Source organism: Muscardinus avellanarius, assembly GCF_963383645.1.
Source record: "Muscardinus avellanarius genome assembly, chromosome: 15".
In the NCBI taxonomy this organism is placed as follows: domain Eukaryota; kingdom Metazoa; phylum Chordata; class Mammalia; order Rodentia; family Gliridae; genus Muscardinus; species Muscardinus avellanarius.
Window position 1 is genome coordinate 33,310,228 of NC_137801.1, and position 137,237 is coordinate 33,447,464.

The 137,237-nt window shown below is 42.7% G+C and overlaps 1 protein-coding gene across 1 annotated transcript; it reads left to right on the forward strand.

The window, feature by feature from the left end:
* Positions 1-37,180: 37,180 nt before the first annotated feature.
* Positions 37,181-107,206, forward strand: TMEM178A (transmembrane protein 178A; the record flags this gene model as incomplete). Its single annotated transcript, XM_080711715.1, has 4 exons — positions 37,181-37,571; positions 92,861-92,974; positions 96,879-97,016; positions 106,965-107,206. 4 exons carry the CDS (start codon positions 37,181-37,183, stop codon positions 107,204-107,206), a joined length of 885 nt encoding a protein of 294 aa, XP_080567841.1.
* Positions 107,207-137,237: the final 30,031 nt, after the last annotated feature.

The following is a 137,237-nucleotide window of genomic DNA, read 5'->3' on the forward strand; positions in this document are numbered from 1 at the left end:
TTTCCTGAAAGACCTCCATTCTTACTGGACTTTCACCATTGTTTTTTTCCGGAGAGTTTTCTGGTCTTTCCCTCCTGGGCTGGGCCTGAATTATCAGTCACTCGATTCTGAGACTCTGGCTCTTAAACCACTCAATCAGCTGCTGGTTCTTCTGGCTTTCCTTGCGCAGGCAGCCACTTGGGAATATATTGCTCGATACTGTGAATTGTACTGTAAGCTGACTTAATAAATACATATATACATATCCATATACATATGTATATCCATATACATATATATACATATGTATATATGTATATATGTATATACATATATATACATATATATACATACCATATACATATCCTGTGAGGGAATCTTAACTAATATCCTTAGTGTACCAGTATTGGGAATGGCTTAAGAAGATTTGAGAAAGCTCTGATTATTAATAGATATATTTCAAAAATAATTGTGTCAAAATGGCAGACCTGGAGAGAGAAAGACTTGGTTTTGGTCAGGAAGCAAACAGCTATTGAAACTTAGATTGACTTAGCTAAAAGTAATTAGGAGAGGGGAACTAGGACTTTCTCTGTCTAAAGACAGATCCACATAATAATTAGATAATCAAGCTAGGATGGGAGGAGGGGGGGCGACTGACCTTTGATCATGACCTTCGTGAAAAGAGACCTAGGTGGAAAGGACACCTGAGCTCCACCTTGGCAGGAACCAACAGGGTTTTTACTACCTTGGGAGGAACCTTACAGGGTTTTTACTACCTCAGAATTACATGAACAAGATGGAGGTCATGTGTATAAAAAAGCTGGGTCCACGTGTTGTATCTTTGGAGAATTCACTCAAATCCCCCCCTCCATGCCATTTCTGAATGGCATGGGACTTTAACTGTCTTCTCTATTTCTATCTTTTTAATAAACGTCTTTAAATCTTCAGCAAGAGTCTGGGCTAATGTGTATTTATCCTTAGCTCGGGACAAGAACCCGCGGTTTTTCTGTTTTTCTGTTTTGGGGTTTTTTTTGGTGTGTTTTGAGGGAAATTGTGTCCAGAACCCTAACAGAGGTCCTCGGGGACAGTTTCCCCAAAACCATATCATCTCAAACCATAACACTTAGCAACTTAGTGAGAATCTATTTGAAATAAAAAGTAAAAAGGGCTGGGAGTGTAGCTTGAAGGTAGAATGTCCCTGGATTTAATTCTTAGTACCCTCCCCCACCAAAAAACCCCCAAATAACAAACCTCTAGGGAGTGAGAAGAATGAAACATAAATTCCTGTTTTTGCTTGCAGTATCTTGATTTACTTTCAATTACTTGCACCCTAAGACCAAGATATGCTAATACTTTAAAGAAGTCATCTATACATTACTAAAACATTTAACCTGAAGATGAAGTGAGGTTAGTGGGCCTTCTATTTTAAAATGCAAAATCCTGGGGGGAGGGTAAGAAGGGAAGTACACTAAGTGATGGGTGCATGCATGCTTGTATCGCTTTGACTCTCACTATGATGTATAATTACATTGCACCAAAAATATTTTAAAAAATACAGAAATAAGTTAAAAATGTAAATTCTTTTGGAAAGGCTATAAAGCATTCAAAGTGTATGTAAATTACTTTATCTGGATTACTGCAAACTGAGTGAAGGGAATGTTACTGCAGGGGAAAGGCTGTGCAGTCAGCAGGGAGGTGACGTGGGGAGGAGACACAGGCGGAGAGAGTGAGACCAACATGGCTGGGTGGAGACGGGGTGTGGCCACTGCAGTGTTCCCAATTGCACCAAACAACCTAGGTCAATCCCATCCTTTCAGCCTCCTGGGGAACTCTGAAATTTGAAGTTATCTCCGTGGCAGAGAAATGTGCAGCTGATCTGTCCACCATCCATGACAGCATGGAAGGCAGATGACGTTCAGGATCCTGAGATTCCCTTTTCAACTCTAAACAACACCTAGCTCGGGTTACGGAATCAAAGCTTAAAGACACAAATGGGTTCTTTCAAGACAACTCAGTGGGCTCTGTAGGGTTGATTTGTTGTCCATTCACCTAGTGTAGCACACAACTGACCATGTTTAGCCCTTGCTCCTTACACAAGGGTGAGCCACGGAGATCTGGCAATGGTTCTCTAACTCTTAGGCTGTCTGATCCTGGTATCTTGATCTATTGTTTCTTTTGGTTCATGTTTCAAGGGCTTCTGGACTCCTTTGGAATTTATCCCAGTGCTCAGTTGTGATCACAATTTCTAGACTCTTCTGTGGAGTTAGTAAGTTCTTAAAAACTTACCTTCTGGTTCCTGAGAATTCTTTTGCTTTTTGAACACAGTAAGAAGCAACACATTCTCAGTGTTCTTTGATTCTGCTAGCTTCTATTTTCCCCACTAGTGACTATTTATTATTTGATGTGTTAAGTATGCAGGAGGTGAGACTATTATCCCCTGGGAAGGTTTTTTTTTTTGAAGAAGAAGAAGAAGAAGCAAATATCTGACATTCCCTGGCCTCCTTAAAGTTCTTATGTTGCTCTTCTTTAAAGAAAGTGCCACAACTGAGAAGGAAAAGAGACCACTAAACTTTGAAGACGTGGGCAAATCTTTTAGGATCTTTACGCCTAACTTTAACCCTTTATCATACACCAATGGTTCATTTTATTGTTTTCAGGGTTCCATTTTTCTGCCAGGGAGATAACTTCAAATTTCAGAGTTCCCAGGAGGCTGAAAGGATGGGATTGACCTAAGTCGTTTGCTGCAATTACATTTTTCATCTTGGTGATACATTTATTTATTTATTTATTTATTTATTAATTAATTTATTTATTTGGTACTGAGGGTGGAACCCAGCGGCATTCTATCTCTGAGTGACACCCCTCAGCCCTACATTTTTTTTTATTCTTTATTTTGAAACAGGTTCTCACTGAGTTAGTTGCAAAGGGCCTCACTACTAAATAGATGAGACTGGCCGCGGATTCAGATCCTCCTGTCTCAGACTCCCAAATGCTGGGATTACAAGCATGCGCCACCATGCCCGACTTGACTTGGTGATACATGTAGAGATGGAGTAGCTGAGCATTAGTCCTGGAAATGTAACCCTGAACCACTGGCTGGGTTTTCAGGAGAAAACACATTACCAGGAGAACATATCTGATCCCTTGAGCGTAGTGGACTCTGGCCTGAGAATGATTGGCTATGGCCTCCTGGGGCAGGTTCTTCACATGTAGGCTGAGAAGGTTTATAAGAAGGAAGCCTAGGAAGTCTACTTTCTTCATATGGGTTAACAGGCGATGCAGTGATTTGGATGTAAAATGAATTCCCTTTTCATCACCTCCTAAGGAAGTTTGTAGGCTCTCTGCATTTGTGGACTCCCAGTTCTTACCAGATCTATGCATTATTTCCCTCTCTAATGGTTGAGTAAGCAGAAGCATATGAAGATGTAATGACTTGCCTGAAATCACAGAGTAGGTAAAACCATCAGAACTAATGGATTGCTCCTCCTTCACTGCATTCCCCTCCCAGCCAGCCCGCTTTCCATGCTGCCTTCCAGGACAGACAGCCACAGCTCCTTCAGAAAAGGGGGAGATTCAAATACAAATGAAGAAAAAGGAAATTGTTTCAGTCCAGCATTCTCTTAACATTTAACCCAAACCTGTACCAGGGACCAGTATTACCCACATGATTTAATGTAATCCCAATTAAAATTACTGTAAAGAAAACACATGTTGAGTATACTAATGCATATGGGGGAAGAAACTGCAAGCTTAAGGAAAATCTACATTTGTTTCAATCACACAAGTTATGGTCACTGCTGTTTGTTGCTTTCTGTCCACAAAGGGATTAAATTAAGATTAAGGAGCCCAGAACAGCTTGAGGATGCCCATTTTCTGTCATGGAAAGTGCCAGGTGTCCTGCCTTTAGAATCTGACACCCTGTTGGTGAGGATTGCAATATACAACTGGTATACCCGAAAGGGCTTTTGGCTCTTTTTAGGCCTCCTGAGGGCTGATTTATGTCAGTCAACAGTGATGTTAGAAATGAAGCAGAATGATGGAGGGCTAAGCGCATGTGCTTTAGAGACAAATGTTCTTAGGTTTGAATTCTGCCACTTGGTAATGGTGTGATCTTCCAGGTGATGATTAAACAGTATATAAGAGGTAAGTATTCAATAATGACAATTGTTGGAGCAGCTCTCATTAAATGAGTGTTCACTGTGCTAAGCAATCTCACTGATCACTGCCCTGAGTGATCTCATCTAACTTTTACAACCCTAGTAGATGGGCACTACTAATAAATGTACAATTAATCGATGTCAGTTCTCTCCTTCTTTGCCTGAGCAAGTATTTACCAAGGACCAGTTACACACAGACATTGTGCCAAGAGCTGGTGATTGGATGTCAGAACAGTGGTGAGCCCTTCTCTCAAGGAGTGCTCATGTTCTTGGGGGATGAAAATGTAGGTCACTTAGTATGATAACGGCTCTTCAGGGCTTAATGGGAGCAAATGAGAAGAATATAAAATACGGTGGGAATCAGGAAAGGCTGAATCCTCAGGGCTGGGTGGCCAGAAAGGTTACTGAGCAGCTAAACATCATGGGCTTCTGAGTTCAAGTCCAGTGTTATCTACTTTTGGGGCGTACATTGTCACTAAGACAAGATTCTGGGGGCCTCTTTCTTCCTAAGGAAAGGATGACTTTAAAACACCCCCACCATGCTTAAATTTGAAATGTCACTGTAAAACATTTTAAATTCACAAAAATAGAGAGAATAAAATAATACGCCTCAAGTGCATATTATTGACGATGACCAATATTTTGCCACAACAGCTTTGTGAAAAGGACACTTTAAACAGGGTGATTCTGGGCCAAGGTCTATTGGAGATTGCAAAGGGACTGGTGAGCCCTCCTGTCCATTTTCCCTTGGCTGTAAGCTGGGTCCTCTCCTTCCCCCTCTGAGAAGGCACCCTTGGCTTTAACAGGTAGCAGTGGTGGGGCCCACATTCCAACTCCCTCACTGTTAGCGTGAAGCATGCTGGGTTAGCAGGCTTCCTTTAAAGCAAAGCAAGCCTTTTTTGTTGCTATAATCACATCTACATATATGGCTCCCCACCACCGTTTCTCAGAATGCTGGTTTAGTGAACAACTTGATCTTCCCCATGGCTGGTGTGCTGCGGCATCCTTAACAAGAGGATCGATCACCGTGAGATTCTTAGTTAAGATGCTGGGCTTCATCAGGTAACTGTTGTCACCCACATCTATTACCTGGCATTCATCTGGTGAATGGTGGATCTGATTGTGAAAATAGATTTGAACTGTGTCTTTTCTTCCATCAGCCTCAGTCCCTAGAAAAGAGTGTGTGTCAGGCAGCATGCCCTGAGTGGTAATTTCAAAGGGAGGGAAAAAATTTTTTTTTAAGTGAATGCTTATATTATTAACCCATGGAATTTAATTCATGATGCGTTTTTTTGGATTACAAAAGAATTGATTAAGCTTGTGAAAAGAGGATGTAAGGCATTTCTGCAAGGAAGATCCTTTTTAGTATTCAGTGAAGAGACTGACTGAGGTTTACCAAAGTTAGAATGATGCTGCTTTTGTTAAAAAGAACATGATTGGGTACAAGAGAAAGCATTTTGAATTGCTATTATTTTTCTGTACTGGGGATTGAACTCAGGGGTACTCTACCACTGAGCTATATACTTAGCCCTTTTTATTTTTTATTTTGAGGCAGTATCTCACTAAGTTGCCCATGCTGTCCTTGTATTCCTCCTGCTTCAACTTCTTAAGTAGCTGGGATTAAAGGTGTGCCTGGCTAACAGGAGTCCTCAGTTCAAGTCCCAGGCTCTGACTTTGATGAGTCACATGGTTTTTAGCAGGCCCTTCATACCTCTAAGCCTTAGTTTCCTTTCCCAAAATATGCAAGATCCTCTCCGCTGTTATTTTGTAATTTTTAATTTTTTAAAGTTTTTTATTTATTTTTATTTATTTTTATTTTTTATTTTTTTTATTGGTACACTGTATTCATACCTCGTATTAGGATACATACTTTTGTAGACATACATGCACACTTTTCCCAGTCAGCCCCCACCCAATCCCCACCCCATTCTCTCCCTATCCCTCCCTCCCATGCTTGGCTTAGTAGTTGACATCTAGTATTATGGCAATTTATCTAAAATTAAAAATGATATTCTCACATAACAGTTTCATTTGTCTGATACCAAGCTTTTGATGACTTAAAGATAACATTTCAATATTTCTTTTTGCTTTCTTTCTTACCAGAGAATATTTTTTTTCTATTTTTTAGGTGAAACTATCATATATTTATATATTTATTTTTCAGAAAAAAATCTATCCTAATATGGAATATGGACTCTAGATACACAAAACAATCTTGAAAAAGAACAAAGCTAGAAGATAAATATTTTCTGATTTCAAACCATATAAAGCTACAATAATTGAAACAGTGTAGTACTATTCTAAAGGCAGATATATAAACCATTGGAGTTAAATAAAAGCCTAGAGCTAAATTCTTCCCTATATTGTCAAGTTATTTTTGACAAGGTTTCCACGAACATTTGGTGGTGGAAATATTAATCTTTTAACTAAATATTGTTAAAAAATAATAATTACATGGAAAAGAATAAAATTGGACCCTTACCTAATCCCATATACAAATATTAACTCAAAATAGATAATAGACCTAAATATAAATCTTAAGACTATAAACTTTTAGGAGAAAATCTGGGTCATAAAACCTCACAACATTGAAATTGGCAGTGATTTCTTGGTTATGATTTCAATGGCACAGGCAACAGAAGAGTATACAAACTTCCTAAAAAATAAAAAATATTGTATATCCAAAGACAATGTAAACAGAGTTAACAGTTACTAAGAGAATGGGATAAAATATTTCCAATTGCTATATCTGAAGGTATATTAATATTCCAACTAGAAATCCTAAAAATTAACAACAATAAAGGCAAACAATACCCTTTAGAGATAGGTAAAAGACTAACATAAGTAATGAATCTCCACAGATAACCAATCTTAGTTGTCTGTTGGATGGAAAATCTTGTTTCTCTAGTTCTGGTGTGTGTTACCTATTTCTTCTTTGTAGTTAATCTCTTTGAGTATTTTCTCTAGTGCTGGTTTTGAAGACATAAATTCCTTCAGTTTCTGTTTGTCGTGGAAGCTTCTTATTTCTCCATCTAATTTGATAGAAAGTTTTGCTGGGTAGGAGATTTTTGGCTGGAAGTTGTTTTCTTTCAGAGTTTGAAATATGTTACTCCAAGCCCTTCTGGCTCTCATGACTTGGTTTGGGAAGTCTGGAGTGATTCTAATTGGTTTGCCTCTGAATGTCACTTGGCCCTTTGCTTTTGTTGCCTTTAAGATTCTCTGCTTGGCTTCCACATTGGTCATTTTGACAATTATGTGGCGTGGGGATCCTCTTCTCCGATCCTGTCTAAAGGGAGTTCTATAAGTTTCCTGGACCTGCGTATCGACCTCTTGCTCTATGTCTGGAAAATTTTCTGCTATTACTTCCTTGAAGAGATTGTTGATCCCTTTGGTTTCACTTTCTTTTCCTTCCTCTATTCCAATTATTCTTAGGTTAGCTCTCTTAAAATGGGCCCATATTTCTTCAATATCAGATTCCTGCTGTCGGATATTTTTTTGTCGGATATTTTTTTCTAGATTAGAAACTATGCGTTCATTTTTGGATTGCTCATCTTCTAAGAGCGAGATTCTGTTCTCCATGTGTTCTAATCAGTTGTTTGTGCTTTGAATTGAGGCCTTTACTTCATTAATTGCATCCTTTATCTCTTTTTGGCTCTCTCTGAGTTCTTTTCGAAGCACCTCTATTATTTCTACAGTTATTTTCCTGATTTGATCTTCTAGAAATCTCTGATTTTCAGTTTTATCGGGTTCTGATGTTGTGGGGTTGTGGGCATTTATTGCTCCAATATTATTCCTCTTTCCCATGATTTCGGATGTTTGTGCCTTCTCTGGGTTCTTCCCTTGGGTCACTATGACTTCACTTAAGGTGTTCTGGATCTCGCGTCAGTAGTATCTCAGACCCCACTACTGCTTTACTGGGTTTTATCACAGAGTCTCTGACCCAGAGAGTCGATAGAGGCTGCTTTAGACTGTGGAGGGTGCCAGGTTGGGCATTCTCCTATGGTGTGATATCTCTGCCACCGCCCCTCCCCCACTGGGTCAAGACCCAGGGAGTACAGTACTGGGATTTCTCCTCTGTGGCCCGCAATTTGACTCACTGTTCTTGAGTACGCAGATGTAGCTGTACTGGCCTCGCTGAATTCGGTGCTGCTGCCGCCGGTGGCAATATGGCGCCGCTGCTACGCCCTCGGCTGTGGGGCTGGTGTTTTTCTTCTTGGTTTTGATTTCCACTCTGAATCCCTGCAGCGTGTGCTGAGCTCGGCCACTGGGAGCTTTAGATGCTCTCTGCGTGGAGAAATCCCACCTGGCTGTTCCGCAGTGGGTCATCTCAGCTTGCTGTAGCCATCCCATGAATTCGCCGGTGCCGCCGGCAGTATGGCGCTGCTGCCGCGTCTGCCGTGTCCTCAGGCGTGAGGCCGGTGAATCTCCTCTGTGGCTCTGTTCTCAGTCCGCTTTCTCTCTGGAGCCTGGTGATTTTTTGTTTCACTGGTGATGGTGTTTTCTGGCTATGAAAGGCGCTGATTTTGTGGTAATGGAGATTTGTTGTTAGCGGGGCTCTTAAGCCCCGCTTTTCTCGGTCACCATCTTCCTGGAAGTCTCTATTTTGTAATTTTTAAAAGGGCTAACTGCCTTGATAAAAAGTAGGGCCTTTGGAAATCAGAGACAATGATTACAGACTGATGTCTGCTGCTTGCTTGTTGGCTATGTGATCCTAGAAAACTTCACTCTTCAAATTCTCCGTCATTATCATCATCTGTAAAACTGGGACAGTAGTATTAGCTTCCTGCAAAGGTTAAATGTACTATGTTTAGTACAGAGCCTGGCACATTTAAACTCTCAATAAGTGGAAGCTATCACTCGTATGGGTTCTTATCCCACCTATACCATATTCTATCCAAATGATCAGAGATACAAAGGAAAAACAAAGCCCTTAACAGTTTTACAGGAAAATAAAGCAACAATATTTGTATTCAGCTAGCTTTCTTGTCATGATACACCACTAACATCCATGAAGAAAGGATGTGTTACCACATCGGTGTCAAATGATGACTCACATTCAATTTCATTCATTTAAACAATCAACCAGAATCACTGAGTTTCTTCTATGTTCTTCGGACCTCTGAGGATAGTAAGGTAAACATGACATCTTTCTTGTGATTGTGGGGCTGGCAGTAGAGATGGCAGAAGTAGACACGGGCAATACCATGGTTGTTTTAGTCTGCTTTTCCTTCACTGTGACTGAAATACTTGACATGAACAACATAGAGAAGGAAAGGTTTATTTGAGCCTACAGTTTCATAGGTATAGTTCATAGTCAGCCAACTCCAAGGTGGACATTGTGGTGGCAGAGTACATTGGCTCATCTTATGGCAGCCAGAAATCAGAAAGTGACAGGGAGCGACCAGGGACAGATGCATTTCCTAAGGCCACACTCACCGTGACCTACCTCCTCCAGACAGGCCCTACCTGCCTAAGTTACCACCCAGTAAACCCATTCAAATGTTTAATCCTTTGTGCACTTATGCACCAATGAGATTAGAGCCCTGATTCTCACCTCTGAATATTATTGCATTGCCAACACATTCAGGGGATACCCCATTTCCAAGCCTTAACTCTACTCTAGGTCTATACAACCTCAGATTGTCCTTGTTGAGTCTGTGACTGGGAGAATTCTTCCATTTCTAAAAATATATTTTTACAATTATATGAAACAAGCAAGCAAACAAACAAATAAAACCAAAAGAAGGGGAAGCCTGGTTTCACTTGAAAAAATATTCACCATAGCTAAGTTATATTGAATCCTTATTACATGTGAGGCAGTGGTCTTAGCTTTTTGTGTGTAACCATGTATGGATCTTCTGTTAAGTAGATTCTACTAATTTCTCATCTACTGGCAAAAAAAATCAAGGGACAGATAGATTTAATAATTTGTTAGACAATGAGTTAATGACTAAATTGGGATTTAATCTCTTAAAGTGTGACCCCAAGACCAGCCAGGTAACCAATAGTTTCTCAATGGAATGAGATATTTCTAATAGTTTTCTATTGTTTTATTAAATATTGAACTCAAGAAAATTAAATCACAGCAGGCTGCAAATATAATTCAAACTTTTATTAAATGTCAGAATATTGGATCCTTAGATACATTTTACTTCTGGGCAATTATCCAGGTTTGAAGCATATATTTAAGTATTTGCTGCAGTGATTATTGAATTGATTTATAGTGGCAAATCAGATTACACAGTGAGGCGAATTAAATTACTGCCACACTTTTAGGAGGACACCTTTTGATCTTGGTGAGTGAGTTCAGATGCTACCTTATAACCAGCAGGCTTTCTCTCTTGCCTGAGTAGTTTCTTTGAACTACCTGCTCTATTGAAAGAGTGGTCATCTTATGTGCACCTTGTGAGTCCCAGAAGGGAAATTTATTTTTTTATTTTTCACCCAGGTGGATGCCTACTGTAAATAAATGCTCTTGGTTTGTGAATAAATTTATAGCTACTATCATTACTATTTCCTATGTAGTTTTGAAAACCTAAAATTCCTAACTACTCCAACATGTTTTCTTCCTAGAATTTCTCCAAAATGTTATTCTTGAGCTGGGCATGGTAGCACATGCTTGTAATCCCAGCATTTGGGAGGCTGAGACAGGAGGATTGTGGTTCATGGCCAGACTCAGCTACTTAGTGAGGCCCTTTGCAACTCAGTGAGATCCAGTTTCAAAATAAAGAATAAAAAAGGAGGGCTGGGGGTGTAGCTCAGAGGTAGAATGTCCCTGCGTTCTATCCCCAGTACTAGAAAAAAAATGTTATTCTTGGTGTAGAAATAAAAAAAAATCTTTTAAGATCTGTTTCAGTCAGCATCCCCACTGCTGTGATCTATACATCTGGCACACAAAACTTAAAGATTTACCTGCTCATGGTTCTAGAGATTTCTGTCCATCATAGACCAGTTCCTGGAAGCCAGGGCTGCCGGTCCTCAAGGCATAATGGCAGAGAACAGAGAAGAGGGAGTTAGAGCTCTGAACACCAGGGGAAGAGGGAGAAGAGGGCTCTTTGGACATATATAATTCCCAAAGCCACATCCTCAATAACCCACCTCTTGCAATCATGCCCCACCTCTTAACCTCACTGCCTCGGGGACATGCTTCCAACACATGAGCTTTTAGGGGATATTTTAAAATCAAACAATAATAGTCTGTCTTACTTACTATGCGTAGTCATTTTTAAAGTCTGCATCTTCTCCAAAAAATATTCACATCACTTGCTTCTTGTATTCCTCTTTCTTCTCCTGGCTGTGTTCTTCTTATCTCCTTAATGCTTGATTTAAAATGGTCCCAAGCTTATGTCCAATCGATTCTGGCAGAAGTATGCTAGCCTCACCGAGGAAATTAGTTCATGCTGGTGTCTAGTGACATTGCCACAGATGCTGGACTCTGGTGTTAGCCCTGAACACTTCCTTGTTGTCAGGGCTTTGTCATCCAGTGCCAACCAGCAGCCTCTTCTCTGGCTCCATAATCATGTCTGCCCTAAGAATATCTCGCCACTGTGTGCCTCCCTTGGAGCAGCTTTGTGTCTCCATAAACTCTGAACGATGCCTGATTTCACTGCACCCTTGGAGAACTGTGCCTTGAAATGGAGTCTAACTCCTTCTAAGCCCAAGACCAAGAGCAAATGGTCGGCTGGAAATGTTGAGCTGGATGCCCAGGCTCCTTTTGGAGAAAGTCACAGGAGTGAGTCCTGAAGACAGGCCAGAGGGACCATGGTGTTCACAGTTCCAGAAAAGAGGTTTAAGTGTTACCAAACAAAGAAGCAAAAGAAATACCAACAGCCTAGAGGTGAAGCGATTGGTTGTTGTCCAAAAGGACAGGTGGGCAGAGGTGCCAGGTTGAAACTGGGGCTGAAGTAGATGATTGGGGAGCACAGAGGCAGCAGGAGGGAGCACGGGGAGGGACAGGTGCGGGAGCGAAGCCTGCAGGTCTAGTGGTCCTTGTACGGGTGATGAGAGGCATCTGTCAGACTGGACACAGGATCTTAGTTTGCAGCCGGCCTGGCTTTCCTCTGGGTCACTGTGCCTATTGCTGATTGCCTTTTGCTGCCAAGGGCCCAGCAAGCCTCCTGCCTGCTGGAGTCTGTGCTCTGTTCCATTTTCAGTTTAATAGAATTGATGTTCCTTGGCGCTCCCAGGACGATGGCATTGCTCTGTTTGGCTCTGGCAGTGCTTTCAACAGAAGGGGAAAAGAAAAGAGGACTGCCAACAAGGCTGTTTCCTTCCACTGTAGTCCACCGTGCCTCTGCGACTCATGAGTGACAAGCCTGAAAGGTTCTGAGTAGGATTTTTAAATTAAAATACTTTATGTTTTCGCTCATGGAGCATAGAAAACATAGGATATCAACTCTAATTAAAGCCAGCAAATGTTTGTCAAATGTCTAATATTTCTCAGTAGTACTTAAATCGCTAATCTTGTTATAAAAGTTAAAGAACCCCAAATAATATAAAGCATGGTGACTTCAAGGGCATATGCAGAAGTCATTATGACTTCCCTTTCACCTTTTTTCTGTAGTATAAGGGATCGAATCCAGGGCCCAGCGGATGCTAGCCATGTGCTCTACCATTGAGCTATATCTCCAGCTATATTGTGGTTTAAAATCATCTAATATATACAGAAATATAATATGTAGCTGGGTACAGTGGTGCGTGCCTATAATCCCAGTATCACTGTGGTGCTTACTCATTATCTCAGTGCTTGAGAGGCTGAGACAGGAGGGTGGCAAGTTTAGGTCAGCCTTAGCAATTTAGTGAGGCCTTATTTCAAAATAAAAATAAAAAGGGCTGAGAATGTAGTTCAGTGGTAGAATGTCTCTGGGTTCAGTCCCCAGGATCACGACCAAACACACACACACATCAAAAGAAGAGAGAGAGGGAGAGAGAGAGAGAGAGAGAGAGAGAGAGAGAGAGAGAGAGAGAGAGAGAGAGGGAGGGAGAGAGAGAGAGAATAAAGAAAGATAACTTTATTACATTATGGTTTATGGTTCTTGGGTTTAGATGTACCATGTCTCAGTTCATGAAAACTGAAGATAAATCACACTGAAAAAATTTTAGTCTCACTTTCCAGCAACAGTCTTTAAAAGAATTCTAACTTTTTTCAACTTTATCAAAGGTTAATTGACAAATTGGAATTGTACATATTTAATGTGCACAACTTGATATTTGATATATGTATACATCGTGAAATTATTACCACACAGTCAAATTATTAACACATCCCTCACCTCACAGAATTCCTATTTTCTTTCTTTCTAATTTGTGGTGAGAATACTATCTCTTTTAGCAGATTTATATTTATCTTTTTAGCACATTTCAAGTATACAATACAGTATTGCTAACTACACTCACCATGCTGTACATGAGATCTCCAGAACTCGTTCATTTTGCATAACTGAAACCTTGTACATTTGACCAACATCTTCCTATTTCCTCCTCCTACCTCCCACCCTGCCACATGCCCCTTGGCCACCACCAGTCCATTCTACTTCTGAGTCGTATTTTAGATTCCACATAGAAATCAGGTGATGGCAACTTTATCTTTCTGTGTCTGGTGTATCTCACTGTTGATAATGTCTCCAGTTTCATTCTTGTGTAGACATCCAGCTCGACATGAACAGCCATCTTGTTGTAACCACTATTTTGCTAACCAGGTGACCCTGGCATGCATCCCGATACCTGTAGGGGAACAAAGTCATTAAGATACCTGGCTGGCGTGCTAACTGCTGGCCCCCACACTGTGTCTTAACTCAGGCTGGACATGCTAGTAGTTTTTTAGAAGATTGGGTACATTTCAGTTGGTCATGGCTCAACTTTGCCTACCTTTTTATACAAACCCTTCCTTCTGACTCGGGGTGTGGGGACCCACCTATCTTGCTGCCACACAAGACATGCTTCTGTCCATAAATCCTCAACAAATTGTACTTGGTGCGATTCTGCTTCCATCTGCCTCTTTCTTTGATCTCACTGCACCTTCTGCCTTCGGGGCTGATACTCATACACCAGGACCAGGATTTTCTGAAACACTGTATTGTTGCAAACAGTGGTATTTCCTTTTTTTTTTTTTAAATTCAAATAATATTCCTTTATGTGGGCAGGTTTCCTCTCTTTCTTTCTTTCTTTCTTTCTTTTCTTCTTTCTTTCATGTTGGGAATAAAACTCAGGCCATTACACATTCTAGACAAGTACTCTACCATTGAGCTACATTCCCAGCCACATACCACGTTTTAAAAGAATTCTAACTTTATATGTGTGTGCAGTACTGGAGATTGAACCCAGGGGTGTTGTATCTTTTAGCTGCACCCCCAGCTCTTTTTATTTTTTATTTTGAGACAGCGTCTTGCTAAGTTACCATACGTTGGCTTTGAACCTGGGATCTTCCTGTCTCAATCTCCCTAGTACAGGCATGTGCCATCATACCTGGCTAGAAACATTTAAATTTTCTACGAGTCTTTAGAGTTAAATCTAGGAACACACACACATGCACGTGCATGTGTGCGTACACACACACACACACACACACACACACACACACACACACACACTTCTGTCTTGCATTACTATGAAGTAATACAGTCAGATCAGCCATAAAGCTGGCCAATGAAAAGCTAATGACTAGACAGATTATCAGCTCATACACTGTTTGGTAAATTGGATCAAGCCACAGAAAAATAGCCTGAGACTAAGTGAACGATTTAACATAATTTACTTTTTCATACTGCGAGGCTCTATTTAATTTTCACACCCCTGTGTCTGGTGTCCTTTCATGAAATATAGTAGTCTGCTCCTCAAAGCTTCCCTGCTGGTGAGACATGCATTTATTTAAAATACATTCTTAATTTCTGGTCTATAGGAATAAACTATGCCTCTGGGAAAGAAATGCGTTGCATGGATACACTTCGCAAAGGTAAACACACAAAGGCATTCTGCTTTCTGTTAATTAATGATAGTGATGCCAAGTTTCTATAGGGAACCAATTTTGCCTTTGAACACCAGGGAGATCTTGAGCATAAGAAATATTTCAATTCAGGAAAACCATAGTATAGTCAAAAGTCCAACTCTAACAGGTGAATTACAGTTGGTCTAGGAAATTGGATGAATTAGGAATTGGTCCGTGGATGTTCAGTAAATACAAATGGACTATTGAAAATATTTTCTCACAGCTAAGGATAACTCTGAAAGCTGGGATTTGTCCCAGCATTTTCCCGGGAGGAGTTCAGATGCATAGGCTGGGACTGTGGGAGCTGAGATAGGCTGGAGTTATAAGCAATCACTGGGCAGAACCCTGCCTTGGGTGTGCAAGGGCCGCGCTTGGCTGGTGAGGGATCGATGTTCCTGTCTCCAATGAGACTGCATCTGACCTTTCTGCAGAGTGAAAGTTTGGGCATCCTCTTGTTTTTATTCATTAGGAAGTTATTTATGAATGCTCACTTACTGTGACCTGACCTTCTTGGTATATTTAAAGCAACCCTAGGCTGGTGTTGTCAAAATTTCATTGTACACACAGATGCTGCGTGTCAGCAGGAATGCAGAGTTTGACAAGGTGAGAAGCGAAGGACGCAGGGCTGAGTTGCCCTGCGGTGTGCAGGGTTCGCCAGAGAAGCCCTCCCAGCTTATGCAAAGGTTTCATTCCAGTGCCCTCCTGCACTCTGCACCTAGGCTTGTGCACGGTTGTCTGCGTGGAGGCAAAGTTGGTGATCAAAGAGGGAGGAGAGCCAAGACAATCACTCAGAAAAACCCAGGGCTGGGTCCCTTGAGTCCTCCCAGAGGTGTCTTCTGGTTTACTCTAGAAGCCAATTCTAGACAGGTGCTCAAACAAGTGTCCACAACTAGCAGAGAATGGGGACTCACATCTGTCATCCAAGCGACACAAGAGATTGAGACAGGAGATCACAAGTTCAAGGCAGCCTAGTCGACTTCAGGAGATCCTGTTTCAAAAAGAAAGATGGAAGAAAGTAAGGAAGTAAGTAAGGAAGGAAGGAAGGAAGGAAGGAAGGAAGGAAGGAGATATAGGTCAGTGGGAGAGGTCTTGCTAGCAGGCACAAAGCCTTGGGTTTGATTTTCAGCACAATAAAAATAAATAAATCCACAAGTACATACATAATGAATAACGAGGTTAATTACAATAAAAATATATATTGGAAATGATCTAAATGGGAGAGGGGTATGAGTTACGTCATACTTATACAATATAGTGTAACTGAAAAACAGCTAAGCAACTTTATAAAATTAAATATGCTCAGATTACTAAGGAAAAACATCAAATGCACATGCACACGTGCACACACATATATGTATAGCATGGTGCTGATATTATATTTATTATATATAATATCATTTATTGTATATAATTTAGCACATGCTATACATTAATACATTAGATCACCAAAACTTGCTCATTCTGTATAACTAAAATCATAATATGTACTTACATATACACATATATGAGTTCATTTCTATATTTTAAAACACTGTGCATGTGGCCTGGTGTTCCCTTTGGGGAGCAGCGTTGGAGAAGGTGAGGGGGAAAGCACCTGTTTGTCTTTCTGCAATTTTGTCTTACTGAAACATTTGTAATTAACATGTGTTATTTTTGGAGTTGAATATGTATTTGAAAAGGAGATTAAATAATTTAAAAGTGCTTTAGTCAGCCGGGCGTGGTCGCGCACGCTTGTAATCCCAGCATTCTGGAGGCTGAGACCAGAGGATTGTGGTTCGCGGACAGCCTCAGCTACCTAGTGAGGCCCTCTGCAACTCAGTGAGACCCGGTTTCAAAAAAATAAAGAATAGACCTCTGGAGAAACCGGGCCCAGTAAGACGCTGGGTTCTGGGCGGGGGTCGCGCACGGGGCACGCCAGATGGGGTCCGGGTCGCGGGACTCTGGGCCCCAGGCCGAACTGCACGTAGCATGCCAGACCCCTGGAGAAACTGGGCCCAGTAAGACTCTGGGTTCTGGGCAGGGGTTGCGCGCGGGGCACGCCAGATGGGGCCCGGGTCGCGGGACTCTGGGACCCGGCCGAACTGCGAGTAGCACGCCAGACCCCTGGAGAAACCGGGCCCAGAACAGAAAAAGATAAAGAAAAATATTGGAGAGGAGGTAAGAAAGCCGTTATGGATGCCAGGACACTGGAGATGCAGACAAAACTTATCTAAATGCACTGGAACTTATGGAAAAATTCGCCGTGAAAGAGGACTGCTATTTCTCTACATTGTTAAGAATCTCAGACATCACCTGTAAGGAGAGAGTTTAGCGGAGACCAAAGAGAAATGCGGTGTTGAAAGAGTTCTCCGCGATGGTGGTGGAGACTTGTATTCAGGAGAAGCAGAAACCGGATCTTACCAACTTTATTTTTTTGAAGAAATTACACCAAATTTCGAATGCTACCATCACGCATGCTTAGGAACACTGGACAACACTCAGAGTGGAAAAAGAGCCTGGGAAGGATTTGAAACGGTGGAGGCAGTGGCAATGCCAGTGGCCAATACTCAGGGGAGGCAGAGATCTGATACATTACACCTGGAACCTTTGAAATAATAACCACAGAGACAGTGATCGGAACCTGCCGAGGGGTTAGACCAATGCTGGGGCCAGTGAGGCCGGCATTGGAGCCTGCCATGAGGCAAGGCTTGTGCTGGGGCCTCCGAGGTCGGGTCCAGAACCTGCTGAGGGGTTAGGCCAGTGCTGGGGCCAGCGAGGCTGGCATCGGAGCCTGCCCTGAGGCAAGGCCGGTACTGGGGCCTCTGAGGCCAGGATAATAGCCTGCCAAGGGGTTAGGTCGGTGTTAGGCCGGTGCTGGGGCCAGTGAGGCCGGCATCAGAGCCTGCCATGAGACAAGGCCGGTACTGGGGCCTCCGAGGCTGGGATAAGAGCCTGCCGAGGGTTAGGCTGGTGCTGGGGCCTCCGAGGCCAGGATAAGAGCCTGCCGAGGGGTTAGGCCGGTGCTGGGGCCAGCGTGGCCGGCATCGGAGCCTGCCATGAGGCAAGGCCAGTACTGGGGCCTCCTAGGCCGGGATCGGAGCCTGCCTTGAGGCAAGGCCGGTACTGGGGCCTCCGAGGCCAGGATCGGAGCCTGCCAAGGGGTTAGGTCGGTGTTGGGGCCAGCGAGGCCGGCATAGGAGCCTGCCTTGAGGCAAGGCCGGTACTGGGGCCTCTGAGGCTAGGATAAGAGCCTGCTGAGGGGTTAGGCCGGTGCTGGGGCCAGCGAGGCCGGCATGGGAGCCTGCTGTAAGGCAAGGCCGGTGCTGGGGCCTCCGAGGCCGGCATCATCCTGTCTTGAGGAAAGGCCGGTACTGGGGCATCCGAGGCCGGGATAAGAGCCTGCCGAGGGGTTAGGCTGGTGCTGGGGCCAGCGAGGCCGGCATCGGAGCCTGTTGTGAGGCATGGCCGGTGCTGGGGCCTCCGAGGCCAGGATAAGAGCCTGCCGAGGGGTTAGGCCGGTGCTGGGGCCAGCGTGGCCGGCATCGGAGCCTGCCATGAGGCATGACCAGTGCTGGGGCCTCCAAGGCCGGGATTGGAGCCTGCCGAGGGGTTAGGCCGGTGCTGGGGCCAGTGAGGCCGACATCGCAGCCTGCCGTGAGGCAAGGCCAGTGCTGGGACCTCCGAGGCCAGTATCGGAGCCAGCCGAGGGGTTAGGCCGATGCTGGGGCCAGCGAGGCCGGCATTGGAGCCTTCCATGAGGCAAGGCCGGTACTGGGGCCTCCGAGGCCAGGATTGGAGCCTGCCGAGGGGTGAGGCCGATGCTGGGGTCAGCGAGGCCGGCATTGGAGCCTGCCGTGAGGCAAGGCCGGTGCTGAGGCCTCCGAGACCGGGATTGGAGCCTGCCTTGAGGCAAGGCCGGTACTGGGGCCTCCAAGGCCAGGATAAGAGCCTGCCGAGGGGTTAGGCCGGTGCTGGGGCCAGTGAGGCCGGCATCGGAGCCTGCCGTGAGGCAAGGCCGGTACTGGGACCTCCGAGGCCGGGATAAGAGCCTGTCTAGGGGTTAGGCCGGTGCTGGGGCCAGCGAGGCCGGCATCGGAGCCTGCCGTGAGGCAAGGCCGGTACTGGGGCTTCCGAGGCCAGGATAACAACCTGCCGAAGGGCTAGACCGGTGCTGGGGCCAGCAAGGCTGGCATCGGAGCCTGCTGTGAGGCGAGGCCAGCATCGGAGCCTGCCGTGAGACATGGCCAGTGCTGGGGCCTCCTAACCCAGGAACGGAACCTGCCGAGGGGTTAGGCCGGTGCTGGGGCCAACGAGGCCAGCATTGGAGCCTGCCGTGAGGCTAGGCCGGTGCTGGGGCCTCCGAGGCCGGGATTGGAATCCTGCCAAGGGGTTAGGCCGGTGCAGGGGCAAATGGCCAGCATTGGAACCTGGCGTGAGGCAAGTTCACTCCTGCAGCCTCCAAGGCCGGGACTAAAGCCAGCTTAGGGGTTAGACCAGTGCAGGGGCCAGCGAGACCAGAACTGGGGCCTCCCATGAGGCAAGGCCGCTGCTTGAGCCAGTGAGGTCTGGATCAGTCCACTGAGTAGCCAGGCCACTACTGGGATCATCAAGAGTGGGATCGGTACTTGCAACGCAGCATGCACAGAGCAATATCGCAGAAAATATAAATCAGACGCTTCTCTTAATCAGCAATAACTAGGAGGAAAAGGGCAACAGGAAGAGGTTGAGCTATAGAAAGGGCCCTATAGTGAAGCAACTAATGTGACCAATCAGAGGGTATGTAATACTGGAGGACGGAGCCTCTTTAAAATGCAGGAGGTACATAAACAAATGTATCAAAGTAAATCACCAAAGAAGCGTGGGATGGAGGGAGGGGGAGGGAATGGGATGGGGGCTGAAGGAGGGCTAATTGGATGATGTGTGCTTGTATATCCTCTCAAGTCTTGTACTCCAATGTGATTGATATGTGACTACAATGCACCAATTTAAAAAATAAATTAATTTAAAAAAAAGAATAAAAAATAGGGCAGGGGGTGTAGCTCGGAGGTCAAATGCCCCTGGGTTCCACCCCCAGACCTGCAAAAAAAAAAAAAAAAAAAAAAAAGTGCTTCAGTCAAGTTTCCCAGAGTGATCCTGGGATTACACAGTAGCCAAAAAGAACAAATCCATAATTGCAAACAGAGGCTGAAGTCTATTGGATGAAACATTTCATCAGAAGGTATTTCTAGGACTTGGGTTCTATCTTCAGAGAGGGCTTGGCGTTAAAGTCCAAACTCTTTATTTGTCTGGCCTCTCCTATCAGCCTAAAGATACCACTGCTAATATAATGTTTCTCATTTCCTATTTTATGGTTTCCAAAGCCCTTTTCACATCATGAATAATACAACAAACCTGTGAGCGGGTACTATTATCCCCATGATCAGAAAAAAAGAATGGAAGGCGAGGGAAATTAGTTGATGTGCTCTAGTGATACAAAAAATTAGGGCAGAAACACAGGATTTTAGCCTCAGCAAGGCCATTCATTCCAGGAAAATCACCATTTTTCTAGGTCTCAGGTTTCTCAACTCCAACACAGTGATGGGGACCGTTTTTTAAGCATAGAAATATACAATTGTTTAAATAAAACTAAGTAGCCTCTACGTACCTACCACTCCCTAATTCACTTTGAAACAACTCCCTGAATGTGTTTAAGGACACTTCTGTGTGTAGATATGGCAGATATCCTTTCTATTAGGATGTCTAGGTGTATGGTAAAAGGCTTGTGAAGTGGCTTAAAGGACACATTATTTTCCTGCAGTTTGGTTGGAAAGAAAGTGAGGTGACACAGTCACATGAAGCCTCGTGTGGCTCTCCTCCCCAGATAGCACAGGTGGAAAATCAAGATGCTCATAGATATTATGTATCTGCACTAACTCAGGTGGTCACCGCCCTTCAGTTCTTTTCTCTTGACCTTGGCGATTCCAGCTGCTTATATAAGGATTCCACTTGAATTTTGAGTGGCATGATGGGTTTGTACAGATCTAGCTGGTAGTTCTAAAAAATATATATATTCAAAACAATTTGAATTTGCTGTGTGACGGCCATGGATCAGAGTAAAAGCAATCAACTTTCCTTATAACTAACTGCCACCATGGTCTTATTAGTACCATCTCCCAAACAACTGGATCCTTATCGCAGGCTAATCAACAAAATTTTCACGAGTTTATGCCCATAGGGTGATGCTTTACAGTGTAGGTTTTACTATTATTCAGCTATGACCAACACATGAGGAGATGACTGCCATCGAAAAGAGTTTGTTATTCTTAGTCCTCAGGAGGAGGTGGCCTGGCATTCGGGGCCACAGGGAAATAAAAGTTTAGTTAGGAGGCAGAGACAGGGAGCACAGATAACACAGGCCAGAGATGCCTGTGGTTTCTCTGGGAAGGAGTGGGACAGGCAAGGTAAATGGACTCAGGCCTGGCCAGTGTGAACACTCCTAGAGGGTCTATGGGCCAGGGGCCACCTGTCAGCTCAGAGAAGCAGCAGGTCTCAGGGCCAGAAGCCCTCTGTGCTGGAAGGGGCCAGGCTAATTCTTTAGATGTAATTGGTGTTATTTCATGACCTCATTCATTGCTATATAACCACCCTGCCTGCAAACCTAATCTGATTTCCAGTCCCAAATGGGGCTCATTAGTCACATGTAACCCAACTTCCAATAAGGAATTATACTCTTTTTTGGTCATTGCATCACCAAAAAGGCAAAAAGTCCCAATGCCAGAGCACCAGGGACTGGGGCAGGCACAATTCAATTTCACTTGAACCTTCCCTGCCAGACACTCCTAATCCCGCTGTGCTATTTATCCTGCTAAGAACATAAACATTCTTCAGTTTCTCCTTTTTGTGTTTGTGTTGTTGTTTTCTCCATAAAGTCCACCTGTCGAGTCCACATTCCCCTGGATTGGGTAACGTGGCTTCTTTTATTTCTGCTTGTTAACCTCCGTGTCTTTCCTTTCTCCTGGACAGTGCAGCCCTTCTCTGGGTCAGTACTGCTCCCTCAGGGAAATCTCCCTTGGAAGTAACTCTTCTGCAGAGTCCATATGTAGAGTCCAAGGCAGCTTCCGGGGGTCTTGACAGCTCAACTTCAGGTGACAGGGACAAGAGTCACATCTGCTTTATTCTGTTAAATGCTAGGTGAAAATCCAGGCTGGTGGCATTCAAAGCGAGGCTGAAAAGGAAGAAAGATTTTGCAGCTCTTCGGTATAGGAAACAGTTCAGGGATCTGCAGAACTCACTGGATATATCTTTCCTGTGACTGAAACAGATGTGATCATTTGAACTTGGGCTTCTCCCTTGCTTTCTGGAGCATCGCTATGACTCTCAAGCCTGATCTGTCCTGGATGGCAGCTAGAGCAGTGCCTTGGGCAAGGAGTGAACACTCCAATAGAATAAATGGCTTAAGGGAGAGGAAGGGAGGAAGCCTGGAGCCCAGAGCCCAGCTCAGACGTTCACTCTCCAGCTGCGAAACATTCTAATTTTCCTGCCTGTTGGAATTTGGCAGACCCTTGAAGCCTGATCAAAGAGGTTGCAGTGTCAGGGAGCAGGGGAGGCCAGGGTGAGTTTGGGGTTCCCTGTCTGAAAGGAAAAGCAGTTTAACCACTGCCTTAGTTTCTGATTGCTGCTATGCCAAATTACTAGCAACTTAAATCTCAAAGCAAGATGATTTATTCTCTTATAGTTCTGTAAGTCAGAAGTTCAAAGTTAGTCTCCTTGGGCTAACACCAAAGGGCTAGTGACCTGTCAGAAGCCCCAGGGAGAATGCGTCTTCTGACCTTTCTCACTTTCTGGAGGCCGCCTACACTCCTTAGCTCATGGCCAGACTCTCCCACCTTCAAAGCTAGTGCCCCTGCATGGCTCTGACCCCTTGTGCAGCATCATTCTTCTCTCATTTCCAAACAATAGCTGAGAAGGATTCTCTGGTTTTAAGAATGCCTGTGGTTAGAGTGGATCCATCTTTGTAATTCGGGATGATCTCTTCTTTTCAACATGATTCTTAACTTAATCATCACCCCTGCCAAACCTCTTTGCCATGTAACATATTCACAGCTCTGGAAGAGTGGCAATCACTCCATCCTATACTACAGCCATGGAGTCGGCACCCCCAGTAAGCAGGAAAAGGAAGTTTTCTCAGGACCCATCTTTTCCATCTCCCTGAGATCTAATGGGTATCTAGATTCTTTCTTTTTAAATGTTATATTTAATTTGACACCAACTCAGTCTGTGACAAATAAAATTTTATAGGCAACCAATCATAATATTATTAATGATGTGATTTTTCTTTATCCAAAACATACCCTAAGTTTCACTTGTAGGGGTAAGTTGCATCTCATCTTTGCTGAGCCTCTGCTTCAAACCTACATGAGTTTTCTCTATCTCCAGAAAATGTTTCTTGTCCTCTGTGGTCCCAGGATGACTCCTCATTCTTCTTTGACTGTCAAAGTTCTCAAAAAATTTAATTGACATGTGTTATTCACCACATCACTTTCTATTTATTTATTCAACCTTAAAAGTTATATTCCTGCTTTCACCTCTCTATTGATTTTCAGGTGTGTGTGTGTGTGTGTGTGTGTGTGTGTGTGTGTAGTGTATGTATGTGTGTTACTGGGAATTGAACCCAGAGGTATTCAACCTACAACCTACAACCCCCCAGCCCATTTTATTATTATTTTTTGTTTTGAAACAGGGTCTTGCTAGGTTGCTGAGAGTCTCATTACTTGCTGAGGCTGTCTTCGAACCTGCCATCCTCCTGTCTCAGCCTCACAAGTACTGGGATTACAGGTGTATGTCACCATGCCTGGAGAGCCCCTTCTTTTGTATTATCTTCTGGATGTTCCTGCAATTCCTGGGCTTGAACTCCATACCCTTGGCTCAGGCAGCTCTCCCAGAACAAGTTTCCAGACACTGGCTCTCCTCCTTCACCTGCTCGCTGTCTCAGGACACCACCTCTGCTCTTCTGTTCTACATGGGCGTCCACAGGCTTCTCTCTGCTGCTGCCTCTAGGTGGAGGCCAACACTACTTTCCCCACCATCTGCTGGGCATTGCCACACAGATATCCTTCTTCCCTCAGACTCAGATGAGAAGAGCTATACTCTCCAAATCTGTTTTCCCTCCTGATTTATTTACCTACTCACTTACCTACAGTTGTGTGTTTATTCATTTTAGTCAACGGATTCATCATTGTCCTAGTCACCTAGGCCAGAGCACTTGACCCTCAGCATTTGTGTTTGCCTTGTTTTCTCCCTCTGGTTGGCCTGGTCACTCGATTCTTTATTTATAAGATCTCTGGTGTCTCCTTCTTGGCTTCCAGCCCCACCATTGTGACTTTCCTCACTCTGGCTGGCCTCCTTTTTACCAGCTAGATTGCTTCCTGATCTTTCTTCTTCAATCAAGTCCTCATCCTTCTTTCCATTGCATAAGCTATTTCTGTCGTTTGTTTAAATAGTCTCTACAGTCTTGAATCCGATCAACATTTCCAAATTTATCAGGAACGTTTCAGCACAAGCCATTCATCCTCGCAGGAACAGCCTGCTCACTATCCTATGAACATACCTCGCTTATTCCTGTCTCCGTGTTTACTTGGCTTTTCATTTCTGAAATCCTCTTCTTCCTCCCTACCAACTCATTCTCATGGATCTTCAAAAGGTCCCATCAATCCTTCTTTGGCCATCTCTGTTTATAAGATTTCTCTTTCCTCTGAACACATTAACATTTGCTGAGCATATTATAGATCAGCAGAGAACGTCTATAGGTCACACCCATCTATCTTTCTGCCGCTGTCACTACCTCCTCAATTCTTTCTGCTGTTGGATGAACTATGCATGTGCCTCCCTAGGACTACCTCTCTTCCTATCTACCAGATGCTTTCCCCCTCTTATCCGTGCATGGACCTTGCACCAGCAAGTCCCTTCCTCTTCCTTCCTTCCTTCCTTCCTTCCTTCCTTCCTTCCTTCCTTCCTTCCTTCCTTCCTTCTTCTTCCTTTCTTTCTTCCTTTCTTTCTTTCTAATTTCTCTCTCCTCTCTCCTCTCTCCTCTCTCCTCTCTCCCCTCTCTCTCTCTCCCCTCTCCCCTCTCCCCTCTTTTCTCTCTCTCTCTCTCTCTCTCTCTGTACTGAGGATGGAACCCAAGGTCATTCTACCTCCAAGCTACATCCCAGCCCTATTTTTTATTCTTTATTTTGAAACAGAGTCTCACTAAGTTGCAGAGGGCCTCACTAAGTGGCTGAGGCTGTCCGCGAACCAAGATCTTCCAGTGTCAGCCTCCCAAATGCTGGGATTACAAGCGTGTGCCACCACACCCAGCTCTCTTTTTCTTTTCTGTATCAATTTTTCTTATGAATCATTTTCATCAACAAACAACCATACAATTTCTCTCTTGTCTTCAATAAAATAACCTCTCTTTTTTACCAAATTAGGGTAGAGATTTATACCAAAGATATAAATATCATTGTGATATTTTCATACATGCATATGACATGCACTGATTGTGTGAACTCTTCTTTGTACCCCCTTTTCCCCTTTCCACTCTCTGGCCCCTTCCCAGTCCCTAAGAGTCCTTCTAGTTTCAGGTCATCGTATTAAAAACATTTTAAAAAAATTTTCTACATATTAAAGAAAACATGTAAAACCTGTCTTTCTTATTTTTCTCAACACAACATTCTCTACTTACACCCATTTGCCTGCAAATGACAGGATGCCATTCTTCTTTATGGGCAAATAATACTTTATTGTGTATTGTATATATGCCACATTTTCTGTATCCATTAATCTACTGTCGCATCTAGGCTGATTCCTTATTTTGGCTATTGTGAATAATGCCAGAATAAACATGGGTAGCCGGCATCTCTTTTCTATGCTGACTTCATTTCCTTCAGATATATACTCAGGAGTGATATAGCTGGATCCTATGGTAGTTCTATTTTTAGTTTAGTTTTTTTTTTTTTTTTAGAAAACTTCATACTGTTTTTTATACTGGCTGTACTAATTTACATTCCTACAAAGAGTCTATCAGGGCTTCTTTTACTCTACATTCTCACCACCATTTGCTACGTTTGGTTATTTTTTTATGGTAGCCATTATAAGTGGGGTGAAATAAGATCTCAGTGTAGTTGTGATTTGCATTTTCTAGATGTCTAAAGACAAACCCAGCCTGACTCACTCTTCCTCATCTAGCTATTCCCTTTTTTCTCTTTTCCTTTATAGAAAAATTCCTTGAAAAGAGTTTTCTGTACCCACTGCTCTGACTTCTCCCTTCCTGTTCTCTCTTGAACCCATTCCAGCCAATCGTGCATCCCTAGTACTCTCATGAAACTGTTTTTATCAAGGTCATCAGAGGCCACTGAGTACTAAACCCAATGCTGCATTCTCAGTTCTAATTTTATTGGACTCATACCATATTTGAGACACTGATGCTTTTCTCCGTTTGAAGCACTTCCTTCCCTTGGTTCCAGGACTTCATGCTTTCCTACACCTCTGGCCATTGCCCTTCACCCCTTCACTCTCTTTTGCTGGTTCCTGCTGGTCTCCTGGACCTGAGCACACAACAGTCTTCATGTGTCAGTCCTTGACCTTCTTCCCTTTCTATCAGCATGTACCTCCTGTATGACATCATCTAGTCCCATGAGGTCTCTTCTACATGTGGATTCTCTTATCTCCCAGATTTATATCTTTGGTATAAATCTCTACCCTAACTCCAGACTTGTCTGTCTACCTGATCATTCAACATCTCCACCTGGATAACTAATGGGATCCCAAACTTATTACCCCAAACTGAGCTCCAACCTATACTTCCCCATTTTTGTGCATGACCGCTTTGCCCAGTCTCTTTCTCTCTCTTGTAAGAAACAAACACATTGCAAACACTAGTCAATCCTATTGGTTCTTTGTGTGTGTATAGTACTGGTGATTTAATTCGGAGCCTCATTCACACTAGGCAACTTCTCTATTACTACTGGTTCCCCTCCCCTCCCCTCCCCTCTCCTCCCTCCCTCCCTCCCTTCCTTCCTTCCTTTCCTTTTTTTTTTTTTTTTTTTTGGTGGTACTGGGGATGGAACCCTTCTACCTCTGGGCTGCACTCCCGGGCCTATTTTATATTTTATTTGGAAACAGAGTCTCTTAAGCCAGCGCAGCTGTCTTCAAACCTTCGCGATCCTCCTGTCTCCGCCTCCCAAGTGCAGGCATTACAAGCGTTCACCACCACACCTGGCCCTTCCTTCCCTTTCTATTTACTTATTTTTTAAATTTTGAAGCGGGAGGCTGGTCACAAACCTGTAACACTCCTGTTTCAGTCTTCATAGCTCTACTGTCAATATCCAGAAACCAACCACTTCTTACCACTCCACTTTTATTATCTGGCCTAGAACACTCTCATGTCTCTATTAAGTATACAAATAACAAATACAAATAAGAGTGCCAGTCCTAGAGTTATACCATGTAGTTTGGAATGCTGGCTCTAGCACTTAATAAGAGAATGGCCTTGGCAAGTTACCTGCCCTTTCCATGTTTTCTCAATTTCTTCATTTTAAAAATGTATATAACTACAAAATATAGCTTTTGTATAATTGTTAAAGGAGGAAAACATATAAAATGCTTACTAATGCCTGAAGACTATGTGATCAACACATGGTAGCTATATACTATTATTCTCGAAATCTATAAAAGCTCATGGAAATTGTTAAAAGGTAGTAGGCAAAGAGATTAGGGGTTTGTGGACATGCCCTTATCCTGAGCATACACCGCCCAGAACTTTAAATGCTTGCTCACCGAGTGGGGCTGAGGAGTTTTACCCAACTCCTCTGACCTGTGCCTCCTGATTAGTATGTGGCTTATCTTGTGTGGTTTTTATCTGTAGATTTATAGATTAATAATCCATTGCTAAACATTTATTGATCATGATCATGTATCATTTGTGGTTGTCACTTTCCCACTTTTGTCTTGGGAGTAATTTCTACAGCATCTCTCCTTCCAGATTCCAGATAGGTTTTTCTGGATCCTGACTCTAAGCTTGACCGCCCCACCTCTTCAGGATTATGAAGCCAGTTTTCTTCCACTGCTACCTGTTGTAACATTTTGCCATTGTAAATGCACATATTATTGACACAAAGAACCTGGGCTTTTTAGCAAAAGTGGTTGATATACAAAAAGGTAAACTGCTAAGTGAGAATGGGAAAATGAGTAATTAAAACTATGCTCATAAAATCAAAACTAAGAAATCCAGGAGTCTTTCAGAAAAGGAAATTGAGTAACTGAAGAATTTTCTTAAATACTCGGCCGGTAACTTTTTGTATTTGTAATTAACTTTCAGTATGGAAACTTCAGGAATTTCTATTGGCTGAATACAAGGATTCTTAGGAGAGAATCCCTCTCTGTTGTGTTTGGATTTTAGTGAGGCTTATAGGGCCACATAGTGACTTGGCTGGAAAACACTAAGAGACATCTCCCCCACTGCCAACCCCTCTCCGACTTGCCAATCACATAGTCCAAGGCTCTCCACCACAGGCAGATTGCAGACACCAAATAAATTAGGCAGATGGGACTCATACATCAAAGCCACCTACTTGGATTCCTTTTTGGCCATTGGTGCATTTCCTCGCTCTCTTTTTTAATCAGCCTCATTAATCTGACCCTGACAAGGTCCTGCCTCTCCATAGCAGTGTTGGAGGTGAGATGGTAATTTGTCCTCAAGCTTTCATTTGCTTCTCCACCTGAGTGACTGTCAATGCATGTGGTGCCCATTCATTACAAGGACTCAGGTGCGGCCATAAGAGGTGTGTGCCAAGACCCGCCAAACTGGCCACTACTTCCAAAAGGACAGGATGGGAATGGTTCTCCATGCACTGAGCAAAGCAAATGATTACATGGTGCAGGTCATGATGAAATCCTGGCATGCTGGGAGCTGTGAAGAACATAGCACATTGTTAGCTGATCTTCTGAATATCTGGGTCCTAAGACCTCTTTCCATCCTAGCTACTGAATACCTGCACTCAAATACTTTTTCAAGGAGTCTATCTGAATCAGGAAGTTGAAGACAAAAATAGAGTTGCCCCAGGGTGGTGACTTTGATATCAGAGGCAGGACCAAATGCTGCGGGCCTTGGGTTGAGTTCACCATGTTCAGGGCCATCTGACTCAATCTCTGTCTCTTGATCTTGGCAGTGGGAATCTGGAAGGTTGACTCAGCTCCTGTGGGCCTCGTTTGGATTCCATCACTCATGGAGAGCTGCCTTCTGTCTTTCAAGAGTTGCATCTTTGAGTCTTGGGTCTTTCCTGGGTTCTTGCCCTTTCTGCTGTGCCCTTCTTAGAGGGAAGCTGTCTCTTTCTCCTCTCATCCACATGCCACCAACACCTGGTTAGATGTCCCCTTGTCCTCTCTTCCCTGTTTCTTGTTTGAAGAAGGGAAGGTCCAGGCACTGTCTTTACGCGCCTGATGTGATTTGTACCTATAAAATGCAGTTAGCTGTGGGCAGTCATTTCCCACAGAGGCCTCTCTATCTAGTCCATTTTAAAAACCTTGAGAAATGGAGACACCTTATCGTGTGCTGGCAGCTTATTTCCACTATGCACAAAACAGCATTAAACTCCTTTTATGGGCTCATAACAAAATAGCCTATTGAAAGAGCATAATGATGCTCGGTACTTCTGAATGCTCATCTTTCACCAATGCGACAGACGATTTACGTTTTTAGGGGCTTCATGGTAGGTCTTCATGCTTTTCATTGGGGCACAAACCTTGGGAGAGTAATGTTCTGTACTGCATCTGGGATTATGGCCTGCAAATGTGAACAGTCTTCAAATATTATTGTTGGCGGTGACAAGTGGCAATGATGACAACAGCTGTCACTGGTAGACTGAGCACTTAGTCTATGTCAGCCTTTACATCTGTTATGTTGATATCAAGTGCCTTATATTCATTATGGTTTTGGATTCTCCTAGCATCCCCAAGAGGAATATTATTCTTATCCCCACTTCACAGATGAAGAAACAGAGGCTTGAAGAGGGAAATTCACTCCCCCAGCCCCAACCATGCTGGAATTTGAACCTAAGTTTTAATACAGAGGCTCCTCATTCCGCTTCTGCATTGCTCTGTTGCTGTTTAATCGAGGGATGTTATTAGGCTCCCCTGTGTTGACTTGGGACACCCTTATTTTCCAGGTTTCCCTCCTATTTTCCATCTTAGTCTCCTTGGCACTTTCTTTTCTAAGAGCCTGGACCTCTTCATTTTTTTAACTTTTATTTTTGCTTTGTTTTGTATGTGGTACTAGGGGTTGAACCCAGGAGCATTCTACCTCTCAGCTATATTCTCAGCCCTATTTTATTTTATTTTATTTTATTTTTTGAAACAGGGTCTATTTAAATTGCTGAGGCTGGCTTTGAACCTGAAATCCTCCTGTCTCAGCCTTCCAAGTACTGAGATTCTAGGCATGTGGCACATCACCCAGCTAACCTCTTAGTGTTTCTAGCTATACTTCCCCCCAAACAATCTCATCTAGGCCCGTGAGCTTATGTATCAATACGCACAAATCACCTGTATGCCGACTTCTCTAAACTCTAAATGTCTAGTCTAGACTGCTTCCCTTACTCAGATGCACGTATTCAACTGCCTGTCCCTCTGGGATTTCTAAGTGGCATCTTAAGCTCTACATGTCTAAAACATCTTTCTGCTTCTCCTCGCCAAGTACATTTCTCTTCTAGTCTTCACCTCTCAGGGCCTGGTGTACCATTCAAACACTCAGACCAGAAATGAGGTGCGCTCATGATCTCCCACCCTCATCTGCACCCACAGTGATTCCGTGGCTCAAGTTACTACTAATGCTCAGCTTCTGCGTGATTGTAATGGCCTCTCGACTGGTTCCCCAGCCCCCATCCATTCTGCACATAGCAGTTTGAGTGACATTTCAAAACATTAATCAATTCATGCCCTTTCCCTGCTTAAAACTTTTCAAAGATTTTTCTTTTGACTGAAGTCCAAACTCCATAGTGTGGTCTTCAAGGCCTCACATGATACGGCATTTATGAACTCTGCAGCTTCATCTCATTCCATTCCCCTCCCCGCTCACTAAGCTCTAGGCACACTGGTCTCTTTTCAGTTCTTCAGCTTTTTTATTCCTCAGGACCTTTGTACTGGCTAATCCCTTTCCCTGGGATACTTTCTCCTTTTCCACAGGTGCTCCATAATGTTAACTGGATGGATGAGAATAGTGGATTGCCTACCTTATTTGAATAGTATAAATAATAATATGAATAAATTGTGTCATTAAGAAATTATTTGGCCATTTGTAATTAAGACATTAATAAATTAGATGGTCTTAATATAATAGACTTGTGGCTTTTCTGGAGCATGTTTAAATGCTCACATGGGTGTTGTATGGAGGAATGTATTTATCATGTGATGATCATGAATCATTCATCCTGTGAGACGGATGATGCTATTCCTGTTATTCAGAATGTAGATATTTGGGAGGTTGGGTAATTGGCTCAGGTGCACAGGTAGAAAACAGAGGGGCTGGTATTAGCAGTCTGATTGACCCCAGTGCCTAGGTGCATCCCCCAGATTCTAGCGCCTTTGAGTAGACACAGCTGAGAGAAAAGGGTTTGGGAAAGAGAAAGGGAGACACCTGAAAAGGCTGGTGTTTTTGTTCACCTGGGCTGCACCACAGGTGGCTGTGAGCCAGAGACACTGGATGCCTCAGTTCTATCCAACTCTGCTTTAGTTGTCAAACACGGCCTCAAAGAGCTGAATTGAATCCTAACTTCAGAACTCAGCATCTGTACACACAGATAAGGTGGTGAACACAGTCAGGTATGGCAATTAATGAGTCACCATCTGCTAACACATCACACTTTGAGTGGGACTTAACATGGTTATGGGTTTCTTTGAACATTTCCCCCCCAAACCATATGTGCTTAAAGGATCCAAAAAGGAAACAGCTTAATCCAGGAATGTGAAAAAGAATGGTGACATTCTGCGGTGTGTCAGGGAAACGAGAAACTTATCAGGCACCATCTATTTCAGGGCTTTTGTGGTATTTTATGGAACCAGGCATCTAGTCAGTGACAAAATGGCACTGTCAGAATGACTTACCACATGCGTGGGGTAGAGAAGAGCACCATAGTATAGGTGCTACTTCTAAAATTGACTTTGGGCTTTGTCCTGGACTGACTTGACACACATACAGAAATTACTCCTTTTTCTCCAAGGGCCTGACTGAGACAGCGCTGCTTCCCCTGGCCTATCCATATTCTTCCTAATGGAAGTGGGTCTCTAGGTACTAGACTTTCCTGTTGTATTCTGTTTGTCCCTCTGTGACAGTACTCATCCCTGGTGGTTCCTCTGCGTAGCCTCTTATATTTCTGCTTTTCTCTACCCCTAATCTAAGCCCCTTGAGGACACAGACCACATTACATTCTTCTTGCATAACCCAGTGGGATCTACCATAGTAACTTACAATGAAAGTGTTCAACTATATGTTGTTAAATTATGCCAGGCGTGGTAGCATACGCTTGTAATCCCCATGCTTGGGAGGCGGAGATAGGAGGATCGCACTGGTTCAAAGCCAGCCTTGCTGGCTTAAGAGACCCTGTTTCCAAAAATGTATATATATATAAAATAGGTCTGGGAGTGTAGCCTGGAGGTAGAAGGGTTTCCAGGAACCCCAGTGCCACCAAAAAATCCCACACACACAAAAAAACAAACAAACAAAAGACAAATTAAAATAAAGTCGCTTTAGAAAAACAATTTTATTGTGATAACTTTAATGGGTAGCACCTGAAATATTTTCACAAATGGGATGTTTTAGATCAACAATATACTTGATTAGATCCTTACATTAAATGTTGAAATATCAACATTCAAGGGGAAAAACCCCTCACATTTCATGAAATCTAGTCCATAGTTTTGGTTAAAATACATAGGCTCAAAATGAGGAAAGATTGTTTTGAGCTTTGGCATTGGGACAAAAGGGTGAAAATCTCTTAGAATATTCATGGTTATCATGATTAGCTTAGCATAGGTATGTCAATAATTCATTGCCACAACTGTGTGTGTGTGTGTGTGTGTGTGTGTGTGTGTGTGAGAGAGAGAATTTTTTAAGAAAGTATTTATTTAAAGAACTTCGGACCATAGGGGAAAATGTAATGGATGTCATAAAGCACCTAGACATTATGGTGTTTTTGAAGGAGGAAAATGTATTTTTTTCAAATATTTAAATATCAGGTGGGCATGATAGCACAGACCTGTAATCCTAGTATTTGGGGAGTTGAGACCAAGGAAATCACAGGTTCAAGGCCAGCCTTCAGGAACTTCGTGAGTCCCTCAGCAATTTAGTGAGACCCTGTTTCTAAATAAATAAATAAATAAATAATAACAATAAATAAAATATGGGGGTATAGCTTGGGGGTAGAATGCCCCTGGGTTCAATCTCTAGTATCAAATAAAAAATAAACATGCCTAACACATCAGTTGTGATGATTAAATGCTATGGGATTACTGACAGTGATGAAGAAGGACTCTAGAGTAATACAGTGGCTCATTCTCTCTGTGCTAGGGAGCTGGAGGCTGAAAGATGACATAACCAAAGTACTATTTGAGGAAAATGCATGTGGCAACAACATCTGACCGCAAGGCTGAACCCAGCCTGATGGAGCCATCGAGGAGGCTGTGCTATTAATCCAGACCTGAGCTGCTGGAGGTGTGGCAATAGCAAGTGGTAGGATTGGGTATAAAGGACATCTCAAAGAAAAAAATCCCTACAATTTATAAAGTCCTAAAATACTGAGTTTGACGGACTTAAGTGACTTGTCAACAACAGGGGAAGAAGAAGCTGTGACGGCAGCTAGACCACAGGGAAATAGGAGAGCTTAGTTTTGGACATATTGAGTTTAATAAATACAGTGAGACACCCAGGTGCAAACTCTCTGGCTCTGTCTGTCCTTGACATTTTAGGATATGGCTGTTCTCTGAGGGATCCTCTGGGGTATTCGATCTGGGGATGGCAAGAAGAATTTAAGACAAGAAAAGAACAAGCAAAGTTTGAAAAGGTTGAGGTCATAGTACAGCCGAAGCTGAGACATGATGTAGTGATCTGGCGCAATATTTGATCGGTCATCTTGTTGACTCCATGCCAGGGTAAGGTCTTCTACACTGACTGTATTTTTTCAGACTTCTGCTGCTACTCATCTGCAAGAATCTAGACGGCAGCAAATCCTTAGAATATTTCAACTATATGATTTTAAAATGTAGAAAAATGCTTACTTAACAGGATCCCAAAATACGGACGCCTCCAAATGTATGAGGTAGACATAAAACCAAAGAGTTGGATCCTAACTGCAAGGTTAATATCTCTGATATTATGCTCTTGGTAAAGTTTAACCATCTGACTTCCCTGGGCAGTTAATTGGTCTTTTCATTGTCCATGTTCCCACAACACTTTGTTCTCATTCCTGCTACAGCACGAGCCTCTTGTTCAGCGCCTTTTTCTTGCCACCCGACTGGGAGCAAGAAGATGAGGACGGGAAATGTTTATTCATCTTTGTATTCCTCGCTCTCCTAACAGAGGGGACCTTGGTGGGTAATAGTTTATTGTTGGAAATATCCCAAAGAGAAATTGTAAAAGCCTGGACAGAGCAATGTGCAGTTGCTGTAGCAAAGCCTGTGCACATATCATAGGTCACATTCCTGCCGACGCCGTTAGTGCTGCACCAGCAGAGCCACGCTCTCACTACAGACTGCTGGCCCATATTTGTAATGCGCGGCAATTTTTATGAAATACTGTCAAGGGCAATCCATCATACAGTAACCTTTGGATTATATGCTGAGACTGGCCTTAAACAGAGACGCAAATGAACTTCAAGGATAACGCCATTTTCTAAGAAGGGTATGATCAAAGAGTTCTGGCTAGGAAAATGAGGCAGATCAGTATGTTCCTTTAAGCTCAAGGGCAGAGCCTGAATGAGGAGTTTCCTTCTGTCTTCTCTAATTGGGAAGGGTTATTGTGTGACTCTGAAGTGTGGCTGAATATTTATTTATTTATTTGTACTGAAGATTGAATTTAGGGACATTCTACCTCTGAGCGACACCCCCAGCCCTATTTTATTTGGAAAGAGGGTCTAAGTTGCAGAGGGCCTCACTCAGTTGGGGAAGCTGGCCATGAACCTGTGATCTTTTTGTCTCAGCCTCCCAGCTACTGGGATTACAGGCATGTGCTACCATGCTCCGCTGAATATTTCTTGTAGAATATCAGGTGAGGATCTGACAAGGGGATGAGGACATGCTAAAGGTTTTAAATCCTCAGGACTCTCAAAGTTTGTAGCAATTTTATCTCTAGAGGCATTTTTTCTAAAACAAACAAACAAACAAAAAACAAACCAAAGGACACATGGCAACCCGAGTGAATTTTAGATGTCAACTGTGGACTCACAGTTCAAGGTATTTTCTCTGTGCGTCCATAAAGATCTAGGATTTTACACCTGTTATGGAATATAAATAAAAGAAAGCTTCTAAGTCTCATCATTTCTGAGCAAATCCAGATAAGACTTTTTTGATGAGCTTAGTGTTTCCTGTTAGGGGAAAGCTTCTAGGTGAGAGGAACACTAAAATTATAATTCTTTGTCTTCCTTAATTAGACTAGAGCTCACCATAGTTCTTGCTAAAGCTATAAGAAAATCCAAGCAATAATTCACATTGTCAGGTCAGCAGAAAGGGGGGGAGGCTGCTGTAAGGGAAAGATTTGCTTAAGGGATCTATCTACCTGTGGACTGGACGGCTCAGCAGAGAGACCTGCTCTCCATCGGAAAAACACTTTCTGAAGATGCTGAGCACAAACAGCAATGAAAATAAATCCCAGCGTGACTCTCAATACCACCTTACACATGTCATTCCAGAGGAAATATATAAATCACAATAATACCAATTGATGTGGGGCACTAATTAATAAGTCCCATTAAGTCATGGAGTAATGACATTTAGCACCTAATGAATGCCTCATAATCTCCTGATCATTAATATTTCACAGCATCGGAGCACAAGAATTGCCATCCCTGGGCTCGCACAACATGGTTTCCTACCTCTGACAGGGTCCCAAGGGCGTTAAGTGGCACGAGGGTATTGCATCTCTGTGTACAGAGCACATACATACGCAATTAACTCTTAGCACCCGGGGCCAGGCAATGAGAATCTGCCTGCCATTCTGGGAATCGGCCTCCCGTGACTACTGGGTGACCTGTCTGAAGAAGGCCTCCGATGTTGGCTTAGGTCCGTGGCACTTATGTATTGACCAGAGAGGAACCTGCAGAGGAGAAAACCATCGCTTTGATTTATGACCGGGGGCTTTCTTAATACAAAGGCAATAATCACTTCACAAGCAGGTGCCACTGCAAGGGCTCTGGCCCTGGGCTCTTCCAGGAGTTCCAGGCCGCCTTGCCCTCGTGGGAGGTGGAGGCGGTCCAAGAAAAAGAGGTCCGTCTCAGAACAGGTTGAAATGAAGCGGGAGAGGATCTCCCACCACCCACCCTTCTGTGGCGGCTCACCGCGGTGACACTGGGTGTCTTCTTTCAGAAGAGGGGCTGGGACGGAGAGGAGGGGAGCGCGAGGGGGATAGAGCCACCGTCGAGCCCCGAGGGGGCTGCGGGGCTGCGTCCTGGGGCCGCAGGGAGAGCGTCCGGGGTTCCAGGTCCAGATCCCCCAGAGTTGAACACCGCCACGCCGCCGACCTGGATGGGCTTCGCGGAGACAGAACGGGACTCTGGTCCAAATCTACTTGGACGAGTGGCCAGCCCGGGTCCGCTGCTGGCGGACGTGTGTTGAGGTCGTTGGAGGGGAAGGACGCGAGGCGGTGCGCTGCGGGCTGGGTAGGTGGAGAGGGGGAGGCGTCCGTCTGGGGAGGGAGGGATATAAGGGCGCCGGGAGCCGGGGAGCCGAGGGACGGGCAGAGGGCCGGGGAGCGGCAGAACAGTTGCGGAAAAGTCAGGGGAAAGTGGAGCGGGGTGAGCGGCGGCGGCGGGGGCGCGGCGGGCGCAGCGGCCCGGGCCCCGCTTTGTCTGGCGGCGCCGGAGCCATGGAGCCGCGGGCGCTCGTCACGGCGCTCAGCCTGGGCCTCGGCCTCTGCTCCCTGGGGCTGCTCGTCACGGCCATCTTCACCGACCACTGGTACGAGACCGACCCCCGGCGCCACAAGGAGAGCTGCGAGCGCGGCCGCGCGGGCGCCGACCCCCCGGACCAGAAGAACCGGCTGATGCCGCTGTCGCACCTGCCGCTGCGGGACGCGCCGCCGCTGGGGCGCCGGGGGCTCCCGGGGCGCGCGGACCCCGAGGCCGGCCGCCCGCTGCTGGGGCTCGGCGGGCTGGACGCCGAGTGCGGCCGGCCGCTCTTCGCCACCTACGCCGGCCTCTGGAGGAAGTGCTACTTCCTGGGCATCGACCGGGACATCGACACCCTGGTCCTGAAAGGTGAGCCCCCACCCCCCCCCCGGCCCTCCGCCCCGCCCTCCCCGCCCCCGGTGCTCTCCTCCTCCTCCTCCTCCTCCCGGTCCTTCTCTGCCCGACTTGGATGGAGGACGTGTGTGCATGTTCCCGACCAGGATCCCGGTGAGGGTCACAGTCAAAAAGACTCATTGGGTTCCAGCCCTTAAGATGTGCTTTTTCCTTTTTAGAAATACCTTTTGGAAGAAAAGTGGCGCCAGCCTCAGTGTCCGGGGTGGGGGGAAGGCTTGCGGTTGGGTGGCGAGGATGTTGGTCTTAGACTGATCTGATGTGGACACCCCAGCCTGGGAGCCGAGGAGGCCCGAGGAAGCGCCCTCCACACCCCCCAGGGCAGGGTTTGCGTGGATTGCGCTCCACGCACCAGCCGTGCACTGGGGAGGCGGCTCCAGGCAGACAGGACACCTGCGACCCGCCCCCTCCCTGCTGCCCGGAGCGGAGCCGCCAAGCCCTTGCAAGCCGAGCGGTCCAGGTGTGGACATGGCCGTCTCACTCCTTGAGCCGGGCATTCCGGTGTCCACCTTGTCTTTCTCAGGAACTCCACTGTCTTTGAGTTTCCACGCATCTCACTTTCTCCTGATGGTGACACCCCGCCAGGAAGGCTGTCTTTATTGTTTTGTTATTTGGCACTGAGTTGAGGAGCGCCAGTTCTTTCTTCTGCAACACCTGGCTGCCATGCGTGCAACCAGAGAGTTTGAATTATTTTTGTAATTCCAATTGTGTAAAAATATCCAAGGTGACAGTTGTGTTTGTGAAGCAGCCTTTAACTTTCAGAACTCAACCCTTAATAGAATTTTTATTCTTCTGATATATCTATTTGTCTGTCTGTATCTATAGATGCAAACCTCCTTCCCTTGGACTCATTATTTCAAAAAGAAAAAGTTCCAAATCAGTACCTTTTTAATATTTAGTGCCCTCTTCCCCAGGAAAGCTACTGAACGGACGTGCGTTGAATTATGGCTTGAAATGAAATTACATAGGAGGGAGGGGGTTAATAATGTGTCGGCCTTCCTCGTCCTGTTAGTTGGCATTTTCTCCATTTCTCAGACATGTCAACTTCCTCCTTCCTGTGGCTAGCCCAGCTGGGGACTGCCATCCAGATCTGTCTGTACATGGAAGGACTCCAGCAATTTGGGGGAATCATATAAAGCAATCTTGCTTTGGGAAGGACACCTTTTTCTTTTCTCTCATAACTTGCATCCACATTTGATTTCTCCTCATGAAGACGCTGCGTAATTAATTCTGATAGTAGCATAGTACATGAACGAACTGTAAACGCTGAATTTGGAGGTTCAGTTATGGAATGCTCATTTAGGCAAGGCAATTTTGAAAGCTAAGCAGAACAGCCTGTCTTTGGAAATGATAGAACTGCATTTCCTTACATTCTGTGTTTTGAGTATGTGAGTGCATGTAATTTGGTTATAGTGCAATGGCTGAAATAGAAGGGCAAAGTCCAACCCATAGCAGGAGAGGCCCCCAAACCCAAGACAATGAAGACCACTTCTGGAAAGCTTCCACCAACTGAGGTGTCTATCTTCCGGATGGTCCAGAATCAAATAATCCTAGAGCTGGAAGGACTATAGAGGTCAAAGAATCCAACCTTCCACCCAAGTTCTAACTCCCCTCTATGATTTCTGAAAGCCTGGTACTTTCCAGAAAACAGAAGTCACCTTCTAGGTAAGAGAACTAGTATTTTCTAGTCATGAATACATCTTTCAGGTGAAAACAGTCTCAGATTTATAATATTGATGGCTTTAGCTAATTCTTCATGGAGAACCCTGAAGAATTTGAGGTTGTAGTTAAAAGATATGGAGTCCTTCAGTGGCTCTGATTCTAGATTTTAATGTATTCGCCTACAAGTTTCTAAGCTGCTTGGCCTTTGGTTTCTTTGTTTCTAATATTGGAAGGCTGACTATTCATTAGAGAATTTTCTAGTTCTAAAGTTTATCATTATTGCGATCATAACAGTGTAAATGTAGCTCCTGGGAAGTTGATTATCTGACACTATTAAAGAGTGAGGGACTTGGAGGAAAGGATGACACCCTGCATTAAAGGATCATAATTTGCTGTTTGGGAGACGTCCAGAGATGCTTCAGTACTTTCAACAGTACTTTGCTACTAGCCTATTTTAGGTTAGTTACATGAATTTTCTAGATCTCAGTTTTACTGTTTGGAGAATGAATGGATAATAACATGCACAGCTTTAAAATTCTGACTCTGTGAGTAGTATGAGAAAGGAAAATGTCACCAATATTTTCCCTTCGCAAACAGATGATCTTGGCATCCATAATTGGGTAAACATTGTTACCTTTGTTTTGGCATCTGACATTAGCGGCGGTGGCACGAATTTTCTAAATGAGCCATGTAAAACTAGAAATTGACATTAAGTCTAATTTAAGACCTTGGATAACTAGAGTCCCAAGTTGTACTCTTAGTTTCCTTTCTGAATTACATTGGTTATGAGTCTTAACATCATTTAGAACTTCTAATTGGACAATGGAAGAGTACAAGCGGATGAGAAAAGGGCCTGAAGACCGCCTGGCAGTCTGCGGAGAGTCTCCCTAAATCGCTGAGGCTGGCCTTGAACCTATGATCTTCCTGTCTTAACCTCCCAAGTACCCAGCCCAGTTTTTAGTAAGCTTTTGAGAGAAAAAGAAGCCAACCCTTTTACCTGTGGATGTAGAGGGCAAAGCCGGGAGGTAGATGAAGGTTACGGAGAGGAAAATACAGAAAATGTTAATCGGAATTATTTGCATTTTCTATCACTGGAAGCAAGACAAGGATTTCAGGGAGATATATAAGAGTTAGAAATATACACTGTAAGCAGTGAGAGCTCAGTTTAGAAATGCTATGTATAGATTGCATAGTATTAATCTACTTAAGAGAAATTACATGAGCCGAAAAACATTGATTTTGGTAGAATAAACATTTGGGACAATCATCAAGTTTCACCTTTTTCTTATGATTCTACTTCACTTCTGTCTATACCAGACCTTGGAAGGGTTTGAGGCTAGATCTCTAATCCAAATTTTTAACAAGAACGGGGTAAAAATTACTGATACACTCTTAAGAATTGAGCCTATGCCAGGTTCAGTGGCGCATGCCTATAATCTCAGTATTTGAGAGCCTGAGACAGGAGGATTGAAGGTTCACGGCCAGCCTCAGCAACTTAGTGAGATTCTGCTTTAAAATAAAAAGGGCTGGTCATGTAGCTTGGTGGTAGAATGCCTCTGGGTTCAATCCCTGGTACCACAAAAACAAAGACAAAAACTGAGACTAGACTAGAGCCCTAAGCTGCTCTAATAGGCTAACAAAGAACGATTAATTCACTGCATAGTTTGAGTACAGCTGTTTTTCCAGGAGTAAGTCCTGTAACAGCACTATATTAGCCAATCCGCATTTTACTATCTTGCACGCCATAACATGAGAATTTATTAAATGCTTTAGAGATAATTGGTTTGTGCCGTAGTTCTATACTTTACTATCCAATATAACAAAATGCCTTTGAGAGCCTATATGTAAAGGCAATAGTAGGAAGATCTGGGCTCCACACAGGGGATTCACTTGTGTTTGACCCTGTTGTGTGTCCTTGTAACACTGGCTGACTTGTGACACTGGGAAGCTTTGCTGGTCAGAGGGCTGGCTTTGAGAAGTATGCCAATAAAGTCTCAAGAAGTGAGTAACCCAGGGAGCCCTGTGGTGGGAACCTGAACAGAGTGGACTTAAGCTTAGGGCTTCAGGTGCCTCATGTCTGAAAGAAGGAAATCTTTCTCTAAAAACCACAGAAAGCTTGTAAGGCAAGTGGGTTTGGCATGGTTTATATAAGGATCCCAAGAAATGAGAGGAGAGGACCCAAAGATAGGCCCTTTGTTTATTGATTTATTCTTTACCATCCATTTATTCACTCACAAATAGATATTGGAAAGCCAGGCATGGTAATGGAAACTTGTAATCCCAGTACCTAAAAGGTACCTAGAAGGCTGAGGTAGGAGGATCAAGGCCAACTCTCAGCAACCCAGCGAGAGACCTTATTTCAAAACAAAAGATAAAAAGGGCTGGAGATGTACCTCGGAGGTAGAATGCTCCTGGGTTTAATCCTCAGTAATACACACACACACACACACACACACACACACACACACACACACACAGAGTAGATATTGGAGTGTTGAGTATTGTTCTAGGTATAGAAGGTACAGGAGAGTGAATAGAATGGATCAAAATCCCTGCCTTCTTAGAGTTGATTTCAAGAAGTGGAGTTTGCATTTCTAGTGGATTATATGGTAACTACGCTGAGTAGGTTATGGAAGATTGCCGGGCTCAAGCAGAGAGCACTTTGAGAAGGCTGATAGCACTGGTGATTAAATGAAAATACAGTGGGGTGAGATGGAGTGCTGTGCCCTTTGGGGAGCTCCTGGCCATTTTTCTCCAAGTGCAAGACACGTGTTTCAACTCCTGGGTGAACAGGAAGATAGAATGGATGGAAGGAGACTCAGTTGGAAACATTAGATGATGTTTCTTTCAGTTACTGAAAGCACTGACTTTAATAAATAAACACTGTTAAAACTTGTGAATACATTGTGCACAACTTTGGAGAAATCAGTTCTATATAGAAATGAGAGTTATTGAAATTATATTGAAGTTTCAACTGCTCTATTGGCTTCAACATTAATTTTTTAATTAAAAATTTCAGAGCTGGGTGTGATGGCACACACTTGTAATCCCAGCATTTGGGAGGCTGAGACAGGAGGATCACGGTTTGCGGCCAGCCTCAGCTATTTAGTGAGACCCTCTGCAACTGAGTGAGACTGTGTTTCCAAATAAAGAATAAAGCTGGGCTGTTGGCACATGCTTGTAATCCCAGCACTTGGGAGGCTGAGATAGGAGGATCACACAGGTTTGAAGCCAGTCTCAGCTATGTAGTGAGGCTCTCAGCAACTCAGTGAGACTCTGCTTCCAAATAAAATATAAAATAGATATGGGAGTGTAGCCCAGAGGTAGAAAGCCCCTGGGTTCCATTCCTGGTAACACACACACACACACACACACACACACACACACACTAAAAATAATAAAAATATAAAAATAAAAAGTAAAAAAGGGGCTGAGTGTATAGCTTGGAGGTAGAATGCTCCTGGGTTCCATCCCCAGTCCCCCCCCACACACGTCATTAACAACCACTAACATTGCTTTTCAAATATATGTACTTTGTACATGTAAATCAAATCCTCATGTTAGATGTTGCCTGCAGTAAACAAGAGAAAAATTAATATTGTAGTTTTGCTTTTATGAGAGTAAGATGATAGGATTTCAGAAATGTGAAGGTTATAATTCTATAACGCATCGTGTTCACTTGTGCAAACCATTCGGGATTGAATTCCTGAGACTTGAAATAAAATATGTCCTTGTGGTTTCTGAGGCATTTTTTCTCTAATGAGATAAACAGAGATATCAAAGACAGTGGGACATAAATACTTTGTCATTTTGCTGTCTGTAAGAACAGGAAAGAGAGAGTTGATAGGGATTCTTTGGGCCTGTCTGTTCTTCACTGTGCTAATGATTTATCTGCTTCCCCTGTTGCTTATTCTCCATGAAATTAATCGTCTGTACAGGACCCGCTAAGTTCTACCTGACATAGAAATAGATAGATGATTTTCTTCAGCTCATGTGTAGACCAAAGCATCATCTGTATTAGCATAATTATCTCCCAAGAGCAGATATATCTGGGGGAGTTGAGAGGCTAGCATTCTTTTTCTCTCCTTGACCTAGGAGTTCACAGAATGTTCTCAGACTTTCTTTTGGGTTAGAAGATACTGCTGGAAAAAGGTATTCCTTAGGTTTGAGGATAGTGATGAAAACTTCCTTTGCCTCTCTTTAATTTCTGAGGCAAGTGGTGTCCAAAATGTTTTGAGCATGCGCTCTTTTGATGTTTACATAAAAATAATTTATATGTATTCATTTAAAGATTATGTGTGGGGGCTACACTTACATAGGCATCACAAAATGTGGACAAGAGCAAATTTGGGGAGGCTATGACAATAAAAAGGTATAAGCAAAAGTTAGACTGTTTTCATTCCATCTTCCAAAGAATTGCTCATGCGTTCCCTGGTGGGCACACGCAGCACTTTAAGGATAGCGTCCTTCACTGCCCATTAGCAGAGCGAAATCTTTCATCTGGACAGAAGGAGCGCTTTTCCTATCATGCCTGGAATTTACGGTGGGCCTCTCAGTGCACTGCTGTATCACACGCATTTATCTTGCACAGGGGAAAGAAGAAGACGCTTTCGATGCTGGATCAGTCTGGCGTTAGGTACGGTATTAAATGAGCCATTTTTGATTAAACCATTGTTAGTCCATACTACAAACTAATCACTAGATTTGAGGTTTTGTTTTGTCCCACAGTGTCAAAGCTGTACATACCCAAGTGTGAGGGTCTGTATTTCATTCTACACTTTCCATGACTAACACTCATTAAGGGTATCATGAACAGAAATTAAATTCTCGTCACTCTGTCATCAAAAGAAGATACTTGCTTCCCTTCTTGCCAGCTGCACTGGAAATACCTTTAAAAGTAATTTATACACATAGAAGTGGGTGGTGCTTTAAGTGGTCTGTGATCAAAATGTCCAGAATCGATGACATTTTCATTCACCATGATCTCGTGGATAACCTTTAGCCATGGCCTTGAGGGGAAAAAATAGCAAAGTTTTCGCTGTGTCATAGAAAGTTCACATCCAATTATACTCGAGTTACTGTGATTTTTGTTTCCCTTAGCTACTGATTTCTCTTCTTCAAAGCTTAGAAAGAGCCCTCAAACCCCATCAGGCAGACTGCTCCTAATTGCAAGTGTTCTTGATTGCTGTACAAGAGGAGCTTTTGTTGGGAGAGCATCTGGAGTCACTGAGATTCCTGGAACTTTGCGAGGCATGAGATCCCGAGGAGTGGGGGGCCTTGAAGGGACTCAGCAGGTCACAGGGTTTTCCCAGCAGTTGCCAAGAATGGATCCTCCTTCATCTCTGAGTGAGTACACCTGCAGTGCTTTGTACTCTAGATTCTCAAATTGTAACCACGGATTATGTAATCACAGGTTACCAGATTATAATCACAGATGTCTAATCTTGCCTTCGCCAAGCAAGCCGTGACCACAGATTGGCTTGACTTCTCATTCCTTGAGCCCATCTTTCTGTGTCCACTGAGGTTTCAGAGAAATTTCACTGTCTTTCTTTGAGTCTTGATTGTGTGAACATCTGGAGTTCGTGTTCTTGTGTGATTTGCTGGTTCAAAGAATAATGATAATCGGATCTGGTCCGGTCATCTTCCACTTCTCATTCCGTCCAGTAGCAACTGGTGGGTGGGATGGAAGGGGAATAGAGGACTGGCAGATAACACGAAGAGCAAATATGTCTCCTTTGGAGCAAAACATTGGCTCAGTATTTTGGGTGATTCAGATAAGATCATTTTAGCCACCTAGATCTGCTTTAGGTTTTAAAATATTTGCTTTCTCCACAGTATATTGTTTTTTTTAAAACATCACACCATTGATACTGAGTTAAGCTGTGCAAAGCTGCTTGTAAATATTTTTAAATAAAAATAAAAGACATTAGCAAATAGAAAATGGACTTTTATCTTTCAAAAATGGTAAAATTTATGTCAGCTTATTCTCTGACTCTCTCCAACTGTTCCCCTGTGGTTAAAAGTGACTGAAGTGATTAATCCGTTCTATCGCAAGTGTTAACTAAGAGGATGTAACTGAACTTCTTGGAGCATGAGGGAGCCTTGTGTCGGCAGTGGAGAAGCTGACAGCCTTTGTTTGCTGCAGAGTAACGGGAAACTACATGCTGCACTCCATCTTTCCTGTAACTCAGCCAGATTAGCTGATTGCAGACCAAACAATACATTCGTGGGGACACCCATCAGGGAGCGCATTAGCAAGTGAAAGTGGGGGAAAATACGTATCTTACTTTCTCTTTTCTTGAATTACTGAGGAAACACTGGATGATTTTCTCTGACTTGCTGGATGTCCCCCGGTGCTCAGACTTTTAAATATTTTGCTCAGAGATAAAAATCGTCCAACTCTTTCTTCCTTCCCCCATCCCAGGAACATAAAGGATATTATATGTTCCCTTTTTATTTCTCTGGCGTACTTTATACCCCACAGGTAGGCAGGGAACAGGCTGGAAAAATTCTGGAAGTGGGAAATTGTGTATATAAAGATAATCCTAGAGGGCTTAACTGTCTCTTTATAATAGGTCACTCAACTGCAAATCAACAGTGATGCTTTCATTTGCCATACAAATAAGCACTCACTTGTATACTTAAGATCTGTACAGACAGTCGAACTGGTGGCTTAGAGCAAATCAGTGTGGGAGGCTCTGTTTGGCTTGGATTTCTTTTGTCTACATTTTGAGGAATTTTTATTTGGTGTGGGAGATGTGAGCATTTGCTTCACCCAGCAATCAGTGAACAAATGTTACTGTTAGAATTTTTTTTTTTAAAGGAGAGAGACTGTTTATTGAAATACTAATGCTAAATTCTCTAGATCCTATGGGATTGAGCTTTACCTCATCAAATCCAGTACAGTGGAGAAGTATGGGGGTGGGAGGTCTGAGTCCATAGGGGCAGATTTTTTATTAATTTGAGTTTGAATGCCTTTTTTCCCCCCAAGATCTCAAATTTTGAAAACTGAGCCTGGCGTGGTATATGTCTGTATTCCTAGAACTTGGAAGGCTGAGATAGGAGGATTGCAGGTTCGAGGTCACGCTCAGCAATTTAGCAAGACCTTCAGCAACTTAGCAAGACCCTGTTTCAAAGTAAATAAAAATATAGGCCGGGCGTGGTGGCGCACGCTTGTAATTCCCGTGCTTGGGAGGCTGAGACAGGAGGATGGCACGGGTTCAAAGCCAGCCTCAGCTACTTAGTGAGGCTGAGCAACTTAGTGAGACCCTGTTTCCAAATAAAATATAAAAAAGGTCTGGGAGTATAGCCCAGAGGTAGAAAGCCTCTGGTTCCTCCCCCAGTACTACCAAAACAAACAAACAAACAACCCCCAAAAACAAAAAAACCCCAACAAAGTAAATACAAATATAAAGGGCTGGAGGTATAGCTCAAAGTAGAATGAGCTGGAGTTTACTCTCTGGTACCTGCTCATTGAAAACTGCTTACAGTAATGTTTATAATTGTCATGAAATTTTAAGTATATACATCTTTTTCAATGTTAAAAAAAAAAGTTGGGCGTGGTGGCGCATGCTTGTAATCCCAGCATTCAGGAGGCTGAGACAGGAGCATCACCGTTCACAGACAGCCTCAGCTACTTAGTGAGACCCTCTGCAATTCAGTGAGACCCTGTTTCAAAATAAAGAATACAGAATTGGGCAGAGGGTGTAGCTTGGAGGTCAAATGCTTCTGGGTTCCATCCCCAGACCTGCAAAAAAAAAAAGTTACTCAATTGAGTTACCTGGAAAAATAACAATATTGATCACTCGTGGCTGAAAATTTGAGAGATCATCAGAGCAGGGGAGGAAACAAAAAGTTTAATGGTCAATTGGAATAATGGATCCTTGGCCAACTGGAGCTCAGTATTTGTTTTATAAGACTGATCACTGAGATTCACTTATTGCAGGTGATTTAATCCTTGCCACTTAACATTACCATAGGAAAAAAAGTCTACTTGGCGTTCAAAGTATTGGCTGTAGGAAGCTAAAACTCGCAAGTGTCGGAGGAATAGAGGGAGGCTGAACAAGAGTGGCTGGAAAAGCAACAGTGACTGCTAACATGAATGGGTCTGAAAAATATTGTCTCTTTCTTCAGGTGTTTGAAACAAAACAAAACAAACAAACAAACAAAACCCCACAAGGTAGCCGTTTACTATTCAGCAGTAAAAGGCAAAATCCATCCAGAAGGTGTCTGCTGGGGAAACATCAAAGATTCATTTTGTATTAACTTCCTTTTTTTCTCAAGGGTTGCCTTTTCTTTCCAAAGGAAACTTGAATTGTAAGTAGGCAAATGGGTAAGCACAGGTAAAATCAAAGATTCATGGAGCTGAAAGGAACTTCAGGCGGCGGTGCTCGCCTGATGTTGGTACCACCAGGCCTGCGATGCTGATGTGCACTTGCTCTGCAAACGCCTGTCAATTGCCTGTGGTTTCTCTTACCCCCCCCCCTTCTCTCTGTAAGCTCATTATCTGAAAGCCTGCGAGCAAGGGGGATGTTGTTAGCAGCATAATCTCAAACTGGTTTAAATTTATAAAACAGAGCATATCACTTGGAGTATACCCTTTGACTTTGTATCACAGGAGTGGGGTTAATTCAGACTGCTTTTTTCTGGGGACAGGGAGGTGGATGATGGGTGCTTCAGTCTCTCAAAGTCATCCCTGGGCACCACTACTGATTTAAAACATTGGCAGCTCTATAAATAACTCATTACCTGTTTGTCCTCTGAATGGGTCCCAACACATCTGACTTGGAAAGGTTCAGAAGGAAATGACAGGAGAAACCGTGAAAGGGCACAGTTGTGTATGCCCTCAAAATGTGACAGAGTTATTGAAATAAAGGTGCTTGAGAGGCATTAAATAGAACAGTTCCCTATTCTCTTAGCCTTGCATACAGATGATTATGCAGTAGTATTTTGATTATGCCAGGGGGAAATCAAATGCTTTTTGTTTTTTTACTAATAGGCCCCAGGTATTTTTTGTGTGAAAATGTATGTCATGGGTACTTTTTAGGGCATATTTTTACTTCTAAATTACCACACAGTTCTTATTTTAGCACTCTTCTAGTTCTATTTGCAGGTGAAATGGCAGAACCTATTGTCTGTTGCTGCTCCCCCCACCAAGTAATCCCCTAAATATGTAGTTTCCTGGAGGTTTGTTTCTTTCTCGCCAGGAGGGACAGACACAGCAACATTTCTAGTAGGAGATGAAACATTATAATTTGGGTAACAGGTGCGCATTTTAAAAGTGAAATTAATAAAGTGCTTGATAAACATTTATGCACTCCGGTGGATGGGTTTATTAGTAAGGAAACTTTCAATGTCAAGCAAGAAAATACCCAAATGAAAATGGCTTAACCTGCAAGGAAGAAGCATTGTCCTTGCATTATAACAAGACATCTGGAGGAATCCTGTGCCCAGGCTAGTGAATTACAGAGATTCGACACTCTAAGACTCTAGCAGTCCCTTAACAGGCGATTTTGCTTGAGCTTGTCTCTTCCTGGTCACAGCCCTGTGCGTCTATTCCTCTAATGCAAAGACTTGGAAAACAGGAGAGGCCATAACCCTTTTCTAGTGGCTTTTTCATAATAAATGCCATTTCTCAGAAGTCTTCCAGCAGACTTCCCACAGGTTTCATTGGCCAGAATTATGGCACATGACCACCCCTAAACCAATCCCCAGTAAATGGAGTTGAATTGCCAGGATTCTTCATACCATGCAAACTGTGCCCACTGGGGCAGGGAGGAGCTGGGCTCTTCCAGAAGCACTTGGCTGCCTGGTGCCTGAACAAAATCTGGCCTCTGTTAGCCAAGGAGGACTGGCTGCTGTTACCCTACTGCAGAGGCTGACATGCAGAGATATTCAAATGACATTCCCATCCTGCCTATAGTCATTCCATTGAACACTTGACTGCAAAGTGAACTTGAATTTCCCATTAGAGCTTCCACTTTCTCTACATCTTGACCTCATGGTCACATACAAGTGGCCTGAAAGCCCTATGTTCTGTTCTTTCTGAAGAGTATTTGTGTCTCTTTAGAAGCTGCACAGTTGTTTCTAAAGAGGCTTATTTATGATTGCACTTTAAAAATAGAATATAAACTCTTCAGATGTGTGCGTTTCAGGGGATAGCAGTATGCCTCACGGTGCTGTTGTTATAATTTAATATACATGAGATTGGTGAGGCAAGTGCTAAGGCACTTCCCAGACACACAGCCTATGTTCCCAGATTGGAAGTTTAGCACACTCCGGAGCAGAGCTTCATGGAGACCACTATTGTAAATGTGCCCCAACCCCCCCTTTGCCTCTCGTGCCAGTTCCACTTACAAAATCTAAGACATAATGTGACTTGCTTTAATTCCTTGATTCCTTACTGGGAAATGACAGCAATAACAATAGATTTCATTCCAATTCCTTGATGGGTACTGCGTGGCCATCAGTAAAAGTTCCAAGTGCATCTATAAAATCATTTTGAGAGAGAAAATGAGCAGTGCACGTTTGGTTATTGCTTGTGTCCTGGTGTGTTGCTAGAGGTACATCTTCAAAACTTGACAAACCAATCAACTCCGATTCAAAGAAAAGCCAGTTTCATAATCCTGGAAAGTTTTATAAAGAATCATTTTGCTTTTGAAATGACAAATGTAGAAGGCAGCCGAGGAAGCATTTTTTTCAGCAGCTAGTATGTGTCTGTTTGGAGGAGCGGAATGGGCTAGGGCGGGTGAGGATGAACCCCAGTCATCTCAGTGGAAATACGCAAGTCAAACCACTCCAAAGAACCTCACGTCTCTTGGTGAGATTGCTTTGCTCCTCCCAGGCCTTTCATTTCGACACCGCGAGGCCTGTTTACAAAGCTTGATATTGGAATTACGAAGCAAGAAATGAACTGTTGCAGATCAGCTGAGCTAGCAGGATTTTAGCACAGAAGCCTCAAAAGATGGTGTAAAGCCACAAGGTATGTGGGTGGGCATATATTTGGACCACCAGATTGTATGCCAGTGTGTAAGTTCAAAAAGAAGAAGAAGCAGAAAAGCAAGGTAAAAAGAGAACAAGAAGTAAAAGAGATAGGAAGGGCAGGGAGGCAGGCAGGAAGGAGCAAACACTTGCTGGATCTTTGGGGAACCACCTCTGTGGGATCTCATTTCCTTAAATATCTATCAGGTACACAAATTTAGCTAAGCTATAATCTTATCATGTCTTTCTTTTTATTAAAAATCTCTGGTGGATTCCCTAATGAGCTGAACATAGAATTTCCAAAGATCCCGAGTTCCACTTGTAGGTGTATACCCAAATGAATTGGAAATGAATACTTAAACAAAAATTTACTTGCAACCATTCACAGCAGCACTATTTATAATAGCCAGAAGGTGGGAACACCCGAAATGTTCATCAACTGATGAATGGGTAAAGAAAATGTGGTATGTCCATACAATGGAACAGTATTCAGCCATAAAAAGAACATGAGGGCCTTGAACACACTATTCTCAGTGAAAGAAACTAGGCACAAAAGGTCAGATATCGTATGATTCCACTTATATAAAATATCCAGAATAGGCAAACCTTTAGAGACAGATAATGAGAAGGGGAGAGTGGAGAGGGATTATTTAGTGGGTATGAGGTTTTTCTCTTGTGATTTTGAAAATGTTTTGAAAATAGGTAGTGGGAGTGATTACACAATGTACCAAATGTCACCATACTGGACACTTTGAAAAGTTTATAATGGTAAAAACAACAACAACAGCAAAGACTCACAAGAATGGTTATAATGGTAAAAACAACAACAGCAATGACCCACAAGACTCTGGTGGTTTCCCACTACCCAGAGCTTGAAGTCTAAGTTTCTTGGATCATAGAAAAGCTTTTACCATCAGGCTTTAGGTACCTTTCTGGCCATGTATACCCGGCCACTTCTCCATGAAATCTAGGGTCAGGCTATACTAGACCATTTACTATTTCCTTAATGCGTGTGCCCTTTTAAGTTTCTGTGTCATTGGATTCCTGTTTTTTCTGCCTGAAATATCTTCTCTTGTCCATCTGTATAGCATCTACTTTTTCTTAAAAGCTTAGTGTTATTGTTATTTTTTCCTAGCTTTTCTTGAATCTACGCTCATTCCTTGCAAAATTAATGATTTGTGGTACTCTGTTGTTATCCACAGTTTTGCTTTCCATCATCAATTGTTGTCCAAAAATACTAAATGGAAAGCTTCAGAAATAAATACTTTTGCCGGGCGTGGCGGTGCACGCTTGTAATCCCAGCATTTGGGAGGCTGAGACCAGAGGATCGCGGTTCGTGGACAGCCTCAGCTACTTAGTGAGGCCCTCTGCAACTCAGTGAGACCCTGTTTCAAAATAAAGAATAAAAAATAGGGCAGGGGGTATAGCTCGGAGGTCAAATGCCGCTGGGTTCCATCCCCAGACCTGCAAAAAAAAAAAAGAAATAAATACTTTTTACATTTTAATTTCACGTCATTCTGAGTTGCATGATGGAGTCCCATGTTCTTCTGCTTTGTACTGCTCAGGATGGGAGTCATCCCCTTGACCAGTGTAACCACACTCTGTATGCTACCTGCCTGTTGGTAATCTTTGCTATCAGACTGGCTGTTGCAGAATCTTGGTGTTTGTGTTCAAGTAATCCTGTTTTACTTAATAATGACCACAAATCTGTCCATGGTGGCACATACTTGTAATTCTAGTACTTGGGAGGCTGAGACAGGAGGATCACAGGTTCAAGGCCAGCCTCCTCTGGGTTCAATCTCCATCATCATCATCATCATCATCATCATAACAACAATAACAATAAGCCAGATGTGGTGGTGCACACTTGTAATCCCAGCATTTGTTTTTTTTTTTTTTTTTTTTTTTAAAGTAGGCACTTTTTATTGAGGGTTGTTTCTCATACATTAAAAAAAAAAGTATTTTTACATATTGTTGACTTGCCAAATTTACATAATAAAGATGGCATTTTAATGTTAATTAATCATTATGGATTTAGAACATGTAGTTATGTGCATATGTTTGTGTCTATAGATAGTGTGTTTGTCTATGTATACACAGCAAATATTGGGCTTCCTAAGCTATATGGCTACTGTACATTTAACTTTTTGATGAAGTGCCAAACTGTTCTTGAAACTGGCTGTACCATTTTCCATCCCCTTCAGCAGTGTATGAGGGCTCCAGTTTCCCCATGAAATGTCCTTTATTTTTTAACAGAGAAACATTTATATCATCGGAAAAATAGGTGAATTTGTATTTGTTATATTTTTGAACATTACCATTGCATAAGAGGCAAGTAACTTATAAAAGTAAGACATTTTAAATGAAGTCCTTCCATGTCCATGTGTCATTGCATGTCCAATTCGCAATTTGTGTTAATATGAGGAGTAAGAACTCAGCAAGCAAATGTAATTCAAAAAAAGGGATTTTGTTCCTTACACATGTATCTTAATTGGGCCCAAGTTTCAAATTTCTAGGAGTTTTGTAAGCCAAAGGTGTCCCTGAAAGAAAGCTTTTATTTCAGGAAGTAAGTACATGTTTTACTAAAGAAAGAAGCTATCCTTTCTTCCCAATTAGGATATACTTTGAATTTATCAGCAAGAAAAAGGAAAACTAGTGAAATTTTATAGTATTTTCATTATGTTAATGAAATCTGTTTAAAAGATATGCATCATATACTTTCAGGTTTTTTTTCACCCTTTATCTTATTTTATTTTATTTTATTTTAACAATTTTTTTAATTGAACATAAATAGTATACATTTACACTATATTTGGTGCCCTCTCACCCCCGCCCCCGTTTTCTCTCCCCCCCCCCCACCAATGGTTGGCCAGGTTAACCATGTCTTATTCATAATTTTACACATGTTCAGGTGAAGATGCTCCTTAATCAAGATCGGCCTTTCTCCTCTCCTATCTTTCCATTAAAACTTAGCTAGTATTTCCCCTCTAATATCTGGGGTCCTACTGGTATCCTTTGTGTTTTCTAGTTTGGGCATATTAGAGGAAACATGTGTATCTTCTCCTTCTGTGCTTGGCTGATCTCACTTAACATGATGCTTTCCAGGGCTTTCCATCTTCTTGCAAATGATATAATTTTGTTCTTCTTTATGGCTGAATAGAATTCCATTGTGTGTATTTCCCACAGTTTTGCTATCCATTCATCTGTTGATGGTGATCTGGGTTGGATCCATATTTTGGCTATTACAAATTGTGCTGCTATGAACATAGGTATGCATATGTTGCTGTATTTCTCTGAATTCAACCCTTTTGGAAAGATACCCAGGAGTGGTATAGCTGGATCATATGGTGGATCTATTCCCACCTTTCTTAGGAATCTCCACACAGATCTCCATAGTGGCTGAACTAGTTTGCACTCCCACCAACAGTGTAAAAGAGTTCCTCTTTCCCCACATCTTCGCCAGCATTTGTTGTTGTTTGATTTCTTTATGCTTGCTACTCTCACTGGGGTTAGATGGAATCTCAGTGTAGTTTTGATTTGCATCTCCCTGATGGCCAGTGATGAAGAACATCTTTTCATGTATCTATTAGCCCTTTGTATCTCTTCTTTTGTGAAGTGTCTATTTAGTTCATTTGCCCATTTCTTGATTGGGTTGTTTGTTTTGTTGGTGTAGAGCCTTTTGAGCTCTTTGTATACTCTGGATATTAGCCCCCTATCAGAATGGTGGCTGGTAAAGATCCTTTCCCATTCTGTAGGCTTCCTCTTTAGGTTATTGATAGTTTCCTTTGATGAGAAGAAACTTTTTAGTTTAATGTTATCCCACTTGTTTATTCTTGCTTTAATTTCCTGAGCTTTGGAGGTTTTGTTGAGAAAGTTACTGCCTGTGCCAATATGTTGTAGTGTTGAACCTATGTTCTCCTCTACTAACTTCACCGTCTCAGGTCTAATTTCTAAGTCTTTGATCCATCTTGAGTTGATTCCTGTGTTAGGTGAGATATAGGGGTTTAGATTCATCTTTTTACAAATGGTTAGCCAGTTCTCCCAGCACCACTTGTTGAAAAGGCTGTCTTTTCTCCAGCGTATGTGTTTGGCCCCTTTGTCAAAGATTAATTGACTAAAGATGTGTGGGTTTGTTTCTGTATCTTCTATTCTAATCCACTGGTCAGTATATCTGTTTTTGTGCCAGTACCATGCTGTTTTTACTACTATTGCTCTATAGTATAGTTTGAAGTCTGGGATTGTAATGCCTCCTGCGTGTTTCTTGTTATTGAGAATTGCTTTGGCTATTCTAGGTCTTTTCTTTCTCCATATGAAGTTCATGATTGATTTTTCTAGGTCTCTGAAGAATGACACTGGTATTTTAATGGGAATTGCATTGAACCTATAGATCAGTTTTGGCAGAATGGCCATTTTGATGATATTTATTCTGCCTATCCATGAGCACGGGAGATCTTTCCATCTTCCAAGGTCTTCTTCTATTTCTTTCTTTAATGTTTTATAGTTTTTGTTGTAGAGGTCTTTTACATCTTGGGTTAGGTTTATTCCTAGGTATTTTATTGGTTTTGAGGTTATAGTGAATGGAATTGTTGTTTTTGTTTCCTTCATTGTGGATTCGTTGTTGGCATAAAGAAAGGCCACTGATTTCTTTAGGTTGATTTTGTAACCTGCGACTTTGCCGAATTTGTCGATCAGCTCCAGAAGTCTTTTGGTTGAGTTCTTTGGGTCTTCCAGATAAAGGATCATGTCATCTGCGAATAAGGATAATTTCACTTCCTCTCTTCCTATGTGGATTCCTTTGATTTCCTTCTCTTGTCTGATTGCTGCAGCAAGAGTCTCAAGGACTATATTGAAAAGGAGAGGTGAAAGTGGGCATCCTTGTCTTGTTCCTGACTGTAGCGGAAATTCTTGCAGTTTTTCCCCATTCAATATAATGTTGGCTTTGGGTTTGCAGTATATTGCCTTGATGATGTTGAAGTACTTTCCTTCTATCCCAATTTTTTGCAGTGTTTTTAACATAAATGGGTGTTGGATTTTGTCGAATGCTTTTTCAGCATCTATTGCTATGATGATGTGGTTTTTGTTCTTGATTCTATTTATGTGGTGAATAACATGTATTGATTTGCGTATGTTGAACCAGCCTTGTTTTTCTGGGATGAAACCGACTTGGTCGTGATGAATTATTCTCTTGATATAGTTTTGAATGCGTATAGCTAGTATTTTGTTTAGAATTTTTGCATCTATGTTCATTAAGGATATTGGTCTGTAGTTTTCCTTTCTTGAGGTATCTTTATTTGGTTTGGGGATTAATGTGATACTGGCCTCATAGAAGGAATTTGGAAGAGTTCCATCTCTTTCAATTTCCCGGAACGTGTTATGAAGTATTGGTATTAGTTGTTCACTGAAGGTTTTGTAGAATTCAGCTGGGAACCCATCTGGGCCTGGGCTTTTCTTTGGTGGAAGAATTTTTATTGCCGTTTCTATTTCTTTGGTTGTTATTGGTTGGTTTAGGCTTGCTATGTCCTCTTGGTTGAGTGTAGGAAGGTTAACTGTGTTTAGAAATCTGTCAATTTCATCCAGGTTTTCAAATCTATTGGAGTATAAATTTTTAAAGTAGTTTCTGATAATATTTTGAATTTGTAATCCCAGCATTTGGAAGGCTGAGACAGGATGATCATGGTTCAAGGCCAGCCTCAGCTACTTAGTGAAGCCCTATTTCAAAATAAAGAATAAAAGATAGGGCTGTGAGTGTAGCTCAGAGCTAGAATACCCATGGGTTCCATTCCTGGTAACACACACACATAATAATAATAATAATAATAATAATAATAATAATAATAATATTGTTATTATATTCACCATAAAATAAAATAGTAGTGATGCTGGCAATTTTATTGCAGTGTATAATTATTCTGCCTTATTATTGTTATTGTTAACTCTTACTGTGCTTAATTTATGAATTTAACTTTATCATAGTTATGTATATATGGGGAAAAACAGTATATATAAAGTTCAGTACTATCTATACTATCTATAGTTTCAGGAATCTACTGGAGAATTTTGGACTCCATTGAGCTTTATATGTATCTGTGTTATAGTAATTTCTACATTATACTAGAGTTTCCTTGTCCATTTTACTTCCTCCCTTAAGACCAAGAACAGACACCATTCAATTCAGTAGGTCTTTCCATGGGATGACTATTAAAAAATTCCCTTGGATTGTTTCAAATCACAGCTTTATCAGATCCTCCCTTCCTTTCTTTCTTCTTTTCTTCCTTCCTTCCTTCCCTTTCTTCCTGTCTTTCTGGATGGAACCCAGAGTCATTCTACCAGAGTGAAGAAATGCCTGGCTGATCCATTTTCTTCTCACATACTCCAGAGTTTTTTGTTCAAGTACAACAAGAAGAGATAGTTATTATAGTTGTCAAAGACTAAAACAGTAATAATTCAAAGAAGATAAGTACTTAGCATTTAAAAAATTAGCAATGGTAGTGATGCTAAACCCCCCAAATAAAGAACTCCAGTATTCATGGTATGCTTTTATCTTCCAAGTATCCAAAATATCAGTGTAAAATTAGCAGCTTCTCGGTGGGGGCTTTCCTCGTGAGGTCTTCCTAGTCCTTGACTGCAGGATTCTGTGACTCAGGTGTTCGTGTGTTTCTGCTCCTGTGAGTGGAAGCCCCACCTTTAGGAACGATTCCTTTATCTCTTTCACAGCACCTTCTAGTGTGGCTTTCAAATCCTAAGGACTCAGTGTGCAGACAGTATTGTGCCAAGTTCGTTCTATGCCTGCTTTTGCCCCGTTTTGGCTTATTAAATATTCTTTTTTTCAATAAAATTAGTGCAAGTCCCATTACATACCTCCCTTGACCAGGATGCAGAGCCGTGGGAGTGTGTTGCTTTGAGAACTGGCTGCTGCCCCTCCCTCCACAGGCTCTCTCTCAGCGGAGCTAAGCAGAGAAGCCCGAGGCCTGAGGGTGCTCTGGGCCTCTCCAGGCAGAGGTGGCTCTTCACAAGATGAGGGGTTTTACTGGCATTCTGAAGTAAGCTGCTTCTAGCGAGTTTATTTAGCAGTTTATTGAGGTAACAGGAGTCGAGTATTCTGGGGCATTTCTTCAATCAGCTCCCAGGTGACCTTGCGCAGGGCACCTCCCCTCTCCAGGTCTTGATTTTCTTGTGGGGGCTCTTGCCCCCACAGCTGGCTGTGATGACGAGAGCCTAGAAACTGCAGCTTAATTAGCTCAGCAAAGTGTCAGGCTAGGAAAGGTCAGTTTTCTCTAGAAGTAGAGAAATGTTAGGACAACTGAAGTTTAAGGGCCTTTTCCTGTTTTCAAATTGTTCACTGACAGATCTTTTCTTTGCTCTTTTGAATGTGCTATGCTTTTCCAGTGGCCAATTTTATTTTTCATTTCCCGAGAGCTTCAAAGAAGAAACTGAGAGTTTTTATATTACTGCAGGAATTCCATTTTGTGGGAGCAACGTTTGCCATTTGACTGGAAGGACTCAAGTGTGTAATGCTTTTCTTCTTAGATGAATTCATAGGGAACTGGTATTCAGTTTAATTAATTGATTTGTTAATTAATTTTCTCAGTGGTACTGGGGATTACACCGGGAACATTCTACCTCTGAGCTGCACCCCAACTCTTTTTTCACTTTTTGTTTTGAAATAGGGTCTTGCGCCGGGTATGGTGGCGCACACTTGTAATCCCAGCATTTAGGAGGCTAAGACTGGAGGACTGTGTTTCCCCGACAGACTCAGCTACTTAGTGAGGCCCTTTGCAACTCAGTGAGACCCTATTTCAAAAGAAATAATTAAAATTTAAGGCTGGGGGTGTAGCTTGGAGGTAGAATACCCCTGGGTTCAATCCCCAGTAACACACACACACACACACACACACACACACACACACACACACACACAGGGTCTTGCTCAGTAGCTGAGATTCTCACTAAGTTGTCGAGGCTAACCTCAAACCTGCAATCCTGTTTTCTCAGCTTCCCAGGTACTAGCTGTGTGCTACAATGTCTACTTGGAAATTGGTATTAATAAGGCATATCTGGTTTTAGAAACTGAAATTAGGGTTCATAATGGAAAGTAAAAAAATACTCTTTAGAAAATTGCATAGTATATATAATTTACGATTTGCATTACTTGCTCATTTCAAATTTCCTTGAAGAACTGTTGAAGAGATTTTGATGAAAGAGAAAATCCCTTACTTTTTCTTTTTATTACCAGGAGAAATGTTGAGGTTGATCTTCTTCTTTGCTTCACTAGAATATTTAATACTTATAATCCACGTGAATCGAAAGAGAAATCTCCTATTAGTTTGAAAGTTTTAGAGATATGCCTTTTAAATTTAACACCTATGTTAAATACATGGAAGTTAGATTTGATCACTTTTATTCATATTATGAATCCTGGTTATTCATTTTAGTTTCTTTTCTTTTTCTTTGAATGATATTCCTAGGTAGCTTGCCAAATATTGAAATTGGCATAATAGTTTATTTCACTGAAAGCTCTTTAAAAAAAAATTGAACATAGTATGACTTTCCTTGACCCCAAATTTCCTGCTTTGTGTGGATGAAAGGACATACCCAGGTAACCCTTGTTATTCCACAGGGCAACGGTCAAAACACTTTTCCCTTTAAGTCCTTCCACATCATACAGACATTAAGTGGAGCAGCCGGTCCTCTGTGGCATCTGATCAGGGTCTGGCTGGTTCTGGTTGAGAGTCACGGTGTGTCTTCGAGAAGGCACTGCCAAAGTCCCGAGCACCCTACCACACCTGTACTCTGTCATACGCACTTTGGTCATTTGAAAGTCTTACTTAGAAGATCATCTTACTTAGAAGATCATCTGACACGAGAAAAATAAACCTGTTTAAAACAAGCTAGCAAAACTGCACTGAATGGTGATGGGGAAGAGGGCAGCGGGGCCTCCATGGAGGATGGAGGGTGAGCCACTGCGTACGGGTCTTCACTTGGGCTCTTGGCTTGGGGATCTGATTCTTAGGATTTTATTATTCTCTTAGTATATTTGTTTTCTTTTACAAACAATAGCTTCAGGGAAGATTCTTGCAAAATCCATGGGCTATTATGAATTGGGAAACTGAAACTGTTTCGTTGTGATTATATGATAAGGAATACACTGCTTATGGAATATGAGAAAAAGGCCCTTAAATTTACACAGAAACTTCTTTTCATGTAACTTCAAAGTGATTATTATTATTTTTTCCTCTTTGGTATTGAAGATTGAATCCAGGGACAGTCTAGCTCTAAACTACACCCTCAAACCTATTCTTTATTTATTTATTTTTGTGCTACTGGGGACTGAATCCAGAGGCATTTTACCTCTGAGTTATATAATCTCAGTTCTTTTTATTTATTTTTTGTTTGAAAATACAATCTTGCTGGGTTGCTGAGTCTTGCTCTGTTGTTGAGGCTGTCCTTAAGCCTCCAATCCTCCTGTCTCAGCCTCCCAAGTACTAAATTACAGGCATGTGCCACTATTCCTGTCTTTATTTTTTATTTTGAAACAGGGTCTTTCTAACTTGAGGGTATCACTAAGTTGCTGAGGCTGATCTCAAACCTATGATCCTCCTGTCTTAGCCTCCCAAATACTCGGATTATAGGTGTGCACAACTGCATTCAACTCAAAGAAATTTTTACAAAGAGAAAAGGGGACATATTCACTAATCATGCATGTTTGGGAAGAATAATGATAGAAATTCAGATGATAGCTTTTTGTATATAGTGGAGGGTGTGTCTATCTGGTAGAGTGGGCGAAGATTAGGAACCCTGGGGACTAGGAACTACTGGCCTGAACTTGGCTCTTCCCGTATTCTGTGGGACATTGACATGTCACTTAAATCTCCCTAGACCTTGATGTCCCTTTTTAAATGGGAAGGGCTAAACTTCATACTTCCTAAGAGTTTTTCAAATTATTTTATTTTGTGATTTTCTCAGACCATCAAGAAATAAAAGGTGAGTTTTTCCAAATAGCCAAAACTTACCTTTTATGTGCATCAAATCTTGTTTTTATCTAACTGGATGGATAGATTTATTCAGTGCATCATGCTTATTTCTGTCTCCTAGAACAGAAAACACTAAATTTAACTTTTGCTTAGTGACTCAAGGTTATCTTAATCAACTGTGATATAATAGCCAAGTGCCCCGAGGAAGGTAGAGGGTAGAGGTGTGTGAGAACTATGCTACCACCCATCAACACAAGACTGTGTTCTTTCTTGTTTGTGTGTGTGTGTGTGTGTGTGTGTGTGTGTGCGCGCGCGCGCGCGTGTGTGCTTGTTGCTTTGCTAAATATCGTTTCTGTTTCTGTTGTCTGTCTCTAGCTGTACACCCCCTTTATTTCTCTGAGCTACACTCCCAGACTTTTCTTTTTTTTTTTTTTTTTTTGTGGTACTGGAGATGGAACCCAGGGACATTCTACCTCTGAACTATACCCCCAGCCCTAGTTTTCAGTCTTTTTCTTTCTTTTTTATTTTTTTGAAACAGGGTCTCCTGAGTTGCGGAGGACAATGCTAAACTAAGTAGCTGAGGCTGTCTGGGAACTGCGATTCTCCAGTCTCCACCTCCCGAATGTGCCTGTATTGGGAAATGGCTTTGGAAAATGTATTAGAGAATAGCTTTGGTGCGGTCCAGACACTCAGGCAGGGAGGAGGAGGCAGCTGGTACCCTGCAGAGTTCCAGGCACCAGAAATGATAAACAAGAACACAAGAGATGTATCACAGGGCCTTCATATTTTAAAGACAAGTTTTACATAACAAATAACCCCTGGGAGATAGGCTAAAATTCCCCAGGGATGCCAGAGATGGTACAGGTCTTCCTCAAAGAAGTCAGATACCACGTGATCCCTGACTCATATTCAAGTAACACATTTTGGTCCTAACAAAAGGCTTGGGCCTGTTCTGGAGACAGGGTGGACCTATACCTATATGAAGAAGGCTTTTGGTCAAATAGGATGTAAGATAGGAAATCCTCATAATCACATCAAAAGACTGGCTTTATTCATCCAGAGTTAATGGGCAGATCAATACCTAGTTGAGTCAGGAAGACAATTGGTCAAACAAAGATGGGAGATAATAAATCTTTATAAAAAATTGTCCCATATTCAAAACCCGAGTGTCTTATTTTCAAGGACTCCGCTACATTTCTCTGATGTAGTGCTTTCATTTCTGTCTCTTCTTTCTACCTTTGTAATGGTAAAAAATGCTTAAGCTTGAAGCATAGTTCTGGCTGTTCTTTTCTAAGGTAGCTAAGAACAAGAACTCGTGGCTCCATCTCACACCATAACACCGAATGCTGGGACTATACGTGTGTGCCACCACTCCTGGCTCAGAATGATGTAAAGTGTGAGAGCAGGAAATGAGAATTAGAGCAGGACAAGAATGCCATAGTCCACAAGACTACAAGAGAACTGACAAACACAAAGAGGTCACACAGAGGGCAGATCCACAGGGTCTGTGGGAGTGTCTACTTGATTGACAGGCATTTCTAGCTCCCATTTGTAGGGCATCCCACACCATCATTCTGTTTATGGCCTGAGATTGCCCACTGTCACCTCCTTAAGAAAAAGTGGATAAAGGGGAATTGGTAGTGGCAAAGGTTAAATAGGGACCCATGGCTGCAGAACTTCTCCTTCATTGCTGCTCTTTTGATCCTCAGGACTACTTGCAGGAGATTAAGAAATTTTAAATTGGTTATTCATCTTCTATGTATTTACAAATAAAAGCCATTTTATTAGCTTGCAAAGTACAGTACTGTCTATTTCAGCATAAATTTGGACGCTGACTAATTTGCAATTGTTTAATCTGCAAGGCTGGCAATTTTGGGAAGCCTCCTACCTCCTCCATCTTCCCTCCCATGGTCTCACCTCACCCATCCAACAAAGAAGCCAAGAATGTTATTTTAGGCTATGGGAGCCATATTAAAATACCACTGGTTTCTCTAAGCTTTTCTAAAATTAAGAAAAGGAAATAAAAATAGGGCCAGTCTTATGCAGGGCTCTGTTTGCTGTGTTTGGACACTGCTGGAAGAGAGACAGTGTGTCCTGCAGTCAGACCAGGTGCTGAGCTTAGACCTCACTTCCCCATCCAGGTGGAGGGCAGGTGCTCATCGCTGGCACATTGGAGCCTAGAGTGCTGAATGATACCTGTGGCCGGAGTTTCACCTGGGGCTGTGTTTCTGTAGCTTATGGTGATGATGGGGAAGTGCGGGGAGAAACCATGAGGAGATGAGCCACTGTAGAAGTAGGACCCTATGTACCACCCATTTTGGCAGGAGTGTTCAATGTGCTACAGTTGTATGAACTTGTATTAACTTTTCCCTTTCTTTTGACACAATCATGGTGGATGATGAGGGCTGTAACTTCTGCTTTCTTCCTTTCTAATGCTCTCCTCTTCCTCACCTCTAGAAAAAAAAATCTTATTTGAACTCAGAGTTCTGTAATGACGGCTACTATAGCAGGGTAGCTTGCCTTATTTATCTGGAGCTTGGGATTGACTTCTTATTGATTTGGGCTGATCATCGTGCAGTCTATTGGGCTGTTTCTAATTATTGAGGCTATCTTAATTATTGGATTGTGCACGATCTGTTCTGTTCAAATAGTTTCTCGGCAAAAAGAATTGAACCAGCTGAAGAGCACATGCACCTGCCTAATTCCTGTCTGCTTTTGCCTCTGGCCTTTTGTGTCATGTTAAGAGAATCATTGTGTTTCCCTGTTTTTTCATTTTCCTCTCTATGAGCATAGGGAGAATGATATTCTTGTGGCTTAAGATTTAGGGTCACTAAATATCAGGTGCTATCACAATGCAAATTGACGTTAACAGTTCAAGAGGATCAGTCTTGCTGATTTCAAATAGCTTAAATCTTTTATTATTTTCCGATTTTGAACTTTCATAAGTATATGCTGATAGCAGAGATTGCAGAAAAAAAATGCAAAAAAGAAAACAAAAATCACTTATAACCCTAACTGAGTTGTATAAACTTGTTAAAAGATTTTTTTCCCCACCCAGTCTTGATTCGCATACACACAGAAACACTTCTCTGAGATAAAAATGAAATATGCTGCCTCAGGTCCAGCATTAAGCGACAAGAATTTTCCAGTTTTAATCATTTTAAACACATTTAAATGTGTGTATTTTAATGTGTGGATGCGTAGTCATCTAGCTAATCTTTCCGACTCCCATATATCCCCATGTCCCTTATTTCCCCAGTGGACAGAATCATCTATCTAAAATAAACTAATCTTATCGCCTCCCTGCTTAAATCCTCCCTGGCTCCTGACAACTTGGTGGCTGAGCCTTGCAGTGGGGGAGGAGTGCCTCCTGTCAGGCCTCTGCTGACCTTCCCTTCCAGATCCTTATTTCTCATCCCTCCCCAGCTTACACGTTTTGCTCCAGCAGTACTGAGCCTCCTGTTTGAATGAACACTCCTTACCTCGACACTTTGCTTTTGAGGCCCCTCTGTTCCGACTGCCCATTCCTTCCTCCAGCACCCGGGGTAACAGGCTGCCTGATTCAGGAGGGAGGGCTTCCCAACCTGCCCTCACTGGAAACCCTTTTTTTGCTTGCAGTTCTGCAATGGCCTGTTGGTATTTCCATCACTTAAATTGATAGCTGGCCTCACCCACTCCGTTCTCCATGCTAGGCCGGGGTGAAATGATTTTCACTTGTTTGCTAAAAAATCAATTGTTGTCATGTCTTCTCTAGTTTACAACCCGGATTGACTTCCACGGAGGCTCGCAATAATCTAGACTTACCTGAGACCCTCCACAGTTTAGCCCCCACCTCCTCCCCAGCAACATCTTCCACAGTGCCCCCCGCTTCCTCTCTGCGCCCCTGTCCATCAGGTCTTGCTGTTCCAGGAATGAGGTGCTCTCCCTCCGGAGGCCTTACGCATGCTTTTCCCTGCTGCTTTTCCTTGCTGCACAGGGATAATTCTGCCGTCTGTGGACCTCAGCCTTCTCCAATTGCCTTTTCCTTTCCCTCCTGGCTGTGCACCCTGTTCCATGGTTTCAAAACACTCTGTGATTCTCTTTTATGCCAGAGTTGCACTTTAACATCTTAGTGCTATGATTTCCAGGATGTCTGTGCCCTTCACCAGACTCTAAGCTCTGTGAGGAGGGAGGGTTTGTGTTTTTCACTCAGTCAATAGGTAGAATTGAACTGGGGGAAATCACAGGGTTAGATAAGCTTTTTAATCCATTGGGCTGGGAAAGACTAGTTAAATTAGATGCAACCAAGTCGGGCCAGGCAGGCAGCATGGAATCAAGGTGATCAGGATACAGGTTGCCTGACTCTGATGTCTCATTGGGATACCTAGTGAGATCAGTATCATCAACCCCATTTTATTATTAAGACTTAGGCATTAGTTTGCTGAAGACCATAAGGCTGGTAGTAGGGCCACAACCCAATGATTAAGCCAACCTTCAGAATGAGGAGACAATATGGGATGAAGAGCTAGTCCAGCTGTGTTTCAGGACATAGTCTGTACAGCCTGCGTTGGTTTTCCCATCTGAGGCAAATGTGCTGGCGGCTGACCTGCTCACGGTGGGTATTTAATCAGCAGGGCAGAGAAGCGATAGGAGCGGGGAGTGTCCAGAGAAACTGGTTTCACCTACATACATCTGTTCTCCTGGTGCTGCCTGGGATCTTTGGAATAGCCCTTATGCCAGTAGGGGTAGCTGCTGACCAGGGTAGGGTGCCTGAGCTGGGAGCAGGAAGTCACCAGGTGCTCAGACTTTGGGAAGCTCAGGTACTTCTGAGCCATGCAGAAAAACAGAGGCGGGCCCTCTGCTCCCAGCCCAAGGCTCCTACACTATTATACCCTAGGAGGCATGAGAACTGTGGGATGCCCTAGAATATGGGGTATTTAGCCCCAGGCTTTGGAAAACAAACAGAGTCAAAACAGAAGTCTTCTGGTAGAAGAGAGTAATCTATAAAGGATGTTGTCAGTTTTTTTTTAAGTCTCCAGAATTTTCTTAAATTAGGTTTTTCTTTTAATTACCTACTTATCCTTCAGAAACTTGGAGCAGTCCCACTCCTTATCAACATATTCCTTGTCAATTATGCACAGGCTCAGGCTGATGGTGCCGAGGGTAATGCTTAAGTACAAGGCAGCTGGAAAGGTTTCCCCTTGGGTAGCGGGGAGTGATAAGAATGCTGATGTGCTGTGGGGCTCTGGGCAGAGGCTGGCTGAGGGATGAACCCAACAGAGCGGTGCCTGGGGGTGGGGTACGAATGGGATGGGGCTGGTCAAAGTGGATGGGGCTGATTACCTGGGCTCCCAAGGGGCTGGGGACTGGCTGCTGAATCCCAGGGCAAATGGGGGCTGGGCATTACCCTCCAATTTTCGTGATCCTGGTAAACTCTGCCTCCTCTCTTTCTTAGCACCAAATCCTCAAATAGCTAATTTAAGGGATGCTTAGCAAAACTGCCTATTGGCACTTGGCACTTTTTTCTCCTGCCTGATTGGCTCTGTCATCGTGCTGCCTGACAAAATTAAGGATGAAAACATTGTGTGGGCATGCTCTGACAAAATGTCGGTTAACAGGCCGTGTGTGTGTGTGTGTGTGTGTGCACTATGAGATGCAATGTGAAGGTTAAGGTATAGATCTGGTTAATTCACAAGTTATGTTGTCCTCTCTTTGTCCTTTGCTTAGGCAGTGCTGCCCTGTGAGGACTAGATATGATAGGGACCGGTGATAAACAGAAGGAAAACTATAGTCCCCTTCATTTGACCACTGGATCTAGAACGAACCAAAAGTCTATTTATTTTTCAGGCTTAAACACCTGATGGCTCTTTGACCCATTTGAACTCTCTATGTAGCTGGGTGGTTCTGGAAGGGGTCATGGGGGATGAGTTGGGACTGTGCAGCTGTGAAGAGAGAGAGTCCTCTCTGGAGGTGTCAGTTGTGAGGGTTTTGCGTTGTTACATTAGGTCTGGAGCCCTGTGCCCCACCCCCGACCTGGGCTACAGAGACGTGGAATGCTTTCCCCTGGTGGCCCTTCCTGCACCCACTTCCACACCTCCTTCTAGGCACTCCTGTGACTTCATCTGTCCTTTTTTTTTTTTTTTCTCTGTTTTTTCTCAGCCCTGGACAGGTGTCTAGGGAAGGGAAGGAGGCTTGCTGCTGTGTGAGTTTCTCCAGTGGGTGTAGAGGGCAGCCGGAGGGAGATGAAGGCACAGATGTCCTGATACGAGCAATGCCCCATGTCAGCAGGTTTACCTTCTCTCTCCTTGTCCACTCAAAAGGATTATCTGGGCCTGATCAAACATAGTGTACTGTTTCGGATCTAAGAAGTGGTTTTGGAGGTAGATGCAAATTCAGCCCCTGCCCTGTCATTGTGAACCTGAGTTCCGAGGCAGATTAGCTTCTCTGAGCCTGTTTCCTCCTTGGTAAAAACAGGCAGTATGAGAATCTAAGGCGTGAAGAAGATGTGAGTAAAGCTTCCAGCACAGAGCCGGGTATGTGGTAAGCTCCATAAGTTATCATCCTTTATTCAGTTATGTGGCCTTGGGCTGGCCTCCTAAGTGCCCTGTGCTCATTCTCCTCCCCTGCGAAAGAGAAGACGCGTCTGCTTTGTGTAACTAATGGGGATGGAGAGGAGCACTTTGAACAAAGCATAACATGCCATATAATAAATAAAAGCATGATTATCCTTTGCCTAGAACTAAACCACAGTGATTCTGGTGGTCTCAAAAGCATGCTTATCTGGCTGCTGATTGATGATTTAGAGATGAATGTGGAGCTGTTGGAGGAAGCAGAGCACATGGGAAATAGTGGGCCTTCCCTGGTTGCCACTCCCTGCTGCTCCACCAATGGCTTGGAATGTGGCTCCTTCCACCACCAGGCCCTTGTCATGAACAGCGTGGGTGCCGTCCGTCCCAGCTCTTGTTGCGGTGTATCTCGATAATGAAGCCAGTGTGTAGGCTTTATTGTCCCTTATTCTGTTGTCTCTGGCACCTACCAGACCATCTAATTATGAGAAGGTGGGCTGAAGAAGTAAAAAAAAACTTCTGATATGTCAGTGTTGATTAGTCATTGCTTAGCCTTTTTCTGTGCTTAGGAAAAGTTAAAAACATTGTTTAAAATCAATTATATTGCTTTTTGAAATTTATTTCAATAATCCATAAAAGCCCAGGAGTAAAACTTTGTCCATTATAAAGCCAACGCTACAATAAACTAAGAAACAATAAACCACCGTTTTACCTTCCATACATATTTGTACGCATAGGGATTGTCCAAATACACAGGATACAGCGTGACTTTTCAGTGAGTATGTACAATGTGTAATGATCAGGATGAGTGACAAACCTGTCGCCTCAGACATTTATCATTTCTTTGTGCTAGGAAATTTCAAAGTCCTCTCTACTAGCTCTTTTCAATTAACTGTGGTTAGCTATAGTTATATTGTCTATAGAACATTAGAAGGTATTCCTCCAAGTCATCTGTACCCCTCTCCCCATTAGCCATCCTTCTTCCCCTCTGCCCTCCACACTCTTCTCAGGCTTTGGTAGACTCTCTCTCTCTTCAGATGCTGAAGATCAACTTTATTCATTTATTTTTTCAGAGACAAAGACAGGTTTATTTAGGAAAGCGGGGCGGGGGGGGGATACATGTTCAAGGGAGCACATGAGCCATCTCAATAAAGAAAGAGCGATTTGGGGGTCTTTATAGTTCTCCTTTATAGGAGAGCCCTGTGAGGAGGTGGGTAGGGTGCACAGCAGGGGTGAAGGTCTGGACTTCCTTAGAATCCTCAGGTTCCCAACCTAGCATCAATAGGTGGTGGCTGGGTGATGCCTGCCTGAGTTTGACCTTCCTGTGGATCCTTTGTTTGCTAAGGGTCTCAGGAATCTCAGATGGGGAGGGGGCAGTTAGGATTAAGGGTATGGGCCGACTGAGGATATTTGCCTAAAAAGAAGCAGGCCCTGTAGGGTGCAGATAAGGATTATGAAGTTCCTAGATTTAAGAACTAGTTTTTCTTTCCTTTCCAGTTATCTCCTTTTTTTACCTATTTTTATTTTTTCTATCCTACCTCATTCCCCCTTTAGACTTGAATCCCTTAATCTTAAGGGTTGATGAAGGGTGACAATCTATCTTCTATAATTCTTCAGTGCTGACAAGGGACCTAAAGGAGACGCAGAGAGAGACTGGCCTCAGTTAGAGTTGGATTCTTACAGGCAGGTCAGAAGCTAACATCACTGAAGGACAGAGCCCCAGAAATGTTAGGATCAGTAGCGGCTCTTTTCCTATGTACCCGAAGCCCAACTTTACCAGTGCTGCTAGTTTCCATTTGCCTCCATCCATTTCTGTGACACAACCAATCATAAATCCAGCAACCCATCTGGTGAAAGGTTCAGAGAACACTGTTCACTATCACGATATATTTGCTTTTTTGTGTGTGTGTGGTCTGAACAAAGCTGTTGCACTTGCCTGTGTTTTCATAAATTAGCTGTACTAAATGCCACTTTACTGACTATATACAGGAGCAATCAGTCAATTCAGCTTGATCTAGACTTATCTCATAAAGGAAACAAACTTTTTAAAGTGTAGCTCAATTAAAAGGATTTTTTTCAGAAAGCCGGGTATGGGGATGCACGCTTGTAATCCCAGCACCTGGGAAGCTGAGACAGGAGATCTCAGGTTTGTGGCCTGCCTCAGATACTTAGTGAGGATCTCTGCAACGTAGTGAGTCCCTGTTTCGAAATAAAGAATAAATCCGGGCATGGTGGCGCACGCTTGTAATCCCAGCATTCGGGAGGCTGAGACCGGAGGATCTCGGTTCAAGGACAGCCTCAGCTACTTAGTGAGGCTCTTTGCAACTCAGTGAGACCCTGTTTCACAAGAAAAAAAAATAGGGCAGGGGGTGTAGCTCAGAGGCCAAATGCCCCTGGGTTTCATTCCCAGACCCTCCCCCCCAAAAAAAAAAATAAAAATAAAAAGGATTCTTTCAGGACACCTAGAAAGGAAAACCGTGCATTGTCTTATGTGATAATTTGCCCCAGAACACTGCCAACTGATTCTAAAATGTTTCTCCAGTAACTTGCTCTTCCTGAGTACTTGGAAAATTGCTAAAGCCATCAGTGCTTATAGGTCATCACAGGCAGTAGTTTTTCTCTTTCTCTTCCTAAATCCCTCTCTCCCTTGATTAATGGCTCCAGTTTAGTTTCATTTGTTAATTCCTACATTTTGTGGTGCCATATTCTAGATTTAGAAAGTAGGTTCTCAGTTTAAAAGATCATTGCAATATAAATGCTTATTGAATGAATGAGATATATATTTAATAAGTATAAGTTGTAAAAGGTAATGACTGACATAGAGACCGAAAATAGAATGGTGGCTTCTAAGGGGCTGGAGAGAGGTAAACGGGAGGTATTGCTTCATGGGTAGCCTTTCAGTTTTTATTTATTTTTTATTTTGAAACAGAGTTTCAGAGTTGCTAAGGCTGGCCTGGAATTTGTAATCTTCCTCTATCAGGCTCCTAAGTACTGAGATTACAGGCATGTGCCACCATGCCCTCCTCACAGCAATGATTTTGACAACCATCCATAGACAGATAAGCTTATGTGAGAATCCAGAATTTCAGTGGAGAAATTTCAGCACGTTTGTTAGAACAAAAACTAATCTGAGAAAAGATTAATCAAAGAAGGCAATGAGAACAGTTTCACTTTAACCATGTTACCTGTCCTCCAAGTTTATCACCTCAGTGTCAAGAGAGGCCACTTTGGCTGGTGATTTTCTCATGGTGGCGAAGGGAGAGTATAGTGCGATTCCATCCTTTCCAGCTTCATGGGAAATTGCTGCAGGGGCACACTTCTGCCCCATTCTACCCAGGTCACTGAGGGGCTCAGCATGGCTGAATAGACTTGATGGGGATCCAGGAGCAGTGAAAAGGAGGGGGGACTCATGACAACCACCACAGGCTGGTTATGGATGTTACTAACTGGGAAGCCCACCAAGAGACGTTCCCACCAACCCTGTGGGATGCTCACCGTAGCCCTCTCCTCGACACTACTGGCTATTGTATACTCTCAGAACTCTGTGCCTAGCCCGGAGACAATATGCCCGAGCCTCCACTGATGATGTGCGTATGCTCCTGCAGACAGTACGTAGATATCACAGCCAGCTCCACTCTGTGGGATTGTGAGAAAGTGAAGAACCATGAACACGTCAGGGCACTTCTGTGGGAGAAATAAATGCAGTCTCTAGACTTGGGTTGACTCTGAGGGGTTGAGAAAAGGCCAACAATCTTGCCCTGCAAAAGAGAATGAGTGGAATGGGACAGGCCATTCATAGGGAATGCTGGAGAGGCTTCTAAAATCTCTAGATAATTAGCATCATCATCTTTTTAAGCCAGTCAGTAAAGACTGGAGGAGGGGACCACATCTTCAAATGTGAAGACAGAGTTCGAGATTTCAAAGAACATGAAGAATGAAGAAAGCATAATACCACCAAAGGAACGATATACATTTCGATTAGCTGACCCCAAAGAAATGGAGGTTGATGAACTACCTAAAAAATGATTAAAATAACTATTTTTAAAGAAGCTTGATGAGGATACTTGTAGACAACTAAATGATGTCAGTAAAACAATACTGAACAAAATGATGAGTTTGAGAGAGATAAATGTAATAAAAACAAACAAACAAACTCTGGAGCTGAAGAATATAATGACTGAACTGAAAAATTCAATAGAGAAGTTCAGAGTAGAACAAAATAAAAAAGATAAAGTAAAGAAATTCTATGTGGCTTGTGTGACACCAGCAAAAAAGAGTTATGTAAAGAAATAATGACAGAATATTTTCAAAATATGGAGTGGAAAATGAACATCCTGATTTATAATGCCCAAGAACTCCAAATAGCCTAAACTTCAAGAGATTTTTCACCAAGACTTTGATTATAATTACACCATCAAAAGTCAAAAAGAAAAATAAGTAAAGAAATAAGAACAGAAAGAGAAAAGCATCTATTTACAAACAAGGGAACCCTTGAAGACTGTCAGTGGATTTCTCATCAGAACCTGTGTAAGCCTAGAGAGTGGAATGAGATGTACAAAATGCTAGAAAAACAATCCTGTCAACCAAGCAGATTGACCTGCCAAGGTGTTGTCTTTCAGAAATAAAGGGAAGATAAAGACTTTCCTAGACAAACAGAAGTGGAGAGAGTTTACCACCACTAGACTTGTCTATATGCTAAAGAGACTTCCCCAAGTTGAGTGAAAGGATGCTAAGTAGCAACATGAAAACTTGTGCAAGTATAGAATTACTAATAAAGGTAATCCTATAGTCAAATTCAGAGTACTGTAATGGTGGAGTGCAAATCAGTTTTAATACAGGTATAAAACTTTAAAGACAAAAGTATTAAAAATAACTATAGCTACAATGATTTGTTATATTATAAAAAGATATAAGCCAGGCGTGGTGGTACACGCTTGTAATCCCAGCATTTGGGAGGCTGAGACCAGAGGATCGCGGTTCGCAGACAGCCTCAGCTACTTAGTAAGGCCTTCTGCAATTCAGTGAGAATAAAAAATAGGGCAGAGAGTGTAGCTTGGAGGTCGAATGTCCCTGGGTTCCATCCTCAAACCTGCAAAAAAAAAAAAAAGATATAAATCATGACATCAATAGCATAAAAGATATGCATAATAATAATAGCATAATATATATAATTTTTCATACTCAATTAAAAGCTAAGTTGTTAGCTTAAAACAGAATAAACCTGTAGTAGATACCCAGAAGTTAAAAAAAATAAAAGCACAACACCAAAGAAAATCATCAAGCCGGGCGTGGTGGCGCACGCTTGTAATCCCAGCAGTTAGGAGGCTGAGACAGGAGGATGGCACAGGTTCGAAGCCAGCCTCAGCTACTTAGTGAGGCTCTCAGTAACTTAGTGAGATCCTGTTTTCAAATAAAATATAAAATAGGTCTGGGAGTATAGCCAGAGGTAGAAAAGCCCCTGGGTTGTTCCACTCCCAGTACTGAAAAAAAATAAAATAAAAGAAAGAAAAAGGAAATCATCAAATCACAAAGGAAGACAGTAAGAGAGAATGAAAAGAAAAATAAGAACTACATAACAGTATATCACCTATCTAAAAGGAATGAAAAAAGATATTCCACTCAAATGGTAATAAAAAGAAAGCAGAGGTGGCTATGCTTACATCAGACAACGCAAACTTTTTTGTCAAAAACTCTCAAAACTGTCACAAAAGACAAAAAAGGTCACTATATAATGTTAAAGGGGTCAGTTCATAAAAAGATATAACAATTGTACATATATGTGCACAAACATTGACACACCTAAATATACAAAGCAAATATTGACCAAACCGAAGGAAGAAATAGATAGCAATACAATAATAATAGGAGACTTGAATACTCCACTTCCAACATTGAATGTATCATATAGACAGAAATATCAATAGAAGAATAGCAGACCTGAACAGTAGTAGAGATCAAAGGGACCTACTGGATATATACAGAATATTTCACTTAAACAGTAGCAGAATACATGTTCTTTTCAAACACATGTGGAACATACTCTCCAGTAGATTCTGGGGTTAGGGATATAGATCATTGGCAGAGGGCTTGCCAGCAAGGACAAAGCCCTTGGTTAGATCCTTAGCACCATAAAAAAACAAAAACAAATAACAACAATCCCCCCCAAAACAAAAACAAAGCACAACCACAAAACCAAAATACAAGTGAACACAATGAAACCAAGGTAAGTTGTATGACAAAAGAAGTCAACAAGTTTAAGAAGCCTGAAATCATATCAAGTATCTTTTCTGACCATGATGGTATGAAACTGGAGATCAGTAACGATAGAGGAAATTGGAATATTAGCCAAAAAAGTTTTAGGATGAAAAACCAACACACAAAATTTTATTAAATTTTTATATACTACCAATGAACTATCTGATACAGACATTAAGGAAACAATTGCTTTTATAACAGCATAAAATAATAATAAAGTCCTAGGAATAAACTTAATTAAGGAAGTGAAAGATCAGTTCACTATAAACGATAAAGCATTGATGAAGGAAATCGAAGAATATGCAAATATATGGAAATATAGCCCATGTTTATGAATTGGAAACATTACTAATGTTAAAATTTTCAGCTGGGCATGGTGGCGCACACTTGTAATTCCCAGGCTTGGGAGGCTGAGGCAGGAGGATTGCACAGGTTCAAAGCCAGCCTCAGCTACTTAGTGAGGCTCTCAGCAACTTAATGAGATCCTATTTCCAAATAAAATATAAAATAGGGCTGGGAGTATAGCCTAGAGGTAGAAAGCCTCTGGTTTCCACCCTCAGTACCACACACACACACACACACACACACACACACACAATTTTTTTCATACCACCCAAAGTTCCAATGACATTTTTTTGGGGGGGCGGGTCTGGAGATGGAAACCAGAGGCATTTGACATTTGACCTCTGAGCTACACCCCCTGCTCAAATTTTTTATTTATTTATTTATTTATTTATTTATTTATTTATTTTTGGTGGTACTGGGGGTGGAACACAGAGGCTTTCTACTTCCAGGCTATACTCCCAGACCTATTTTATATTTTTAAATTTGGAAACAGGGTCTCACTAAGTTGCCGAGAGCCTAAGTAGCTGAGGCTGGCTTTGAACTTGTGCAATCCTCCTGTCTCAGCCTCCCAAGTGCAGGGATTACAAGCATGCGCCATCCCGCCCGGCTAAATTTTTTATTCTTTATTTTGAAACAGGGTCTCACTGAGTTGCGAAGGGCCTCACTAAGTAGCTGAGGCTGTCCACGAACTGCCATCCTCCGGTCTCAGCCTCCCAAATGCTGGGATTACAAGCATGCGCCACCACGCCCAGCCTAATGACATTTTTCACAGAAATAAAACAATTCTAAAATTCACATAGAATCACAAAATATCTTGAATAATAAAGACAGTCTTGAGAAAAAATAACAAATGTGGAGGCATCACACTTCCTGACTTCAGATTATGTTGTAAAACAATAGTAATCAAAACAGTGTGGTACTGAGACAAAAACAGGCATATCGATCAGTGGAACAGAATGAAGGGCCCAAAATAATTTTACACATATATTTTTCAATTAATCTTTGATAAGGGTGCCTAGAATATATAATGAGAAAAAGGCAGTTGCTTCAATAAATGGTGTTTGGAACACTGGATAGCTGTATGAAAAGAATCAGGCTGAACACTTGCACCATACACATAAAACAACTTAGAGTAGATTAAAGACATAAATATAAAACCTGAACATATAAAACCCTGGAAGAAAAGAGATAAAAAAAAACTCATTGATATTGATGTTGCCAGTGATTTTTGGGATATGATACTACAAGCATAGACAACAAAAACAAAAATAAAAGCATGGGACTATAGCCAACTAAAAAGCTTCTGCCAGCAAAGGAACCAATTTAACAAAACAAAAAGGCAGCATACAAAATGGGAGAAAGTGTTTGCAAAACATACATCTGAAGGGGTTAATATTCAAAATATAAAAGAAACTCACAAAACCCAGTAGTTAAAAAAAGATTTTAAAAAAAGGGTGATTTTGTTCAAAGCATCCCCTCATGCTTTAGCATGGGGCTGTAACTATCCTCTGTATTTCTTTTTAGTAAATTCCTTTAAATCTTAAAAAAAAAAAAGATAAAAAACCAAGGGCCTGAATAGACATATTTCCAAAGAAGACATACAAACACAAACATATATATGAAGGATTAATCAACATTACTAATCATCAGGAAAATACAAACATCAGATACAAAATCAAACACAAAAATCAAAACTGTAAAGCCACAGGGTGGCTGTTTCTAAGAAAAGATAAGTGTTGGCAAGGATGCAGAGAAATAGATACACTGTTGGTTGTTGGCAGGAATGTAAGTTGGTATAGCTGTTACGGAAATCAGTTTGGAAGTTCATCAAAATATTGAAAATAAAGTTACTCTATGACCCATCAGTTCCACTTCTGGTTTGTTCAGAGGAGTAAAACAGAATCTCAGAAAGTTACCTGCATTCCCATATTCTTTTCAGCATTCTTCACCATAGCTGAAAAGCAGAAACAATGTAAATGTCCATCTACAAATGAATGGATAAAGAAAATGGGGTATATTCATAAAGTGGCATATTATTCCAACCTTAACCCTGCCATTTGCAACAAAATATACTCGAAAGGCATTATACTAAGTAAAAACAAGCCACATGCATACAGACAAAGACAGTACTTTATGATCTCACTTGTATGTGGAGTCTAAAATAGTCAAACTCGCCGGGCGTGGTGGTGCACGTTTGTCATTCCAGCATTCAGGAGGCTGAGACTGGAGGATCTGGGTTCACGGGCAGGCTCAGCTACTTAGTGAGGCCCTCCGTAACTTAGTGAGACCATGTTTCAAAAAAAAAAAAAAATAGGGCAGGGGGGTATAGCTCGTAGGTCGAATGCCCCTGGGTTTCATATCCCCAGACGCGCAATTAAAAAAAAAAAAAGTCAAACACATAGAAGCAGAGAATGGTGTTTTTAAGGGCTTGTAGCTGGGGGAAGGGGAAGTAGATGTTGGTTAAAGGCACATAGGTTTCAGTTATGCAAGATGATTCTGTAGACCTAATATTCAGCATGGTGAATATAGGTCTACTGTATTATAGACTTGAAATTCACTAAAAGGATACATCCTTTTAGTAAAGTGTTTAGTAAGTGTTTTCACTAATATATTCACTCAAAAAAGTAACGCTGTGAGGTGATAGATGCACTAGTTGGCTTGATAATGGTGATTACTTCACCGTGTATGAATGGTACACCTTAAATATGCACAATAAAAATGATTAAAATGGCAAATTTTATGTCATTTGTATTTTATTACCATTAAAAAAAACTTGGGAAAAAAGATAGTAACTGCAACTTATTTCCTCTTAGATGCTAGAGCTAAGGGTGAAATTATAAGAACTATAGTCCTTAGGTCCCATTTTCTAGGCCTTCTTTTAAAGGGGAGAGGAGAAAGGGAGTGGATGAACGCCAGAATTTATTGGGCACAAACGATGTTAGAATATTCTGTACGTATTATCTTACTTGGTCCTCATGACAGTTCTGTGAGATTGGCTGATCACCTGTTTTACCAGTGAGGAAATATAAGCTCCACTATAGGTTGGTTTGTTGCTCTAAGTCACAAACTTTGGTTTGTTCTTTGCTTGTTCTGAGGCCAGTGTTCTAGTTTACATTCTCACATGCTGCTTCTTATACGCATATTTTAAATGCATAGAAAAAGAATACATTCTCAAGCTTCTCTCAATACTTGGAGCCATAGGCTTACCCTTATAATTAAAAAAAATCAAGCCGGGTGTGGTGGCACATGGCTTGGGAGTACTTGGGAGGCTGAGACAAGAGGATCTGGGTTCACAGCTAGCCTCGGCTACTTAGTGAGGCTTTCTGCAACTTAGTGAGACCCTGTTTCAAAATCAAGAATAAAAATAGGACTGGGGGTGCGACTTGGAGGTAGACTGCCCCTTGGTTCCATCCCCAGTACTGCAAACAAACAAACAAAAATTATATTTCTATTCACACCAGTTGGGAAAGTCATACTGGAGTGTGAAGAAAGCTTAGGTTTGCTCCCACGCTGACTGCTTGGGTCTCTTCCCACATCAAAAGATTCTAGGTTCAGGTGTGCATCTACAACAGCATTAGAACATGTACTGCGAAGACAGCTTTTGTTCTGGCAGTATTGATGTCTCTGAGGTCAGTGTGTTGTGATTGGAGTAAGAGTAACCAGCAGCCACTGTGGGTCTGTCCTGGTAGCATGGACTCCCCAGCAGAAAGGAAAATGCCATGTGTCCCAGTTGATTATGCATGAGTTGCTGGCTGTCTTCAGTTTTACATGAGTCAGTGGCTCAGGGAACAAGGTATAGGATGGGGTGTGTCCGTTCTCGTCCTCAGATGTCTTTTTTCCAGTGGCACAACCATGTCCTTTTTCTCACTATGGTAACTATGAAATGGAGAAGAAAAAATAAGGACTATTTCTACATTGTAGTTCTCTTGTTTCTTTCTAGAGAAGGAAGACTATACAATGGAGAAGAGGAGAACCGTGTTGGGAGAGGGGGATGAAGCAGAAAGTACTCAGCTGGGGCTCAAATCCATCATAAGATACATAAAATCATATCCCATCTTTAGCCTCAAATCATAAAAACCAACCACAAGAGCTAAACCACTGGCTGAGGATTGTTGGTTCTAAATGTGTGGTATATTACTTTCTATTGTAGATAAAACATAATAGCAGCATTAAAGGAGACTTCAAAATTAATTCAGCAACGTCGGGCGTGGTGGCGCACGCTTGTAATCCCCGTGCTTGGGAGGCGGAGACAGGAGGATTGCGCAGGTTTGAAGCCAGCCACGCCGGCTTAAGAGACCCTGTTTCCAAATAAAAAGTATAAAAATAGGTCTGGGAGTGTAGCCCGGAGGTAGAAGGGTTTCCAGGAACCCCAGTACCACACACACACACAAAATTAATTCAGCAAACCAATGACCATCTACCACTATAATGCGAAGAAAATTCTCCCTCTTGCATCTCTCTTGTTTGGATGCTGCTGTTTCTGGTTTGCTTCACTGCCTTTTATTTATTTTTTATTTATTTTTTTAAACTTCCTCTGATGATGCTTACTGCTTCTGGCATGGGTTGAATCTGTCTGACTTAACAATGAAACCTCCATCTGTGGCTTCAAGAGATCGTGTGTTTTTAGTCCAAGGAACATCACCTGAGTCTTGTCATTAAGAAATAGTCTAGTTGTCTGGGTGTGTTTAGATTGGGAAAAAAAAAAGTAGCTTTAGTAATGATAATAATAACAGGAGCCAAAACTAATATGATTGTTTCTCTTAATCCTCCTATGACATCGATGGGCTATCATTGACTACATCTTATGGCTCAGGAAACTGGTGTTCAATTTAAGTAACTCGTCAAGGGCATGTAGCTAGTGAGTGGTGAAAAGAGAATGCAAACTCAGGCTGTCTTGCTCCAAAGAGAATATAGAGTGAGCACCGATGTAATTCCATAACTACCAAGAGATTGATTCTCCATTAGCAGTAAATACTTAGGGCAAAACAAGACAGTATGCTGTAGAGAGAGAGAGGCTCTTAACAAAGAATAACCTTCATACTCGCACGTTCTTCCTCTATCAAGCATTCTCATTCTCATTTGCTCTTCCTTTAAGTGGAGTCTTATTCACTTCATCTCGATATCTTCTCTTTCTTAAATGGAGGCTTGTCTGAAAAGAGATGTGCTGTAAATGTAGGACCGAAGTGGGGCCATGACAGGCTTCATCCGTACAGCAAACACGCTAGGCCTAAGTTTCAGTTTCCCAGGAATACAACTAACAGTTAAGCGCCAGCTTTGGCACCTGGGTCAGGATGAAAAACTCCCAACCAACCCCAGGAGGCACGAACCAAATGGGAGGCACCAAGTATCCTGTCCGTGGCTTGTGATAACAGCAGTACAAATTCCTTTTGGTTTAAAGATAACTCCTTTGTAAATCACAGCCCGAGTGACTGAAATGTATAAAACTGCCTTGGAACAAAGACTCGGGGTCCTTGTCAAGACTCCACTGCGTTGGAGGGACTTGGACCCTAGCTCGAGCTAGTTCCCCAATAAACCCCTTCCTGTTGTTTGCATTATTGTGTGTGGTGGTGGTCTCTGTCACCCTGGGGTCCCGGACTTTGAGTATAACATCAGTAGAAAACAAACAACAGATTTAGATTTTGAAGACTTAGTGTGAAAAAAGTATTTCTTCTGAGCAGAGCAGCTCAGGTTTCCTGATTGTATGCTTCCTTCACTAGTGCAGACTGGATAGGTTTACTCGAGGTGCTTTGCCTTTGGGACAGGTATGGCTATTTGGGGCCCTAAAAGTCATTGGCAAGCCATGAACATACTATACTTGGTTTGTTTATTTAAGTGAGGACTCAGTAAGAGAGGCAATAAGGAAAACATTGTCTATTGTCTGCTTAGCGTCTGATTTGCTCTCTCAGAACCCTGCATGGTTGTGCAGACCTGTAATCCTAGTACTTGGGAGGCTGGTACAAGAGGATTGCAGGCAAGCCTCATCAACCTCCCAAGACTCTCTGACTTAGCAAGACCTTGTTTCAAAATAAAAAAATAAAAAGGGTTGGGAGATAGAATGTCCCTGGGTCTCTGGGCTCAATACTCAGTACCTCTCTCCACAAAATCCCTCTAACAAGAACATGGCTATATGCCTACTACCCCGTGACTGATCTTTTTGTTCAAACTTGGGATTCATGCTGGCAGAGCTGGTGAGAAAGAGTTCCTTTTCTGCCCATGGCCAGTAGAGGAACTCCAAGTTACCTTTAAAATGCTTTAGGACGTAGTACAGACTCTCACTGACCCTTTCTGGTTGAGATTCTACATCATCAATGTCCTGGTGTTCACACAATATCATCTCTTCCTCCCTCCTCCTCCTCCTCCTCCTCCTCCTCCTCTTCTTCCTCCTTCTCCTTCTTCCCCTTCTCTTCCTCCTCTTCATCTTCTTTTTCATCTTTTTTCTGGGATTGCCCCCAGGTACATTCCACCTCCAAGTTACCCCCCCACACACACACACACCAGCCCCCCCACCTTTGTTTTATGGGTCTGGGGGTGGAACCCAGTGTCATTCTACCTCTGAGCTACAGCCCTATTTTTTATTCTTTATTTTGAAACAGGGTCTCATGAAGTTGGGGAGGGCCTCACTAAGTAGCTGAAGCTGGCCTCGAACCATGATCCTCTGTCTCAGCCTTCCAAATGCTAGGATTACAAGTGTGCGCTACCATGCCACCCCCCCTCCCCCTTAAAAACAAACAAACAGGGTCCTTCTAACTTTCTGAAGGTCTCACTAAGTTGCTGAGGTTGGTCTCAAACCTGTGATCCCTGGTATGGCAGATGTGTGCTGCCATGCCCAGCTCAGATACTATCTCTTAATTGTCCTTAATAGAAAGAAGTCATAGCCTTAACTTTTTTTTTTTTTTTTTTTTGGTGGTTGTACTGGGGATTGAACTTATGGGCATTTTACCTCTGAGCTATACTTCCAGCCCTATTTTATTTTTTATTTGGAAACAGGGTCTTACTAAATTACCAGAGGCCTCCTAAGTTGCCGAGGCTGGCTGTGATCCTGGATCTTCCTGTCTCAGCCTTCCAAGTATGAACCACCATGCCCAGCTGCAGCTTACACTCTTAAAGAGCTTGTATCTTTAAGAGTGTAGGCTTATTAGGGAGGTAGACTTTCTGATATATTGGGAAAACACAGATTTCCTGATTAAGTGCCTCTAACTTTAATATAAAGCCTGAGAAGAAAGAACATGGCCTGTGTGGACTTTAGAATCTGGGCAAGGCTTTTCTGAAGTAAGAAGTCTGGTGGACTTAGTAGACTTTGGAGTGTTTACACATGTGGGCTGTGGTGGTAGGAAAGTCACAGAAATGGGCATGGCACTTCCAGGGCACACCTCTACGAAAGGCAGAGATGGCCCTGAGAGCCAGTCCCAGGTAACTGCACCAGAGGTAGAGGTGTATATAGTAGAGACGTGTCTAGTGAGTTTGCCTCAAGGGAAAGCCCATTGTATCTTCTCGTACAGGGCCATGACAGAGGCAGATGAAGAAGTCCCAGTCTAATTCTCTGCTCTGAGGGATCATGAGAGAGTTTTCTCATCTTCTGATTGCTGAAGTTTAAAGAATTGGCATATTGGCAAAGGGTTCAAGCTATTTAATAAACATTTATAAAGCACTTATGTGTCCCAGACACTTTAAGTACATACAAGACTAAATCAGGTAAAACGTTCTCACTTACAGTAATCGGTGTAAAGAAACACAAGTTGGTGATACCATAGGGGGCAGGTAGATACAACAAAAATCTGAAAGGTTTTTGTATTTCATTTTACTGATGGGCAACGAAGGCCCCAGCAGATTTATCTAGCAGCGACAGGAGAGTGGTTGAGGGCTATGAGAAGAGTGGCAAGGAGGTCAGTCAGCAATTATTTTAGGAGTGAGGATGGGAGTCGTGTGCTGAGGATGCGAGAACGGGGACGGGACGTGAGGGCTGATACCCGGCATTTGCCCAGGCACCTTGCACGAGTCTGCTTATCTCTCTGTACACTCGGGCTAATCTGTGAGGGCCATTTAGGGTACAGACTGCTGGTCTGCAGCAGTAGTTCTGTATAATGAATGTGGGAAGGTGCCAAGAGATAACTCCTAATCCAGTGGTGACATTTATGAAGCGCATACAGTAGGGCACCTCGCATGGCAAGTCCTGAGCAACCTCTTCCGTGCCTCACAATAACCTCATGAGGTATCTGCCATGATCCCCCCCTTCTTTTATGGAAGAGGGCGCCCAGGCTCAGAAAAGGTAGATAATTTTCCCGGAGTCACACAGCTGGAAATAAAATAAAGTCTAAACTACAAGGTCTTTAAGCATCACACACTATAGGTCAATGATTGGTAACAATGACTTCTACAGCATCTTCTGCTGCTTCTCAGGTTTCTTTCTCATTCATCCTCCAGTGTGGGTTTCATCTCTCTTAGCACTGGAGATAGCAGATACTCACCAGTCCAGAAGCTCTGAACTTCACTTCTGTATAGCATAGTCATATATCTTATTCTGTGCTTTATATCATCATTAAAGTGCTGCTACTTGGCCCTTTAAGAAGCTAATTAATCACTAAATATAGACCACAACTTGTTCTTTTCAGTCCCCTGCATGTTTCTCCCCCATTGTGCGATGCCATCTGCTGCCATGAGCTCATGCTTTTTGTGTTCCCCTTCAGAGTCAGACTCCATACTATCTAAACCCAGAAAGCCGGGTCCATTTCAAAGTTTGCATATGTGGCTTTGAAAACATTGCATCTAATGCCTCCTTGTGGATTTTCCCAGCATCACTTCTTCACCGCATTGCGTGGAGCTTCTGTCTTCACCCTCTGCACATCCTGTATAGATGTTACTTGTCTTTTCATCAGAAGGACCTACTTTGTCTTCGGCAGGCCATCAAGCTGCTGCAGGTCTTTTCCTGGGTGATTTTTGTCAGGTTTCATTTTGTGAGCTTAGTGTGTGTGCAGTAGGAAGTCGAACCTTAATAATATGCTTTCCTTTTTGGATCTATTTGACTTTCTGCTATGACAGTGGAACAAGTGTTTAAGAATAAGGACATAAAGAAGCTAACGGTCGCTCTCTGACACTGCTGCTGATCCAGCCTTCACTCTCACTTTCCCTTCTAATTGTGCCTAAGCCTGTCATCATCTTTCAAGGAAATGGAGCAGCAGGACCTTAGGACACTTCACTGCAAACTCAGCTGAGGAGCTCTGGGCTGAGCACAGACTCCCTGTCTTTGAGTGCTGCATGTTACTGTCTGGATCTGACTACGGGCGAGGTCTGGTCACTTGCCTTTGGTCTTTCCTCTTCTCGCTGTAGCATTCACAGCACTTTATGTTTAGATCAGATCCCAATGGGGAAGGAAAGGCCATTGGTGATGTGTGCAGGCAGGCTCCACGGGAAAGCAGGGAGCACCAGGCTGGCCGCCATCTGCTCCCGGGGGATTTTCTGCAGGCTCGCATCTGCACATTACCAGCAGGGGCGGCTGAGGAGGCAGGCCCTGGGGAGGTTTGCAATGAGTTGAGAGGAGCCCCACATTTCCCTAGCACAGAAGTTGTCTAAGGGCAGCTCCTCTGAGTCTGAGAGAACCATTTCTCGTCGGTCCACACTTGTTATGGTGCCCCTGTTGGGCTCTGAAACTGTAACGGTGTGAGATACAGCCACGGGTTCTTGTTCTTAGTCATCTTAGAAAAGAATAGCTTGAACTTTTTTTTTTTTTTTTGCTATAAGCTTAAGCAATTTTATTATTACAAAGTCAGAAAGATAGGACAGAGTTAAAGCACTGCATTAAAGGGATAAATTCAGTGGAGCAACTTGAAAATAAGTTACTGAAGTTTTTGGATACAGCACAGTTTTTATAAAGATTTTTATCCCCGTATCTTTGCTTAACCAACCATCTTTTGACCCGACTAGATCCGCCCCTTCTCCGGGGCAAGTCTTTTGATGTGGGGATTCACTATCTTACATCTTGTCTGACCAAAAGTCTTCTTTCTGTAGGTGTAATCTCAAATCTTTAAGACCCCAAAAGGTGTTACTTCAATAAGGATTATCGAAATTAGGCATCTCTTGAAGGCTTGTGGCCCCTCCTCCCACATCCTAGTCTGTCTACTAGAAGTTATCTCTGTAAACTTGTCTTTAAAATACAAAAAGCCCTGGGCTCCCTCTATTTTCTTGCTAATCACCCTTGGTGCTGGGAGCTCTGCAGGGTCCCTTCCCTGCCTGAGTGCCTCCCCCACCCAAGCTCTGGCTTTCTAATACCAAAGCTATTTTCAAATACATTTTTAAGCCATTCCCCAACACCAGCACATGAATACCAAAGCTATTTTTAAATACATTTTGTTCCAATACTGGCACACTCATCTCCAGCACTGAGCAACTTCTGTGAGTTGCAGTGTTGCCAATCCCACCTGTCCCAAGTAGAGAACATTATAGGTAATATTACAGATAGAACCCGTGGTAGGAGTCAGCATGGTTTCAAAAAGAGCATATGTTAGAACTAAGCTGGAAAAATTGTTTTCACTTCACATGGACTGTATGTTTTAGAACCACAGCTTTAGCTACCTACAGAATTAAGATGCATTTCTAAAAGGCTAAGGATTTTTAACTTTCCTGGATGAATAGTATATGAAGTTTAAGTAACAGCATCTGTGTTAAGGCTTGGTTACTATCTTGTACCTTGGCCTCACGCTAATCACTTAACCTTTCTGAGCTTCAGATTTTTCTGTTTAGTGGTATTGGGCCAGGACTATGCGGGGATGAAGAGAGCCACACACCAGCAAGATATTAAAAAAAAAAAAAAATTAAAAGAATTTCGCAGTAAAGAAAAATGACCTGTTAGCTGGGGCTGCAGACCCTCCAGCCAATTGTTAAAGCTATGCGCCCTTCCAGTCAGCCAGGCCCTTTTTAAGAAGGAAAAACCATAAAACCTGTACCAGTATTGGTGAGGAGGTAAAAAGGAGTTAGGCAGATAGGGAGGAGGCCTTGGTAGAAAAAAACTTAATTTCCTGAGGGGCGACAACGAATACTAATTAACTTCCAAGGCTCCTAAAAGAGATCAGCTTTTCCAAGGTTCAGAGATAAGAACAACCAAAGCTTCACAAAACCATCTGTTTACTAATCAACAAACCCAGGAGACATCACTGGAGCAAGTCTGACACTCCTACTGAAAGGAGACCCCTCAAAGGACATGCAAATACCCTATGAAAATTTTGAGAGCTGCTTCCCAAACTCCAAGCAATAGAGGACATGCAGATATATATAAACCCCTAGCGCAGTCACCAAGACGGTTTCCTACTCTGGGAAACCCTCCCTGCTGGGGAGCTCTCTCTCGCAGGTCGCGTTAGCTTTGAGAGAAGGTGGAGTGCAATTGAAAGCACTTGGCCCAGGCTACACTCGGGTAGTGACCTGAAGTCCTCTGCTGGACATCAAGGCCGACCAGGGCCCCTAGGGGTGACCTGCACTTCCTTTCTGGCAGATCGCATGGACTTTGGGAGAAAGCAGCTTGCAACTGAAGGCACTTGGCCCGGGATACACTCGGGTAGTGACCTGAAGACAGCTACTGGACACCAGAGCCTCTGTAGCCCTTAGGGGTGTTTGGCCACTTTTTCCTATTCCCTGTTGCTTCCAATAAACCTTTTACTCCCCTTCCTGTGGTCTGTGGGTGTCATTCTTCGCTCACCACAGACAAGAACCCGGTAATGAAACGCCGGGTTTCTTCTCAAGAAACCCCGTTTCATTGGGAATGTCCTAGGAAGATTTGAGAAAACTTTGATTATTATATTTCAAAAATTCGTGAAAGGACTTAGTTTCTGCTAAAAAAAAAAAAGCAGGCAACTATTCTAATGTAAATTAATCTAGCTAAAGGCAATTAGCAAGTCCATAGGAGAGGGGAACTAGGACCTAAAGACAGGTTTACATAATAATTGGATAATCTAGCTAGGATGGCAGGAGGGGGTCAATCTTCAACCATGACCTTCATGAAAAGAGATCTAGGCTGGAAAGTACATCTGGGCAGGAAAGTAAGGGGAGGTACCTTACATGGTAAGGGGACATACCTTACAGGGACCTTTACTACGTCAGAATTACGTGGACAAGATGGAGGGTGTTGTGTATAAGAAGTCTGTTCCGTGTTTTGTATCTTGGTGAATTCGTTTGAACCCCCACCCCCATGCCACTCTGGAATGGCATGGGGCTGTAACTGTCTTCTGTATTTCTATCTTTTAAATAAACTTCTTTAAATCTTCAGCAAGAGTCTGGGCTAATGTGTATTTATCCTTAGCTCAGGGCAAGAACCCACACCTTCTTTTTACCTTTTTATCTTTTACTTTTTTTGTGTTTTTTTTTTTTTATTGTTTGAGGGAAATTGTGTCCGGGACCCTAACAGGGGTCCCCGGGGACAGTTTCCCCCAAACATATTCTCAAATTGTAACAAAACCCTTAACTGTATTTCCTTATTGGCTAAGCCCCCTTAACTGAGACAGGTATCAGTTTTTGGTTGGCTAGCCCCCTCTTATGTCCATATCTGGAAACCAGTTTGTCTTCTTTAGGTTTCCCCAGGGGAGGGGTGGAACTTTGTACTGAGCAGTTTACTTGCAATTTATCGGAGAATAAAGAGTGGAGGAAGAGAGGTGATTACATTCAAGGGGTGAGCAAGGCATAGGTTAAACGGTTACAATTTCAGGAAAACAGTGCAAAGGTTATACAGGGTTCCACAAGTACATACATTCCAGAGTAACAGCCCTGAGTTGTAACAAAATGGATTTTATGCAAGATGGAGTCACATTGGCCCTTCAGTGGAAGTAATAATACTTTCATATCTGGCTAAAAAGGTCATTGATGAGAATTACATGGAATTTTTTTTAATGCTTTTTCAAAGCACCGGGGTGATCAGGTGGTTTATGTCCTCTATTACATTGATGAGGTATATTGCATTAGTTGGTTTTTGTATATTGAACTGATCATACATTCCTGAGATAAATCCCACTTGGCAATAATGTACAAATCTTTTTAAATGTTGCTTACTTCAGTCTCTCTCTCTCTCTCTCTCTCTCTCTCTCTCTATATATATATATATATATATATATATATATATTAATATGTATGAATATGAATATATATATGAACATGAATATATATTATATATATATATATTCATAAGGAATATTGTGTACTTTTCTTGGGATGTCTGGTTTTCATATCAAGGGAATACTAGTTTCATTGATAGAGTTAAAAAGTATTTTCTCTTATTTGTTTTTCTTCTTGAAGAAGGATTATTAAATCTTCTTTAAACATTTGGTAAAACTCACCAGCAAAGCCATCTGGTCTTGGACTTTTCCTTGTAGAAAATTTTTAACCAAGTTAATTAATAACTCAGTTTCTCACTCATTACAGATATATTCAAATTTTCTATTGTTCCTTTTTTTTTGCGGTATTGGGGATGGAACCCAGGGACATGGCACCTCCAAGCTATGTTCTCATCTCTATTTTTTAGTCTGTTCTTTTTAGGGGTGGGTACTGGGGGTTGAACCCAGAGGCATTCTATGACTCCAAGCTATACCCCCAGCCATTTTATATTTTAGTACTGGGGATGAAACCCAGGGGCATTCTACCTCTGAGCTACACCCCAGCCCTATTTTTTAGTCTTTTTATTTTTGAAACAGGTTCTCACTGAGTTGTGAAAGGTCTCACTAAGTAGCCGAGGCTGTCCGTGAACCGCGATCCTCCAGTCTCTGCCTCCTGAATGCTGGGATTACAAGTGTGCACCACCATGCCCAGCCTTGCTAAGTTTTTTCTTTATGCCTTCTGTCTTTTTGTTTCTCAGTTTCTTTATTACTGTCTTTTTTTTTTTTTTTTTTTTGCTAAATGGTTATTTTCTAGTGTATTTTTTTCTTTAGTTTTTTAAAAAATTTTTTTATTGGTGCATTGTAGTCATACATCTTAATGGGGTACAAGATGGTGGAGACATACATGCACACATCACCCAATTAGCCTTTACCCAACTCCAGCCCCATTCCCTCCCATCCCTCCATCTCATGTTTGGCTTAGTGATTGACTTTGATGTTTGTTAATGTACATCATGTACATCAGGGATTTCCCTCTCCCCTCTCCCATCCCCTCAGTTAGGTTGCCTTATTTGCTCATCTGTAGTTTCTCCTTCTTCATCTAGAGTTCCTCCTATGGCCCATTTTCTCCCTAGCTTCCACATATTAGGGAGAGCATCTGATTTTTTACTTTTTGTTTCTGCCTAATCTCACTTAGTATAATGTTCTCCAGTTTCATCCATTTCCCTGTAAATGATGTAATTGTGTTTTTCTTTATGGCTGAGTAAAATTCCATTGTGTACATATCCCATAGTTTTGTTCTATTGTATCTTTTTAATTCCCTTTTTGTTTCATTTTTATCTATCATCTATCTATCTATCTATCTATCTATCTATCTATCTATCTATCTATCTTAATTTCCAAGTGGTTGCTTTGTGAATTAGAACTGACATTTTAATTTATAACAATTAGTTTGGATTGATAGCAACTGAATTCCAGTAGCATATAGAACGTTTTCTCCTCTATAGCTCCATTACCTCTCCTCACCTGTGCTATTCCCATACGAATTATGTCTTCATACATTTTTATGCACCAGCACAGATTTATAATTGTTGCCTTATTCTTTATGACTTTTAAATGACAAACACACGAATTTATACTGTCCTTTATATTAACTGTGTCATAACCTTTATAGATGCCCTTTACGTCTTTGTGTGGGTTTAGTTACTGTCCTTCCATTATATTTTTAAGAACTCCATTTCATATTTTTGCAGGGCAGATCTGATAGCGATCAGTTCTCTCAGATTTTGTTTGAGGTGTTTTACTTTTTCCCCACTTCTGAAGGATAATTTTCCTGCATAGAGAGTTCTTGGTTGACAGTCTTTTCTTTCAGTGCTTTGACTCTGCCGTCGCACTCTTTTCTGGCCTTCCTGGTTTCTTTTTCCTTCCTTCCTTCCTTCCTTCCTTCCTTCCTTCCTTCCTTCCTTCCTTTTTTTTTTTTTTTGTGGTACTGGGGTTCCTGGAAACCCTTCTACCTCTGGGCTACACTCCCAGACACCTATTTTTTATATTTTTATTTGGAAACAGTATCTCTTAAGCCAGCGTGGCTGGCTTCTAACCTGCGCAATCTTCCTGTCTCTGTCCCCCAAGCATGGGGATTACAAGCGTGTGCCACCACACCTGTCATATTCCTGGATTCTAATGAGAAGTAGCTGCTAATCTATTAAAGATCCCATGTAATGATATATTGCTTTTTTTCTTACTGCTTTCATAATCCTTCCTCAGTCTTTGGCTTTTAATAATTTCATTATGATTTATCTGGATTGAGATCTCTGAGTTTTTACTATTTGTATTTAACTAAACTTATAGGTATGTAGATTTGTGCTTTTGATAATCAAATTTGGGAAGTTTGGGGAAATTATGTCTTCAAATATTCTTTTTGGCTCTTCCTTTTTTTTCTTTTTGAAACTCCCCTGTGCTTAGATTGGTTTGATCAATGGTGTCTCACAGGTCTCTAGGATGTATTCATTTTTTATTTTCCTCAGGCAGGATAAGATCTGATTTCTCTTCAAGTTTGCTGGTTCTTTCTTCTGCCTGCCCAAAACTTCTGTTGTTCCCTTTTAGTGCATTTTTCATTTCAGTTATTGTATTATTCAACTCTAGTTTTTTTGTGTTTTTTTGTGTTTTTTTTTTTAGAAAATTTATACTTTCTATCACTTCACCAATGTTCTGTTTGGTGAGACATAATTTTCATACTTTCTTTTAGGTTTTTGGACATAATATACTTTAGGTTTTATTTATTTATTTATTTATTTATTTATTTATTTATTTATTTATTTTGCAGTACTGGCGATGGAACCCAGGAGCATTTTACCTCTGAGCTATACACCCCCAGCCCTATTTTTAATGCTTTATTTTGAAACAGGGTCTCACTTAGTTGCAAAGAGCCTCACTAAGTAGCTGAGGCTGGCTGTGAAACAGGATCCTCCTGTCTCAGTCTCCCAAATGCAGGGATTACAAGTGTGCACCTCCACGCCCGGCTCTTAGTTTAGTTTTTGAACCTATTTAAAGTGTTTATTGGGTAAATCCAATGTCTGGGTCTCCTCGGTGACAGAATCTAGGGACTGCTTTTCTTTTCTGATTTTTTTCATTTATGAACCTTTCTCTTTCTCTTCTTCTCTTTCTCTCCCTCCCTCCCCCTCCTTCCCCTATTCTCTCCTTCTTTCCTTCATTCTTTCCTTTCTTCCTTTTCTTGTTGTTTCTGGAAATTAAATCCAAGGCCTCGTGCATACTAAACACACACTCTACCACTGAGCTACCTTTTCCAAACCCTACATCATGCTTTCTTATTTCTTCATGTGAATTGTACTTTCATGTTGAAAACTGAGCATTTTAAATAAGATAAAGTTGCAACTCTGGAAATTAGCTATCTCTTCTCAGGGTTTTTTTTTTTTTTTTTTTTTTCGGTTATTTATTTTTTTAGTGACTTTCCTAAGTTAATTATGTAGTGTGTATTCTATGTCATATGTGGCCCCTGAAGTCTCAGCAGCTTAGTTAGCATAGTAGTAGACTAATGACTGGACAGATATGTCCTTAAACACCTGTAAACATTATTAAGTATCCTAGTTTGGGGAACAGACATGTGTGTGTGTGTGTGTGTGTGTGTGTGTGTGTGCATGTGCATGTGTGTGTGTTGGGTCTTGCTTTCAGCTCTGCTTTGGCCTTTCACTTCTGCTTATACACAGTTACAGATCAGCTTGAGGATGAGTATCAAATGTAAAGATAGTTTTAAATAATACAAATATGAGCTATTATCACATTTGTGCTTCTTTATCTGTCATTCCCACACCAGACTGTTCGCTGTTTATAAGGATAGGCATTTCCTGACCTATAAACATAGAACTTACAGGTAAACACTTAACTTAGATGCCTTAGCCCAAGCAGTCACTACCAGAGGGCTCATGTTGAAAGAACAAAAATAAAAAATATGAAAATAACTTTGAGATTTTAGAGCACTTGTTATTTTATGAGAAAAAATTCTTCCAAAACTCATTGGTAGTTTGGGGTAGTGCTTCTCAAAATGAGATTCAAGGCTACCTGCCTCAGAACTCAGAATTACTTGGGATGCTTGAACAATTTATGTTCCTGGCTCCATTCCAAATATTTTCATTTAGATTATCTAGGATGGAGTCCAAGAGTTTGCATCTTTAACACTCCCCTAGCCCCAAGTAATTTGAATGTACACTGATGTCTGAGAAGCTCCTTAGGGAAGATAAGCCTGAGCAGCGCGTGGTGGCACACACTTGTAATCCCAGCATTCAGGAGGCTGAGACAGGAGGATCTCAGTTCGCAGAGGGCTTCAGCTACTCAATGTGGCTCTTTGCAACTCAGTGAGACCCTGCTTCAAAATGAAGAATAATTTTTTAAAAAGGGAGCAGGGGGTATAGCTCAGAGGTAGAATGTCCCTGGGTTTCATTTTCAGTACCGCTAGGAAAAAAAAAAAAAAAAAGTAAGCATGTAGGTGTGTTCACAAGAAGGACTGGTGGCTTTATGATACCAACTGTGCTCAAATTGCTCAAATAGTAGACCTTTTTACACTGAGTTTTTAAAAGTTTTATTTTGCTTTTGTACTTACTCAAATTTTAATAATTAGAGATTTGCTTGCATCTTTAAGGATTTTTGTGTGTGTGTGGGTCTGGGGATGGAACCCAGGGGCATTATTCTACCACTGAGCTACACCTCCAGCCCTATTTTTGATTCTTTATTTTGAAACAGGGTCTCACGTAGTTGCAAAGGGCCTCACTAAGTAGCTGAGGCTGTCCTCGAACCGTGATCTTCCTGTCCCAGCCTCCTGAATGCTGGGATTACAAGTGTACGCCACCACGCCCAGCTTAAGGATACATTTCTTTTCAGCTGCCACAGATAAAGGACTGGCACTCATGCCTTTCTAAATATTAGTTCAATGCCGGGCGTGGTGGCTCAGGCTTGTAGTCCCAGCATTCGGGAGGCTGAGACCAGAGGATCACGGTTTGAGGACAGCCTCAACTACTTAGTGAGGCCCTCTGCAACTTGAGCCCTGTTTCAAAATAAAGAATAAAAAATAGAGCAGGAGGTATAGCTCAGAGGTCAAATGCCCCTGGGTTCCAGCCTCAGACCTGCAAAATAAATAAATAAATAAATAAATATTAGTTCAATTAGATTGTATTTAATCCAAATTACTGGACCAGATGATTCATGATAACAGGAAGAAGTTTTGTTTGTAGTTTAATTTTATGAAAAGGTAGATACTTTTAATGTGATTTGAAGGCTCTAAGAAAATAGGCCTGTGTTTACTTATGCAATAAAAGCATGGGGTGGGGGTGAGGAGAGGATACTAGATCACCAATGGGCATACGTGCCCACATCAAAACATGTGTCAAGGGCTAGCCAGGCAACTAGATAAGGGGGGGGGGGCAGAAGAACTATTTTTGTTTTTTTTTTTGGATGGTACTGGGGCTCCTGGAAGCCCTTCTATATCCGGGCTACACTCCCAGACCTATTTTTTTTTTTTTTTTTGAAACAGGGTCTCTTAAGCCAGCGCGGCTGGCTGGCTTCGAACCTGCGCGATCCTCCTGTCTCCGCCTCCCAAGTGCGGGGATTACAAGTGTGCGCCACCATGCCCAGCTAAATAGTATCTTTTTAATCATGTTTGTATTAAAAATGACATCAGCTGCCCCAGGTAGCTGAAGAAGGTATCTAGAGATACAGTCACTGCCCAAACCACCATGCAGAAGCTATCTTTATGGAAATATATCCTCTGGTTTCCAAATAACACATATACTAATCTTGTTTTGTGGTACTGGGGATTGAACTCAGGGGCATTCTACCTCCAAGCTATACCCGCAGCCATTTTTATTTTATTATTTGGAAACAAGGTTTCCTAAGTGGCTGAGAGCCTCACTAAGTAGCTAAAGCTGGTTCTGAATCTGCCATCACCCTGTCTGAGCCTCCCAAGTACTAGGATTACAAATGTGTGCCCCCACACCTGGCAAATGAACTTTTTGTTGTAACCCATTTGAGGCTTTGAGACTGGATCAAATTCAGAAATGTGATTTATGTGTTAATTTAAAATTCTAAACTCACTTATCTCAATCATCTGTAGATTTTTGGCCATTTCTTTTTGAGTAGTTTTATGTTTAGGTCATACAAACTCAGTATTGAAAAACATTTAGGGAAATATATAGATCCGTACACATTTAATAATTCAAAAACTAAACAGGATTTAAAAATTATTTCATGTGTTAGGTTTTTACTGTTCCGACTTGCCTCTGTTAATGAGAGTAATCAGGAGATTCCTATCCCCTTTTCATTCCGCCTCATATAGGATAAAATTATTCTGCCTTAGGTCTCTAGAATTTCATTCCGAATGAGCAGACTAGTAAATCACATTTCTTATTTCCTTCAAGGTATTGCACAGCGGTGTACAGCTATCAAGTACCACTTTTCTCAGCCAATCCGCTTACGAAACATTCCTTTCAATTTAACCAAGACAATACAGCAAGATGAATGGCACCTGCTTCGTAAGTATCTCTGGGAAAGGGTCAGAGAGGAAAAGGTTTCTTTCTGAACAAGTAAGCGTTCCCAACACCCTCTCAGGTTTGGAATGAAATAATGTGTTTATCCTACGTGAGTCTCTGGGGCCCCATGGACTTGATCAGAGATTCCAAAAATCATTTTACTACACTCTGGGCACAAACTTGTTTACAAACCAAATGTGTGAAACTCAGGTATGAGTTTCTGCCAGACAGAGCCGCGTGCCTGCCTGCCCAGGTCAACTGAACACAGCAGGCGACTCAGCCTTTTCTCTACCAACTTGTCGGGACCTGTCCCACCACTTGTCCAACACACCAAAGAGATTGTCCCTTCCATGTGCTCAGTTATGGTGTGTGTGTGTGTGTACGTACAATATTTATATTAGCTGCTGTGTTGATCTCAGACCTTGGTGTTTCTGCTAAGAATCTCCTCATGAGTACATATCATCATCTTCTCAGAGAGAATTGCTCTTTTTCTCTGTCAGGAAAAAGTGAAACTTCTAGAAAGGTTCCTGCAATGTGCAGCTACAGAGGGCTGGTATTTACCTGGAAACTTTTGATTCAAGCTGTCTGCTGATAGATAGCTCACAAAAGCAAAGCACCGCATGGAATTCCTTTCAGTGTTTCTCCAAATCAGCAGTTGATGTTGTCATTTTTCCAGTGAAGAAAAGCAGCAAGGACAGCCCTGGTTGTGACTGGTGGTCAGAACCGTGCGGAAGACGATGCAGAGTCTCATTCTGCAAGTAAAGTGCTCTGTGGAGCAAATGGGTGTTTTGGGTCTCAAAAGCATACGTGTTAATCAGCTTTTTGTGGCTGTGACAAGTACTGTGCACGACTTAGAGGAAGAAAGGTTTTTGGTTTATGGTTTCAGTCCAGAGGCGGCTGGCTCCAAGGCAGAAACATCATGGCAAAGGGGCAGGATAGAGGAAAGTTGCTCAGTTAGTGGCAGTTGGGACCAACAGGAAGGCAGAGACAAGCTATGGCCCCCAAGGGCATGCCTCCAGCAATTCATCTACTTCCTGCAACCATGCCCCCCTCCCTACAGTTTCCCCCCATCCCAATGGGGGATTACACCAACGAAGTCGGAGGCTTCATGATCCAATGACTCCTCAAAACCACTTTTGGACATGGCTGCAGTGGGAGCCACGTCTTCAGCACTTGAGTTCTTGGGTGACATTCTAGATCCCAACCTTCAGTACATACTTGGAAGTACTAATGATATTCCCACAGCCATGGTATTATAAATCTGCTGGGCATGGTGGTGCATGCCTTTAATCCCAGTATTCTGGAGGCTGAGACAGAAAGATCGTAGGTTCGAGGCCAGCCTCAGCAACTTAGTAAGGTCCTGTTTCAAAATAGAAAATTAAAAAATAGGGCTGAGGGTGTATCTTGGAGGGAGAATGCCCAACGCTGAGGGTATATCTTCAAGGGAGAATGCCTGTGGGTTTGAACCCCAGTAATTCACACACACACACACACACACACACACACACACACACTACAAATCTTATGATTGCAAACTTAAGATTTGGAAAATTATCAGATACAATGTGGTTTATTCCTTAATAGTATGACTTCCTGCAAGTCCTTTCTTGCTAGAAAAATTTAACAATCACTTATCATCAGATCCAGGTTAGTCTTATCCAAGTGCCCTTACTTCTTAAATCTTCAGGAGCATTTCTGGAGCTTTGTCCTAATCATCTGTTCAGAAGGACCTTATGGTCACTGGCTTTGGGCAGGTAGGGAAAGTGCATCATAGGATCCTGAAAAAGAACTTTATCTCTTTAAAAATTTGTACCCCATTATTGCTCAGCAAATAAATATTTTAGCATTCGCCCGCCTGCCTGCCTGCCTTTATTTCCTTCCTTTATTTTTCATTCTCATGGAAAGAAGCTTAAAAAAAATCTCTTTAGCAGTCAACATTACTCTTTCTGAGATAGTCACCCCTGGTAATCTATACCACATTTACTGGATACAGTTAACATGTCTGGTACTAAAGCGAATCCTGTGTGAACTAAATATGAACCTTGTGCCTTTCAATAGTCACAGAAGATAACACTATCACTTAAAACCATGGGGAATTTGGGGAGTTGTAAGATAAGAGTGGCTGAACTATTATTATATTTCCCTTACTCAGATATTAATGTCTCCCAAAACTATTTACACCCATAATGTTAAACTCAGAATCTTTATTTATTTTGTGGCATTAGAGTTTGAACCCAGGGGCATTTTGCCTTTACGTTACCTCCCCAGTCCTATTTTATTCATTTTTTTCAATTTGGAAACGGGATCTTACTAAGTTGCTGAGAGCCTTGTCAAATTTCTAAGGCTAGCCTCAAACTTGTGATCCTTCTGTCTCACCCTTCCAAATACTGGGATTACACGTGTGCACCACCATTCCCAGCCACTAACCTCGCCATCTCTTGTCACTGCCTCTGACCCCATACTCTGGGTGCTTATACTTCCCCTTCTAGCAAAGATGCCCTGTTTTAATTTGGATGCTGTGAGCTGGAAATGAGGAATACCCTTAAAAAAAAAAAAGGGATAGTCTATGTGTGCCAAGAACAAGACTGGGGGCTACTGTAACCCAGTCTCCACATAGCACCCTAAGGAGCACCCTAACCTGCCTAACATGCAGCAGGGTGCATGTGCCTGAGCACTTCCACATTAGCAGGGGGCCCTCGACCCCCAGCACGGTGTGCAGCGGCCTCCGCTGCCTGTGCCCTTGATTGCTCACATCTGTCTGTTGCCTGGCCCAGGGGAAGCAATGGATGCTTGGGATCCGCTGTTCTAAGAAGCAGCGTAACACTTAGCATCTAGGTATCAAAATTTATTTATTTATTTATTTATTTATTTATTATTTATTTATTTTTGGTGGTACTGGGGATGGAACCCTTCTACCTCTGGGCTATACTCCCAGACCTATTTTATATTTTTATTTGGAAACAAGGTCTCTTAAGCCAGTGAGGCTGTCTTTGTACCAAAATAACAGCGCCAGGTGTGGTGGTACATGCTTGTTATCCCAGTACCTGGGAGCCTGAGACAGGAGGATCCAGGTTCATGGCCAGCCTCAGCTACTTAATGAGGCTCTCTGCAACATAGTGAGACCTTGTCTCAAAGATAAAGAATATAAATAGAGCTGAGGGTATAGCTCAGAGGTAGAATGCCCCTGGGTTCTATCCCCAGTAACTTCTCCCCCCCCAGAAAAAGCATCCATGATGTAAGACAAACCCAGTTTCACTATGCTCACTCCTTAGGCTCTGCCTCCAAAGCCAGATTAATTATAGCCACCATATTGTTGGTGATTTTATTTGTATTGCTGTTTTTATTTTTATTTTATTTTATTTTATTTATTTATTTATTTATTTATTTATTTTTGTACTGGAGATGAAACCCAGGGGCATTCTATCTCTGAATGGCACCCCCCAGACCTATTTTTTATTCTTTATTTTGAAACAGGGTCTCACTGAGTTGCAAAGGGCCTCACTAAGTAGTAGCTGAGGCTGTCCTTGAACCGTGATCCTCTTGTCTGAGCCTCCCAAATGCTCGGATTACAAGCTTGCGCCACCTGGCTTATATCGCTGTTTTTAAAGTTAACAAAGATACTTCTCAAACTAAGTAACTTGCTTTCTGTTACGCTAGTTTATGCTGGGGTCGCCCTCTCACACGCTCTGTACTTGGTATGGACTTCTCTGTGGACTCAGAGGGTGACTCCCGCCCCTCCTTCGGTTACACCCCTTCCGTCCTCTTATGGGCACTTGGGAAGAGAATTCCCCAAACCACTTCACCGTGTAGGCCCGAAGCCTGTCTGGTTTTCACAACGTATCCAAGGCTCTTTGTTCCCTCAATTTCAGTGGCTGATTTTGAATGTCTCTTTCTGTCTTGAGATTAGATTTAAGAAGAATCACAGCCGGCTTCCTGGGCATGGCCGTGGCTGTCCTGCTGTGTGGCTGCATAGTGGCCACCGTGAGCTTCTTCTGGGAGGAGAGCCTGACCCAGCACGTGGCTGGACTCCTGTTCCTCATGACAGGTACGCGCACCTTGGGCCGCGCTCCCTGGGAGGGGAACGGTGAACGCTGTGGTGCTGCTGGCTTCGCTCAGCTGCTTTCTGACTTGTTTTGGTTTCACTTGGGAGAAGAGCAACCGGAAAGTCACTTGCCTTTGGTGGGAAATGCAGAATTATTTATTTATTTATTTATTTATTTATTTATTTATTTATTTATTTTTGGTGGTACTGGGGTTCCTGGAAGCCCTTCTACCTCTGGGCTACACTCCCAGACCTATTTTTACCTTTTTATTTGGAAACAGGGTCTCCAGCTCGCGCGGCTGGCTTCAAACCTGCGGGATCCTCCTGTCTCTGCCTCCCAAGCGCGGGGATTACAAGCGTGCGCCACCACGCCCGGCGAAATGCAGAATTAAAAGAAAACAAAAGCATTAAAAATGCATGCCTGACTTCCCCAATATGGCCCGTTGCGGTCTGGTGGAAGTGTCCTGGATTTCATCCCCATTTGAGCCAGATCTGTTTCATCTTGTCCCTGTTCATTTTTCCCACGTTGTCTCCCAAGCTGTGGCCTGGACTGTCAGTGAAGGCAGCCACGGCTTGTCAGGAGCTCTGCAGGAGAGAGGAGACAGAGAAGAGCCCGGCTCAGTGGGTGCCTGGGCGACGCTGGCCGTGGCTCCATCGCCACGCACACAGACTCGCTTCATTTCCCTCCACCGGCGTGTTTTGAAGACTGACTGTGCTGTGCGCTCTAGGTATTAGAGACACATCGTAGTAAATAAAGCGAGAAGAATTCTTGTCCATTTGTTCTGTGGGGAGAAATAAAAAAAAGTGATTTATGATCATGATAAAAACTGCAAAGAAAATGAGCAGGAAGGCAGAGGGACTCAGGGAAGGCCTTGCTAAGTGGCGATTTCTGAGCTACATCGTGAGAAGCCTCCAGTGGCCAGGCACACATGCAGGACCCGGGAAGCCACTAGTGACAAATGCTATACAGAAATGGGTGCAGAAAAAAGACCAGCCTGGCTGGAGGGCAGAGATGGAAAGGCTGGTATCCCGAGGTGGGGGCCAAAGGCGGTGCCAAACCTCTAAGGCTTGCTTGCTCATGGCAATGAGCATGAACTCAAGCCACTAGAAGAGCTTAAGCACAGGAGCTGAGATGATGCAGGGGATTGGGAGGGGTGTGTATGCAGACATGGCTGGGGATTTTTTGGTTAACAAGTAAAGGGTATTTTTGCCTAAAAAGTAGTGGGGAGTGAGTTGATGGTTGACAGAAACTGAATGTGGCTGCAGGGAAGAAATCTTTCCTTCCTTCTTGTCCTTCAAAATTAATCTGTTAATGATGAGTAAATGCCAAATCAAGTTTCGCCACGTGTACCCAGAATCAGAACTAATGCTTCTTTAGGATGACCATTTTTTAATAAGCGTATTTTCATTTCCCTGGAGTACCATCCCCCAAGTGACCACGATGAAACCTCCCAGCACTTGTCACTGTAATGAGTCTCTTTCCAAGCCTGTGCGCACACCAGGCAGCAGCCATCTTGTAGGGCTTTCTGTCTGACCCAGAGGTGACAGCGAGGTGGTACTTTTCTGGTCTGCTCACCCGGCAGCCTTAAGTAACACCAGCAGGGACCTTTCCTTCTAACTCCCATCTGCCTTTGTGAAATTACCTTTGTACATGAATCATCATCAAAAGCATACTGACAAATAATTCCCAAGTCCCATGGAGAGCTGGGCACAGTGGTGCGCACCTGTAATCCCAGTATTTGGGAGGCTGAGACAGGAAGATTTCAGATCTGAGGCCACCTTCAGCAACTAGCAAGACCCTGTTTTAAAATAAAAAATAAAAAGAACTTGGGGTACAGCTTGGAGGTAGAAAGACCCCAGGTTCAATCCCCAGGAGCCCCTCCAAAAGGCCCCACGGACCCTGCATGGCTCTGAGCAGAAACCTGAGTTAGTATTTCCAGATTTGGGGGACTGTACAGTGGCTGCCAGGACAGGGAAGCGGAAGCTAGTCCTGAGGTTGTAGAAGAGGATTTGAACCCTCTTCTACAACCTCAGGATGCCCCTGGATGCCTGCCCCTGGATGCCTGCCTAAGGAACGTATTTAGAATCTGAATTGTGAAGTGAGCAGCCCCGCAGCACAGAGGGACTGAACTGCCCAAAGGGTTCCTTTAAGCCTCCTCTGGGGCTTTGTGTCCCCACTGCCCTCCCCTTTATGAGCTGCACCCTCCTTCCCTGACTTTTGTCCCATATGCATCTAAGAAGCGCGTATTTGTTCCTCTCCCCACCCTGCAAAGGCCCCACACCAGCCCTTTGTCAGGAAAATGAAAGACTAGATTTAACCAAAGCCTCAGTAGGATTATTTTTTAAAGGACACTTTTAATATACAGTAGTGCATGAATAATTTAGAATGCTCTTAGCATATAAAACAATTGTTAGCATTAAAATAAATCACAAGACCATGAAAGCCAGGCCTAGTGGGAGCCTCAAGGGTCTGGGGGGCTGGTCTGATTTTAAGAGGAAAGCAGGTGGATGGGAGCTCTGGGTGGGCACTGGGGAGAGCCTGGATTCCCTGGGTGCTATATTATTCTATCCCTGGATATGAGAGTTAGAGAGGTTTACTTTGTTTCTGTATTACAAATAATGCCTTGAGATTTTCTTCATATACAACTGAGATAGCGGTGCTCACCCATGAATGCGCCGTAGAGCCTTCACATGAAGTAGCAGGAGGCAGAGCAAAGAAGGGTTAAAAGGATTGATTTTAATTAAGCAGGCTGTCTTTAGCAGCTGCAGACAGCAGCCCTCCCACAGATTTTTGATGCTAAACTTAGCCCCTTCTAATGCACCAGCATCTTCATTCTCTGACTGAACTTATTAGCCAACCCTTCCATGGAGAACATTGATGATGTGACAGTCTGAGCTGTTAAAATGGAAACAACGGAAGGGTCACTCTCCTCTGGCCTTATTTCATGCAGACGGGTCCTGATTATCCACATGTGGAGCAGCGGTGTCAATTCACAGCTGGGGGACAGGTTGCTCCCCTTCCCTCTTCCTTGCTCAGGACTGGGGCAGGCCTGGCAGCCTGCAGGGGTCTCAAGTTTAGACTTTTAATGTCACCTGCTCTGAGGCTATACAAGCAGACACAGAGGCACACATGGAGAACTGAGGGCATAAGCCCCTTCACGTCCAGCTCTAAGTTCCTGCTGTTACCAGAGCATGCTGCATCCAGTGCGGTGTGAATGATTATTTCTATCCACATTAAACGAAGCATTCCATGAGATGACTGCAGTAATGTAATTATTATGATTTAAATTATAAGTATCTAAAGAGTTAATTCATTCAATGCTAACATTTAAAATGTAATTTTGGGCCGGGCGTGGTGGCGCACGCTTGTAATCCCTGCGCTTGGGGAGGCGGAGACAGGAGGATCGCGCAGGTTCAAAGCCAGCCGCTCTGGCTTAAGAGACCCTGATTCCAAATAAAAATATAAAAAATAGGTCTGGGAGCATAGTCCGGAGGTAGAAGGGCTTCCAGGAACCCCAGTACCAAAAAATAAAATAAAATGTAATTTTTGTAACTATCATCAGATTTTAATTCTCTTTTAATGCACCAGGATTCTCACAAATTGGATAAAGCTTGGACCTCCCTTGGCGGGGTCTTGCTGCCCACCGAATCCATTCTCCTTCACAGGTTGTGCCCTGAGAGGCCGTGGCCATTTTGGACATGCACACATGGCCTGTAACATTCCTTTCTGATAGAGAAAGGGTTGACAGGGCTCAGGCAGCACCATGACAACGTCAGGGGCATTGATGCCCACCTGGGTTACAGCTTCTTTGCTTAAATGCACCCAAATAAGAAAATACCCTGCTGCACTCAGTGTATCAGGCTGTGTCTAGTCAGCATAGCTAGTCAGTGAATTGTCTAGGCTCTCCATCAAATATGACCTAAAACTACAAGTCCATCATGCTTTATCTGAAACTCTTGGGGTCAGATGTATTTGGAATTCAAGATGTTTTTAAACTTTTATTTTATAAAGGTAATATGGCAAATGTATCCTATATATCGAACACTCGAGATCTGGAGTAGCATCCTGAAATCAAATACACTAACATTTCCACAGCAAAACTTATGAATATTCACATTAGGCAGGATCAGTAAGGACTGTAACAGCCTCGTATTACAGCATTGTCACTAAAGAAGCTTGCTGTAATCCTTCAGAAAAAGATTCCATTTTTTAGATTTAGGAATTACAGATTATGGATTTATTTTTGTGTTTATTTACTTATTTTGCAAAGTTTTGTCTGTCTTAGTCCTGCCAAGTCGTATTTAGTTAAGATAATGTGGGCATGACTTTTTGAGTAATCTGTGTAAAAAGTAACTTGAAGTATTTTTGCTGGAAGGGCAAAGAGATCAGAATGATGAGCAGGCCATCTTTTGACAGAGTGGGGGGAAAAAAATCAATGTTTTATGCCTTTGGGTGTTGTAGGTGGTTATTTATCAAGCGAGCCAACCATGGGGAGGCAACTTCTACTCCTTTAAGCCTTTTAAGCACATCAAAGGAGAGAGGTCAAAAGAATGGACCAAGTTACTCTAATTACATCTTACCAGCTGGCCACAGGCACCACAAAGATTTTAGGGTAGGAAATTAGGTTGATGATCTGGGATAGTAGCATAAATTTGTTGCTGTCTTGATATGAAAATATCCCTTCTAGCCCTGCAATTCTAGGATATCATGGTATCTTCTAATTAAGGATACTGGCAGGAAAACCTTTTAATATTTTATAAGAAAAGTAGCTGCATATAGGGCTTGTCAGGAAACCAGTAATTATTCCTCTTTTGAAGATGCTACCAACAATGGCCAGGAGCAAGCTCGGGACTGGGATCCTCTCCCCTGGGTCACATCAGCTTGTCAGGGGGGAAGGGGATTGGAGGAGAAGGATGAAGGGGCAGGCAGCGTTTCTCTCCATGGGTCTTCAAGACAGTTCTTAGAGAGTTTGAACTTTTTGAATGCTGGAGTACCTTATTTATCTTTTCATATCCCATTCCATACCTTTCATTAACTAGATTGCTACTGATGAAAATGCAGTATTACCTGAAATAACTTGCTACCTAGGTAAGTCCTACATAGGATAATTTGGAATGAACTGGCTCTTCAGTTGGTAGAAGTTGATGTATTGCAGAATGCGGTGTTGTTCAGCAGGTCTTCTTGATGCCATGTGCTCAGCTTCTTTAGACAACGAACTTGTGGAACTCACAGGAAGTCCAGAGGCATGCTGAAATGTGCGTGCAAAGGGCACTTTAGGCTCCTGACCACATCAGTGTTGAGCCAATGATGGCTATGACTGGCAAGAATCAAAAAGCTAAGTTACCCTTAGTATCAGAACTAGGTCTGGGGCAGAGTGGATCATAAATAATCATTGGAAAACTGATATAACACAAAAGAGTACAATCTTCTTTAGATCTATAAAAGAGTTAGAAATATACCTCATTTTTGAACACACACACACACACACACACACACACGTACAATGTTATGGGATGTGGTGCATCTCTTCCAGTTCATGTGTTGGAGTCTTAATCCTCAGGACCAAAAAAAAAAAAAAAAAAAAAATCAACTTAAAGAAAAGGTTTATTTTGGTCATGTTTCAGAAGTTTCAGCCGTGGTTGGTTGGTCCTGGCTTTGGGCCTGTGGTGAGCCACAGCAAAGCATTGGTGAAGCTGAGCATCACAGCAGGAAGTGTGTCCAGACAAAGCTCCTCATCTCCTGGTGGCTGGGAAGTAAAGAGAAAGAGAAAAGGGCCAGAGTCCCAATGGCCCTCTTCCAGGCACGCCCCCAATGACCTAACTTCCTTCTGCTAGGCCCCACCTCTTAAAGGCCACACCACCTCCCAGGAGGGCCACAGGCCGGTGACAGAGCCTTCAACACATGGCCTTTGGGGGACAGTGAAGATCCCAGGAGGGGCCAGGAGGACCCAAGAGGGAGAGCAGAAGCAAAAAGCATGCCAAGAAAGTGCACATTTGCTCGCAGTGGGCCACACATTGAGTTGGAGGGAGCTTCAGGTCTCTGGCAACTTGGACAAAAAAAGATATTAGCTGATGTTAGTGACATCATTCACAGTGTCCACGAAGTAAATACTCATACATCTTGTGCGCAGGGAAAGTGCAACCATCCATGACACTACAGGCAGAGATAAATCTTGGCCTGGTTAAGGCCTCAGATTAAACTCTCTTAATCTTTTTCTCCTGAGTATGAATTCATGGTGTAATGCCAAAATTCATTTCACTAAGAGTAATTTTATGAAGTTGATGGTGAAGAGCACTAAGAAATTCACCTTTTTAATGTAAAACCAAAGGGAACATACACTGAAAGTATATAGAATACTTCATTCTTTACTTACTTGCATAAAACTGAGTACTAGATTCACTAAGAAGTTTTAGGAAATGTACATGCTCCAGATCCTATCTGATGAACAGAATCACAGAAATTGACACTTGTAAGGGCTTCAATTATCAAGCCCCCCCTTTCCCCCCCTAGATAATGACATTAAGGCTCAGAGTTAGGTCACACAATGATTTGCAATAAAGCTGGGCACGAAAATACATATTTCTTACATCTCAAGTTAATGAATAGAGACATCAAAGGATCCTTAAAAGTCTGAACTTAAACTTTCAAGGATCATAAACTGTGTTACCTGTAAAAATGCTTGCTCTTGGGCATTCACCTGTGTGAACACAGCAAAAGGCAAAATGGAGTTGCTTTTCCTGTGAACAGGTTGTTGTTTTATTAATATATTTTACTTGTTGCCATTCCAGAGATCAATTTTTTTCTATTGGCTTTATTTGTTCGATTACCAACATTCATTAAATGAGACTGATAAATAAATAATAAAATTAATAAACATTATTCAATAAGTAATAAATGTTGTTTTGGTGCCATGCAAACATTCATGGAGATGGCAGAATATCTCCTCTTCACAATGTTTGGAAAAAGCAAAAGGGAGCTTTTGTTGTTGTTGTTTGTTTTTACTTGGACAGTCTATTCCTTTATGAAAGAATTAATTCTGTCTCATTCTTTCTTCTGAAGAACTGAAAGTGATGTGTTCGCTATGCAAAAACAGAGTAAGAAGTCAGAAGATAAGATTTTAGACTTTTTAGGGAAACAAAATCACTTTAGAGTTCAAACATAGAATTAAGTAAAGCATCGGAAATATCAAATTATCTCAGATCAAGTATCTTTTTAATTTAGAAGATTCATTTTCTAAGTGCACATTTGGAAAAAGATTTAGGCAATGTGCCCTCACATGATTTGAATGGAAACGGAGATCTAGCACTTAAAATTATGGCATTTAGTTGATCTCTATTTTCTCCAAATTGCTACCTCCTCTGATTTTCTTTTCTGCTAGCGTTTTCCATCTCTAAAACTATAAATTAAAGATATGTGTTGGAGGTTGGGGGCCCTGTTTCCCTTAGCTCTCTCTTTTCAGTTCTAAAATCTGTTTCTTTCTGATGGAGGTGCTGCATGTATCCCTGAGGATACCAAAGCAATTTCCCAGCAAATAGATGTTCCCTCCACTGTATCCACGCAGGGATAAACCAGAGAATGATGATAGATGTGTAGGACTTAGCACTAACAGAACTGGAATTGTGACACTCAGCTGAATACGAGTTTCTGTTTTTATTACCCACCTTCAACTCAGCATCTGACTCATTTTGGCCCATTGCCAAAGAGAGCATCTTTCTGGCCCATGATCGTAGAATAGAAGCGTCTACATCCTTAAAGCATCACCGAGTCCTGATTTTAAAGAACAGTTATACATACATGGTATTAATATAAAAAGTAAAATTTGGCTGGGCAAGGTCGTACATGCCTGTAATCCAGTACTTGGGAGGCTGAGACAAGAGGATTGCAGGTTTGAGCCCAGCTTTAGCAACTTAGTGAGAGATCCTGTTTTAAAATAAATTTTTTTTTAAAAAGTCTAGGTGTGTAGCTTGGAGGCAGAATATACCTGGGTTCAATTCCTAGTACTGAAAAAAAGTACATTTGTGATGTGTCTATTTGCTTAGAATTTGATTGTTTTAAGTATACAATCTCCTTACTTCTATTTTATATCAATTTCAAATTCCTGGGCCTAATTTATTTTATTTTGTTTATTTATTTATTTTTTTTTGGTGGTACTGGAGATGGAACCCTTCTACCTCTGGGTACACTCCCAGATATATATATATATATATATATATATATATATATATATATATATATATATTTTTTTTTTTTTTTTCTTTTCTTAAAATTTGGAAACAGGGTCTCTTAAGCCAGCGAGGCTGGCTTCGAACCTGCGAGATCTTCTTGTCTTTGCCTCCCAAGCATGGGAATTACAAGCATGCGCCACCATGCCTGGCTAATTTATTTTATTTGAAATCATTGATTAACAAAAATGAGGCTCTTGTATGTGCCAAACTCTGTACCTTAAAAAAGAGCTACTTATAAATAATCTTTTTTTTTCCTTTTTTTGTGGGGGTGAGTGGAACCCAGGGGCTTTTCTACTTCCAGGCTATACTCCTAGATCTGTTTTATACTTTATTTGGAAACAGGGTCTCACTAAGTTGCTGAGAGCCTCACTAAGTAGCTGAGGCTGCCTTCGAACTTGTGTGATCCTCCTGTCTCAGCCTCCCAAGAGCTGGAATTACAAGTGTGTGCCACCACACCTGGCAGTGAGTATTCTTTTAAAATATTACTTACAGGCAACATGATACTTATGATAATGTTAATTGAAAAAGAAAGCCGCTGGGTGTGCGGTGGTGCATGCTTTTAATTCCAGTATTTGGGAGGCTGAAAGAGGAGGATCGTGGTTCGTGGACAGCCTCAGCTACTACTTAGTGAAGCTCTTTGCAACTCAGTGAGACCCTGTTTCAAAATAAAGAATAAAAAATAGGACAGGGGCTGTAGCTTGGAGGTAGAACACCTCTGGGTTCCATCCCCAGTACTGAAAAAAAAAAAAAAAAAGAGAAGAAAAGAAAAGAAAGCAGATCAAATAATGAGTGCCTCTATATAAAATATGTTATTAGGTATAGAGCAAAGGGAAATGACAACTATCTTGAATTGAATTAGGTTTGAAAGAAAGATTAAAATATTTAAAAAAAAAAAAACACAACTGGGCATCATGGTGCATGCTTGCAATCCCCCAGCATTTGGGAGGCTGAGACAGGAGGAGGATCTCTGTTGGTTTTGTGGCCAGCCTCAGCTACTTAAAGTAGTGAGGCTCTTTGCAACTCAATAAAATACTGTTTCAAAATAAAGAATAAAGAAGCCAGGTGTGGTGGCACATGCTTGTGATCCCAGCATTTGGGAGGCTGAGATAGGAGGATCTCAGTTTGCAGACAGCTTGAGCTACTTAGTGAGGCCCTCTGCAACTCAGTGAGACCCAGTTTCAAAATAAAGAATAAAAAATAGGGCAGAGGCTGTAGCTCAGAGGTCAAATGCCCCTGGGTTCCCAGACCCCCCCCCCCACACACACAAAAAGAATAAAAATAGAGCTGGGGGAGTAGCATGGAGGTAGAATGCCCCCTCAGTTCCATCCCTAGTACTGCAAAAAAAAAAAAAAAAAAAAAAAAAAAGGAAGGGAGGGTATTTTAAAAAATAGAGTGTTTATTAAATTGTTTTTAGGAATACAAAACAAAATAAATTCAAACATGTGTAGGCATTCACATGAGATAATTCTGAATAACTCAAGTTACCAGAATTTTCCCATCTATCTCTTTCATTCCTGTATCTCTAGTCCCACACATAGGGTCTGTCGCATAGACACTTTGTCACTGTTGAATGAATTAATTCTAGTAATAGAATGATGGGTCTTTTTGAATTTGGGGTAAGCGCCTTCTGTTTGATCCGATGTTCACAAAGGCCTGTGTGGCATTTGCCTTGCAGCAGGTGAGCACTCACGGGTCATTATTCTGTTCTCTTTGTATTATTTATAGGGATATTTTGCACCATTTCCCTCTGCACGTATGCTGCCAGTATCTCCTATGATTTGAACCGGCTCCCGAAGCTAATTTATAGCCTACCTGATGATGTGGAACACGGCTACAGCTGGTCTATCTTTTGCGCCTGGTGCAGTTTGGGTTTTATCGTGGCAGCTGGAGGTCTCTGCATCGCTTATCCGTTTATTAGCCGGACGAAGATTGCACATCTAAAGTCTGGCAGGGACTCTACGGTATGACCGTCTGCGCTCCAGGCCCGTCTGTGGTGTGGGCGACTCCCGAGGGGAGCGGAGTTCCCATCAGGATTCCAAGCACAGGACTCCAAGCACAAAGCGGTCTTTGACATTCCAACCTGTTGCCTGCAGCCCTTTCTGGATGACTGATACACAATCATGCCAAACCTCCCAACCTTTCCAAGGACGAGACTACTGTGGCTTCAAGTGCTTTAATGACTATTTATGCTCCGACTGTGAGGCATGGGGAGTGGTGCCATGGACCATTTCTAGTTGTAGGAAAAGAGAAATCGCGATGGAAAACTTTGTATGATTCCCATTTATTTCAGAAAGTTTGTATATAAACAGTTACTTGAGAGTCATTTCTATTTGCAAAAGGATTCGTAACAAAGCAAGTATAATTTTCTTGTCACTGGACCATGCTTGTTAAATTTTAATGCAGTATTTTCAGAACGTGTCCTGACGGTGTCTTGTGTCAGCACCCAAATTTATGCATTATTTGTGGCTGTTCCTTCCCTGTCACAGGAGGATTCTTCGGTTGCCTTATTATTTTTATGTTTTTAATTGAAGTCTCTTTCTCTGTCTTTGTATTGGAATCGAAATCCTAAGAAAAACAGATCAACCGTGCAAGAGCTAATCTGTGACACTATGCAGTATTGTTTAAAGTCCTGTGTGTTCAGCTTCCGTGTCTTTACGTTAACTGGATTTCTGCATTAAATGACTGCACCCTTGTTAATCCAGGTGTGTTGTTCTCTATCTTTTAGCTGTGTCAACAAGTTTCCTGAACATTGGACAGATGAGATCTCTGTTGTTTTAGGAAGACTCTTAGTAAGCCTGATTACTTCATTTCAATTAGGGGGTCATGATTATATATCAGCGACGTTCTTGCTATTGACAAAAAAAAAACTGTCATTTTCAAACTTTATAGGCCTTGTTATTTATTATACATACACACACACTTGGCACTAGGGACTGAGCCCAGGGACATTCTACTTCCAAGCTATACTCCCAGCCCTTTCTATTTTTTTTAAATTTTGAATCAAGGTCTAAGTTGTTGAGGCTGGACTCAACTCTGCAATTCCGTCTCAGCCTCCCAAGTATTGGGATTATAGGTTTGTGCCACCTGTTTGGCGCCTTGCTATAATATTTAACACTCTCCCCTGCCCCCCTTTACCATCTGCCTGGTTTTATCCAGTGATAAGAATATGTCACAGTTTCCAGCCTTGTTCTTGAACCTCCTACACCAATGATTTTCAACTTAGAGTCATCAGGTAAATACTTCCACATGGTGCCTGAATTAGGCCCCAACACCCCAGAACAATTAGCTCAAGGTCCACAGCTGAACCAAGGCTTGAATGAAACACACACACACACACACACACACACACACACACACACACACACACGCTCCTGATGTGGGGTTGAGAGCCACTGCAGGGACGGTTTGCTTGCCTCCTTAGCTGCCGACCGAGCTGGCTGGCTGGCTTACTGCACACTTAGCTCCTGTGTGCTGGTAACAGGGCTGCGCTCGTTTCTAGGTGTTATCGCTCAGCCTTCTCCAAAGCTCTACGAGGTAGGTGCTGGTACTGAGGCTCAGACTCTGAATGTTTACTTCATTTTTTTCAATTCCTTTCTATATGTAGGGACCTTCCTTGGTGGTGCCTTATCTTTCTGTGGAGGCGTGGTCACTAGCTTTTCCTTTAACTCAACATGCTCTCCCTCTATGTGATGTGGGTATGACAACAATGCTCTGTAAAATAGGGAACGATGCTACATCCCACATAAGACGCTGCTTCAGAATTTAAAGTCACAAAAGGTACTTTTTCTTTTATTATAAAAACTGATTTAGTACTCAGAAAAGGAAAGTGATAATTACCCCCAGAGAGAAAAGTCAGATTTCTCAGTGGCAGTGTCCACATTTTCTCGAACAGGCTGGACAACGCTGGTGGCCACAGGCTCATGCAGTTCCAGACACGGGTACGGCGCGTGCGCACATTCCTGACAGTCTCTCGGGCCTGTTTAATAAACCAATCCCTCTGGATGGGATCAGAGACATGTGGAAAGGGGCAATTATTTTCATTTATAACTTCTGTGGGAAATTCTCAAAGCGGGGGAGAGAGCTCTTTCTTTGAAGTCCTTTTTAAAGATCCCTATAGAAGATGTCAGGACTCTTGAACATTTATATTCCACTCACCAAAGCAGTGTCTGAGTGAGGGACTTTTGAAGTCTCAGAGAAGCTTCCTCGGGGGGTTGAGGTGAGAATGGAAGAAAGCTTCACGGTGGCAGAAGGTGGAAGGGTTCATGCACTAGGAAGATTTGCTCAGAAGCCAGGAGAGTTCACTTAGGATCCAGGCGTGAGCTGGCAAGAGCCGAGTGTCCTGCCTTCCAGCCAGCAAGCCAGGCTTGGAGGAGGACGTGTGTGCCCGGACAGGTGCTTCCCTTCTATTTGCTGCCACAGAAGTGTGGGTGAATGTTGTTCTCATGGAGCTTTTGCCTCCCCCACGCCCTCAGTCTTTGGGTTTCTCCTAGAGAGGTTTTTCTTAATTGGCTTGTGAATGGAGACTTTGCAATGATCACACAGAACTGTGTGGGGAGAATAATTCATTGAGATCCTTTGTTCATTCTTCTTGTGTTCACTCTCTCCCACTTCTAGTTGCATGCCTGGAGCCAAACTATATTCTTTGCTTCGAGGGCTTTTGCCGGGAAGAAAGCAGAGGTGGCTGAGCTCACTGAAGTGGACGCAGCGGGTCCAGGAGGCAGGATGGGCAGAGGAGTGAGTCACACGCTGGAGGTGCCAAAGGGTATCCCAGGGACTGCGAGGAGAGGGCATGGGGGGGCGTGTGATTACTGCACCCTCCCTGAAGGAATCAGGTGTCCAGGGATACCGGGGTCCTTGGTACAGTAGCTTCCACAAGCAGACTCAGTGGGCCTGGAAGGACCAAGTCTTTGAAGAGGGGCGTCTCATTGGTTACTAGTTTGGGCCTTGGAAACTTCAGGGACATTGTCACGACTCTATAGGTGTGTCTCCACTAATATTTGAGGGAAATATCCTCTAGTCTTGCAAGATAGGACTCTGAATCGTGAGGGAATTTACATCACACCTGAAATTGTGGGCTAAAAATCGTGCCTACCTGTCATATATGGATGACATTTACAAAAAAGAAGTCTTTCCCCCAAACCTTGATGAGGTAGCTAGAGGGTCCACGTGTCTCTGGGCAGCATTGTTCTTGGTTTATTTGCAGGGTTAGGACTCTCTTGCCCATCCTGATAGAATTCTTCCTCTTCTTTCTTGGGACCATCATGGGCCCTAGAGAACAGTTAAAATAATGTTCTATGTAAACGTATCACTATCAAGCTTGCTAACATGTATGGGGAGTAGGAAATCAACCATGTATGTATGTATCACTTTGAACCTCACCATGATGCCTAATTACAAAGCACCAATGAAAATATGAAAAATAAAAGAGATTTCCTATAATGCCCCCCATAAAATTCACTCCATCTTTCAACAAATGTTTATTGAATGTGTAGCATGTGCCAAGCATATTCGAGGCACTTGGGAAACATCAGTGATGCAAAACCGACAAAAGTCCTTGCCCTCTTGTGAAACGTATGTTTTCATAAAATCCAGTAAAGTACAAGTAAAAAATTAAAGTCACCTCTTCTGGTCCCACATGGTTACATAAATACAGAATTAAAGTAACTCCGTTATTAAAATAAGTTTCCTCTGAACATTCCCGTTGGCTGTGTGCATCTTCACCTCGTTCTCAGCATTTGAATTTATCTTTGTCAAAATACAAAGTATATAGCCGGGCGTGGTGGCTCACGCTTTTAATCCCCGCGCTTGGGAGGTGGGGACAGGAGGATCGCGCAGACCCTGTTTCCAAATAAAAATATGAAATAGGTCGAGGAGTGTAGCCCGGAGGTAGAAGGGTTTCCAGGAACCCCAATACCACCAAATAAATAAATAAATAAATAAAGCATATTATTAACTTTTTGGAGGCAGAGTTTGGGGTTCCTCTTGAAGATTTCCCACTTGAGATGTAAATCTTAGGATGACAAGTATACCACAAGCTGGCATGTTGGTGCACGCCTAGAATTCTAGTACTTGGGAGGCTGAGACAGGAGAGTCTCGGGTTCAAGACTAGCCTGAGCAATGTGGGGAGCGTCTCAACAACCTAGTGAGACTTTTTAAAAACAAACAAAAAAATTAATAAATAAAAAGGGCTGGGGTGTATTTCAGAGGTAGAATGCACCTGAGTTTCCCCCATGCCACACACAAAAAAGGTGAATTTCATAGGGTTGTGAAAGGGGAAAAAGAAGAGCCTGGGATCCTGGAGACTCAGGTAATGGAGACCCAGGAGTTGGAGGTGAACAAACTGCTGGAGGTTAGTGCCTCTGAGATGCGGCCTCCACCTGGATGCTGCTTCTAGGTCTTTTCCAGCTGTTTCCTCTGCTGGGGACACCCACTCCTCTGCTCCACGTACTGTGACCTTTGCTTGCATCTCAGCTTCAACACAAACCTCCTGGATGCCTTTTTCCAAAAGCCTCCCTGCTTTGACCCCTCTCCGGGCCGGCTGCAGTCCTACAGCAATTAGATCCTCATCCCCAACCAGACCATAGACTCCTGCAAGGTAGAAGCTTGTCTTGCTATGATTTATCAGCAGTGGTTGGCCCAGTGCCTGGCACACAGTAGGGATATTCCATTTTTGCAGAATCAGTTGAATGAATTCAGAGTCACAGGTAAACTCTCCTCCTCCCTGAACAGAACTGATACCCTTAACATCGATTTTAGGAAGCCATTAAAAATGGACAGTAGTCCGAGGAGGCTAAATGGAAAGAGAATATAGCTTGGCAAGCAAGGAAGCCTCATTAGAATAATTAAAGGGACTATTAACCCAAAATAACCCAGATATAACTTGAAATGTGTTATGAACTAAGGACTATGGAACATTTATTTGATGGCTCACACATTATTAAGTTAGTAACCTCAATATGCTTCTACACCTCGATTTAAACATTCCAATTTATGTGCGGAGGTTTTAAATCTCTAATTGGAATTCTGAAGGAATGCCTCAAAATGATTTCCTTTGAATGCAAATAGCCAGACTGACCAGGAACGCTTTTAAATTGCATTTGAATTTCTCCAGGGCCCTGTCCTTTGACTGGGAGGAGGGGGAGTTCTCTGTGCTGCGAGCCAATCGCAGATCTTGCAGATGCTCAGGGCACCCACATGCATAGTGGGAATATGGCTATCCAATATATTTCCTCTCAGTATGCAACCTATATTTTGCAAACCTTCAAAGCCTGATTTTTGATTGCTCTAAATCCTATTAGAATATGTCTTCCTGGAGCCCCTGCCAGAAGGAAACAAGTTGGTTGGTTATACAATAAGGTACTTTTCTGCCTTTTTCATTTGATTGTTTATCCCCCTCAGTGTTCACTGTAAAATAGTGCCTGTTATGTATAAGGTCTTAGACTATACTTTGGTCCCTCAGATCTCTAAATGATTGTTTGCAGACAGGAACTAGAGAAGACCATGAATGGGTCTGGTGTGAACAAGGAGGTAGCAGGGTGGGTGTGGTTGCTGAGAGGACAGAGCCTGGCTGGCTGGCTTATGGAGGCTGGGCTTTATTCTGGCAATAGAAAGCAATGAAAGGATTCAAGAAGAACAATGATGTGATTCAATTTTCTCTTTAAGAATATCAGTGTTGCTGCTGGATGCAGAATGAGTAGGAAGAGGCCAGAACTAGAGGCAGAGAAGCCAGTTGGAAGGGAGAATGTCACAGGGTCCAGGAGACAAGATGGTGGCTGGGACCAAGAGGGTGGCAATGATGATGAAGAGAAGTGGGTGTATATATTTTAGAGATGGCATTGACAAGACTGCTGGTAAATTAAATGGGGTGGGGAGGTTATCAAGGATGATGCCTAAGGAATTTTTAGTTAGGTTATTTACTAAGGAAACTGATTCTTATACCAGAAAGGGATAAAATAATTTGTAGAGGAAAAGGGGGGAAAGAAAAATGGCAACTTTCATGGTAAATTCTGTGTCCCATAGGATGGTTTTTATCCTGAACTGAGTGGAGCCTGAGGCTGAAAATTGTACTTGAAAATATGGCTCAACGTCCCCAGCATTCTTCCTCTGAAATTGATCCAACTGCCAGCTGACTTCTCCTTTGATTTCTAGTTGTTCTTCCGAAGTTGCCTATACCAGGCTGCAAATAACCAGCTGATGAGTGATGACTGGGAAGATTCAGTTTAGGTGCAAGAGGAAAGGGCGCAGCGACTGTGAGTGGCTGGGGGAAAGCAGATGTCACAGAGTGGGAGTACCTAACTTCATCACATCTACTAGACCCTTGGCCTGCTCCATTAAGCATTTTTCTTTTCTGGAGTTTATTGAAAATCTCTGGGGCCGGGCGTGGTGGCGCACACTTATAATCCCCGCTCTTGGGAGGTGGAGACAGGAGGATCACGCAGGTTCGAAGCCAGCCGCGCTGGCTTAAGAGACCCTGTTTCCAAAAACAGAAAAGTATAAAATAGGTCTGGGAGTGTAGCCTGAAGGTAGAAGGGCTTCCAGGAACCCCAGTACCGCCTGTGCCTCTGGACTGATGTGCGGGCCTGACATTCATAAAAGCACAGCTCATCGCACTGAATTATCTGCGCATCGTGCATGGCCAGGCCCCTGGCCGTGCTGCTGCCTCGAGGTGTGTGGGTGGTGGGGGGCAAGCTATACTCTCCAGCTTTTCAAAATATGCTCTAGGACCACACAGGACCGAATTCCCTTGGTATCTATATATGTGTGGAATGACATCCTCTGGGGATTCTGATAAGTGCATGGAAGCTTCTCGTAGCAAGGCTTCTTGGAAACTCCACTAGATTCTGACAAGGGGGATCACCTGACCACGCTCCCCGAGCACAGTAGGTCTCTCAGCATCACAGCCAGATGTCAAGCTTGGGACACTTCACTCTTAAGTCATAACACACCTTTCTATCTTTACGTCTTTGCCTGTCATCCTGGATGAGCGTGAGGAGCACATAAGTGCTTGCCTTAGACACGCGGCCCTGCCTGTGCCGAACTTCACTTGGCTGCGATTTCTAGCTCATTCCCTACATCAGACTGCTTCAGTCTGTCAGTCCTAAGAGTTCAAAGTCCACCCAAGACTTGAATAAATGGTTGAAGTTTTCTTATTTCTCCCTTAAGCCCTAGCTGTCCATCTGGACTCTGTTGGGTACTCAAAAAACAAAACAAACAAACAAAAGAACCCCAGAAAAACAAAACAAAAATATTTACTCTTGTAAAACACATTGTGTGTGTGTGTGTGTGTGTGTGTGTGTGTGTGTGTGTGTGTGTTTACTGAGGACTGAACCCAGGGGCATTATACCGCTGAGCTATACTCCCAGCCTTCTTTTTCCTTTTAAAACAGAGTCTTGCTAAATTTTTGAGGTTCTCCCTAAGTTTCTGAGACTGGCCTGGAACCTGTAATCCTTCCGTCTCAGCCTTCTAAGTACTGGGATTACAGGCATGTGCCACTTCCCCCGGCTGCCTGCTCTGTGATTTATAATCGAGCTGCTGTATTTCTAAACCAGAGCGCATGCTGCCCTTTGCAACTCTGTAAAGAATGCCAGGCCTTTTTTCACGAGCACAGAACTTCTCCTTACATGGCTGACCTTCAGGAGACCCTGTAGACGACAGTAGCCTAAAGGTATGGCAGCAATTTTAATTACCTTCTTGGCACTCCCCCCACAACACATTATGAGACATTCCCATGTCACCAGGGCTTCACAAAGATTAATATTTGTGTGGGTACATCCTCCTCACTTTGTCCTGTGCATGATCCCTGATGGCTTTAAAATTATTAAATAAAAGCAACTACTAAAAAAGGAGGCTATGCAGCCTTGTGGTTAGAGGTAGGCTAGCAACTCAGAGGCTCAGGGTCTGTAGCCCTCGCTTCCGACTGTCCTGATGCATGGCCCTGAAAGTTAATTATTTCTACCAGCCTCTCAAGAAAAGTTTGTGAGCCGATGTGCTGTCCAGAGATTTGGGGCAATAATCACACATTGAAAAAGCGGAACAACAGAATATCAATTTTTATTTCTTTGCTCAACTGGAATGTGAAATAATTAAAAAATGGCACATTAAATTACACAAACAATAAAATAAAGCCATCTGATGTTGAGTTGATAGAAGGATACCTTCCCAAAATTTTTTTTATTACATATTAAGGAGGGGTTCTTCATTTTATATTTTCTCTTCAAGGGGTTGATCACTGTGTAATGACTTAAACAAAAACAAAAACAAACTAAACAGCCTTGGAAAGACATGGTGGCAGTGACTGTCACCCATTTTTAGGAGAGGAGCCTGAGTTCCTGAGTGCCAGCCCCAGCTCTAGCAAAGGCATAGGCTTCCCCAGTGAAGGTGCTGGCTGGATTTGGAGGCTGATGTATTTGAGCAGGTGTCTGTGTTTCTGCAAACAACCTTGATGGAGCATCAGCCTCTGCTTTATACGCCTCTGCTGTGACTGCAGTAAATCGCCATCATGCCGACATGTTTCTCAGATAAAATGGACTTGGGAATTGAAATCAAACCAACTGTGAAAGGTAATCTGGGGAGATAACACAGTGATTAATGCAGTATTGACTCAAAGGATGAGCTGATTCTTAAATAAAGAATTCTCCAGAATAAAAGTAGCAGTTTAAAGGTGTTCACAGGAATGGGGAATGGCTTTCAAGAGGCACTAAACCAAGGGGAGGAGAGAATGGGGGGCAGGCGAGCCGGTGGGAGGGCCACGCGGGCTGCTCCAAGGGGCCACAGAAACCATCCTCGCTGGCCTGTCCAGAGACACAAAAGGAAAAGCCTGTTACTGCGAGTGAGCATGCAGTGGGTTAAGATGAAATTGAGTGCAATTTCATTATTTTTTTAAAGCAATCAGCCTGTGGCTCTGTGATACGCCTACATAATCATGAAGGGTGTCACAGAACATGTCCAGCTTTCCCCCAGTACTGACAGAGTAGCTGGCTCTGGGCTGCATGATTCCATGCATTCCAATGGCACAAAGGAAAAGAAACAAAAACAAAAACAAAAACAAAAAATCCTCTGCCTTCGGGGAAAGACTTTTTTTTTTTTTTAACCTTTGAGACACTGGGATGCTCAGATTTGATCAAAGCAAGGGAGCGCTTGGATTAACAACCTGGACTTTTCTGGCTCTGTATTGGCAGGTGATTGTGAAAAGTAATTTGTTTGGGGTTGGTGGGATGGTGCATAAATGCTAAAAATGACAGGCCAGAGGAATGAGGGAATAAGTGAATGAAGTCACAGGAGGGCCATGGTCCTTGAACTTGTAGAGCAGAATTGCTGCCTCACAGCTCCTGTTTCTCAAAGTTAGATCCTTTTGTTATTTGGAAGCCCCACTTACAATTTTAGACTTCCGTTCTTTGTGATCTCCCATTTTATTGGTGCATTGCAATTATACCTCATAGTAAGGTTCAACATGTTTAAAACATACATGCAGCTAGGCACCGTAGTACACACTTGTAATACCAGTATATGGAAAGCTGAGACAGGAGGATCTCGGGTACCAGGCCAGCCTCAGCAGCTTAGCAAGACCCTGTTAAAAAATGCTGGGGTGTAACTTGGAGGCAGAATGAATCTGGGTTCAATCCCCAGTACCAAACAAACAAACTACACAGACTGCATTTCCCTTCCATCCCACTCTTTGTGGTTTCCTTAAGAGCAGGACCCCATCAGTAAATTGGCCAGGGGCTTCAGTGGAAAAGGAACAAAGTTGCCTGCAGCCCCAGGAGGAATGGCGGTGCTCTTCACGTGCCCATTATTCTCGGGGATCATTCATTTAGCAAGTCTCTCTTGAGTGCATAGCAGGTGCCAGAGACTGATTTAGACGCAGAGGTAAACAAGAACAAATCAAAGCTACTGTCTTCCAGGGGCTGCCATTGTGATGGTAGAAGGGCAGACAGTAAATACACATGTCTTATGTAATGTGCAATGGTGATGCATGCTATGAAGAAAAAGAGAGGTGACTAGGGGCATCAAACGTGAAGGGTGAGGTGGAAGCTCCCTGCTGAGGAGACACGTGAGCAGAGAAGCTGACCAAGACCCATGACGAGGGAGAAGAGTAAGACGTAGCTGATTTACGGAAGTCCAAAGATAATCCAGGTGTGTTGGCTCACACCTGCGATCTCCGTACTTGGGAGGCTGAGACAGGAGAATCACAGGCCAAGGTTAGCCTCCACAGTTTAGGGAGACTCTTGGCAAACTTAGCAAGGCCCTGTTTCAAAACATAAAAAGATAAAAAGGGCTGGGGGTGTAGCTTGGAGGTAGAATGTTTCCGGGTTTGATTCCCAATTACCAAACAACAACAGTAAAACAAAGACAAAAATACTTCGACCTAGTGAACTAATTTTCCTTGGTCCCCATGTTTATGCCTAGAGACCGGCACTAGCCTTGTGGGGCTCCTTATGAAATGGTTAATAAGCCCATTTTCCCAAAGGTGAAATCGATCTTTTACAATGCAGAGATGGCAAGGGCAGGAGCCACAAATGGGAGCCAGAAGGAGCTAGAATGGTAAAATGAGAGGCGGCAGGCGGGAGGGATCACCGCTGTCCTGTGTCCGTCCTCCGGGAGGCGGTTCCCACTGAAGGAACTGAAGACCAACGGCAGCAAATGATCGTGGCATTGAAATCAGATGGCAAAAGTATACTTTAGATCTCCTGATTCTGTTCAACATAATACACTGATGCATTTTAACTAACAGAAGAAGCTGAGCTCTCTCTGCCTAGTCTCTTAGTGGTTTTCTTTGTCTTTCTTTATCAAGGTTTTTCAGAGTGGCCTCAGCCCTCCATTTCCAAAGGACAAGGATATTCTTACCTTTCCTAAATCTGGCTGGCTGGCTGGAGCCCTCGTGCCCCTTGCCCAGCTCCCTGTGGGGGAACTGTCATAGCAACTCTTCAGACAGAGCCGGCTCACCAGGGAGCATCCCCAGAGCCTCAGCCAGAGCAAGTACTCACGGCTGAATTAATGAATGAATGAAGGAGCAAGTGGACGATTGAATGAATATGAGATTTGAAAGGGCTGCCCACTTTTAGCATGCATATGAAAATACGCACTTGAGAATTTTTCATTAGCAGGATTTCTCTGTTAAGACTTTGCATCTCACCTATGTTGGTGCACAGGCTTTCTTGCAAAGCTTCCTGAACAGCCATATTTATCCACCAAGTGAGTGATTGTCTTGAACCTGTTTATTTTCAATCCCTACTGAGACTCAGCTTCCTAGTTTATGTAGGGAGTCAGTGTCTTCCCTGACAGCTCTGTCTCTTTCTGAGTGTCATGGCTTTCTGAGTGTCTCTTAATTCATTGTTCTCAGATCCACAGGCATTTATTTGTTTGATTTCAACGGAGCCGGTTCAATTTCGTTTAAGAAACATTAAGCCGAGCATGGTTAGCACACTCCTGTAATCCCAGCTACTCAGGAGATGATGGCAGGAGGATCTCAAGTTCAAGACCAGGCTAGGCAACTTAGCAAGACTCTTTTCAAAATAAAAAAATAAAAAAGGCTAGGGATGTAGCTCAGCAGTAGAGCACCCCTAAACTCAATCCATAGCACTGTAAAACAAAACAACCCACATTTATTGTTCTTGTGTTCCACACCCTTAGCCCTGTTTTTGAGGAGGGAAAAAGAGATAGAGATAGAGATAGAGATAGAGAGAGAGAGAGAGAGAGAGAGAGAGAGAGACTAAAATATTCTGACTAGAAGATATCCTCAAATTGTGGAAAAATTTCAAGGAGCTTTCTGGTGTATGCATTTGCTATTCCAGATATCTTAGCAGAAACTAAAGCCATGATTCAGCTTTGCGGTCCACTGAGCTGCCTTCTGTGACTGACACCACTGTCACTAAAACCAATAAAGAAACACATTTTTCTACCTGCCTTTTGCTGCATGCTGGTCACAAGCACAGAGATGTCCACACTTGCACCTTCTTTTCTCCCAGATGCAAGTAGGGTTTAGGCACATGATGAAAAAGACTATATTGAAAACCTTTAAGAACCTGCAGGATTAAAAGTGATTTCGGTCAGCTGGGTGTGGTGGTACACTCCTGTAATCCCAGTATTTGAGAGTCTGGGACAGAAGGATGGCAGGTTTGAGAACAGTCTTAGCAACGTATGGAGGCCCTCTGCAACTGAGTGAGACCCTGCTTTAAAATAAAAAAAATAAATAAATAAAATAGAGCCCAGAACAGTGCGGAGGAGTTCAGAGGTAGAATGTGCCTGGGTCCAATCCCTAGTAACACACACACACACACACACACACACACACACACACACACACAGTGATTTGGGAGAAGGGGCAATAGAGAATGATAGCACTGACACATGGGAAATTCAGCTATGGAAGAAATGCAGAAGCTCTGGAGCGCTCTGCTGAGACCTCACAACAGCGCCCGCAGGATGCGGTGTGCTCCAGTAACCTCGGCGTGGGGCAGAACTCTTGGTTGTAATCAGTGGAATACACTCTAGGTGGATCGGCAGACAGGGAGTTAATTAAAAAAATACATTGGAGTGGAGCAGAAAATTTTTCTGGGGGCCCATACCACCAGAAACACCATCCACAGCATAAGACAGGACAGCTGCCTCAGGACCTGCACAGCCCCTGCTCCCACCTTGCCGCTGCGCCATCGATGCTGAGCCTGGAACACTGCCCTCTGCCCTCTGCCCTCTGCCCTTTGCCCTCTGCCTCTGTTTGTCCCCCAGGCAAGATGTTTCCGATGCCACCATCCCAGAGAATGGGTTCCATGGTGTTTGCTATTTCAGTATAGCTTTTATCAGAATAAAATGACCATATGTCAGAGTGGGGCCTATATTCTACCTAGAATACACATTGGGAAGCAAGTGTTTTTGTTTCTGCCTCAGAGAGGTGGAACTCAAAAGGAGGAAAATTCTTCAAATATTGAAAAACTTTTTAAATGTGCTGGATAACCTGAATATATGATAATTTAATAATAATAACAATAATAATAATAATAATTAGTAGTAGTAGTAGTAGTAGTAGTAGTAGTACTAGGGGGTGAACCCAGGGGCATTTTACCTCCAATCTGTACCTTTTAGCTCTTTTTATTTTTATTTTGAAAAAGGGTCTTGCTAAGTTGCTAAAGCCGGCCGTGAACCTGTGATCCTCCTGTATCAGCTTCTCAAGTGCTGGGATTACAGGTACAAGCCACCATGCCTCGCTATACTTTACTACTTCAGTGTACCTTTTTTTTAAAATTTTTTATTGGTGCACTGTATTCATACATCATAGTGGGATACAAACTTTTGTAGACATACATACACACATCGCCCAGTCAGCCCCCACCCGATCCCCACCCCATTCTCTCCCCATCCCTCCCTCCCATGCTTGGCTTAGTGGTTGACATCTAGTATTATAGCAATTTATCCAAAATTAAAAATGATAATCTCACATAACAGTTTCATTTGTCTGATACCAAGCTTTTGATGACTTAAAGATAACATTTCAATATTTCTTTTTACTTTCTTTCTTACCAGAGAATATTTTTTTTCTATTTTTTTAGGTGACACTATCATATATTTATATATTTATTTTTCAGAAAAAAAAATCTATCCTAATATGGAATGTGGACTCTAGATACCCAAAACGATCTTGAAAAAGAACAAAGCTAGAAGATATATATTTTCTGATTTCAAACCATATAAAGCTACAATAATTGAAACAGTGTAGTACTATTCTAAAGGCAGATATATAGACCATTGGAGTTAAATAAAAGCCTAGAGCTAAATTCTTCCCTATATTGTCAAGTTATTTTTGACAAGGTTTCCACGAACATTTGGTGGTAGAAATAATAATATTTTAACTAAATATTGTTGAAACATAATAATTACATGGAAAAGAATAAAGTTGGACCCTTACCTAATCCCATATACAAAAATTAACTCAAAATAGATAAAAGACCTAAATATAAATCTTAAGACTATAAACTTTTAGGAGAAAATCTGGGTCATAAAACCTCACAACACTGAAATTGGCAGTGATTTCTTGGATATGATTTCAATGGCACAGGCAACAGAAGAGTATACAAACTCCCTAAAAAATAAAAAAAAAATTGTATATCCAAAGACAATGTAAACAGAGTTAACAGTTACTAATAGAATGGGATAAAATATTTCCAAATGCTATATCTGAAGGTATATTAATATTCCAACTAGAAATCCTAAAAATTAACAACAATAAAGGCAAACAATACCATTTAGAGATAGGTAAAAGACTAACATAAGTAATGAATCTCCACAGATAACCAATCTTAGTTGTCTGTTGGATGGAAAATCTTGTTTCTCTGGTTCTGGTGTGTGTTACCTATTTCTTCTTTGTAGTTAATCTCTTTGAGTATTTTCTCTAGTGCTGGTTTTGAAGACAAAAATTCCTTCAGTTTCTGTTTGTCATGGAAGCTTCTTATTTCTCCATCTAATTTGATAGAAAGTTTTGCTGGGTAGGAAATTTTTGGCTGGAAGTTGTTTTCTTTCAGAGTTTGGAATATGTTACTCCAAGCCCTTCTGGCTCTCATGACTTGGTTTGGGAAGTCTGGAGTGATTCTAATTGGTTTGCCTCTGAATGTCACTTGGCCCTTTGTTTTTGTTGCCTTTAAGATTCTCTGCTTGGCTTCCACATTGGTCATTTTGACAATTATGTGGCATGGGGATCCTCTTCTCTGATCCTGTCTAAAGGGAGTTCTATAAGTTTCCTGCACCTGTGTATCAACCTCTTGCTCTATGTTTGGGAAATTTTCTGCTATTACTTCCTTGAAGAGATTGTTGATCCCTTTGGTTTCACTTTCTTTTCCCTCCTCTATTCCAATTATTCTTAGGTTAGCTCTCTTAAAATGGGCCCATATTTCTTCAATATCAGATTCCTGCTGTCGGATATTTTTTCCTAGATTAGAAACTATGCGTTCATTTTTGGAATGATCATCTTCTAAGAGCGAGATTCTGTTCTGCATGTGGTCTAATCGGTTGTTTGTACTTTGAATTGAGGCCTTTACTTCATTAATTGCATCCTTTATCTCTTTTTGGCTCTCTCTGAGTTCTTTTCGAAGCACCTCTATTATTTCTACAGTTATTTTCCTGATTTGATCTTCTAGAAATCTCTGATTTTCTGTTTTATCGGGTTCTGATGTTGTGGGGTTGTGGGCATTCATTGCTCCAGTATTATTCCTCTTTCCCATGATTTCGGAAGTTTGTGCCTTCTCTAGGTTTTTCCCTTGGGTCACTATGACTTCACTTAAGGTGTTCTGGATCTCGAGTCAGTAGTATCTCTGACCCCACTACTCCTTTACTGGGTTGTATCACAAAGTCTCCGACCCAGAGAGTCGATAGAGGCTGCTTTAGACTGTGGGGGGTGCCAGGTTGCACGTTCTCGTATGGTGTGATATCTCTGCCACCGCCCCTCCCCCACTGGGTCAAGTCCCAGGGAGTACAGTACTGGGATTTCTCCTCTGTGGCCTGCAATTTGACTCACTGTTCTTGAGTACGCAGATGTAGCTGTACTGGATTCGGTGAATTCTCTCTGCTGCCGCCAGTGGCAGTATGGCGCCGCTGCTATGCCCTCGGCCGTGAGGCTGGCTTATTTCTTCTTGGTTTTGATTTCCACTCTGAATCCCTGCGGCGTGTGCTGAGTTCAGCCACTGCGAGCTTTAGATTTTACCTGAGGCGAGAAATCCCGCCTGGCTGTTCTGAAGCGGCTCACCTCGGCTTGCTGTAGCCGTCCGGTGAAGTCGCCGCTGCCGCCGGCAGTATGGCGCTGCTGCCACATCCTCGGGCATGAGGCCGGTTATCTCCTCTGTGGCTCTGAGCTCTGTTCTCAGTCCGCTTTCTTTCTGGAGCCTGGTGATTTTTTTTTTGTTTCTCTGGTGATGGTGTTTTCTGGCTATGAAAGGCGCTGATTTTGTGGTAATGGAGATTGGTTGTTAGTGGGGCTCTTAAGCCCCGCTTTTCTCGGTCGCCATCTTCCCGGAAGTCTCGGATCACACCTTCAGTGTACCCTTTGATGCATACCATCAGCGTCCATTCTTATACCATATTAAAACTTCCTCTAAACACGCAAGGTTCACATGTAACATAATGTAATTATTCTTCATATATCTGTCCATCCTCTTGCCTTTTGACAAGGTCGATACAGTTATTTCAGGAACGTGACTTCTGAGTGGTTCCCATCTCTCATCTTATTTCTTTGAGCTACAAATTATGGATTAGATTGTTGAAGGTAAAATCATAAAAGTAGGAGGGAATTAAAAGTCATTCTACTTGACTAGTAGGGGACAGGAGCTAATGGATGCCCTCCTCTTTCACCCTTGGGTGGGTAATTCTGGGGTGCATCCTACATAGCTCTCCAGAAGGACCCCACCAGATCAGTTCTAGCTTCTCATAGTGGTGTTTTGCTCAAGAGTATAGTTGGGTGTAGTGGCACATGCCTGTAATCCCAGTACCATGGAGGCTGACACAGGAGGATCACAAGTTTGAAGATAGTCTCAACAACATAGTGAGGCTTTCAGCAAACCAGTCAGATCCTGTTTCAAAAATAAACAAACAAACAAATAAATAAATAAATAATGGGCAAATAAGGCTGGGGTGTACCTCAGAGGCAGAATTCTCCTGAGTTGAATTCTCAGTAACACACACACACACACACACACACACACACACACACACACACAGTGCATTTTTAGATTGAATTTCTCTCTTTTCCTGTGTTTCTGTTCTTTCAGTCTCCCACTCCCAAAGAAAATTATCTACAAGGAAATTTCTGCCTGAGCTCTAGCCTTGGTGGGAGTGTAGGTGGGCACCTTGGTTCTAGACACTCCTGTCCGTGAGAGTGAGGTGCAAATAGTCCAGCCCACACAGTTAACCTCAGTTACGCCTTCCTGTCCAGTGCAATCAGGAATATAAAATAACCAGTACTCTCTAATTCAATGGCTTCATTGTTCTGTGTGCTGACAGAAGAAATCCTCTCTTGGGAGGGAACTCTTTTGTAAAGAGCAGGGTTTTCCATGAGTGACTTCGGGCTCACAGTAGGTTCTGTGGAGAACAAGAACTGAAGACTTGGGGTTACCCCTTCTCCCAGAAAGGGGGAGGGGTGATTGCTTTCAAGCAGATTTTCACAGGCCTGGCAGCTTTCTCTTTGCCTCTTCCCTCCCTCCATCTGGCAGAGGGACTGTAAGGTATCATGGGTCTTCAAGGTCCCTACAACCTCCCCATTCCCCCAGTTTACTTGCTATAGGGAAACTAGTTTTCCAGAAAATTACTATAAAAATCTGGAAGACCAAGTTTAGGTTTCCCAGCACTAAGAAAAATATACATTTTTTCACTGAAGTTGCTCCTTTTCCATGGTTTCTCTATAAGAAAGGAGATTCCTATCTGAGTATGGTTGTTCACCCCTGTAATCATGGTATTTGGGAGGTTGATACAGGAGGATCACAGGTTTGAGACCAGTCTCAGCAACTTAGTGAGATTTTGTTTCAACATAAAAAACAACAAGGGCTTGGGATGTAGATTAGAGGTAAAATGCCCCGGGGTTCAATCCCCAGTACCATACACACACCTAAAAAGAAGACCCCTGGGCTGGGGGCGATAGGGATGGTGGGTTTTTGATATAGTGTAACTGATCTATGAGATGATGGGGAGACCAAGGGAAGGCATGGAATATGTCCTGACCCTTCATACAAGAGGTGACAGTGCTAAGGATTCCCCATTAACAAGAGGCACTGCTACCTCTAAAGCAGAGCGCCAATGATGAGCTGCAAATGGGAGAAACAGCACCATCTACTGGTTGCTGGCTCATGCTGCGCACAGAGTCCCATGGGCAGGCATCTCACCTCTCAAGGAGCTAGCTCCCTGCCAGGACACTAAGCCTTCTGCTGTGCCACGACCCTCGGTTTTCAGTGATGGGACAAGAAATCCATCTCTATAACAGTGGACCCTCATCCACAAGGCTATCAAGCAAGTTTCAGGTAAGTGGAGTAAGGAACAGACTGACATCCACGGGCCCCGGGCAGGCACTCTTCCACTGTGTACTTAGACTCTTCTACAGCAGGGCCTCTTGTGACCATTCCAGAGGGTCGCAAACATCCTTCCATAACAGGCTTGTTCTAGTGACTATCCACAGTCTTTCTCAGACCTTCTCTTGTCTTCCATCATCCACTCCACTCTTAGCCACCACCTGTGACATGGTGAGGATGAGGCCATCTTGCCTTCCAGGCAAAGCATACGCAGAGGGCCACTCCAAGTTCTGCTCCCTGAGAATACTTCTTTTCCCCACTGGCCCTCACCCTCAATGGGGCTGACGTGCTGCAGTAACTAAATTCCAGCAGTACAGGAAAACCTGCAGACAGATTTGACTTTCTCCCTTTGTTGAACTGCTCACCAGAAATGTCTAATGAGACCTGTAATGGTTTGGGCTTAGAATGTCCCCCTAGTCTTCACAATAACTAGGCAGCCATGTTGGAGGTGAGGCTTGGGTGCCAGGGAGGGGACCCTGGGGGTGTGGTCATGGGGATTATATAAGGTCCTTCCTCTTCTTGTTCTCTTGTTTCTGGCTTATATGATGTAAGAGCAGAGCACTTGCTTTTTCCCTTTCTCTGCTTCCCACTGCCATGCTCTGAGCTCTGCAGACCAGCTCAACATGGAGTGAATCTCCAGAGCCATGAACAAATAAATCTTTATTTATAGAGGTTTTGTGGTCAGTTGTCTTGGATTACAGCAGTGAGAATGATGATTGAAACAAGACTGTCACTGAAGGAGGGGCAGCCCTCTGGCCAGAGGCACCCTGTCAAGATAAAGTACTGGCTACCTCTGGTCAGCCACATGCTGCTCACTGCTGATTCATATTGCTTCCATCCACTTGAAGAGCACATGCTGCTGGCCTGGGTCCAAAGAACTTTGGGGTTGGTGGGTTAAATCATTCTTAGTTCAATCTGGACAGTTTTGGCCACATGGTCACTTAGTGTCCTGAAGTCAAGCCCCAGTAGCAAACTAAGAATTATTTTCAAAAGAATAATTGCTTGCATAAGAGAGCTTGGCTTCACTCCAAAAGCTAAAAGGCTGCAGCTGTGCTTCCCCTTTTGGGACTTGCCACAGGCTCCATACAACATCCAGATCCATCACAGATGCTCTGAGCATCACTAGATCTCTGGGGTCATAGGGCATTAATGTAGAGATGCTTACAGTGGGGCCTGGACCAGCTGGAGAGCCCTCTATTGTCTGGATCTCCATTAACAGTAAATGAGTCATAGTAACAAACTCAAAGGTGACATGAACTGCTTTTAGATGCCAGAATCCCATCAAGCATGTATGTCTTTCTTATCACTGGAACTAATGCCTGGGAGTCCTATGATGTTATTGTGCTGCTTCTGTTTGGATATTTTGGTAGGAAGAAGGAGCCTCAGGAGTGTGACCTGGGCCCTTCCATTAATCAGCAGCCTTGCTACATAGATCAGAAAGCCATTCGGGGGATTCTGCCATTGCTGAGGGGAGGTACTGCAACAATAGACTCAGGACTGAGCAAATTACCATTTAGATCTTCACTGAGAAAAGCAAAGCAGTCAGAAAACAACTTCCAGTCTACCAGTGCCACCTCCGCCCACCACCCAGCATCTGCTCCTGCTCACAGTCTGTTCTCCCAGGATGCATGTTCTGTAATGGGCACCAGCGCAAGTATTACTGGTGTGTGTGTGTGTGTGTGTGTGTGTGTGTGTGTGGTGTGATTTCACTATCGTGGATCATGAGGGACTAATCTTTTCTAATCGAATCCTAATCTTTCACGTCATCAGCTGAATATGAAGGGCACCATGGTATGAGCAAGATGCAGAACAGAGTAGTTGACAGGAAGCCCGTGTGCTCTTCTTGGTTCAGTTGTGCCACAGCTTCTGCCTTGGGAATGCTTGTGGTACGGTTCAGCCCCTTCTCCTTTAAATAAAGGAGGTGTTCTTATTTATTAGGAATATGTCTTTTTAACCATGCCAATATATTTTTTTCTATTTTGGAGACAGGATCCTTGCTATGTTGCCCAGGCAGGCCTTGAACTCCTGGGCTTAAGTGATCCTGTCTCAGCCTCCTGGGACTACAGACAGGCACGTGTCACTGCACCTGGCTCGTGCTAGTATGTTTATTGAAATTGGTGTTTAGTGCTTGGGTTGCAAAGTTGGATAGTTTTGGAATGGTTTACCCAATTTATTTTCCCCCCATAAATTATGTTTTTTTAGAGCATGGATTTGAGAATGAAAACATTTTCGGAACCGCCTTGATCATATTATAGCAGAAATGTCTACATGCTGCCTTTCCGAACCATTACCATGGATAAAGTATCCATGCTTCTACTTAAACTGAGTTCTCTAATTGTGGGTGGAATCCTATCTTATTCAAGGACATCGCTCTGACAGTTTTTCCATTTTTCATCAGTTGTTCTGATTTTATCAATTTTCATCATTTCTGGAACATTCTCTCCAACACATTACCCCAGTTAAAAAAAATTGTTCTCTTGATTTCACTTTGTTACTCTACTACCCCCATCTCATTGCTCTCCCTTTCCATAATACTAGATATAAGAGTTGTCTACTGCTGACTAACCTCAGCTATTTCCCTATTTTCTCTTAAGACTAATGCAGTCTGGTTTTGTTCACTCCACTCACCAAAACTCCCACTGTCAAAACCACCAGTGGCTTCTTCATTGGTAAGTCTCCAGGGGTCAATTTCCACTGCCTTATTGCTTGGTCGTTCAGCAGCATTTGTGCTGCTCACCTCCTCCTCCATACCTCCGTTCCTTTGCTCCCAGGCAATCACACCCTCCTAGCTGGGTTTCCTCCTAGCTTACTGTCTGTTCCGTCTTGGTCATCTTCACAGAGTCCTCCTCTTCTCCCAACCTCTTAGTGTTGGAGGAATCCAGGGCTCAGCCCTGGTCCCCTTCCTTTTTCTCCTATACCTAATCCTTTGGCGATGCCATCCAGTTTCATCCTGTCTAAATACAATTTCCTAATATATATCTTCAGAGAAGACTGCCTTTCTTAAGCTGCATGCTCACAGATTCAATTGCCTACTTGACATCTCCACTTTGTTTAATGCATGTTTCAAAATTAGAAAGTCTAAAACTGTCTAGTGAGCAAGTCTAAACTAGGTTTTCTAGTTTAGACTGTCCTGACTAGACAAGTCAAAATTAGGCTGTCTAGACCAGCAAGTCTAAAACTGAACGTCTGCTATCTCCCACTAAGCCCGCCCCACCTCCACCCTGCAGCTGATGGAATCCTCATCGTTCCAGGTGCATGGCCCCGAATCCTGCAGTCACTTCTGTCTGCTCTCCATCTACCAGCTCATGCATCAAGCACATCAGCAGGTCCTGCAGGTTCCACTTTCAAGATATATCCAGAATCCATCCACCTCCTACTGCCTCTGCTCTGCCGTCCTGGAGTGAGCTGCCATTTCCTCCCATTTGAATCACTGTAAAAAGCTCCCAGAGGAGTTCTCTACTTCCACTTTTTCCTCCTATAATCCATTTGCCATACAGGAGTTACAGTGATCCTTTGTTAGATTCTGTCACTTGTTCAAAGCTCCTTCAGTGGTTTTCAGTAAAGCCAGTCCCTCCGGTAGTGCCCCAGGCCTCATCTGCTCTAATGTGCCAGCACCCGCACGCACTCCCGCCTGCCCTGGTCGCCCACTCTCTCTCTCACAGGTGCCTCATGTTCTTTGCATTGCTCCAGTCCTGTCTGCTTTTCTCTGCTGTTCTCCAGGCACACCAGGCGCTCTCACCTCTGCGTCTTGCACTGCTCTTCCTCTGCCTGAGTGGTCCTCCACCCCCTTAAATATTTGCTCAACTCTCACTCAATGAGGCCTGACCTATGTACAAATGTAAAATATTTTGTCTCCATCCTTCTGCACTTCCCCACCACTTTACCGTGTTTTCCCCCCGCCCCTCATGGTTATCACTTATTCATTCATTAGATTTCAGATTTCTTTCTCCCAAGTTATAGCACCCCAAATGTCTGTAAACATTGCCAGATGTTTCCTGGGGGACAGTCGCCCATCGCTGAGGCCACCGCATTCACTCAGGAGTAAGGACTATGGGAATCTGGCTTTTTTTCTGAGCTGCTGAGTTCTGTTAAAAGCAGACAGCCCACCCCATAGTGCTCACACTCCTTGGTTCTTCATGCTTCCTATAGCATTCAGTAAGCACAGGAATAATGAATCATTTCACCATCACCTGCTATGAACTTTCCATAAGATTAGCTATAACCCGTCCTTAACCCAAGCAAGCCAGATAACTAATAATAGTCACTTCTTGGGGGGGGGGGCTTGTTGCTTAAAATCCCTCAGAGTATCTATCTTAGGTGAGAATTCTAGTGGCTAACAAACAGAAGAGTTTTAGCAAAAATGGAATGTGTTCAAGATTAGTAGTAGCTCTCAGAATTTCCTAGGAAGGCCAGTTAAGCTTAGAGACTTCTCAGCCAGGAGCACCGCTGCGACCTCATGACAGGAATGTTCTGGAGAAGAACACTTGGCTGCTGTCACAGATGCCCCAGCTCGTGCTTGCTAACACACCTTGATATTAGGGCCTAGAATACAGACCATGACCTGGCTGGAAAGCAAATTGCTGGGCTTCTATTTTGGAGAGGTGAGATTCAAAAAATGGTACTAAACCAGTCAAAAGGCTGAGCCACTATAAAATGAGAACATTAAATCAGAACATACATTTTTTCTTCAAATTCCCATGTCTACTTCTGAAGGAATAAACACAAGAAACACAATGAATTTCTACAAATGAGTGCAAGGGGACAACTTACTGCTGCTTTAAAAAAAAAGCAAACTTCCCATCATGCTGAACGACACTGGGGGGCTTGTTTCATATTGTTATCATTCTTGTTGATGTTTTATATCCTGAGTCATATAAAATATACTGAAAATAAAATTATTTTCATTTCAATGGAGAAGAAAATTATAGGCTTAAAAATCAAGTTTAATATCAAAAAAAGTTACATAGAAAGGTTTCAACATTTAAAAAAAAATCTGATAAAATATCACCAACCTTGCATTGACTGGGACACATTCATCTAAACCCCTGGAAACTTCTACTTGGAAGTCAAAGATTCTGCTCAGGAACAATGCATGGTAGAGTGGGTTTTCATACTCTGACAGAACATAGGACTTGAGTCTTTTCAAAATTTTCACTCACTGTTCTTTGTCAAGAACATTAAGCATTTTAGAGTACGGAGCAGAACTTCTTACTGGGAAGCATGTCAATCAGCCACACCGCCTATCTTCAGGGGGTGTTTGCTTACTAGGAGCTCTGGGTGCTGTAAAGCATGCCAGAGACCCCAGGATTCCTGTATGGCTGGTGTTCAAGGACTACACTTGATTTTTCAGCAAGCCCCTACTGCAGCAAGCCCAGAAGTGAGTGACTTTTTATATTTATATATGAACGCATCTGTTTTTCCAAGGCTAACTTTGTAGCGTTCCTCTGGCACCAAAGAGCCAAATGGTGGCATCTTGTCTAAGCCCTCCCGATTACTGGCTTCACACGAAGATGACACTGTCTCTGGTGAGTCAGTTTTTTCTCCAAGGTTCAAGCACTTCTTCCTTCCGGGTTCGACAGCGTGGTCGTCCTTAGGATGCAAAGGGATGTTGCTCTCTCTGACGTCTTTCAGGCGCCCCTGATGCTCTTCGCTAAGCAACAATACCATGGTTCCGCCGACACACAGCACTCTACAAAGAACGGTAATTGGGATGAGTACTTTCCTTTTAGACAACAAACAACCCCCCCCTTTATTTAAAATAGTTGTTTTTAATTTGAAATTTAATTTTCTTTATTTAAATACAAGGATTTTTGATAATTAGGTAGTATCTTCCATAATGCATATTCATTATAGTAATTATGGAATCCCTAGTACAAATCTGCTTTAATTATCTATTTTTACTCTACTTAAAAGGCAAGCCTCAAAGTAATTTGTAGTCACAAATGATAATAAATGATTGTACAGAGAAGGCAAGTGACAGGATCTACAGAATCAGCATATTTAAGCAGGCAGAAGCTGGTGGCAGGGGAAAGCCCCAGGGAGGGAGGAGTGGGGACCTGAACAGAGGGAGGTGAAGGGAACAAATGACAAGGAGGGGCGGCCCCTGCAGGGCTGCCCTGCGCAAGTCCATCCACTCATTCAACCGCAGCCTGCAGCACTTGGTGAAATAGTGACCAAGAACACAGCTTGTGAGCTGCTAAAGACTGCTGACCAGAGGGGCGGGGAGGGGAGGGGAGAGCTCAAGGTGGGACGGAGGTCAGTGATAGCCAGGTACCTGTGAGAGCCTGGAGACACACCAGTGGGTCCCACACCTGGACGCAAGAGAGGCGGAATTTCCCCGAGGGTAAGCCCCCCAGGCTGTGAGTTAAAGGACAAACTGGAGAGGCAGGGAGGGGGGCTGAAGCCAGGGAGGGCGGCTGAGGTGGACAGGCTGAGATGCAGGGGAAGCGAAGGGGCGAAGGCCTGGAGCCCTCCAGCCAGTTGGGTGGAGGAGCAGAAGCGCTGAGCCCAGCGTGGCCTGGCCCCTGGCTGTGCTGATGTGCCTCAGGAGCAGGGTGCGGTCCAAAGGACTTCCCGAGAAGGAGGGTTCAACTGTAGATGGTAGATGGAGCCATAAAGGCAGATGGGGTCATGGTGGAGGCAGCAGAGTGAGAGGAGAAAAAGACCCAGGAATGCTGACTAATGAAGGAGGGACAGGGAATGAAGAGCCAGGGGACAGCTAGCCTAATGATCTGGACCATAGTGATGTTATGGGAGCCAAAGGACCACTGTGAAGAAGAGAAACGTCCCGACAGTGTCCAACACTCTGAGACTAGTCCTGCTGAGGGCAGATGCTGGTGGGCTGGAGCTGAGTAGAGAACAGAGGGCAGGGGAGCAGGGAGGCCGAGCGTAGACTGTCCAAGAAATCTAGTTGTATGGGTTAGAACACAGGGTGACAGATGGGGGAGCGGGAGGTAAAGGGGAAGATGTAAGGAGATTGGGTAGCTTTCTCTCATCTAAGCCATCAGCAGACCTGGACAAGTCTGTCTCCAGCGGTAACATATTCATCTACCTCAGTCACACTTTGCCTGGACTTCAGCAATGGCCCCCTGAAGGGCAGGTCTTCATTCTTGATACCCTAGCCCTCTCCCCAGTCTCTAACCAGGAGGCAGACTGAACCCCGGCTAACTCTCCACTTGCCTGAATGAATGCACCTCAGGCAAATCCCAAGCTCTCTGCTATGGTGCTCAAGGCTCCCACTCAGCCTGGCCTCACCCACCTTTCCATCACGGCTGCCCGCTTCCCTCCGCACAGTGACCTTCCTTCAGGGCTCCCACTGCCAGGCTGCTTCTCACCTTGGGACAGTGGGTCGTGCTGCACTTAATCCCCTTCCCTTCGTGTGCCTCCTGACCATCTACCTAAGGTAGCCACTGAGTACCCTGTTTTCTTTTCGTCAACAAAGCAGCCATTAACTGAAACAATCTGTGTGTTTGCTCATTGACGATCTGTCTTCCCACACTGGACAGTCAGGGGCCTCACCTTCCCGCTCGATGCTGTATCCTCAGGACAGTACAGAGCACAGATTATGCAAATACCTCCCAAAGTATGTGGGGGAAGGGATGACTGAATCCCTTGGAAAAACGAGAAGATGGATAGGCTAAAGATAAGAGTGAGAAGTGGGCAGGGTGTGAGCCTTGAGAAGGAAGGACTGAGAAAAGAAACCTTGGCCAGAAGAGAGGAAACTTGTGCTGAGATGAGGAGGAGGGACGAGGCCAGATGTGAACAGAAACTAGAGAACATGCAAGCATCTCTGAACATATAAAAAAACATAATTAAAATAATACATGAGATATAATCTTTTTACCTGCTGTATTAATAAAGATAAAAGATTTACATTCAGGAATGCAAGACTATGAAAAAGTGAGTATTCTTGAAGATGGAAATTGGAATAACTTTTTTGAAATGGTAGTTTAGCAATAATGTGTGAAAAGTAAGAAATGTATATAATGATTGACATAGTAATCTCACTTCTAAGAAACTATCCTAAGATGATATAATAGCAGCAATAGAAGGATAATAATAATAATGTGATGATAGGTATTTTTTTGTGTGTGTGGTACTGCGGTTGGAACCCAGTGGCTTTCTACCTGTGAGCAACACCCCAGCCCTATTTTTTATACTTTATATTGAAACAGGGTCTTACTGAGTTGCACAGGGCCTCACTAAGTAGTAGCTGAGGCTGTCTGCGAACCACGATCCTCCTGTATCAGCCTCCCAAATGCTGGGATTACAAGTGTGCGACACCACGCCTGGCTTGAAGATAGCTAATTTTATTGAGCACTTATTATTATATGCCAGGCACTGTTTTACATGCTTTATATTATGTATCATTTATTTATTTATATTTTTGGTGGTACTGGGGATGGAATTAGGAGCATTCTACTTCTGAACTATACTCCCAGACCTAGTTTATTCTTTTTTTATTTGAAAACAGGGTCTCACTAAGTTGCAGATGGCCTCAATAAGTTGCTGAGGCTGGTTTTGAACCTATGATCCTCCTATCTCAGCCTCTTAAATACTGGGATTACAAATGTGCGCCACCATGCCCGGCTTATTATGTACCATTTAACTCCATGAATTATCCTTTCAAGTGTGCCCAATGAGCACTGCATTTTGCAGATGAAGAAACTGAGATGCTGTGGTTTCAAGAAATTTGGTCAAATGCTAAGTCTGAAAAACCATGTAAGGGTATTAAGAGCATTGTTCTTTGTTAAAATAAAAAAAAAGGAGAGAATTACCACATGTTCATCCATAGGTACTAGTAACATAATGGCACATAGACAATACCCTAGCAATCACTGGGAATTATAATACAGTACAACCGATCAAAGAGTAGATTCCTGAGATATGTTGAGTGAAATAAAAGGTTACAGTATAGTAGGCTAAGGATGATCCTACATATGTACAATTGAAAACGTGTCTATACTTGTGCGTATGTAGAAGGTAGGATGCCTAGCAGGACATTCGCCAACTTATTTATTATAATTTTTTAATCAATGGAGAAAATAGGAGTGTAAAAGTCATTTGAAGTTCTGCTACTCAGAAGTTAATATTTTTGATGAATGTCCTTCACACACACACACACACACACACACACACACACACACACACACACACACTTTCTTATTAAGAAAGCTATTCAGAAATTGTAAAGCAGCATTTTCCAAACTATATTATTCTGAACACTAGTATGTGGGGAGTTTGATGATGGTATTATTTTTGAAAAAAAAGTTCTCTATTCAATAAGTTGAATAAACTGTTAAACAACATAAAAGATATTTGGTTTTTTGCATGCAAAGCTACAAGGCCAGGGCTGGATGACACAAATAATCCTAAATTATTAGTCTGTGGAACACATTACATCTTAAACCATCTTAAATCCTCTTAATTAACCACTTGCATGTTCCAGGCTGTCCTCTCTCAAGTCACTTGTCTTTTATTTATTTATTTATTTTACTAGATATTTAACCCAGGGGCATTCTACCTCTGAGCTACACCCCTAACCCTATTTTATTTTATTTTGAAACAAGGTCTTGCCATGTTGCTGAGGGTCTTGCTAAGTTGTGGAGGCTGGCCTCAAGCCTGCGATACTCCTTCCAAAAACAGGAATTACAGGCTTGAGCCACCAAGCCTGGCTTATTGTTTCTTGAACATGCCTTTTGTTTAACTATTCACTCAAGAAATATTTACTGAGCATCTGTATGTCTGAAAGAGGTTGTCACTGAGATCTTGCTTCTTCCCTGAAATCACCTTATACATATTTTTTGGCCTTCTCCTTCCTTTAAGTTGAACAAGTTGAAATGCTAATTTTTTCTTTTTTTTTGCAGTACTGGGGATGAACCCAGGGGCATTCTACATTCAAGCTACACCCCCAGCCCTATTTTTTAATATTTATTTTGAAACAGGGTCTCACTGAGTTGCAAAGGGCCTCACTTTAGTAGTAACTGAGGTCTGTGAACTGCAATCCTCCTGTATCAGCCTCCGAATGCTGGGATTACAAGCGTGTGCCACCATCCCTGGCTTGAATTGCTAATTTTGCTCACGTATTTTACATGGTTATATTTAGGAGGGAAGCTTAAATACTATACTTCCATGAATTCCCAAAATGCCCTGTACTCATGAAATCTTTAAGTCAATTAAGAGAGGGAACAGAGCTAAGAGTGCTTATCTCAAGCTGCCAGAGTAATTACTGGTCTGACAATCTTTAATTCTGAATTATGTTCTTTCCTGAAGAATCCAGGAACATACAAGTCCAATCATTTCCACTTCCTACTATCAACAGACATACTTATTTCTTATATTTTTTTCTTATTTTTATTAACACAGTTCCCTATGTTTCAATTTCTATATGAAGTCTTAAACTATCAGTAAATCATTAGGAGAAATTTTATGGACTTATATATATCCCTATCTCCTTCCCAAAAGGATTTGGAGTAGTTTGCACTAAACATAACCAGGTAGGAGCCAATAGATATGGACTGCTTTCTAGGTGTCAGCACTGTTCTGAGAGCTTGAAATCTGCTGAATCCTTTGAACAATGCTACAGGTAGGTGTTAGGATTTAAAGACTATACAGACAGCAGTTAGGCAGTCTGCCTATGACTGAAGAACTAGAAAGTAACAGAGCCAGGATGAGAACCCAGCTAGCTTGGCTCCAAAGCCTGTTCTCTTACCACACTCTTAGGCTGTGTGCCTGTGTACAACCTCAGAGGACAGAGTCCAAAGCCGGGTCCTGGAGGTTGGGGGCAGGTGGCAAGGAAGCTTGATCATATAACGAAAAGTCCCTCAAATCCAAACAGACTTTGTGCTGGCCCTACTGAGGCTCTCTGACTAAGGAGGGTGTCTCGACTATTCATCCTCCAGATCCGCAGGTAGATATTCAAGTTTCCTGTCATGTTTACAGACTGGTGCAAGGGCAATCAAATCTATCACTTCCAATCACTTAGAATAAAAACCAAAATCAGCTTGGAGAAAGTCGGGGTGGTATAATTTACTAGTGATTAAATGCCCTGCCAACTGACTCGTGGAGGTGTCTAAAGTAGGCAGCACCAGATTTGGAGTTAGGTTGAGTCATTTTCTCTCTGTAAAGTTCCAGGTGAAAAGCCTGTCAGTGCTCACGCCTATCAGTATAGATGGTGAGAGACCTAGTTAGGCTCAAAGGCTGCATTATTAACCCTGGCTGCACAACAGAATCTCACTGGGGGCTTTTAAGAAATACCAACACCCAGGTTCTACCTCAGATCAGTTAAATTAGAGCCTTGGTGGAGGCTGGCTGGGGACTGGGCTTCATTATTTTAAAAAATGCTCCTGAATAATTTTAACATGAAGTCAAGGTTGCAAAAGCTGCTTGAGGGAAATGTGATATTGGGCAGAAGGAAGTATACGTGCTCAGAAAATGTCTGAATTATAGGTGCTGCCCAGAAAAAGAGTACCCAAAAGTTAGGTAATGGGGACACAGGGAAAGTGGATTAGAAACAAGACAATTAAAAAAAAAAAAAAAGAGCGGAGGGCTCAGCTTACAAGATGCAGCAAGATGGCTCTTCCCTGGGCTCAGGCTTTGAGCCAAGCTTTAATTTTCCTTGCAGAATGTCAGCCTTGACACTGAATTCTCTTCACCCAAAATACATGCTCGGTTTTAAGTGGTGACACATTAGTTATACAGCAGCCTTTCTAACATTTATGTTGTCCTCTTCTACCAAATGCTTGGCTGAGACAATTTAACATGAGCCAAACTCTTATTTGTGTCCATTCCTTTCTCTGTGCATTCTACCTCCACTCCTTTATCAACTTAAATGATTAGAAAAATGTATATCTAGGAATCACTGTTTGACTCTCTCAAATGGCTTTCGATTTCTGAATGGTTTTCTCATTAAGAAATGTGCCCATTAAATTATCAACATCAGAAATCAGGAGATGAACAATAT